The 116,050-nt window shown below is 42.9% G+C and overlaps 1 protein-coding gene across 1 annotated transcript; it reads right to left on the bottom strand.

The window, feature by feature from the left end:
- Positions 1-17,041: 17,041 nt before the first annotated feature.
- Positions 17,042-84,685, bottom strand: ELOVL6 (ELOVL fatty acid elongase 6). The gene is made up of 4 exons (XM_018569880.1): positions 84,320-84,685; positions 33,313-33,444; positions 28,959-29,110; positions 17,042-18,152 (listed from the first exon to the last, which is right to left on the bottom strand). Exons 1-4 carry the CDS (start codon positions 84,406-84,408, stop codon positions 17,728-17,730), a joined length of 798 nt encoding a protein of 265 aa, XP_018425382.1. The 5' UTR covers positions 84,409-84,685; the 3' UTR covers positions 17,042-17,727.
- Positions 84,686-116,050: the final 31,365 nt, after the last annotated feature.

Raw genomic sequence — 116,050 nt, forward strand, 5'->3', positions numbered from 1 at the left:
CCCAGCATGAATTCCCTCTGCAAGCAAAAATTATCCCCAAAGAAAAATTAAAAAAATACTCCCTTGAATATTCCCTCCTCCCAGTACATATCTCCTGCCACTGCTAAAATACCCTCTCACTGCACAAATGTAATGTTCGACATCCCCCCCTATATCATCTCTCCCAGTACAGATATGCTTTCCCCTAATCTCCAAATACAGTCTAGCTCCCAGCACAATTCCCCCCTCCCTCCCTGAACACATCAGTCCTCAGAAGCAGTGTGATGAACAGGGGGATTCCTCCTAGGCTCCCTCTTGACTTGTGTCATGTGACAGTTCAGAGCTGAGAAGGAGCCAGGTAAGCTTCCCTCTATTTCACTGATTAGCTGCGTTGCAAGACAGTTGCCACTTGCCCTGGGTATTTGGCACTAGCAATGCCTGAAATCCCTGTTTTTATGCAAAAGTTTGATATAAAGATGAAAGGGTGTATGCCATGTGCAGGCGGTTAATTCAGACATTTGGGTATTACTTTCAAAATCCTTCACAATATTAGACTTAAAGTAGAATTAAAGTCTCCATTTTTTTCCTTACATATATCTACTGCTAGTAAGCAGTAGATTTATGCAAAAACATAAAAAAAAGTTATCAAACTGGTAAACACATGCCTATGTCTCCGCCGCTTGCTCCCGGCTGCAGTACACAGGTCCCGAATGGCCGTGCAGGAAGATGATGTGGGTGGGCGCATGTGCAGTCCATATCACCAGCGGGGTGAAGAGGAGAAACTCAGTAGAAGTAAATGTACGCAGCCGTGAGTGTGCATGCTGGACAGACTCCGTGGGACAGGAAGAGATAGCAGTCAGCGCTGGATCAGAGACCGCCACCAGCACTGGAGGGACTGCTAAATACAAGTGGAAGGAAGAAGATGATCGGATCAAGAGGCATCATTTAAGGTAAGTCCATAAAGCAGCGTGAGGGGGATGTGAGTTTAATGTCACTTTAAAATCCTTAAGACAACACCCATTTCACCATAGTCATGAGGGCCATCCCTATAATGAGGTAGCCAGAGGCTATTGCCTCAGACGGCATCTCTTTGGATCACACTGGGGTGGAGGCAGGCAGAGTGGCATGGTAATGTGCCTGCTGCCCGCTTTCTGGCCAGAGCATCCTAGGTTGCTAAGAGCCGGGCAACTTGGGACTCTCTGGCCGGTGTCCCACTCAGCTCCTGACAACCAGTGACGTCACCGCTAGCAGCTGAGCGGGACGCACACCATCCCCTGCCCCATTAGCGTGCATTACCAGGGATCCCCCTGCAACACCCCCCGCTTCAGGCAAAGAAAATGCTAGGGACCCTTCTGATAGCCAATAATCACTTCTGGATTGTGCTTGCTTTAATCCACAAAAGAATTTCCCTACCATTACATGGCCAGGTGATTGTGTTTACCTGTTTACCTCTCAGGCTATAGATTTCTAACTCTTCCCCTGCATATCATAGACTGAGAAGAACATGACAAACTCCAAGAAGCTTGGATATCTTGATTATTTTTTCTTAAGCCCTTCTTTATACCAATCGGAAGCTCATAAAAGCATCTTACCTTATAACAAAATAGACCATAGCTTGTAATAGATCATAGACCAGTAAAGCAGAATACTAGACTCCTACCAGAAAAAATGCCATCTTAGATCTAATTGTCACTAATAATGCAGAGCTAATCGAGGATATGGTAATTGGGGAGTCATTGGGTAATAGTGATCACAATGTGATTACTTTTAATATTGAACACAGAAAAGGGAAGTGTACTGGAAGGACTAGAACCCTAAACTTCAGAAGGACCAACTTTGATAAGCTGCGCAACCTAGTGGGGGAAATAAAATGGGAAAACTTATTTCAAAACCTAAACACAGACCAGATGTGGGATTGTTTTAAAAACACAGTACATACTGCTACTTCAAAGTGTATACCTTTAGGGAGCAAAAATAAAAGATCAAAGACTAAACCAATATGGTTTAATAAAACTGTAAAACAACACGTCAAGGACAAGAGAGCGGCATTTATAAAATATAAGATGGAGGGGACGGCATTGGCGTTCCTTAACTACAAAGAATGTAACAAAAAATGCAAACTAGAAATCCGGGCAGCTAAAACTGAGTGCGAAAAAGAATATCGCTGCAGATAGCAAAAAGAACCCCAAAAATGTTTACCAATATATTAACAGTAAAAATCTTGCAGTCTTCTCTTCCTTAGCAGCGGGGGAGGGTCGGCGTTTTGCATATGAATGAGCAGCGATATTTACATATGAATAGGCAGCGGCTTATTGATATGCAAATTACCGCGGCCCATTCATATGTTAAAATCTCGGCGGTGTTGGGACAGTGCAGGCTGCAGGAACAGCACCAGCAAGCTCCGGAAAGAGTACAGAGTAGAGAGGGAGTAACTATGTAACTAGCACAATCATGACATTAAAAAAAACATTATTGTTTCGCTTTGCAAACTGATTCATATTCTACCATTGTTGTAATTTTCTTTGTCGATGTAGAATTCTTTACATGTCATTGGAGGTAAGAAGTGAACTTTACAAAGTGCTGCACCGTATCACTGCTCATGATAGTGTTTAATCTAAATTGTAACTCATAGGTGTGCAGAAAGAAGCCCGTCAATCTAAAACTGTATTCATAGTAAAATAACTTTGTCTTAGGTTATGAATAATAAAAACACACTTGGGTAACATAAACTAGATTAATAGAAGGGAATAGGACATTGTCTCACCTAGTTCAGATACGTCATATTTTCTTTGTAAGATAATCATGCCAGATGTGAGCGATGATGGAAGAACATATTTTTGCCACCCAGAGGTTCATTCACAATGTGAATCTGCACAGATGATGTCAAGGATTTAAACATCAAACACGAGATGTACTGACCTCTTGGAAATAAATTAGCAATATTAAATAATAATGGAAACATTTACAAAGGAAACAGACGTAAAGTGATTATTTATCTATTCCATATGCAGTATCTATTGTCTGTAAGGTATTTTTAATTTTCTTCTGCTTTTTGTTTCTTTTTGTTCAATGTGTATCTTGCTATTCAACACCCAAATTGCTAGAGGGCAATAGCAATCCAATCCAGACCTGGTACTCCCAGTACACCCTTTTAGTAAAGGTCCATTTATATTTATAAGTTAATCCATTTCAGTGGCAATTTTATTAAACTTCCCCTGACAGAAGGTTAGGAACATAACTGGGTTAATAAACTTTAATTGGCGTTCTCTTTAGGAATTTATCAGTTAAATACCTGCACTCGGAAAGTTTACAACAGAAGAAAGGTGTGGGGTGTTGAGTCTGTTAAAGCAGTAGGTGTTCTCAAGTCTTAAAGGCAAATTCCACCTTTTGCAATTAAATTATTAAATGCACACATTAACAAAAGGAAAAAAATGCACATTTATAATATTGTTTTTGAGTGCAATCACGGCACCCGGCAATGCCTTGGCTCCTGCAGACTCTTTCAGCCCCTGTCCCTACCAAGGTACAGACTTTCAATTACAGGGACAGGAGGAAGTATTAATGGACTTGTGGTGATGTCACCACTATTGTTCTCCATGCAGAAGTATGACTATATTTGTATTTGTCCAAAGCACCCCCACGCACACACACAACACGTTCGATTAAGATTTGTAAGCCCATGCCTGTTTTCAATATTTTGTATATTTTTACCTAACATCTATTCTACTGTAGTTAAATGTTACTGGTGAGAAATATTTCTGTGCGAAAACTTTGTACTCAGTTGTTTTATGTATTTGTCATATTCTTCCTTTGGAAAACCCAATTAAAAATGACTGAAAATCATGTATATACTGTAATTGTTCTCAAACAATTTATCCCCACACAGCTACCTCCTCATGTATCACTTGTCCCTCCCTTTTAGATTGTAAGCCCTCAGGGGCAGGGCCCTCCTTACCGTCTTGTCTTGAATTGTATTGTGACTGAAATGTCTTCCTTATATTGTAAAGTGCTGCACAAACTGTTGGCGCTATATAAATCCTGAATAATAATAATAATAATATATATTTATTATATACAGTATATAAATAACAATCTCAATACAAATTAACTAGCTAAACGTGAGATTATGGGAATGAGCTTGGAGTGGTGACTACTTTACAACACACACAAGGACTATGGGGAACAAAAGTAGTCACCCTCCAGAAGGAAGGACAGTGTCGGCACCAATTCAGAGATGATTTGAGGATCTACAGCTGAGTGATACACAAATAAGACACATTTTTGTTAATAGTTAAGGTACTTGAATGCATTTGTAGGATTTAACTCCTGAGTTTAGTGTCACTTTAATTTGCAGCCACTTCCATACATGAGAACCTGTATACTATAACATACCTACAGACACAAATTGGGGGAATTTATCAAAACTGGAGCAGACAAAATCTGGAGCAGATTTGCACTGCAGCTAATCAGCTTCTCTCTCTCATTTTCAAATCTTACACAGGCAAACTGAAAAGAGAAGCTGATTGGTTGCTGTGGGCAACTGTTCCAGATTCTGTTTGCTCCAGTTTTGATAAATTCCCCCCATAAATCTTTATGATCTTGGATATGGTAGGTTATGTGTCATCACTCCATGTCACCCATTCCTCCTTGCAGGAGTAAAGTGTGATATACAATAAAGGGCTGTTGGATATTCCTCTACAAAGCATTGCGATTGAATGATTTAGCTCTGAGCTTACCATGACATTGTTTACACGTGAACCAATTAAAGATTAAATCTGACACGAGCAACATTTGGCAAATGACCAAGCCTGTGAAATGTAAATTATTTCCATTCTCTTTCCCTGCCTCAGATGTAGGTAATCTGTTGATCATACCTCAGACTCAGAGCTCCAAAGCAGGTTTAGATTTCCCTCCTTTCAGATATATGAGTCAGAGTAAAAATAACACGGGCAAATATTGGTGTACAGCATTCCTGGAATCAGTGTCGTGCTTGTCCTAACTCTGAGCGGGACATGAAAGAACTTCCTGATAAAAACACGGCTTTAACTGTCCAAAAATGTCTCTAAATATGATACATGAAATAGGCTATATTATGGCACATGCTTTCATTTGTTAATAAGACTTCATAAATATGAGGAACACAGAAGGCTAAATACCTGTCATAAGCTGTGCAGCTCAGTTCTTAGGGGCCACTGACCTTTACTAGTCTTTGTGGCCATTTAATTGTCATATAATAAGCTGCTTGAGATACCACCAGGCTATAAGTTAAACTATGTGTTTTGCTGGCAACCTGCAGTGACAGTGATTATAGGCTTAAGATCACAGATATACCTTTGTGACTCAGTCTTAGGGTAATGTCATTGCTGAACATGTTAAAGTGTAATCTTATTTCAGTTACAGCTCAACCATTATGAGGAATATCGGATAGTTACACGTTTAACTTGTCCCTATCTTATCTTCTTTTTATTGTTGGGAGAGGGCAAGTACCTTTTACCGCTCTGCCACCAGTGGTCACATGGCCATGATCTGTCATGCTGCACAATAGTCTGTAGACCAGGGGAAAACTGGGCTGGGGGATAGAAGGGCATTTGCCCCCCGGATCAGTACTAGTAAGATATATTGGGCTGGTGGCCCTCAGTGGAGATACTCCCCCATTCAGACATTGATCAGAGCAGGACTCACAGTCAGTAACAAATACTGGGCATTGTATAGATACTTGCTCCTCATTCAGACCTGAAATCACAACATTTGGCAGAATGAACTCCTCCAGCACTGTCTTCCTTTGCGGCTCTGAGATGCCATGTGACCAAATGGCAACAGCTAGAAAGGCAGCTGATGCTGGAATGCTGGAATATGTAAAGATGTGTCACGATAAACTATGTTTGTTCGGTACACCCACCTTTTACCATGCCCACTATTCAATGCGGCACCACAGCACACTATCAGCTCAATTTACACAAGGATAAGTATCTTTTTGTTCAGGCGTGTGACTGTAACTTTCAAATTGGACTAGGTTCAAAATAACTGTCACTTTTTCAAAAATTTGTGTCATTATCTTGGTGTTTTAGCTTTGTGAATGGATCCTTTTGTATGAAACACTTTCTTAAGCCCAAATAAATCTGTCCCTATCCCTATGTAGTCAAGTGACCAAAAAATCAATTAGCCGTCTTATCAGACTCTCTATGCACATGGAGACACCAAATACCTACACTCATAAATGGGTTAACAAATACAAACGGGCAACCCCGACATATCCTTAACCCTAAAACAAACCTTAGTGTTTGTCCAAAAGAGTATCATGTGTAGCAATTATGTACCGAATGTACCTTATATTTACTAAGTGACTCATACAGTCATGTATGAAACCCGGTACTCAGGAACTACTCTCCAGTTCACAATTTTTTATTGAATCTGGATGACTTTTATTACCTAATACAGTTTGCCTTCAAGCAATCACAGTACTAAATGTTATTCTGATGGAACGGTGTAATGTTATTAATACATTATTTTATTTATTACAGTTATTTATATATTGCCGCCTATTTACGCAGAGCTTTACATGCACATTCACATTATTGTTGTCCTAAGTACTTCACACACATACATGCCGACTTTAACTGAGTAGCGGGAAATCTGTAAAACTATAATAATGCTTGTGAAAATGGTAAAACCCATCAAACAACCCTCCACATTGCATCTGTTATGAATAGGTAAGGAATGTGATATCTGAAAAATACAAGTCTATAAGTAGCTGCTATATATTATTCTGGTCACTAGAGGGCACAGTTCTCCTAGATATAATTCACTGCTTGCTGTTACACTCACACAAGTTTCAGTAGAAATTATATTTTGATTTAATTCCTTGAAATGTTCTGCCTCTTATTAAGGGACATTCTGTTATGCCCATATAGTACATTACTTTGTTTTTTGAATTGTGACCAAAAAAGTCCTGAAAAATGTCATGCTCATATTTTCTATATAACGTATGTAGATTGCCATCTAAGACCCCGTTCGTCGATCGATTTGCATTTTGCGCGATATCGCGCAAATGCTTGCATTGAGCAAGCGAGAATCGCGGCAAAATCCGCTTCAAAAAGGGTCCTGCTGTAGCGACACACGACCCGCGACAGCAGGACCCTTTGCCCCATTGAGATGCATTGAAGAGCGATATCGCGCGAAAAAATGGCCGCGATATCGCGGGAATTACTGCGCGATAAATCGCTCAACGTGAACGGGGCCTTAGGTGGTAGCTCTGTCTGGGGATGGAGTGTGCTATCCATTATTATATCTCGTCCAACATCAGTACCTGACCTCACAAATGCGTTTCTAGAAGAATGGTCAAACATTCCCATAGACACACTCCTAAACCTTGTGGATGCCTTCCCAGAAGAGTTGAAGCTGTTATAGCTGCAAAGGGGGGCCAACTCAATTTTGAACCCTACGGACTAAGACTGGGATGCCATTAAAGATCATGTGCGTGTAAAGTCAGGCGTCCCAATACTTTTAGCAGTATAGTGTAGTTGTCAATAGGGTTGGGCTCGATGTTCGAGCCGAACGTGAGTTTGTCTCAAACATCGGCAGTTCGTGTGTTCGGCGAACAAACGAACTGTCAGGGCGTTCGGCGAGCTGCTCGCCCGCCGAGCACCCCGCACAAGGCGCTGTGCCTTGTGAGCCCTGATTGGCCACAGGTCATGTGCAAGACTTTTCCAAATGAGGACACAGAGAACTGTGAGAGGCATGATTGGGCAAAGTCATGATGACTCTGCCCAATCATGACTCACCTGTTACAACTGTAAACAGTTGGGCGGAGCTAGCTGTAACTGCTAGCTCTGCCCAAATGTTTATATGTTACCAGCTTCTGTCAAAATGCCATTCTGCGATGGGTGTTCATTGCAGCGGACGGAACAGCGGTCATCAGGTTTTTTTAATTATTATTATTTCTATTTATTTTTTAATTTTGTCGAGTCATCATAGACAATGCTGGACGTCATGATTGACGCTGGATTACGTCGGTGGATCAATTTAAAAAATAAAACACTTGTCAAAAACATGTCTATTGTTTTTTTTTTAAATAAAGGATTTTTTCAAAAGTCTGGCCTCTTTTGTAAAACGTTTATTTAACCCCTTTGTGATATTCCTGTACAAAGTGTGAGCATTCAATTAGGCTTTAATCTGAGAATCACCTTTACCTGCTTTTGTCCTGCAATTGAGACCTTTGCCTATACCTGTGCTTCCATCTATTGCTAATTCATGCAGTATAATATACCCGTGGTTTTTCTTTTCACATTGGGTTCATTGTTTTTTTCACTACATGCATTTGCCCCTTGAGTTTATTTCATGATGATTTCAAAGATACGTTGCCCTGCATTTATTGGTGCTTGGCTATGTATAATTTGAAGTTTTAGACCTAGGTATAATTTCCTTGGGGGGTATACATTTATCTCATCATGAAAAGCTGTGATTGTTAAAATACTGGTCTACCTTTTATTTAAAAAAAAAACAAAACAAAAAACCCCCCCAAAAACCCAGGTCTCTTTATCTATTCTGCCCATAATCAGACCTCAGATGCAGCAGTGCCCTCCACTATGGTGAAAGTTAATATGTTTAATTTTGTCCCTGTGCCTGTGTTTTAGTGTGGGAACAAGCTACTGTACAAGCTCTGCAGCAAAGAATGGAAGAGTCACAGAGCAGAGATTTAGGGGGAGAGAAATGATATGTATTCATTATATTTGCATATATTTATAATAGTGTGCTAAGGTAAATTAAGTGAAACATGAGGACATTCAATAGGGAGCATTAGATCCTCTGTCATTTTTTTTAAAATCTAGAAAAGTGTTTAGGCTGTGGGTGGATTTTAAAAAAATTCTGAGAAACCAGTGGCAGATAATGTATGCCACTTTAAACATAATCTAATTTTTTCAAACAAGATAGCTGGAGGAGGAACTTTCTGGCCAGGTTTATGCTGTTTTGTTCACCAATCTATTTAATTTGACCATATTTCACTGACGATGTCGTTAGAATCTTAACAGTAGTCCAGAAAATTTTTTTGGGATGAAATGGAAATTCATTATTTTGGTGAATTATTATAATCCAAAAAGATAACAAACTAGTCTTCTGTCTTACCTGTCTGTACAACAGAAGGCAATACCTAAAAGCCATTGTGGTGACTGTGATGATAATGAGGTATGATGAGTCCAAAACTGTGTGGTCATACTAAACAGAGCTACACTAATTTCTCAGTCAGTCAGGAATATAATACATTTAAACCTTATGTCTGTGATGGAGAGGTACCATATTCCATATAACCGCCTCCCTACTAGAACACAACTCAGTTCAAGACACAGGCAAAGCAGAGAAAGGTGGATGGCAGGCAGAGGGCCATAACATAACTAGGAGTAGCATACACAGTATTTAGCAAAGCTTAGAAAGCCTCTTAATGCATTCCCCATAAATAACTTACTTTAAAAGCTGTATAGTAAAGGCTTTTGACCTAGAATTGGACTACCAGAACCAAACAATAAACAATTGCCATAATTCCTGTCATAATAGAGTTATATTCATAAAGAGTGATAACACAAATGTATGGGAGGATGCCAGTTATATACAAAACATGTCTTTTCAATCATGTCTTGCAGGTGAATAAATCACATTACTGTATTTGATATTCTATTAAATTTTCATACTAATCTGTTTATTATTATATTGGTTGTCAGATTGTAAAGCATGGTCAGATGGAAATTAGAAATGTGCGATTCTTTTCGTTCCGAATCAAAATTTGCACAAATTTCCGAAATCCCAATGCATCTGAATGTGTTCGAATCTGAATTTCTGTTTCCAAATTTAGGATCCCTTTCGAATTTCGTTCAAAAATGAAACTGAATCAACTTTTCTGGCCAGTCAGATGTACTTTTCGGTCTAATCCATCCAAACTGGTCTAAACACGAATCTTCGTTACGGCAACATGTGAGCCATATACAGTATATACATATAATATTAAAGCTGAGGCTCCTAGACCCGAATGACATTAGGGTTTTGAATTTCAGAATTGCATTCGGGAGCTCCCGAATGCCATTCGGGTCTGGGAGCCTTAGCTTTAATATTATATGTATATGGCTCCCAGACCCGAATGGCATTCGGGGGCTCCCAGATGCAATTAGAAAATTCGGATCCTGAATGCCATTCAGGTCTGGGAGCCATATACATAAATTACTAAAGCTGAGGCTGCCAGACTCGAATGGCATTCGGGAGCTCCTGAATGCAATTCGTAAATTTGGATCCCGAAGGCCATTCGGGTCTAGGAGATTCAGCTTTAGTATTAATATCTGTATATGGTTTTCTGTGGTATTTGCAACGAATATTCGTAAACTCATCCGAAAATAATGAAAATTCGTATTTCGTCTGAGCCGTAAACCATGAAAAAATGCTAAGATTAATGAGAGCCAGTGACTCTCTAATCTATCAGATTGGATTTACTCTGTAAATGAATTAGATTCCCCCCAAAATCAAAGACTAGGCAAACTTTGTTAAGTATTTATTTCACTTTTAATCCTGTTTATTTTACTGTTGTGATTTGTTTTGTAATATCTTTTTTGTAAACATTTTCTTTTATTTCATTAAAGTGATATTTAAAAAATGTTAAGCTGAACCTCTGAATGCTATAAACCAAAATTAAAAAGTTTATTGCCTCTTTGAAGGAAACTCTCGTATTTTAAACTCTGTTATATTCATGTCTGGTGTGGTAGCGAGTGTCACAGACTATTATTAAAGGTCAGAAGTGCTACACTAAATGCTGTTAACAGTGTGTTTCTAGTAAAACACATGATGGCTAGTTTGTGTGTGTGAGGTGTTAACTGTTCCATTAACCTGCCTCTGTGACAGGCACTCCCAGTCTGGCGGTGCTTAGATTGTTGTCCCACAAGCTGGGAAATCTCTGCACAGGGTGAGGCTGAGAGTGCAATATGTTACAGTGACTGTTTAAGAGATGAATGTAATAAAGCATAAAGCATAAGTTTAGACAGATATAAGAGAAACTAGTCCATGTATCTCTGTATTTACTAATACATCCTTGAATGTATTTTTTATGCATGCAGTGTAAGTACCTGAATTTGACTTGGTATCAGCCTCTTGCAGATTCTGTACAGCAGATTTTAGACTGAGAGAGAAACAGCATAAGGAGCCAATAAGCTCTGCTGCGGTGCAGTGAGCATGCCGATAGGGCTGGGGAGCAAAGAGACAGGGAGGTGGACTCATCTGTCTCCTGTTTCTTCTTTTTCTGTCCAGTCACAGGCTGGAGGTGTGTAGGAGACCCATACGTGTTACTGAACTACAGCAAAGACAAATCAGGTCTTTTACCTTTCCGGTCAGGTCGGAATGCTGAGGTAGAACTGAGTGATTTTCAGAAATGCATAGACAGAAATACAAATCCTTTAACAAGTAAAGCAACTCCCTTATATGTATTTCATCCATGTATTTTGCCGTTTGTCTGGAGTTCAGATGTAAATCTTCTTCATGTCCAAAGGATGTAGAAAAAATGGAGGCAAGTTATTGAAAATAGTGTATATGTTTGTGCGTGTGTTTGCATAAATCCATTTTATATTCCCATTTAGAAAAGCAGACCTTACCACCGACAAGATTATGGGCCTTATTTACTAACAGAAACAACCAAGAGCATGGATATATCCTTTCAGTACACTAGCATTACAGGCTCACATGAGCACAGGGATGCTTGCATGCATAGTGAATGCAAACCTTGAACCTAACTAGCAATTCATACCCTGATGTTCAATACATACAGTGTGGACATTTTTTGTTTTTTATGATGAACTTCTAAATCAGTGGTGGTCAACTTACCTGACATAGGGAGCCTCAAGTACAGCCCCTGACATAGCCAAAGAGCCTTACATAATATTCAGTGGATGTAATGCAACAGAAAGATGTCAGTGACTATAGACAGGCAACAAGAGATGGCCAGAGACTACTGGTATACTAAAGGAGATGGTTAGAGACTCCAAACATGCTATAAGAATTGTTGGAAGACTGGGGACATTCCTCAGGACACAGTCATAAACTGGAGACATGTTACACGAGATCACTGCTAATAAAGCCCCTATACAAATCCGTGATTTTGCATTTGTGCTTCCTGCAGTCCCCTTAAAAATGACTCGTACCATATTTGATATTTCTTTCAGCAAGTTCCATTATAAAAGATTCAAAGAAAAAAAAAGCATAAAAGGTTGGGCACCAGTGGTCTAAATAATGCCGCCTCTGTGCCTTCTGTTTTGACAAGGTGCACAAAGGAATACATGGGGATGATTTATAAATCATCCTCCCAGCCATATGTTCTCAGAATGCCATTCGCATGGCATTCTTGCCACTGAAGGGAAGAATGTCCTATGCTCCTTGGCTCCATCTAGTGGCAAAAATGCTGCGTGAATGTCATTTGGCCAGCTTGTGGCAGGGCAGATGATTTTTTTAAATTATCCCCAAAGTGTCAACATTTGACTTAAAAAAAAAACATGCCCAGCTGGCTAATCAATAAAATGTGCATGCACCAAAAAACAGTATGCCAAAAAATCATACACAATGCTGTAGCACAAAAAAGGCAACATATTTAGTGGTATTTATTATTAGAACCTGTGTGGAGGCAGCAGGGTATGTATGGCCATGGACACAGTCAGCATATGTGTGCATACAGTAATATCCCCACATACAGTGTGAAGTATAGGGGTCTATTCACAAAGCTGCCGAAGGATCTGGCCGTAGCTTCGGCCGATCCTTCGGCTAGCTTCGGCACCAGGACCCCTTCGGTACTTTTTACAGTTGTCTTTAATGATAGGAGACGGAGTATGCAATTTATGAGGTTTTGCGAACAGTGGTCAGATAGATTCAAAACATCAGGGAAACCCAAGTTTTCATTTTAAGACATTTCACCAATTAGCATATTTTTGGACACTGGGTTGTGTACACTGCATAGCAAACTACCCTTATTAAAGAATTTGCTGTATGTACGTTTGAGCCTGTGAGCTTGAAGAGGTGCAAAGTACATACTGTGAGGGTGTCATCTGCTTATCTGTGCACAATCAATGTGCCAGGGTATGTGCATATTTTAAAATCTGAACCTGATCCTCTCAGGAAGAAAAACATCATATACTATCATTTCAACCTAAAGTACCAAGAATGGTTACCAGAATCTTCTGAAATATATGCCTACTTTTTCATACCTGCTGATATCTTCTGTTTACCACATTTACTGCAAGAAGCCACCTAGAATGTGTTGCAGTCTGCACAGGGTTAACATTATAGTCAAGACGCTAGATGCACTAGGCCAAATGTACTAAAGCAAATGAACAAAAACAGCGATAAGCTGCCATGGTATACTTGCATCAGAGGCCCACATAAGTGCGTTGCTGTACAAATGTATATATCAATCACAACCCTTTACCTATATGGTTGATAGCACACTGACGTTCAATGTGTATGGTGCAGTTCTAGGCCATAGCACACGGGATTCATTTTCTGTAAGAGCAACGTTTACGGCAAGCTTTTACAAGACATTTGCAAAGCTTTCAACCAGCTTCAAGTAGCTGTGTGTTGGTGGTCAGTTGTTTTAGCTTCCCCTTAAGTTGGCGGTTACTCAGAGCTGAAGAGTTATTTGTGTCAGTTATTTACTCACCTTAAAGGAGAACTATGGGGTCAGTGTTTTTCCCCATAGTTCTCCTTAAGGTAACGGGAGGACACAAACTAGCGTCCTCCCGTTACCCTAAGCTCAGTATACCGCGAGCTACAGCTCGCGGTATACTGAGACGCAAGTTCTGGCACTCACTTCATTTGTCAGAGCAGGGACACAGAACGGAGAGCCAGCAGCACAGGACCAGGAGATTCCTAAACTGGTAAACCCAGGAGTTTAACCTTAAAAATGCATTCAGTTCCCTTAACTATTACCAAAAGGTAGCTTATGTGTGCATCACTTAGCTGTAGATCCTCAAATCATTGTCCTTCCTCCTGGAGGGTGGCTACTTTTGTTCTCCATGCTCCCTGTGCGTGTTGTAAAGTAGCCACGGCTCAAAGCTCACTGCCATGATAGACTACAATCTTAATACAAATTAGTAAACAAAACATGAGATTGTAGTCCATCACGAGCTTGGAGCGGTGACTACTTTGCAACACACACAGGGACCACGGGGTAAAAAGTAACCACCCTCCAGAAGGAAGGACAGTGTCAGCACCAATTCACAGATGATTTGAGTATCTACAGCCGTGTGATACATAAATAAGGTCCAGTATTGTTTATAATTGAATGCATTGAATGTCACTTTAAGAAGCACCTGGTCCTGCGCTGCTGTCTCTCCGTACTGTGTCCCTGCTCTGACAAATGAAGTGAGTGCTAGGACTATACAGGCACTGTAGGGAAGCACCCAACAGTGCCTGACTGAGATGCAGTCCATCAGTGGCAGCACCTGAAAGTTTGGAGGGAGACCTCAGTGTTACGTGCAGTGCGCCATTGCAAACACACAGCTTGCTTGTGATGTGACAAGTTTTTTGAAAGCTGTGCCTTATACAAGAAAGTAAGGCTCACATGCAAAATGTTTATCATTCTTTTTTTTTTGGCATGAAATAAACTATAATTTTTCTTTTACTTAAAAAGACCAAAGGGTACAACTAAGATAATGTTTGGCTTGTTGGTGGGACTTGTGTGGCTGGCCCTTGACTTAAATTTAAACCAACTTCAAAGGTGGCAAGGGCTGAGTTGTTATCACTGGATCCTGTAGGCATAGAACCTTTGGCACCCAAAAGAAACCCCTATCTGATAGGATGACCTCTTTTACACAAATCATTTAAAGAGGAGCTCTAGGCAGAATAAAAATTAACCCTTGCAGTGGGGCTACCCCCACACAGCAAGGTATACCTGCTCCTTTTTAGTCTAGGCTCTAAAATAAAAAGATATAGTCACTTGATCCTCGGTCCCGCCTGGCTGCTAGACCAGTCCCCACAGCCTCCTCTGCCCCGGCAGTCTAATGTCCTGTGAGTCATCACGTCTAATACAGTGTATTAGATGTGAGGATGCTGAGGGACATTCTACTGCTGAAGAGGTGGGGGACAGAGGTGAGCAGTCTATGCTGCAGGATCTAAGCTCTTCTTCTTCTTCGAGGCTATGTTTTTTTTACCCGTATTTACATAGGATCGAACGGCAGTGAGTGAATAGCAAAATGCCGCTGAGCGGCATTCGGCTCGGCTATTCTGCTCGGTACTTCCGTGGTACCGAGCAGAATAACAAATCAATGAAAGTAAAACAAAAGTTCAAGAAAAGATTTTAAAGAGAGTCAGCTAGCTTCGCCCAACTGTAGAGTCTTCTAGCAGGTCACGGCCAATGAACAACAACAGTTGTTGGGGACGCTGAGCTGTCATTACAACTGGGCGGAGCCAGCCGTGAGATCACAGCTGGCTCTGCCCAGCTGTCATTTGCAAGGCGTTCAGCCGGCCTTCGCCCGCTTCGGCTGAGCCGCTTGGCCACCTTCGGGAGCTGTATCGGCTATAGTGAATATACTAAATACACTATAGCCTGTACAGCAGCCATTCGGTTCAACTGAACCGAAGGGCTCCCGCAACCGAAGCTAGCCGAAGGATCAGCCGAAGCTACGTCTGATCCTTCGGCTAGCTTTGTGAATAACCCACTAGGTCTTGTCTCTGCCCTGTGACATTTAATGATCACATATCTGTATACAATTATGTTTTTTTTTCTGTCTGGACTTCAGCTTTAAAAAAATCATGTTTGTCATGTTAGGCTTATTGGAAATAGGCAATTTGATTACACCAAGAACTGCCTGTGTGGCCCAAAGCAAGCAATCTCCATATCACTCTGCAATTCTGTTGCATTGATTTGTTGCCATGAATGATATAGACACTTAAGTGACTGACACTTGTATTTCTGTAGTTAGCATTGACAGTTGGGAAGACTTTTGTGAACAAGTAAACCTCCAGATGATTTCAGAGAAATGTAAGAAAAAAGAAAGTAGTACCTGCGCAGTACCAGAGAGGGACCCTTGTCATTTTGCAGTCATCAGTAATGAATACCTCCGGTACGTTAAACATAAATGTAAACTTTATTGTTTGTTACAATAGTGAATTGCAAGATCTTCTCATTTCATTCTAATAATTCAGACAAAATGCATCATAACATTACATGTCTTTTTCTCCCAAAACTGAGACGCTAAGTTGCCTCTGCCATTTCTAGATCAGGAAACTAATTTAAAAAAGAAGCAGCATGGATGGCAGCACCATTTAAAGCTAAAAAAAATCCCTTGTGTTGTACTTCTTCCATAAATGAAAGAAACCATTTTTATTTTTAAGTAGCTAGGAAATGTGCTCCTATATACCACAGGGTTGTACAATGATGACTGCAAGTTCCTACAGGGTTGCATTTACAGTAAGTCCTAACTGTACTCTGACACATGACAGCAGCCTCTAACCCTTCTTCTCTAATCTGCTAATATATTAATCTAGCTAACTAATACAATTAAGAAGACTACATTAAAACATTTAACATCAAGTTACAATAAGTGCTTCCTTGAAATACTAGGAAATTGTACATGTATTTGGCTTCTCCAGACTTGGTTATAACAGACAACACTCTATGAGTTTCTGAAGAATATGGCTTGAAACAACATGAGTTTGATTTCAGACCCAGGTACAGCAAGTACCCTTGGCATTTTTATTTTACCTGTCTTCAATGCACACAAGACATAGAAAAATACAAGAGAGTGAAGGTAAGATAAGTCCCTTGGAATACGGGAGATTGTTATAGGAATTGTTATTCTCCTCTCAAATTCAATGAAAAAGGAATAGCAAAGATCTGGTGTGTTGTATTTTCTGTGTGGACAGGAAGAGGGCACTTTAATCAACTCTGTACCGCTTCATAAGCAAATACATAAGCACAGTGTTAACGAACTCAAGCACACAGCCCTGCAGTAGTAGTCAGAAAAAATAGAAAACAAGAACTATTCGGCTTTATATAAACCTGGCTTTTGACGCGGGCTTGGAGTGAAACATTCAGATAACCTTTTCAAGCTTCTCCTCCTTCCATTGTTTCTAGCAGGTAGTTCCACAGCAGGTGATGAGGCTTTCATATGTGGTTTGTCCAAATGCACAAGTCCACTGTGAGACACACCAGATATAAGATATGTTAAACTATTACAGTCTGGAATTAATACTGTAGTAACCAGCTTGGGCAGATGGTTTGATTTGCATATTGAAAGGAACCACATGCCTTACATAGCATCCTTTACACTTTTTCTAACTCTGAAGGCAAAACATTATAACCCTTAGTCAGAAGAATGATTTTATATTCCTGTGTACATGTCGTCTCATTCTTGAAATAGACACCTCCTGTAAGGTCGGTTACACATTATGGGCAGTAGTAAAAACACCAGAGTTTGTACTGAAAAACATAGCAATAGCCTTTCTCCCGAAGGACTTTCTAAGTCAGGCAGATGCTACAGACCAGTTTTTCTCAGTGTCCATTTCCTCTACATACTCGGAGTGCTTAGTGCACTGATCAGCTTCACGTTTTAAGACAATAATTAAATAAACTATTACAAATTCACTGTATTTGTCTCTAGGATCTAAGTGCTTGAGATATGTTTTTCTTTGTGCCTTTAAAATATTTGCTTGTTCCCAATCCTGTTTTGTTTGTATTCATCTTCACTTAACATTTGATGACCCTGAGCTATGACTTGGCATTGGATTTCACCATTAGTCAGCCTTGGCAGCTTTCCTTGTTTTGGTGATATAGGCTTCGAAGAAGAAGCGGCAGAAAAGCACAAAGTAGCTGAGGTACATGACGGAGGACCAGACAATATTATGTACGTGGGATGGACACTGTCCTTGTTGCATCCAAGAGAAGACCAGGTAATTCACCACACACCCGATAAGCATCTGAGTGATCTGGGATAATGTGATCATCATGGCAAACTTTCGCGACACTCTAAAGCCAGCGGCTCGCAAGGCATAGTAAGAATACATAACCGCGTGTACTCCATAGTTCATGGTCATAAACCAGCCACCGCCGGCCACCATGTCCTTGTAAGAATACCAGGAATAGAGCAATACTGTTATGTGGTGGTACCAGTGAAGGAAGATGAGCTTCTGTTTCCTAAGGATGATAAACATGGTGTCCCCTGCAAGAGAAGCACAGAAATAACACATGAAAACGTTATATTCAGCACATATACATCATACCTGACAATGGGGGTACTCGAGATGCTGCATGCTATTCTTAATGTGTGAGATGGTCTGGTCAATGAAGAGACCAGTGGCTTATGTAATCTACTTAAGCTGGCCATACACCTATAGAATTTTCATTGGGAATTTTCATTGCTGCCAAGATCCCTCTTTCGATTCTAGCTCAAATAGCCCATCATGCACCAATGTCTATTTCGATAATTGTTCGTTAGCAATACTAACTCACCAAATTTTGTCAATCGAGAGAACGTTTTTTTGTTTGCGCATGTGCAGTGTTCTTGCTGCGATTTTATTCGCAAGAAAACGCCACCAATTCATTGATTTTCGTATGATTCAAGAAAAGTTTTCCGATCGAGGAAATTCGGCCAGAAGTACAGTAATTAAAATCGTTGGTGTCCCATCAACTGATCGATTGTCGTTCGAAAGACCATTCGTGGACGATTTCCAAACGAAAATCGATAGGTGTATGGGCACCTTTAGGCAACTATACATATAACGGGAGCAGAGGTATTTGTTTTAAAACTCTCTGACATGCATACCTTAAACATCTTTAAGTAAAATTCCTGACAAACTAGTAAATATATTGTTAAAAAAATACATATACTTGAACTGGTTTACCTTCCAAAAGGTTTCTAATTTGGAGTCTATTCACAAAGCTGCCGAAGGATCCAGCCGTAGCTTCGGTTGCGGGAGCCCTTCGGTTCAGTCGAACTCAAGGGCTGCTGTACGGGCTTTTCACTATATTCACTTTAGCCCGTACAGCTCCCGAAGGCGGCTGAGTGGCTCAACCGAGCCGCATGCATATGCTTCCGCTCGACCAGGGCCGGCCTTAGGCCTTTAGGCGCCCTGTGCGAGAAAGCTTCACAGCGCCCCTCAGTGGCCACACCCCTCAGTGGTCACACCCCCAGTAACCACACCCATTTATCACCCATATTTTTGGTAAAATATAAAAAGACGGGGTCACGTCAGGTAAATAGACACCAAACATGTCAAGCTTTAAAATCGGCAAAATCGCATAAAATGACCATGCAGCTCGACTGAGCCAAAGTGACAGCCGAAGCGGGGCGAACGCCTCTCAAATGACAGTTAGGTGGAGCCAGACGTGATCTCATGGCTGGCTCCTTCCAGTTGTAATGACAGATCAGTTTCCCCAAATGACCTGGGGACGTTGATCTGTCATTAAACAATGACAACTGGGTGGAGCCAGCTGTGGGGTCACGGCCGGCTCCACCCAGTTGTAATTCATTGGCCGGGACCTGCTAGAAGACTCTAGCAGGTGCCGTCCAATAGGAAATAGTTGGGCGGAGCTAGCTGTCTGCTAGCTCCGCCCAATAGTTTTTTGTTTTTGTAAATTTTTATTATTTTAAATGTTATATTTATTTACATTTTTTAAAATATTTTTTTTACTATTTTCATTGACTTGCTATTCTGCTCGGTACCATGGAGGTACCGAGCAGAATAGCCGAGCCGAATACCCCTCGGCCGGCATTCAGCTATTCACTCACTGCCGTTCGGCCCCTTTGTGAATAGGGGCGAACGGCAGTGGGAGAGCTGCCGGAGCTTCGGCTCAGCCGATCCATGTTCATGTCTATGTTCGGCTGACCGAAGTGCAGCTGAAGGCAGCCGATGTACTGAGCTGTAGTGAATAGCCAAACGTTGTTCGTCTCACTTCACTACGGCTCAGTTATTTACTCGGCTGCCTTTGGCAGCTTTGTGAATAACCCTATTTGTTTATCCAGTCTGGAGATTACTGCATCTTTGCCACACAGCACTGAAACAATGAAGTCTCAGTTATTTACTGATGCAGCCTTACGGCTTCCCATGTCACCTGACTGCTCATTGGACAGAGCTAGGATGCTGATTCATCGACCAGTGAGTAGGCAGGTGACACAGGAAGCTGCAAAGCTGAACTTGAAAATAGTTTAGCCACCTGCCTAGCTGTGTATATAAGACTGGTTGAGCAGCATACAAAATGCTTTATCAGCAAAAACAGTTCATTTCATCTATGCATTGCTGTGTTTTCTCTATTTGTCAGCTTTGAAAGAATTATCTAGGTGCACAAACACCAATTAGCCATAACTAGGGCTGCAACAACTAATCGACTAAGTTGAATATAATCGATGATGGTAAAACGTTGTCAACGTTTTCCATCATCAATTAGTTGATTTTCGATTAGTTGCCCCGCTCGCGGTTCCACACACGCCGCGCGCCGCTTCTCCTCCCCACCTCACCCAACTCTGAGCTCTCACTGACTCGCCACTGCCCGCCATCACCATCCACGATCGGCACCCATGATCGTAATAGGGAGACTGAACTTGAAGCCAGGAGGAGCAGGGGGGACGGCAGCCGCCGACAGACCGGCCCACAATCTCAGGGAAGAAAGTTGCTTGGAGAGTGTTTAGGTAAGACTGCCTGTACTTTCCCCCCACATGGTTCTGTATTAATTTATTGCTGGGACTTGTATTCCTCTATAGGTGATGGTACATTGCGGTATATATTATACAGAGCAATGTACCATCAGCTATAGAGGAATACAAATCCCAGCAACACATTATACACTGTATGTATAATGTATTGCTGGGATTTGTTTTATTCCTCTATAGCTGGTGGTATTCTGCATTGCGCTGTGTAATATATTATTGCTGGGATTTGTTGCACTCCTCTATAGCTGGTGGTATTCTGCATTGCGCTGTAAACTCATTACACAGCGCAATGCAGAATACCACCAGCTTTAGAGGAATACAAAAAATCCCAGCAATAATACATTATACTATAATCCCCATGATCCCTATGTGTGTTGTAAAGTACTCAACGCTCCATGCTTGCTCCCGTGATGGACTACAATCTCAATACAAACTAGTAGTCCATCACTGGAGCATTTAAAAAAAAAATGTTTTGATTATTTTTATCTGATTAATTGATTAATCGAACTTAATAAATCGGCTAACTAATCGATTTTGAAAATAATCGTTAGCTGCAGCCCTAGCCATAACATTATGACCACTGACAGGTGAAGTGAATAACATTGATTATCTTCCTACAATGGCACCTGGAAGTGGGTGGGATATATTAGGCAACACGTGAACATTGTATCCCTGAACCTGTGCTGAAAGCAGAAAAAAGCAACTCCAAAATGGCAGCTCTTGTAGGATGTTCCCAGTGTGCAGTGTTTAGGACCTACCAAAAGTGTTCCAAAACCGGTGAACTGGCGACAGTGTCATGGGCAGCCAAGGCTCATTGGTATAAAGTTGGAAAATGAAATGAAGACTGATTAGTTAGCGCACTCCTAGGGGTGTGTGTGTGTGTGTGTGTGTCGTGGCCGTTGTGTGGCTCCTTGTGTTATTAGACCGGGGTGTCTAACTGTGTGATAACTGGCGCAAACTTTGTGGAGGGGGATTGACCAGGGAATCGAGGTGAAAGTGGGTGGGGATGTAGAATGGGCACTCACGTGTGATGAGATTGATGGGGACACAGGTGATGATCTTCTGATGATGTTGTGAGGTCTGGTTGGGGTGACGGTATTCCCTGATGGCAGTGGCTTCTTTCAGCAGAATAATGTGCCCTGTCACACTGCAAAAATGGTTCAAGAATGGTTTGAGGAACACAACAATGGGTTTGAAGTGTTCACATGGCGTCCAGATTCTCCAGATCTCAATCCAATTGAGCCTCTGTGGGATATGCTGGAAAACAAGTCCCCATCTCGCAACTTAGAGGACTTAAAGGATCTGCTACTGAGAGCTTGGTGTCAGATACCACAGCATACCTTCAGAGGTCTAGTGGAGTCCATTCTTTGACAAGTCAGGGCTGTTTTGGTGGCAAAAGTGGGACCTATTCAATATTAGGCATGTTGTCATAATGTTAGGCTGATCGGTGTATGTAGGTAAGCTGTTCCCTGTCTCTTCTCCCTTTTTTTATTGTTTGTATGCTGTTGTAGCAATTAACGCAATATAGGACAAACATACTGAAAATGTGATATAAAGCAGCATTACTAAAGCATTTGACATTTACAAAATTTTAATAACGGGCAGCTGTCTTCACCAGGGCTGACAGATGCTCTAAGATGATCATATTCGCAGTGCAGTGAATGTGACACACTCAGCTGGACAGGACCAGGTTAACTTGCTATCAATCTTTATGAGGGTGCAATTGTTTGGTTTCTTACAATATGTAAGAATTTTATCTTCAGTAGTTATGTTTCAATTACCATTTTTCAAACAAACAAGCAACAAACAAAACCCACACAAATCATATATATCAGTTTTTAATATAACTGATTTTTCATGAGGAAGGATTGCTGCTACAGTGAGGTTGCAGCAAATATAAAGATCCATAAATCCCTTGTTTCAAAGTATAACAAATGTAATTATATCTATAAAGCAACAAAATAAAGACCATACCCAAGAACCTTCAAATGCATGCAGAAAATAATTTAGAACTAGAATGTAGTTCCCAGTGTTATTAATAATGTTTATACTTTAAGATAAATGAACTGGAAAATGAGTGCTTCAGACTACAAAAATGATATACGACACTGTACTGTATTGTTGCATTTAGCAGTGACATTGTACTACATAAACTGATCTGGGGTGGTTGCAAGTCAGTCCAGAGTTTAAGCTGAGATTAAGTCATTTACAGCTTATAAAAGAACAGACTAGGACTTGTCAGCATTATGACAGAAATAATGTCACCTCTAAATGTTCTTTACTGCAGATATGACATGTCAGGCCCTCACCATTATCTAGATACATTAAACTCCATATATGTCATGTATTTATTTCTAGGAATATATCCGGGTACATTTTAAACGTGTACATTCCTGTAGAAGTGAGCTTTTACTACAAATAAATCTCATTCATGATCAATGTATCAATATGTAAAGCAAAGGTTTGTAAATTTACAGGCTAGTTACTGGAAGATAAAAATGGATTGCTTTACAGAGCACATAAATCCATTTTCTACATTAACAGTCAGAAGAATGGAACTAATCAATAAGGTGTCTGTTGAAGATGGTGGAGTTGGATGTCAGAGCGCAGTGACCTGGTAAGGCCCCTTTTACACGGGTGCTGTGTGTTCTGATCAGGAAGGGATTCGTGCACAGATGTGCTGCTGATCGGAGCAGTACGGAACAGATGTCACTTTTGTGAAATCTGTGTCCATTCATTTTGTTTTGCGATAGAGAAAAAACTGAGCTGTATGGACCCATGTTAGATCCATGGGGAGTGAGATGTAAGCGGACATGTATGTGTTTACATCAGATTACACCTAGTTCACCAAAATGTCCACTTACATCTGACTGCCCATACGCTATTTTACACTAGGCTTCCAATCAGACCTGGTCAGCCTGCCTGTGTGAAAGGAGCCTTAAGATCTCTAGAGAAAAACTCCTATAACCATTTAACCCTCAGGGCCATTTTATAAAATCATTTCCTGTGGGAAAGAATACGATTTTTGTACTTAACGTAAGATGTATTTCTTCAAGTTCATTGAGGGACACAGAAATCCAGAAACAGTTTGGTTATACTGCCACCTACAAAGGTTGGGACACTGGCAAACACAAAAAGTTGAAAGCCAGCCCCCTATGACCCCTAACCTACCCAGCATAACTCAGTTTTGTAAGCAAGCAGTACACAGGGCACAAGCAAGCAGCCCAGCTGTCACAGCACTCCCTCCAGCCTGCCTCTTCCTACACTGCAGCTTTGGAATGTTCCTCAGCATCCTCACCTCCATACACAGTGTATAGACCTGATGATTTACGGAACCTTAGACCGCTGCAGAGGATGGGGAGAGAGGCCTTGACCCCACCTTATGGAGCTGCAGGAGACTTTGATGATGACGACCCTATACCAGGGTGCCAGGTTCCAAGTAAACACCCCCGGAACCACTAGTGGATCATGGGCTGAGGTCAACCGTGGCAGCAGGACTATCCTCTGTGTGTCTATGGGAAAATGTGTTGCACTGAGCACCAGTAGGTAACTAGGCGTAATGTGAGGAAAGGTCTCCAGTACTCACAAACCCAGACAGCAGGTGCTGGGTTTTCAGACAGGCAGAGGTGACCAAGTCACTGTAGAAGGGCTATGGAATGCGGCTGAAGACTGGAACCAAAGTGCTGCTGCAAGAACAGGAACAGCAGGACTGTGCTTCCTGCTGGCATAGAGTGTGCAAGCACAACACTGCACCTAGCGGATTACATCAGTGCTCAATCCTTCCGTCTTAACCCTTACCACAGTAAAAACAGCAGTGTTGGGAAATTTAAAAATGTGCCCAGCGGTTTTGTTCCAGTATTGCTGAAGATAAGGCAACCAACCTTCTAGGACACTAGCAAAAAAAAACGAGGCATGCTGGATAGAGAAGAGTTTATACAGGGGTTCGCTTACAACTTTTTCTGTTTGCCAGTGTCCCATCCTCCTATAGGTGTCAATATAGCCCAATTGCTTCTGAATTCCCACGTCCCTTAATAGACAATGGAGAAAAGATTTTGGGGTTCCCACATTTCTATTTTTAGACACTAAGGGGTTGATTTACTAAAAGGGAAACAGGCTGTTCACTGCAAGGGAATTTTCATTTAGCTTAGTGAACAAGGAGAAGCTCTGTCGATTTCCATCATCCAATCATGTGCAAGCAAAATTTGTTTTTTTTTTAATTTTCCTTGCATGTGATTGGGTATTTTTTGCAAAGTGAATTTTCACCACTAAGGTACGGGAAAGGGAGGGGAAAGCTAAGGGAAATTTCCTCTGCAAAGCAAACAGCTTGATTGCCTTTAGTAAACCAACCCCTAGAAGTCAAATTAATTTTCCTATAATGCATAGGCCAGCCACTTTATTGATACCAGAATCCTGTGTCATATCACTGGAGAGTTCTGCCATACACCATGTTAGTTTACGACCTGTTTCCTATGAGTGTCATCCTTCACTTGTCACAGCAACAGAAGGAAAGAGGTAATCTTTCAAAGGTGACATCTGTTGCCTCTTACTTCCAATTGTTTCTATGGTACAGAAAGTGAAAGGAAACTTCCCTGATGGGAGACAGCAGGGATGTATGGACAGAAAAAGCTGTACCTGGGTTTACGCCTGTAAACGTGCTACAGACATAGGTGTAAACTTACCGCCATTCACCTGGGTACAGAGTTTTCTTGCATTGTTTTTTGCATTGTATATAAATACACCTGTATTTGCTCCTGAATATGCCATGTGCATAAGTCCTTTACCATTCCCTACTCTATACAAAATAAAAAAAAAAAAGAAAATGTTTTGGCTTTTGGCGCACACTTTTCAAAACGTACCCTACTAGTGGACTGCATATCCCAGTATGAAATAATACATTGTATGTTATACATTGGAAAACTACAACTCTACACCAGGAACTCTTCATGCTCCAGGGAAGTTTAGATCACTGACCCCTGTGAGTCATCAGACACTGAATTCTGTTCAGCATCTCAATCCCTGGGTAGATTTTTGCCTTTGGTGGTCAATGGAAAGGGCAGCCACTGTACTGGTGAGTACATACAATTTATCAGAAATCCAGTATAGAAGATCGGCTAATCTGGACATATGCAAACCACCCACCAGCTTCAGAGATTATTCGTAGAGTAACTAAATAAAAGTCACAAAAATCCATATCATTTGCATTATCTTCTTCATTCCATAGATAGTGAGCGTTAGTCTTTAAATATACACTTGTACATGTGTTTTTACACAAAGGGTTTAGTTACACTTTAAATAATAGTAACAACAATAATAATATTAGTGATAATGCATGTATTAATGTATGAAAATATTTTGTTTACACTGCATTTGCCTTCTAAATACAATGAGCTAATAAACAGCTCAAAGACGTTTCATTAAGACAGGCTTTGTGCCCTGCCAATATGGTATAATACAGTGTGGTACAATGTGCTATACTGCTGACTCACTCATTATGTCTTATGATAAATGCACCGTGACATTGTTATTATGATCCACTCAGTGTTTGCTTTTACAGCAACAAAATATATCTGTTATGTCACCCATTATATTGCTCAAAATCATGTCCTTAGATCACCCTCTACAATCTCTGAATGGCAAAGGCATGTCATCCCTCCACCCAGGCCCATGTGTCACATATCAAAAGGGGAGGGAGGCAGAGGCATAGAAGACTCCTAAATCCCTTCATTGCAACCTGCCAGTGCCCTGACAGATGGGGGGCTGGTGGAGCAATTCAAATGAACTGGATTATGGTTTTAACCACTTCAAGACCAGGTGTTTAGATCCTCTACCTGGCCAGGCCATTTTTCAGTGTTCAGCATTAAAAACTATTACCCCTGGTTTCCCTTCTCCCTGCTGGGCGCTGCTCTGCGTCCCAGCGGGGAGGAGAGAAACTGTCACAGGAGGCTGAGCTCTCCTCCCGCCCCGCTCAGCCTCCTGTGACAGATCGGGAGAGCGGCGATGTGGGGGTGGAGACAGCTATCAGCTGCCACAGGAGGCCAGGCCGGCGGTGCGGGTGAGGAGTCACCTGTCAGAGGAGACCGAGCTCTCCTCCCAGCACTGCTCGCTCAGCCTCCTGTGACAGCCGATCCAGGATGGAGAGCGGGTACAAGCACTCAGCAATCAGTGATAGTAAACACTCTATCTCCACAAGTTATGAATGAACAGGAACACTCAGTATAGAGGATTCCTGTTCATTTAGAACAGATATGTTCTGAATATATTTTTCTATTTTAAAAGGGAAATGTTTAGGGGGCTGTTTAGACCCCAAATATTTCCCCGAAGCCCCAACAGTAAAGTTAAAAATAAATAAATACTTAATAAAAGTAAATAAATAAAAATAAAATATTTAAAAAAAACTTTAAAGGAGAACTATGGGGTTAGGGCTTTTCCCCATAGTTCTCTTAAGGGTAATGGGAGGACACAAACTAGCGTCCTCTCGAAGAAACATTTTATGTTAATGAGATGATGTTAATGAGCTTCCCTAGTCTTAGGGACAGACAGAGTTTTCTCTAAAAAAATATATTTTTAAATATGCTATATGAATGAGAATACAGAGCAAACATATAGAGAGTTTTTCTCAAATTCATCTGTAAACGTGGAAATACATTTTAAACTTGGAGAAAAGCTGCAGTCCTTACAAATTCCTTGGGATATGTGTTTATAGCTATGGTAAAGACATGTAGTCATAAATGTCTTTAAAAGAAGAGACCGTTGTAAATGTTTCAATGTATTCTCGAGCATTGCTGTATTTGGCTTACTGTATGAATGAGTAAATTAAAATAATGATAATGGGAGTGCTCTGATCAAAAAATCTGAAGGGTATTGGCATTAAAAGTTAACCACTTGCTGTCCGGAGCTATTTCTTACTATTTGCACACACATGATAGATTTTGGGCTAGAAAACAGCTCCGGACCCCAATGATATATTTTCTGAAAGCAGAGGCCTTGTAGAATAAAAAAATGCTAGTTGCAATTTTGCACGGTATTTGCGCAAATGTTTATCAAACCAATATTTTTAGGATAAACTAAATAAAAATTTAGTGCATAGAAACAGAATATAATACCCAATTTTTTTGTAAAATATAAAAGATTGGGTCACACCAGGTAATTAGATACCAAACATGTCAAGCCTTAAAATTGTGTTCGCCCGTGAAGCCGCAAAGAACTTTAATACACAAAATTTCTTATAGGGAACACTTTAAATGCTTTTACCGCTCATCATTTGGGATGACAGTGGTGCTCAATACAAACGATCCGGCAGCTGTATAGACGACGGATCGCTTGTACATTAACAGTCATCACCGGCTGTTAAAAACGATACCAAGAACACGGCTGCTGGAGCAGCCGTGTTCTTGTTTTAACCACTTCTGTGGGTCGCCGTCTATAGACGTATTGCGGCCCGAAAGTGGTTAAATAAGTTTTTGAAAATGCCGATAGGTGGGCTTTTTATGGCAGAATAGCTTCTATTTCTGCCATTAAAGCTTCTTTCTACCATTTGGCAATTTTTCTTATTTCTGTAAGCTAAGTCCCACATGTGCAGCTCAGCACACAGAATGGGCATGCAGAGATTAGGTAAATCCTATGTGTATGCGCAGGAGTTATGTCATGCAGCCGAAGACTAGAAACTCGGAAGAGGACTGAGCCGAAGATGGAAGCGTCGTAGTAGGAGGAGCGCAGTGCAGAATACAGTAATGTGCTAATATGTTGTGCATACTAGTACATTATGGATAAAAGCTCCTGTTTTTTTTTTGGTCCCTTTACTTCCACTTGAAATAAAGGGTGCATGTTGCTTAGTGCAAAATACAAGTAACCTATTGCAACCAATTAGACCACTTTATTGAATTCATATATTTACAGCATTAATTCTGAGTGGCTGCTCTGGGTACTGCACTGTATATCTGCATTTGTTCCTTGCAGGTTTTTACTAAGCATACTAGAAGATGTCAGAATAAAAAAAAGTTTTACATTAAAGCAAAAATGATACTTTACCAAGACTGAGGCTGTCTTGTATAGCCCATTATTCAAAAAAGCACACCAGAAAGTTGTTCCTCGCTATCTGATAACACATCAATTTGTATAGCAGAACATTTTGTGCAGCATATTGTTTTTTTCCCCCTCAGACAGCCGCTTGAACATAAGCCATTCAAAGCATAAGAAAGATAAAAATATTCCACACAGCCCATCCCTTGGACCGAGCCATCTACTGTTAAATTAAAAACCTGTTTTCAGCAATTCAAAGCAAACACGGGTTCTTTTCATTTCAGGATGAAAGTTACTTACCCAGCTCTGGTGCTTTGCTGAGCACAAATGCATATGCCCAGAATTTGCTGACTGGCCCATAATAAAAGCTCTGGTCACAAACTGACTGCTTGAGGCCTTTGGTCATCAAAATGTATACCATGTAAGCACCAGTCCGAACAGCACCAAATATACTGAAAGAGAACAAAACAAATTACCTTACTGAAACTCTGCAAACATTTAGATGATAAATTAAAATGTAATTTACTGTATCAATTATTATCATTTTCACTAGCAAATGCTTTACATTTTCTAGAACATTGAAAGCAGCAGCCATCAAAATCTACAAGAAATATTTAATACACTGAAAGAATACAATTTGAACTGTTTTATGAACTACAAGATGAAACATTGGAAGCAATTGAATATCCCAAAATTAACCATTTGCTCATGGTTTATTTTCACCTCACTGTTGCAACAGTGGGAGTTTAGAACCTAGGATCTAAAGCTTTTTTCACTCTTGCAATCATGTTGGAGACGACAATGCAATTGTACCCGCCAACTATAGGACGTCACTCCAGGAACCACGGTGGGGGAGCAGGTATTTGATACACCTGGAAGTGTCGGATACCTGCAGTGGCTAGAGATCAGCAACACAGTGAAGTTTGAAGATACAAGCCACCAAAAAGTTAAACAGCATCTTCTTTTACCTGGTAGGTTTAGCTGAATTTGGACCAGGTAGCTCACGTTAACCTTATGGGAAGAAATCTGCATTTCACACACCAGAGCCCATTTCTTCAAAGCTTACAAGCTTATACTCAGCACCTGTCAGTCTCTCCCTAGGCTCTCATCCTCTAAGGCCTGGTTCACACCTGGGCGTTTTACAGCGCGTTCCTACGCTCTGTAAAACGCTCAACATGTGAAAACCAATAATTGCCTATGGGCATGGTTCCCACCTGGGCGTATTTCAGCGCGGAAAATGCCCTACGCCCAAAGAAGTACAGGAGCTTCTTTGGGGCGTTTTTCCGCGCGTTTCCTTTGCTATTCCCGAATGTGGATCGGGGTTAACGAAGCCACACTCGGGAATACAGCGTACACCTCTTACCTTGTCCGCGATCCCCGCTGTGTCCTCTGGCGGCTGCCGACTTCCGGGTTCCGTCCTTTGCGAGGGGGCAAAGCCGGCGGGAAGTTCGAAAGTGAATTTTTTTTTTTTAAATGGAGAAAATAAGGAAAAAAAAAAATCATACCGCCAGTGAAGCGCACGTTTAACTGAACGGAAAAACTTGCTAAAAAACGCGAAAAACACAAGCTGAAAAACGAGCAGAAAAAATACGCTCAGGTGTGAACCCAGCCTAATCCTTGCAGCCGGCAATGATACAATGTAATAATCATGAGGGAGGGTGCCGTAGGCAGCTACAGTTTAAGTGTCTCACACAGGCCTACTTTGTAAATCCCATAACTTCAACAATCCTCATTACATGACACATAGAGGGTTCTTCACAAAGCTGCCGAAGGATCCAGCCACAGCTTCGTGTTATTACTTGAGTTATTACTAAAACCAGTAATAATCGAATGCAGAGGCAATTATTTCATATGAAAAAAGTTAATACATTTATATAGTCTTACAGATACAATTGGCCCTTTGAGGGCAACCATAATGCTGATGCAGCCCGCGATGAAATTGAGTTTTACACCCCTGACTTAAGGCCTCATGCACATAGGCTGCCTGTGTTAAACACAGAAGAAATCACCTGAGAAGTATAAACAATTTCTATGCTTCCCAGATATTTTATTTTTATGTTTAGATGTTCCTTGGTTTAGCCGCATTTACATGCATTTAGCTGCGTAAAACCAGGCTAAATAGTCCCAGGATGCAGAAAATGTTTGCTCGTGTAAATGCTGCTAAACGTCTAGGTGTGCATTCAGTCATAGCAAAGCATTGCATGCTTCCAGGTGTGCTTAGAAATCAACTGCAAAGGCATCTGGAGCCATGTATTTTCATTGCCTTAGTGATCTCGCAGACCTTGAGCAGAGCTTCAAAGCTAGTAATGTTGTTTTCATCTAGACCCCGTATTGGCTGCAGTTAGACAAACAGAAAAAGCATGAAATACTTAGGCAAGAAAATTAGCGTCCCTATATGTATTTCATCTTCTTGCCTATAATTCAGCTTTAAAAGTATCCTTTACTGGAAACAACTAAACGTAATCATTTATTTGGACGGGTGTCTACATACTTTTGTTCATATAGGGTTCTATTCACTAAGCTGCCGTAAGCAGCCGAGTGACTAATCGACCTGAAGCAAAGTGATCCGAACACCGTTCGGCTATTCACTTCAGGCTGGTATGGCTGATTCCAGCCGTATATCGGCTGAAATCAGCCGTACATCGGGTGGGTTCGGCTGGCTTTGGGGAGCATGTTTGGCCGACCCGAAGTGCAGAAGGAGTTTGACTCAGCCGAACCTCCGGCAGGCTACTCGCTGCTGTTCGGCCTATTCTCATAGATGCCGAACAGCAGTGAGTGAATAGCCAAATGCCGCCGAGCTGCATTCGTCTCGGCTGTTATGCTCGGTACCTCTGTGGTACCGAGCAGAATAGAAAAACAGTTAAAAAATAAAATAGAAAAAGATTGGGCGGAGCTAGCAGTGACAGCTAGCTCAGCCCAACTCAGCCGGGCGGTTCTGCTGCCATCAGAATATTTTAAAAAAAATCACCATAGGAATGCATAGCTAGATTTCTATTGGCTATTTCACTTTGCAATAGCAAACAAGCTATTGCACCCGCCCTCTGCTGCTGTCAATCACCAGAGGGGGGCCTGATGGAGAAATGCAGGTCCCCCTCTGCTGATTGACAGCAGCAGTGGGCGGGTGCAATAGCTAGTTTGCTATTGGCTATTGCAAATTGAAATAGCCAATAGGAATCTAGCTATGCATTCCTATGGTGATTTTTCTTTTTTTTAAATTCTGACAGTAGCCAACGGCTCCAATCAGCCAAAGTTACGGCTAGATCCTTCGGCAGCTTAGTTAATAGACCCCATAGTTCCTGTGTGTGTATATTTTTTTTACATTTATTACAGGTATTTATGTAGCGCTGACAATTTACACAGTGCTTTACATGCACATTCATATCACTGCCTGCCCTCAAGGAGCTATCTAAGGTCCCTATCTTATATGCATATAAGGGCTAATTTAGAAAGGAGCAAATTAACCTTCCAGCATGTCTTTGGAGTGTGGGAGGAAACCGGAGTACCAGGAAGAAACTCATGCAAGCACAGGGAGAACATAACCTCCTTGCAGATAGTGTCCTGGCCTGGATTCAAACCAGGAACCCTCAGTGCTGCAAGGCAGAAGCGCTAACCACTACGCCCATATGTATATACCGTGTTTCCCCGAAAATAAGACACTGTCTTATATTTTTTGGGGCTCAAAAAAACACACTAGGTCTTATTTTCGGGTAGGTCTGATTTTTTTAAATGTACAACAATCCACACTTATTCATGTACAACAGTCTACATGTATTCATGTACAAAAATATGGTGATCAGGGCAATCAGGGGTGCCGTACCTTTCCAAGAGCAATTTGCTAACCAAATCGCTGGCCAGAATGAGCGAAGTGCGCTTTCACTATCGATTCCTCACAGGCAGAGTGCATTTGGTATCACTTCGCCTGTGACAGGAGCCGGCGCTATAGAGGAGGCATTAGCTTATGTGGCTCTGCTCCCTCCGGTGCTGCCTCGTCTCCTCTAGAGCTGACTTCGTTGGCAACGCTGATTCTCTCCTGCCTCTCCTGCGGCTCTATTTTCAGGGTAGGTCTTATATTTTTAGCAATTCCCAAAAATAGTACTAGGTTTTATTTTCGGGGTAGGTCTTATTTTCGGGGAAACAGGGTATGTATATATACAGTATGTTTCCACATGGACATGCAAATTGTATCGTGTGCATGTCTGTGTGAATGAGACCTTAAACACATTTATTTTCATTGAACTCTGGCTGTAATCCCTTTGACACCACTTCTGCCACCGCACATATTGGACTGCAAGATCTCTTATCAGGCCTGTGTATCCATGGTATTATGGATGTTGGGGCCCAAGAGAACCAGTCAAATTTAAAGTTTAGTAAAACTGGGATATTTTCTAAATGCAATAGCAGCAAAGTTCATGTTAGATGGCAAAGTAAAGATGAACGAATGGGGTTGATGAAATACAAGCAGGGGCTGGCAGGGAAGAGAAGAAGGAAGAGTGATACTGGGACAGTAATGATTTTTGGCTGTTTGCACGGTTTGCAGTCTGCAAGTGGTTTTTAAAGATGATGACCAATGTGTTCTGTGTTTTCCAGGACCTCAGTGACATCCCTCACCCAACCAATTAGAATTCAAGTGATATATTCTTTGGCTTTTTTCTACCTGAACACTGCAAGGCTGAGAGACCATAGAACTAGTGGTTTTCTTAGCTCAAACTTTTCCCGTTGCTTCATTAGGTGCCGACCACCAAATATAAAGGCAGCATACAATGCAGAAAATAGAAATGATTTCTTCCTGAAAGATAAAAAAATAAATACAATTAGAAACAAAATGAAACTCACTTTATTATCTTTCATTGTAAAATACAGAAATAAAGGGTAAGAAAAAGGGTAAGGGCACTTGGCAGAGATAAAGAACAGCCGTGTTTTGTGGATGTTTAGAAGATAACACGAAGAAGCTTCACTAGACAGTCATCTGCAGTTGGAAAGGAGTAAATTCAACCCACATGTCAAGATGTAAAGTTTAAGCCTCTTTGCTAAATATTCGCAGTGTCAGTTTCTTGGCAGTCCTTCATATGCAGCTGATTAGGCACTTGGCATCAATACTGAGCTAAGTGAAGTGCCAATAGTGCTTTTTGTTGAAATGATAACAGCTGTACTCCTGCTTCATTAATAAAAGTGCAACTGGAGATATCAAGACCGACAACACGAAGCACAGAAGGCTAAAACCTCCGCAATTGTAGGTCACACACACAGTAGGCCAGGATACATCACTACTTCCTAGAAGACGGACATCATGATGTTAACAAGATACATTTGTACATAGTTCTATAATGCATTATTAAAGAGCAAACAAATAAATAGCACAAACTATTGTAAACCAAATAATGTAAAATGTTAAAACAAATTCACAATAGCCCGTACAGCAGCCAAACAGCTCAGCCAAGCCAAACGCATATGCACAGCCAAAGTGGGGAGAACCGTTCTCCAAGCAAATGTAAACACATTTCTTTTTTAAATGGTGCGGGGTCCCCCTCCCAATCCATACCAGACCCTTTTGGTCTGGTAGGAAAGCTAGGAGGGACCCCAAGTTTAAAAAAAAGAGTGCGTGGGTTTCCCTGGAAAGTCATACCAGGCCCTTTAGGTCTGGTAGAAATTTTAGGTGGAACACCACCCCCAAAAAACATGAAAGAAAAAGTGTGGCCCCCCCTGTAATTCCCAACCAGACTCTTAAACACCTTTAACACCTCCACTTTAAATCCCACTACCGGAAACCATGTCATGGTGGTCATCTGTTCAATCCAATACTCAATAAAGCAACTGGATTGAAGTGCAATTTTGATTCACTTTGAATGCAGTTTTTTTAGGCCAGTGGCGAGCCGGTACTATGTGGCCCGCAGCCAGCTCACAGGTCTTGTACGCGGTCACGGACCGTGTACCAGACCTGCGGGAGCAGCTACACGGATGCAGACCGCATAGCTGCTTCTGTGCCGGCACTCCACGACTGGGAATTATATTATGTTATATGTGGAAGGGACTGGGAATTATATTATGTTATATGTGGGAGGGGGAGGGACTGGGAATTATATTATGTTATATGTGGGAGGGGGGGCCGGGGGAACATTTATTTTTATCCCTGCTGATCGAATGCTTGCCAGTCTGCAGGGATCTCCAGTGACATCATTCACCATATATGGACTTGCTCATATGTGGTAAATGCTGAAGAGAGAGCCCTCTTTCCCCTCTCTCTTCAGCGATCCCCAGTGATTCTAGGATGTCAGCGTGACAAGGGCAGGGAGAGAGAGGGGAAGGAGCCTCTCTTCATCATTTACCACCTATGGGCAAGTCCATATATGGTGAATTATGTCACTGGGGATCCCTGCAGACTGGCAAGCATCCGATCAGCAGGGATCCCCAGTGACATGATAATTTACCATATATGGACATGCTCATATGTGGTAAATGATGAAGAGAGAGAGAGAGGGCTCTTTCCCCTCTCTCTCTACCCTTGCCCTGTGTCATGCTGACATCCAAATCACAGATGAGATAAGGGAAAGAGCACTGAAAGTGCAGGGAGGAGTCAGCAGTTCACCTCTAACCATCTATTGCTGCTGCATTTTCACTTGAGACTCCGCCTCCCGCTCCCAAATGCCAGCGTGCACGCTCTGACAAAACACAGCTGTGCACAATGAGAGGAAGCGCGGCCACAGCAGGAGAATTTGAAAAAAAAAGGTGAGGGCGGGCTGGATCAACTGTTAACGCCCCCTAAGAGGAAAGGAGCTTGGAGCATGGCTGGAGGTGGCCGTTTCCTGTGGGTTTTGATTACTTTATCTGTGATGTGCTGTGACTTCAGAAAAAAGGAAGAATGCTAATATAATAAAGGTAAGGAGTATTTTTCTTTGCCCTGAGGTCATAATTCTCCTTTAACTTGAATGGGTGACAGTGGCCGCTTGTAAATGCCAGATTAGGGATTCCTGCTGCAGGAGAACGCAAGTTTCTGACACAGGATTCCCTAATCGCACCTAAACCTATAGATATGAATGGGGCCTTATTGTGTGTGTATTGGGGTCCGTAGTACCATATTGCATATAGTTAAATTGTATTTTAAAGTATGAAATTTGGCAAGCGGTCCCCATTGGAGAAAAAAATGTGTTGAGTGGCCCTCGAGGGAATTGAGTTTGAGACCCCTGTTTTAGGCCAAATCCTGCAGATTGGACTGGCAGAACTGTGCAAATTAAGAGAGTCTGACTTGCTCGAATTGCATTCCCTTTACACTTTTCCTTCAGCTGCATATTTTGGGAAAATGTTATGAAGGCAGTGTTTAGCCACTTACACTGGCATTATTTTACTGCAATCGCAGGCAGCTTTATACATGTGGCAGAAGTTCTAACCATCCACCACTTTTTTACAGTATGGTTCAGAGGCAAGATCTAGCACTGGACACTCATGCACAACCTTCACATTGGATCCTAGGGCATGAGTTCCTCTCATCCTCTGAAGCAAATGTAGACTCAAAACTGTAGTGCATGCTGAATTACAATAACACTGGAAATAATGTCTACGTTGACCAGGTGCTAAAAAGTGAAATTTTTAGAAATAATATGTCAAAACTATTTTGTAGTAACAAGAGTATACCTTCCAGAAGGAAACATCTGCTAAATAATCAATCTCCTCCATTTACATGCTGAGATGAGCAGCATAATACATCCATAGAGTATAGAGTGGAAATTAGCAGCAGCAAAGGATCATCAATGATCCAAGCTCCTTGAAAGCTAGATTTTGCTCTGCTCAATGCTTTTAATCTTTAAATTAAGGGATTAAAGTGTTATTGCATGTAAATGACATTTCCAACTACAGCTAGTAGGGACTGAGATTACTGATTATTACAAGCCTGTGAACATCTCCCTAACAGAAGCAGATGCAAGACAGTGTTTTTAACAGTGCTAACAAGGATATGAAAAAATGTCTACTTTCATGTCAGAGGCTACAGTATAGGGCGAAAGACCACACACAACTTGGGGTTCCTGTACGCAAAGTGGCAGTGAGTTGCAGGAGTTCTAAGCAGGCTGTCTGGGGCAAAGTGTTCCCCAGTCCAATGGTTCCAGCACCGATGTTATAAGCATAGTCGGAAGCAGTGGTTCAGGACATACAGCATGCTCCTCAGATGGCAACACCACCAATGCTGGGACGTTCTTTCTTTCCAGTGATACTAGACATCCTTTCATCCCACCAACGCTGGGACCTCCTTCTCTCTCAATAACTACACTGTTGCTGGCATAGTAGTTCCTCTTACTGACACCACCAACATTGGGGCATCTTTTCCTCCAACTGACACCCCCAATGTTGGGACATCTTTTTCTTCCACTGACAATGCTAACATTGGGGGAATCTTTCATCCCACGGTCAATGGCAATGTTGGGGCATTCTTTCAACCCACTGATAGTTACTTTAAAAGGCAAATGGGAAGCTGAAACAATTGATTTCAGGAGTTGTGGGAATTTGAGATAATAAACCTCCACATGGAACTTATACTAATAATAACTGCGGAATGAGTCCTCTCACCCTTGTAACAAACCTACATGGGAGTCAATTCACAAAGTTTTTTTTCCTGATTTCGCTCATTATTTAAAAGATATCGCATGATATTTAAGCTTGTGCAATTCACCAGACGATTTAACACTTGGAAAGTCCACCAAATGACGTCTCTCTTCTCCGAAGTGATATCTTATCGTGAAGCTTGTTATTTAACGTTTCAATCCTTATTTTAACAAGCCTAATCGTTAAATATGTACAGAAGTGCAATTCACAAAGATTTTTGGCCCATTTATCGACCGTCAGACAATCGTTACATAAGCACCTCATTCAGAGTGTTGTTATGACAGTTCTCGGGTGGTATTTTCTGTACTGAGAGGGAGATTTGTGAGGTGAATTGATAACTTCTGGTAGTGAAGCCTCTTTTTTTTGCAGTTTTTGGAAGATGGAACCGTTTGCCTGTGTTTTATTAGATTTTATTACTGTAATTAATAGACAGTGTGTTATATTTATTATTATTTTATTGCTTTTATTATTATTTTTTTGATGTGGGGATGTATTTTGCAAACAAGTGACATGTAAACTTCAACAGTTTCAATAAAGTTGTTTACATACAACAGTGCAGAGTCTGGTGAAAATACGTCATTTGAAGGCACTGTTCTCCTCCCCGTTTGATCCCAGAATGCATCAGTCAAACGTATTTTAAAAGTTTAAATTTTAATTCTACAATTCAAGGCGTAAAAATAACGCTTAATTTGCGAAAAAAAACGTCAAACACGTAAAAATAACAACTCCCTAGCGTTTCAGTCGGAAGCCTTAACGAGCATGCTAAATAAACGATTGGGACTTTCGTGAATACCATGTTTTCAAACAAAAAATAAGGAGATGTAAATGGACAACAAGAGGGAGCAAATAACGTTTGTCTTTGTGAATTGACCCAATGGTCAGCTATATTTTTTAAACGAATGTAAAATACCGTATTTTTCGCTCCATAAGACGCACTTTTTTCCCCCCAAAAGGAGGGGGAAAAAGTGCCTGCGTCTTATGGAGCGAATCCCGACGCCCGAGACATGCAGTTTCGGGCGCCAGGCGTAGTAGTAGGAGCCACTGCTCCTGCTGCTGAACTCGATCGCCGCTGCTCGGCTTTAATACGAGTGATCTCGTTAGATCACTCGTATTAAAGCCGATCAGCGGCGATCTTTCTTTTTGCAACTGGTATCCGTTTACATATTATATCTATTACCGGTTAACAGCAAATGTAAACTTTCTTTTTAAAAAGTAAAATTGACATTAAAACTTAATTTTACATTTGGATTAGAGATTCTAAAGGCTGCAAATCGTGTTCATAAAGTAAATGAAAAGGTACCTATATCATTTAATCTTTGTGTCTGTGTTGGTTTCCCTTCAAATCCTGCATTATGCATGAGCTTCTTATCTTTTACATTAACGTTGCATGCTCCAAGGTCTTGTTAATATCTTAGCTCAGATCTTGTGCTATAGCCAATCTTCTGTTGGGTCTCTCCTTTTGCTGTACTCCATCTTTCTACCTGGCATTTTATGCTTGGAATATATTTCCCATGTTTATCTTAGCAGAAAATAAGTATTTCTATCTAACCTTGGCATATTCATGCATTGATATATATTGCTTTCTATTCAATTCTTCTGTATAAATTATTATTTATGACAATTTCTATAGTTATACATTTTTCATAGAAGACACATTTATTGAATAAGATCTAGGTATACAGTTTATGGCTGTACATTACTTTTTAAAGATACCAACCCCAAACGTCTTACTAGATCAGAGGGGTTCCTCACTATTTTGCTTTTCTGTAAAGTTCCATAAATCATATTTGGGGAAAACAGCTCGAGAAGGATAAGAGGATTCACGTTAATAGTAATTTGAGCAGCAGCACCCAAAGGGGATAATAACACATTATGAAAGCATGTGAAACTTGTATGGTCACATCTTAAAAATAGGGTGTTTCTTGAATATGTCGATTTGGGCACTGCACTATAAATGGAACTTAGGAGATGGAGAGTGTTCAGGCAACTAAATCAATAAATAAGATGGGAAGTCTCATTCAGAATAAAAAGTGACCTGCTTGATCATTGGTTCATTGTTTGTTACAGTGCTCGGGCAAGGTTTGGGCCATTTATAGGGAAAATCTGCTGTCTATGTTAAACAACCTGTTTAATCTTTCCTCAAGTTAATGAAATAGTGACAACACATTTGGTCAGTCACAAGAGTGACAGCGGCGAGTTCCAGTGCAATGAACAGGTAGATTTTATCCTGCACTTGTTTCTCAGGAAGACGACTGCCCATTTATAACCAGCCTTAGGGGTGATTTGATAAATATATGTGAATATATCCAAGGTAGGCATAAGGATTTGTCAGATTAAGGCTGCTGAATACCCTACCACTTAAAGTAGTATTGACAAAAATTAATTTACAAAACAAAATACTGGATGATTTCTTACAACTAATGGTATCTATAGGTATAAAAGGATAGTATAGTTCCATTTGCGGCATTAGCAATCGATTTTATTGACTGCCTGCCTTCAGCTTGCATCTGACAATGTTATTGATCGGCGGTGCTGAATGCTGTGCACTGTGTCAGCTTCCTGTGGTACTGCAATGTTGGAATACCTGAGCAGAAAAGATACTCATTAATTGTTTGTATGGCAACCCATGTTGTTCTTCAGTGCTACCTTTTTTTTGCATGTTTTTTATGGAAATGTATAGTTATCCTTAACATCTTTAAGATGTATCCTACCGAGAAATATGGATTCAGGTTAGTCAATCAGGTAGGAAAGCGGAAGAAAAGTAAACGGAGTTGTGGTGCAGAACATCCATATTCAAATTGTTTATTTTAGGTTAGGAAGAAATGCTTTGGTTTCACGGGCAACAAATGCATTACTGTCCATACGGTACCCTAGATCATTTATTCTCAACCAGAGTGCCGTCTAGCATTGTTAGTAGTGCCTTAAAATTTTTGCACATTGTTATGCATTTTCATAGTGTAGGCAAACTGGCCACCAGCACCATGTAAATAATGCACAATGCTAATCCAGGGAGGGATGCAACCAAGACCTCCCCCAGCATTCAGCCGCAGCTCCACTGAGGTGAAGATGATAAGGTAGGACTCTGATGTGAAGGGGTACTAAGGACTCTGATGTGAAGTGGGGCTTCTGATGTAAGGGGGGGCTCTGATGTGAAGGCAGGGCTCATGATGTGGAAGGGGGATGCTGATGTGAATGGGGGGCTCCTGATGTGAAGGCAGGGCTCATGATGTGGAAGGGGGATGCTGATGTGAATGGGGGGATGCTGATGTGAAAGAAGAACCCCCATGTATTTTTGTTTTTAATGCATATCAGTCCCCTATCTAGGATAAGGGTCTGGTGTGGATTAAATTTTTTTGATGGGAGCGCACGTCATTTTTTTAATATGTTTTTACATTTATGTTTTTTTACATTTTAGACCAGGGTGCCTCGAGATTTTCCATAGATTCAGTACCATGACTAAAAAAAAGGTTTTGAAACACTGTCCTAAAACATAGGTTCAGCAACAGAAAGGTTTATCTCAGGTTAAAAATTTGTTACATGTATCCACACAAACCCTGTAGGTATTTAACATGCTTTTTATACATTACTGCAAGTAGAACACTAAAGGTGCCCATACACTCTACAACCCTCGCAAGACTTTTGTCTTGCGAGGGTTGTGAAGTACTTTTAAAAAAACGTACGATCTGCCCATCTTGGACAGGCAGATCGTACTTGCGATCATCGCAAGCCCGCCCCCCTGAGGGGCGGGCTTCCGATGACTGCAATGCTGAACGGGCAGTGTGGGCGTGCGCACGCCGGCCCATTCGGCAGTGATCTCTCGATCGTGTTAAAAGCCAGCCGAAAATCGTACGATTCTCAGCTAGTTTTCCAACATGCTCGATATACAAAAGTACATTAGAAATGGTTGCACGCCTTCCATACACTGCACGATTCTCGTACGATCGCGGGATTTCCCGCGATTCTCATGCGAGAATCGTGCGGTGTATGGGCACCTTTAAAGAGATTGTGTCTGACCCAAAACTTCTGAAATAATTCAAATGAATATCTGCAGCCTTCCTTATAAGCATTGTTGCCTAAGCAATTTGAAATAAAGTCATGGCACCTGCTGTGTGTTTTCTGCAAAGTAGCTCTCTTTAATAAAGCTAATATATTGCCAAAGGTATACTATAAAAAAATGCCACACACAAATTGTCTGTCTAGTCATTCTATAAACACAAAAAAAATTGAAGATTCAGGAGACATATAATTATTGAATATGTCCCCGAATTGTGCAATAGGTCACAAATTACCCACATGGACCTTTTTTCATTGTTGTGGTGAAAATAAAATTGGTGCCAGATAAAAGATTTTCCTTACTTTGAAGAGATGAATCGATCTCTTCTCCCAGCCATGTACACTGTAAGTCCCTGATATTTCTGCCTTAAACTGTTGACCGCTGCGCTGTGCGTTCTTGCTGACCGCTGTGCGTTCTTGCTGACCGCTGCACTGTGCATTGTTTCTGCCTTACACCGCTGACCTCACCACTGTGTGTTATTGCTGACTTCTGTACCGTGCATTATTTCTGCCTTACACTGCTCACTTTTGAACTGTGCGTAACACACTCTTTTACAATGTAAAGTAGTGAGTGTACAGCTTGTATATCAGTGTACATTTGCTGTCCCCTCAAAATAACTCAACACACAGCCATTAGGTTGGGTTCACACCTAAGCGTTCGTAATATGCGCGTTTGACGTGCATTTCGGGCCGCGTATTTTTACCGTGATTTGCGGTCTACGAAACACGCGTTTACGAAATCTATCAGGATGTATCCTAATGGATACGCGCTGAAATCCGCCCAAAGAAGCTCCTGTACTATTTTGGGCGTAGGACGTTTTTCAGCGTGTCAAAATGGGCCCAGGTGGGGACCATGCCCATAGAAAGTAATAGGATTTCACTGCTTGAGCCTTTTTCAGCGCTTCGATCAGCGCTGAAAAATGCCCAGGTGTGAACCCAGCCTTAATGTCTAAACCACTGGCAACAAAAGTGAGTGCACCCCAGGGATGCCAACCTGAAAGAAGCCATTTCAGGGAGGTGTCCTTCTCATTTCAGGGAGGTGCCCTCTACGCCCCCCCCCATCCGCGGAGGGGGGTTAGGGGGGCTGGGAGAGAGCACCCCCTGAAATGATGGCAGATAGCACAGGAAGCAATAGCTTCTTTGCTATCTGCAGGGTTTTTTTCTAATTTTTTTTTTTGTATTCTGACAGTTGCAGTCGTCAAAATAAAAAAATAAAAAGGCATAAGAATACTATTGCACCCGCCCTCTGCTGCTTTCAATCACCAGAAGAGGACCCGATAGAAAAATTCAGGTCCCCCTCTGCTGATTGACAGCAGCGGTGGGCGGGTGCATTACCTAGTTTGCTATTGCAAAGTGCAATAGCCAATAGGAATCTAGCTATGCATTCGTATGCCTTTTTTTTTCTTTTCTGACTGACGATCGGGCCGCGGCTCCCGATGTCAGAAAAGAAAAAAAACGATCGCAGGGAAAGGTTTATCTGCTCGATCGAGCAGATAAACCTTTGCGGGAGGAAGTGTTTCTCCCCTGGGCGGTCAGGAGCCGCTATCTAGTAGCGGGAGACTCCCTGAGCGTCCGGGAGAGTTGGGATGTCTGATATTTGTGACAATAATGTTCAAAAACCTTGTTCCACCACTATTGTTCTTCTCTCATAAGCTCCCACCTGGAGGTGTCTGGTCTAGCATAAACAGAAATGTTCTGCTGAGCTAAGTGAAATAGTGTTTGGGGATAACTGGAAAGACATAGGTACTCAAGTTTCCTAGGACTGTGGCTGCATGGCCCCATAACCCTCCTAAAGTAATTTACCCAGCAGGATGAGAGTCCCAATGTTGATTATGTGGAAAAGGTGACACTCTAATAGCATAGGTTTGAACTAGAGGTCTACTTTTAGACTCAACGCTTCCATATCTGCCTGCTTTCCTAATTAGCCATAGTCATGGTGGGGTGTTCACTTCCCGTACAGCACATTACTGCTGAACTGAAATCAGGTCTAGTGGTCTGGTATTCCATTAGAAAAGCTAGATCATGTATCATGGCCATTACAATGGAAATGGTTATGTCTCATCATACGGACTAGTGCTTATTTTAACATCTGTATCTCTGGTTGACAGACATAACCTAATTGTCTGTTGTAGAATATTGATGACTGCCAACTGATTTGGACAACATTAGCATGCGTTTTCTTTTCTGTGGAAGCTGCTTTCAAGTTTGAAATCTTATTTTATTATGAAAATGTATGGTCTATATTACTTGTAAACACTGGAAAGAATCTCTCACTTCCACGGTCATGCACAGCAAATGAGCCTTGTCAGTGTAACTGCCAAGATGTTGAAGGAAAACTCAGATTCTACATTGAGAGTGATTATGCATGCATTCTACTGTAAAGCAAGCAGTGCACAATCCAGCATGGTCCTGCTAAAGTAATATCTGCATTTGTAAGGAATTGCATTCCACAAAACTTTGCTCTGTAAAGGAAAACTGCCATGAGAAAAATATCCTAGATGCTGACCTGGCACGAATATTTTCTGAATCACTGACTGAGCATAATTAAGCAGAAGTCAAATCAGAACACCTTATTCCCATGCTTGTTCCAGGTCAGTCACATAGTAGTCAGAGGTGCAACACAACAGGCAAATATGCAGTCTACATATTTTTCTTCAGGTGTGCATCCTTTAAAGGAGAATACTACTTTTAGAACAGTTTTTCTTAAAATGTTTCCCCCTCCCCAAAGTCTGCCACTTACCTATCCATGGAGATTAATGCTGTGGGGGCCACTAGACGCTGCACAGCATCTCAATAGAAAGTTTCTGCCTGGTATGGCTGTAGATTCCCATTTAATTTCTATAGGAAGGCACTTGATCATTAATGCCAACTATAGATGGCCTTCCCATAGGAATAAATGGAGAATCTACTGTGCCATCAGCAGTCATTGCGAGCACCTGTTACTTTTGGGATATCCAGTAAGGAGTGCCGCAAGGTATATGGATACTGCTTTGTATAGTAAATATCTGGGGTCCTGTGGGACACTGGTATCTTATGGGGGCATCATTTATGCACAGAATGTATATCTGGGGACCTGTGGCATACTGGCATCTTATGGGGGCATCATCGTTTATGTACAAAATGTATATCTGGAGACCTGTGGAACACTGGCATCTTATGGGGGCATTGTTTAATACAAAATGTATATCTGGGACCTGTGGCACACTGGCATCTTATGGGGCCATTGTTTATTTACAGAATGTATATCTGGGGACCTGTGGCATACTGGCATCTTATGGGGGCATTGTTTAATACAAAATGTATATCTGGGACCTGTGGCACACTGGCATCTTATGGGGGCATTGTTTTTGTACAGAATGTATATCTGTGGATCTGTGGCACACTGGCATCTTTGTGACTACCTCCAACGTTATTCAATTACAAAATATGTGCATAGTGTACGTTTTACCAAAAAATTGCAGAGAGGCGCTACAGTGTTCGGATTTGGCTTGAAGAAAATGTGGCAACCCTACCTGCAGGCCTGTCCCAGGATTTAAACAACATTTTAGGAGACAATGGATGCAGGACAAAGTCTGGGATCACTCTTTCCAGCATGCTTCTTTCTCAAGTTATAAATTGAGGAAGCATGATATTGCACATATCCATGTATGCCTTTCCTTTGCAAAGATACTCTTTAACCCTTTCGCTGCCAAGCCCTCCGGAACATTTTTCAAATCAGCTGGCCAAGCCAAGGCTTATAGTAGAACTCTAAATGCCAGGTCCGAATGGCATACTGAGCTGGCCAGCTGGAAGCACTTTTGTAGGTCCGTATGCCATACGTCCTTGGCAGCGAAAGGGTTAAAAGAGCCGTGCTGTTAGAAATATGGAGGCTGCCATTGCTGATCATTCAAAAAAAGAAATGACTTGTCTCGTTGACTGGTTGTCATCCCAATCATATAGTTTCAGTGCTTTTTTCCCCATTTAGTCATTGACCCGGAAAAATTAGGCAGATCAGAGTACAGGATTAACTCACTGCATACTTGTTACAGATCATAGATTTAAAGCATTATGCCCAAAAATTGCCTGGAAACTAGAATTTTAAGGAGGGCAGCCATCCTGACAAGTTTGTTTTAATTTAATTTGCTCATTCCATATGAAAATAAACTATATGTATATTGACAACTTTTTCACCGCAGCCAGGAGTATACGGTTTTAGACACCTTGGGATAGAAGTCAGTAGCTACAAGACAGTAACTACAATGCTATGATATTGAAATTTAATAAAAGAAAAAAAAAAACAAAAAAAAACACCACCACAAGGATCAGCCTGATGTGAGCTATCAAATCAGTTTCATTTTTCATCTGCACTGCAGTTTTAAAATTGCAAAAGCACCAACATTGCCTAACAGCAGGTCTATTCTTATAGTTGTTCACCTCCCTAACACAGCAGCTTATTACAAGAACACCTATTCATCATACCTGGTCTAGAATTCCTGAGCTGTCCATGGGGACTAATTACTAAGCCGAGAGAGAGGAATAAAACCAGAACTTACAAAGTTATATTTCTGGGTTTAATAAAGGATATTCTATATAAAAAAACAATTAAATCAATGTCAGAAAACGTGCCATATAGAATGTATTATATTTCATAATCCTCTAAAATAAAGTTCTTTTTGGCAAGAGCAATTTTATCTAGAAAATTGTCTTGTAACCCATGGCAGATATTATACAGTGTGTATATATTGTGAAGTTGGGGAGCTCACAGAGCACTCGCACAGCGTTTCTCCATCAACAAAAAGTCTTTATTTTTCTTTTAACAGCAGGTAATCAGGACGTCCAACATAAATAGCTTTCTTCAGCGTACATATCAGCTCACCCTTTACAGGTTATCCTGTTCAGTGTCTCAGGACCTGATGGTTTGCCTCAACAGAATCTCTTCCTGGATATTCTGGGCCTTTGAGCATCTTTTGAATTCACCCACACACCTTGTGTGCCTGGCTCTCTCTGGCTCTCCAAGCCTTCCAGCCTCCAACAAATACACAGCCTCCTGGCTTCACTATCATTATTTATTTCACAAACAAAGCCAAACTGGAGAAGTCATGTGTGAAAAACTAAGTACACCCTTACTACTTCCGCAAGGATTAAGAGGCTAAGGGGTCTATTCACAAAGCTGCCGAAGGATCTGGCCGTAGCTTCGGCCGATCCTTCGGCTGGCTTCGGCCCCAGGACCCCTTCGGTATTCACTCGGCTGCCCTCGGCAGCTTTGTGAATAGACCCCTAAGTAGCAGCCAGGTGATGCTAATCAAATGCCCTTGATTAATTGTGACCACCTCTGTGAGGGTCTGTTCACACCATATGCAGTGCATTCCAGCCGGCTCCCTTTTTTGCCGGGCAGGAGGGGGCGTGGCGGGCCATTGAAGTGAATGCCGCTGTAGCCGTGCCCTGCGGGCGCAATGCGATTGCCCGCATGGCGAGCGCAGAGCACATTGTGCCTGCGGTCCGGTCCAGTGTGGTGCGTTCAAAATGCCGCAAGCACAATGTGCCCTGCGATCCCGTGCGGGCGATCGCATTGCGGCCACAGGGTGTGGCTACGGCGCCATTCACTTCAATGTCCTGCCACGCCCCCTCCTGCCCAGCAAAAAAGGGAGCCGGCCGCAATGCGATGCAGTGCATTCTGGCCGAAACGTGGCCGGAAGGCACTGCATATAGTGCGAACAGACCCTGAAAGCTGAATTTCTAGCAGTGTGCTGGTCTGGAGCATTTATGTTAACACAATGCCAAGGAGAAAAGACATCAGCAATGATCTTAGAGCAGCAATTGTTGCTGCCCATCAATCTACATGGCTTAGGTTTCCAAAGTTTCATCTGAACAAATCGCAACACTTCTGGAACAATGAGTTTTGGACAGACAAGACCAAAGTAGAGATGCTTGGTTGTAATGCACAGCGCCATGTTTGGCAAAAAACAAACACAGCATATAAGCACAAACACCTCATACCTACTGTCAAGCTGGGTGGTGGAGGGGTGATGATTTTGGCTTGTTTTGCATCCACAAAACCTGGGCACCTTGCAGTCATCAAATCGACCATGAACTGTTCTGTTAACCAGAGTATTCTACAGTCGAATGTGAGGCCATCTGTCTGACAGCTAAAGCTTGGCCAAAACTAGGTCATGCAACAGGACAATGATCCCAAGCACACCAGCAAATCTACAACAGAATGGCTGAAAAAAGAAAAGAATCAAGGTGTTCCAATGACCAAGTGAAAGTCCAGACCTCAACCTGATTGAAATGCTGTGGCAGGACCTTAAGAGAGCTGTGCAATAAATGCTTGCAAACTTCAATGAACTGGAGCAACGTTGTAAAGAAGAGTGGGCCAAAATTCCTCTACAATGATTTGGGAGACTGATAAAGCCATACAGAAAATGATTACTTCAAGTTATTGCTGCTTAAGGTGGCTCTACACGTTATTGAATAATAGGGTGTAGTTAGTTTTTCACACTTGGCTTCTCCATTTTGGCTTTATGTTCATAAAATAATGACACAGTGTAATATGCCAGGTGTTGTTGTTCATCTGAGGTTGTATTTACCCAATCGTAAGACCTGCTAAAGGACCGGGTGATTTTATTTTTTGATTATGTCCTGATACTTAAAACCATATAATTCAAAGGGAGTGTACTTTCTTTTTCTCACAGCTGTGTGTGTGTGTGGGGGGAGAGAGAGATAGATAGAGAGACAGAGAGATGGGGGGAGAAGGGAGAGAGAGGGGGAGGAGGGAGATGCTACTTGTATCTAAGCCTTGGGAGTGATGCACCTTTTCTGCAAGCTTCATTACTATAAAAGACAGAACCAAATGTTCAAAAAAGTGACAAAGTGCATCAAAATATCCAAAGTTTATCAAACATGCTCAACAAAGCGGTTTATCCAAACCCCTTCTCCGTGTTCCTTCCAGATTCAAGGACTCACTAGATAGGATGGACCATTAATATCAAATGGTCAAATAGCACTTAGCTTTTCCCTCTACATCAGACTCCTTCACAAAACAATCGTCATACAACATCAGGTGATATCCCCTTCGCCGTACATCTAGAGGGACCGGGAGAATGGGAGGATCGGTCAACTCTGTGTAAGTGCTGGCTAAGCAAATAATACTGAGTGCGTTTTATTTTCTACATTTTAATAAACGGTTTGAACTATCTTACACTATAAGAGCGTCTTTACTTGAGCCATTGCCGTATAAGGGAATATTACCTGATGTTGTATGGAGATATTGATATTAGTGGTCTATCTAGGGATGTTCAGATACCAAGTACCGTACTCAGTACAAGTACAAGTACAGATACAGATTTTCCAGCTCCAAGACTGGACTAGAGAAAAACTCAAAAGTTAGGAGGCAGCTGTCATTTTTAAGGATCATACGGGGCTCCTGGGATTTGTGCATCACTGTTTTAATGTAGGATTTGTTAAATATATATTATATATATATATATATATTAGGGATGCAACAATACAATTTTTTCAAGACCAAGTACATGTACCGACAGTTGTCCAAGTTCTCTCAGATACCAATTACTGATATATTTTTCTTTAGTGTCATGTGATAGTTTTTCTAAAACAATACAGACTAATGATTTCAGGAGAGTGGTGGAGCTCCAGGGCCTGGTCACAGCTTCAACCCTGGTAGTGCTTGTGAAAATGTCAAGTATCGGCACTGGTATCTGAACTGGTATCTAAATATCCCTAGTTCTATCCTATCCGGTGACTCCAAATGAATCTGGAAGAAAAACGGAGAAAAGGATTGGATAAACACCTTTGGAGCAAATGTTTGATACACTTTGGGCATTTTGATGTACCCTGGCACTTTTATGAACATTATTATTATACAGGATTTATATAGTACCAACAGTTTGCGCAGCACTTTACAAAATTGAGGGAGACAATACAATTCCAGTTACAGGAGGTAGGAGGACCCTGCTCATGAGAACCTACAATCTAGTAGATATGAATGTGGTTCTGTCTTATATTGGCGCCTGAACATTTATTGTGAATACTAATTCGGGTTTTCCATCTTGATGTATGCACTTTAATGATCTCTGTGCACCTTGGCACTTTGTATCAATTGTTTTGGGGTTATAACTTTATATGTATATTATATGTAATTAATTTGCTTTTTATGTTTATTTATATAACATGGTTCAATATACACTGAGTGGCCAGATTATTATGACCACCCCATCAGTACTTTGTTGGGCCACGAGATGACTCCACGAGATGACTTCGTTGGGCCGTCTCGTGACTCCATGAGATGTTGAAAGGTGATGCGAGGAATCTGACACTGCACTGTTGCCCTTCTGTTGTCTTGTACCAGTCTTGCCACTCTCCGTTCTGCCCTAACATTGACTAGTCGCTGACGGCCACAATTTGCACGTTCAGACCAAGATTTTCGGCTGACAGTCCAGTCTTTAAACACTTTAACAACAGCTGCTCTTGAACATTTAACGAATTCTGCTGTTTTGCTGATACTCGCTCCATGGCTCCGAGCGCCAACAATCATCCCGCGTTCAAAGGCTGTTAAATTGCGTTGTTTACCCATATCTTCAGATAAAATCACTTCTACTGTCGTGGTAAACAACCTGCTTCTCCATTTATATTGGTCTGGCCCTCTAGCAACTTCAGCGCAAAATTATAGCTAATTTGCCTACAAACATCAGGTGGTCATAATAATCTGGCCACTCAGTGTATATGTATGATCACTTTAATTAGTTAGAGGCAAAATGAGTGACCATTAAGCAGCAAGCTGCAGCAAGATGGTGCAGTATGCATTATTTCAGCAAGTAACAAAATATGCCCTTATGATCTAGAAATAAAAAAAATGCTGACCTCTTCCATCTTATGAACAGTACATCATGCTCTAATAATGTCAGTGTGAGCCTCTGGGTCACCTACTGGTTGGGCTGGAAATCTCTGCACAGTAATGAGGCGCACAATTATTGTGGATGTATATTCACTTGAATTCCCACTGCAAGCCATAATGAAAAAAAAATGCATTGGCAAATGTAATACTCTTACAATTCCTATTCCAGCAAGCACAGCACAAATTATCTTTTTTTTGCAGAAAAGGTATTTGAAATATTTAAAATTAGTGTTCCCAGAAATTTTGATGAAGAAAAAAACCTTCCTAAATGCACTCCTTTTAAACATAATTCCATCTAATAGTGAAAATTGCTACTTTCTTGTATTGCAACATGAGAACCAACCAAGTGAGAGTCCCCCATTCATCCCCCTCTGCCTTACATTTATGCATGACCACTGTCCTAGCACTACGTCTCCATATTCCCCCACAGTTGTCTCTAGTTTCCTCATTAATCCCCTTGGCCTCCAGGTGGGCCTGCTACCTTTCTTTTACTCATAGTCACAGTGCTTACACAGTGACAGCCATTTATGTGCAGTACTACATGACTTCGGCAAAATAAATGACTGGAAGCTGCTGTTTCTGCAGTAGAACTTGCAGTATCTTTTAACTGAGTTACCAAAATTTATTGTGGTGATCATTTAGCATTAGAGGGACACTCGTTAGTTAGGGGGAATCCTGAAGATTTTCTTAAATAAGGTGTTTCCCCTCAACAACGATCTCTGCAATATGGTGCAACTCAGCAGGACATGATAATCCTGGTATAGACAACAACTTTGTACAGTTTCCTGTTTTGCTGTCCTATAAAACTCACAGATGCAGCAACAATGATTGGTACTTGGGGAACAGGGGCTGGTATGAATTAGGTGGCTAACATATGAAAATTGGAGCAAATGTGGAGCTGCTGCATCAAGCACCCCATCGGGCCCCCTATTTAAAAATGAAGGTTAAATGTATTGCTACAACTTCATTTTTACTACATGTGAGCAATCTCTGCATGTTCCAAGCACTCACTGGAGCTTGGTGCAAATCTTTTCTTTGAGCCAGTACAATACACACACAAGCGGCCAGGTGAAGCATTTACTGCAATTCAAACCGTTACTTTTGAATAGGAATGTCACAAGCACGTAACCATGTAAAACCTAAGAAGCTACTGACATCTACACAAAACTATCTAGTGTATTTATGAGAGTAAGCTTCAAATGCTTAGAAGATGTACATCTGACACACTGGTATATGCTTCTCCTGCAATATAGACTCCCAAAAGTCTATGTACACACCTCAGAGCTTAATGCTATTCGGACAGAAATATGATTTTAAGATCCAAAAGACCCAGTTAACAGTAATAGCCTAAAACTGTTGTTTGTGTCACTCCTTAGGTCAGGCCAGGCTACATGGAAATACTGGAGCATGGAAGTGCTTGCTCTCTTTCCTCTCTTTGTGAAATACAATCTGCAAAGAAAGACCATGAATTGGGGATTGCTGCTACTGCTGCTCTGGATCTTGACAGAGTGGGAGAGCTCTGCCTCTATGTACCAATGTGCCACCTGTACGATTTACTTATCTGTCTGAATATGCCACTGCAATTCCTTTACATATCAGTGGGAAGCCTGTATACGCCACTTACCTACCTGTATGTGCAATGAACTCTTTGTATTTGCCATTGGGCTGCTTCATATTGCTACACCATTTCCACTATCAAACCTCATTGCTTTGAAAGAAACTATGATGGTTTATATGTAATTAATTCTTTTTTTAATTGAACACATTTTTAAACCGATATTTTATGGGTTTTTGTATATTCTTTGTTTTATGAATAACATTTAACAAAGGATTTTGTGTGGTTCCACCCACGCAGCACGTCATCCATTCACAGATCCTGTCAAAGGCTCCTGCAGAAATGGAGAAAGTATAAGTCCCATTAGCCACTGCAACAGAGGGACCTCTAGTTTCCAATAAAATACAAGTGTGGCGATGTGACTTGTAGTCCATTCATTCTTCCTTCCGTTCATGTTACTAAATGTCTGTACCAAGATGAAGACAGGGATGGGAGGAGGAATCTGCAGGAACCAGAGCATTGCACCAATGGCCCACTGATTGTGGTATGTCATCCATTCACTGATCCTGTCAAAGGCTCCTGCATAAATGGAGAAAATAGAGGTCCCATCAGCCACTGCGACAGAGGGACTTATAGATCCCAATAGAATACAAGTGTGGTGACATCACCGGACTTGTTGTCCATTCATTCTTCCTCCCATCCATGTTGCTAAATGTCCGTACCAAGATGAAGACAGGGATGGGAGGAGGAATCTGCAGGAACTAGGGCATTGCACCCATGACCCACTGATTGTGGTTACAATCCTTTACTGGCTCCAATGCAAAATAAATAAATAAATACATAAATAAATAAATGCAAATTATTTTTCTTTTCTGAATATCTCTGTGCATCTATTTTTTTTTTTTAAAGGTGGACTTTACTTTTAAAATTAGCATTAAAGACGACATTTAAATACAGGATAGCTTTAAAAACAAGGCTAACAGAAAGCAGTGTAAGGTGATCCAAGTTAAACCCCAGACAAGCCCCAGTCATGTTGTTTTAGCTTGTTTCCATTTGCCTGAAAATGAAGATGCTCCAATCAATAATGCAGAGGAGCATCTTGAGAAACTAATTTGCCATGCTCAGGATGTAGTGCCTGCCTTGCAGAAACCTGACCTACACATACAAACAGCAGGAGAGATCTCCTTCACAGTTTCCCATGCGTCGCTGCTCCCTGAAGGGCTTTAAAAGTCTGTGGCATGCTGAATACACCATTTTATATAAAGAACTAGCCTCTGTAAATGTTCATTAATGGAGTAACATTGGCAAAGTCTGCAGGTTTCTATAAATTATTTTTATAACTCTTCAGGGTAGCTTCCCATTGCGTTCTTTAGGAATCGAATGACAATTTTTTTGTTTTTACTTTTTCAACACATTTAAAATTCACATTTTAGGCCTGAAGAGTTAAAGAAGAACTCCGGGCAGAATAAAACGTAACCCTTGCAGTGGGGCTACCCTCACCCTGCAAGGGTTAAGTGCTTGTTTTTGTCTAGGCCAGGGATGGGCCAACTCCAGCCCTGCAGGTGTTGCGGAACTACAAATCCCATGATGCATTGCAAGATTCCCACAAGCATGACTTTCATAGATTTGTAGTTTCACCAAAGCTTGAGGGGTGGCGTTTGCCCACCCCTGATCAAGGGTGAAAAATAAAAAAAAAAGGTATACTCACTCGAACCGAGATCAGTCCGTGCAGCCTCTGTCGCCCTCTGCTCCGGCCATGGAATGTTCCTTGGCGTCCTTACGTCTAAAACATTGTATTAGCCGTGATGACTCACGTATTCTTAGGCTACCGGAGTGGAGGGGGAGAGAGACTGCGGAAGTGGAAGTATTACCAACATCAAACATGACTGGCACACGCCCAATGGTAAGGGGAGATCCCTTCCAAAAATTGTGGTGGGGGCTGCAGGAAGACACACAGGTAGGTGTTAATGATAAAAAGCTTCTTGCTCCTACAGAGGTTGCAATCTACTCCATAGTCTAGGGGACTTTCCTTTTCCCAACTGCTAGGACTATAGCTTGGATGCCATTTGTCCACCATGAATAATCTTATATGGTACTCCGCTGTATGTCTCTCTGCCTCCGACCCACAGTGCGCCTGCCTATACCTGTTTCCCACATTAACTATAATTTTGCCATGGTCTCCCATACTTAAAGTGGAACTAAACCTTCCTACCCTTTTGCAGCCAATGATGGTGCCAACTTAGCCTCTATTTAGATCCACAGTTGCCATGGTGCTGCACATTTGATCAGCTTTGACATCTGCCATTTGAGGGTTTGAAAGTTCAGTTGAGAGCTGACATAACCATACTGGCAATGGTGACAGTTATCAACAGAGGCACCCCTTTGGGAAAACAGTTCAATCAGTGGGTTATTTCCACCTAAAAGTGTATTTCCACTTTTGTAGCCAAATTGGGATAACACCTATTTTATATTTGTTAAATGCTCCCAATCACATAGCATAACTTAAAAAAAAAAATTCTTTTTTTTTGATGATGGTTCTACAAACTCCAGGACTGAAAAATCCTGCTTAGTTTTCGTCTGATTTGTAAAGTTGATGGGCAGTGAACAACCACAAATACTGTACAAACTATCGACTTTTGACCAACCAGCAGGTTAGAAAACTTTGGTCGATCGTACGATTTTCGCAAGGTTGGTGGCATACGTCAAAATTTGTACGATTTACACTGCACATGCGCAGACGGAAATACGTGTGGTCGATTACCGCAATTCGTCCAGGTGCTTTCTTTTAATTACCACTGATCCAACCTTGCGATAATTGGGGCAGGATGGGGCCGCCGTACAAAAATCGTATGACGGTTCGAACATCGGACAAAAAGTGTAATTCGATGATCGCAAGGCGTATGGGCAGCTTTAGTGAGATTTACCTCCTGTATTTGTCCTTGTAACCATCCTCACTGAAAGTGAAAAAAAAATCCCAAATTTCTAGTTGTCATCAGAAAAGGAATAGATGGGAAATCTTCCAATGGCGACATTAGTTCTGTGACACTGCTGACCACCAGGGATTTCCCTGTCTTTGGAGAGATTTCTTCTCACTTTCTATTGTAGCTATCAGGCAGGAAGTTATGGGAAATCTCTCCAGTGGGACACGGATGACAAAAAAGCTGACAGGGGTTAAGACTAGGGGTTGACTGATATTGATTTTTCAGAACCAATACCGATACCAATTATGGGCCACCTTTCAGGCCGATAACCAATATCAGGTACCAATATTTTGTTTGTATCCAGCTGCACCAGAAGCTGAATATAAACAGCAGGCAGCCGCATGATATCGGTCGAACCCTACTAAGCCTCGCCCCCTGCCCCATTCATCTGCCGGCAGAAGGACTCTGGAGCCGGCAGATGAATGTAAATAGCAGACAGTGTGTAGTGCAATAGCCAGTCTGCTATTGGCTTTTTCAAACTGCAATTGCAGGCTTGCTATTAAACCCACCTACTGCCTGCTGTCAATCAGGTTGCTGTCAATTAGTGATGGGCTCGGGCGTGTTTGCAGCTCCACGTGCCGAGCCTGCCAGGAAGCTGACAGCACCAATCACAGGCACTGAGACATATCCCGATCTCTGCAGCTGTGGACCGGGATAATGTCTCAGTACCTGTGATTGGCGCTGTGGCGCTGTCAGCTTCCTGGCGGGCTCGGCATGTGGAGCTGCGAACACGCCCGAGCCCATCACTATTGTCAATGCTCCTCTGCTGATTGATCCGCAGTGGCTGGCAGCAATAACCAGCCTGCTATTGGCTATTTCTAAATTGCAATAGCAGGCTAGCTATTGCACCCGCCCACTGCCTATTGTCAATTAGCAGAGGAGGACCTGAAGGAGAAAGTTCCCCCGCACTGCAAGGGCTAAGTGCTCAATTTGTCTATGTGTTACAATAAAAAAGTTATACTCAATCCTGGGAGTTGGCTGGCTGCTGGACTGGTCCTTCTAGCCTCTCCTTCTGCTCCAGTGGTCCAAGGTCCCATGATTCATCACATCAAATACACTGTGTTTAGGACGTGAGGACACCGAGAACATACCATCACTGGATATAAGGAGACGGGTTGGAGAGAGCGCTGTAACAGCCAGCCGGCTCCAAGGTTCCGGTGAGTATAACTTTATTTTAGCAGCTAGACAAAAACAAGCACTTAACCCTTGCAGTGCAGGGGAAGCCTGGAGTTCTTCATTAACCACCTGCCGTCTAGCGGCCGTTCATAAACAGCCAGAGGGGTGCCTTGTAGATGCGGGTGGGCGTTTTAAAATGCCCTTCCCCACCCCCACTCGTGCACGAGTGGGAAATCTATCTAAAACGTGCTTGTGTGTGCCCCCCGCCGCCGTTGCCGCTCTGTGCCCAGTGCGGGCCAGGACCGGCATGGAAGCTGTCACCGGAGATAAGAGGGAGCTAAGTACACGATCTCCCTCTGATCTGTTCTCCGTTCTGTGAATGCAGGAAGTGATGTGTATTACATCACTTCCGCATTTAGCGGTCATTCCCGGCTACAAAAGCCAGAGAGAAACAGATCTCTGCTTCATCAGCTTCTCTGGGGATCCCTAGGTGACATTAGGGGTCTTAGAGATTCCTGTTGTCTCCAAAAAGAGGACCTGTCACGTAAATTGGTTATCACCATGGGGGCCTCTTAACCTTATTGCTATCACATAGGGGGTTAAAGGAGAACTATGAAACTGTCACAGGTCGGCTCAATAGATCGGGAAGTGAGCGAACACATACCGTCGCTTACTCACTTCTCGATCATCTCCCTGCAGAGAGCCGTGACTGTCACTCACGGCTCCATGCAGGGATTCTCCCCTCCCCGATCCTCCAGCGCTGACTGGCGGAACGGACGGGGGAAGGGGGCGGGTACAGCTGGCTTTGCCTCTAGATAGGCAGAGCCAGCTGTCACTCACGCAGCTGGGTGGATCTCGACAGTAATGTCGGGATCCGTCCTGGCTGCGGCGGTCTCAGTATACCGCGAGCAGTAGCTTGCGATATACTGAGCTTTGGGTCACGGGAGGACGCTAGTATATGTCCTCCCATGACCCTTAAGAACTATGGGAAAAAACACTTACCCCATAGTTCTCCTTTAAGTGTAAAAAAAATGAAAGCACATAAATGAAAAAAAAAAAAGGAAAAGTCCTCCGTCCCCACATGCAAACATGCATTGGGTGCGACTACGTGCGAAAACGACGATTGCGCCACACAAGTTACATGTCACCGCGAACGTCGGATTGTAAGCAATAATTTTAGGGCCATTAATTACTGATAACACTAAATTGATGAGCAGTAAAAGCTTTTAAAACGTCGCCTATGGCCAATTTTGGGTATGGTAGTTTTTTGCTATTCTGCGTGCACGTGCAATTTTAAAGCTTAACATGTTGGTGTCTTTTTACCCGACATGACCCCATCTTTTATATTTTACCAAAAAATTGGGGTGATAATAAAGGTTTCATAACCTAACATAGAAAAACAGCTTTTTTTCATAATTTTCGTTACTTTTTTTGTTATGTAGTAAAAAAATAAAAACCCCAGTGGTGATTAAATACCACCAAAAGAAAGCTCTATCTGTCCCCAAAAAAATTATATAAAAATCATCTTAAGTGCAGCGTTGCATGACTAAAAAAATCAGACTGCTTCATATGGGTTGTTGCACATCATTGTAACTTTCTATATTGCCTTTGTAAATGAATTTGGTTCTTTTCACTAAATAAATAAATACAAATAAATGCATACAAATGCTAAACTGTACATTTAGTGGCATTTCCCCTGAAAATCGGCAGCATCTGCAACCTTCAGTAAAGGTGCATCTGTGCTGCTAACCAAATACGCTATGTCCTGATTTCACAAGGTAAAAATTACAACAGATGGCAGAGAACGATGGTGATTAACACCATTTTGGTATTCTGCTGATGTTGATAAACTCTCTCTATTACTGGCAGAATTTCATTGCTGGTCAGTAAAATGTGTGATAAATGTTTGAGCACTTGCTTACAATTACAACTAATTATAACTATTGAGTCAGAATAATATATATATATATATACAGTATACATATACATATATATACATATATATATATATATACCGTATTTTTCGCTCCATAAATTAGTGAGCAGACAAAACACATTTCTTTTATTTCTTATGGGATTCATATTCAACTGTAGGTCATAACAGAATGGCACAGTCATAAAACAAAACAATGGCAACAAATAAAAAAATGAAATCAAAAGCCTGCATACTCTTTTGTAATAGTTGTCTTCTTAATACTCTGTATTGCCCCCTTTAGCATCAATGACAGTGTGCAGTCTTTTGTAATAGTTGTCTATGAGGCCCCGAATTCTTGCAGGTGGTATAGCTGCGCATTTGTTTTGGCAAAATGCCTCTAGGTCATGCAAAGTCTTTGGTCATCTTGCAAAGTGGTGTAATGGTTAAATTAACCTAATGACTGGGAAAAAAGTTTTTATTTATGAATAATAATTGCTCCTATCTAACCCATAGTAGCTATTAATCAGCCCTGATTAATTTATTCTCCCATTTTCTCTGCAGTTATTTTTTACTTTTCATTGGAAAACTTTTTTTCCTGTTTGTTTTTGTTTTTTTTAGCATCATATAAAAACATAAAAAGTCTTTATTTGTTTTGGAAAAAAAATTTGCTACCATTTATATGTTTTTAGCACAAACCATGGTGGTTTGGTGGCATGGCATTTTACTGCACGGACATGCATGCAATGTTTAATGCCTCACTTGTTGTATTTGCACCTCTGTCAGGATTTGATGCTGTTTTCGGCTCTGTTGAGCAGATTTCTGATAACTCCAGATTTTATTTGATCAGCCATCCAGTGATTACAGGACTGGGAAGCCCAAGAAATGCCTCTGGTGTTAAGATACTCTTAAAGTTATAAGGGTCAGGTGAGGACTTATGTTGAAAAAATTACGGGTTCTCATATTGAAGATGATCCATGGTGTATGTTATTTCATTGCACTATAGATTCTACAGCTTAATGCTGCGAAAACTCTGATACAGCAGTATTGGAAGCAGGTTTCTATACCCCCGTTACATCAGTGGTTTGAAAAAATTAACAACATCTGTAATATGGAAGAGATGGTTTTAACGTCTAGAGGGCAATATAAAAGGTTTTATAAAACATGGGCAGGGTGGTTTGTATTTAAGAAGAATGCAGATTATGGTTTGGTGATGTAATTGGCACATTAATAATGGTCTTAAAGGAGAACTATGAGGTGAGTGCTTTCCACTCACCTCATAGTTCTAGCCGACCTGTGACAATGAGACTGTCACAGGCCGGCTCAGTAGATCGGGAGGTGAGCGAACACATACCGGGTTCGCTTGCCTCTCGATCCTGTAACGGCTCTCTGCTGTGACAGGGGGAGGGGCTGGATCCCCCTCTCCCCGCTCCGATCTGCCAGCGCTGACTGGCGGAACAGACGGGGGAGGGTACAGCTGGCTCTGCCTCTAGATAGGCAGAGCCAGCTGTCACTCACGCAGCTGGGCGGATCCCGTCATCTACGTCGGGATCCGCTCCGGCTGCGGCGTCTCAGTATACCGCGAGCTGTAGCTCGCGGTATACTGAGCTTAGGGTAACGGGAGGACGCTAGTTTGTGTCCTCCCGTTACCCTAAGGAGAACTATGGGGAAAAACCCTGACCCCATAGTTCTCCTTTAATATGATGAGGTATATAAATTAAGAGGGGTTGTGTTGTGTGTTTTTTTTTGTTTGTGTTTGTCCTTGTCTATGTAGGGAGTAGTTAGGTATGTATAAATGTATCTGTATGTGAGGACAGTTAAGCTAAACTAAATGGGATTTAAGAAATGCTTTCAAGGAAGTATTTGATTGTTTCGTAGAAGAGTAAAAATACGTTTTGTAATAATGTCATTATATTTAGTTAAATGTATTTATTAAGCGGAAATGTATATGTTGAATATGCTGTCCAGATGGAAGTTTGTTTTGTATTAACATGTAAAAACTTTAAATAAAGATTATTTAAAAAAAGATACTCTTAAAAGGCGTTAATTTGTATTTACTTTTTTACCAGTTCTGTTTAACATAAAATATATGCTTAAAGTGTATGTATAGAAGGATTGGAACCCCTGTCCAGTTTTTATTGCTGTCCACATTCCAGTTGGGTAGATTCACCCTCCTGGTTTGTGCTGGTGACCAATATCACAGAGAAAATGATGTGAAATCCAATAGAGTTGTATCAGAACAAGAGGGGAGGGCACATTTTTCAAAGGAGTCATCTGTTAAATTGGCAACTTCACTTTGTAGAGATTTCCTCTCACTTCCTGTTGCATCTCAGGGACGGTAAGTGAAAAGACAAAAACAATCTCTTTAACTGGAAGCAAAAAACACCGACAAAAAAAAAAAGAATAAGAGTTTTAACACCTTCTCTTCTATACCCAAACTAATGTGTACTAAACAATTCAGTTCCATGGAGCCAGAAAAAAATTTAGTGAGAGTAAGGTACATGCTCTAAAACACCCTTAAAAAGCCTATTTGAAGGAGGCAATATACTATGACTTACATTTTATGGATTTTTGTCCTGCAAACCATTCGCACTACGTGTGGATCTACTAAAGATTCTTCTATACCAGCCATCACTAAATGGCAGACCGCAGTTCAGACACGGACCAAGTGGTAGTTCTGTCTGGACCACAATCGCCGAGCTGCACTGGTTTATGGCTGACAGTGGATACACAGGCCTCTGAGGCCAGTCCATCCACTGCCAGCTATGAACCAGCGCAGGCCCCCTCCGCTTCAGTCATTTGTTGCTGGAGCAGACTGAGAAACATTTGTTCCCCAATCTGCTCTGTGATGAATGAAGCAGAAAGCGATGTGCTCTCAGTGCTTCGTGCTCCAGAGCTGTCAAAACCCGACTGAAGTGCCGGGTGAACAGACAATCAAGCAGAATCCTGTGCTTGATCATCTGTATTGGAGGGCAGGGGAGAAATCTAATAAACCCATGATATCTCCATAAAGGGAACCTGTCACCTCCCAATGCTTCACATAGGGGCTTGTTATCCCCTTTGTGATAGCAAAAGTTAAGTGAAAAAAATAAAAAACAACCCTGCCGCCCCATCTATCTGATTAGAATAAAAACATGCATGTAAGGCATGCACGTGTATGTAAACGGGGAGGGGGGGAGTTCTAACCAAAAAATTAATAAACAGCGTGATGCTCTGTGATCGGCACATCAGCACTGTGATTGTGCTGTCCGGACCGCGATTCAGACCTCTGAAAATTATACTCACCGGACCTCCGTGAATGTTAATTCACTACCCCGTAATATACAATGTAGCAGATGATAGTATACAGAAAGCCAACAGGAGAACATGCTGTTAGGCGGGTCAGTTGACCAATGCAGACAAGCTCTTCTTTATGTAAGTGAAAGTCCACTTTATTGAGAAAAAGAACATCTTCCCTCAGGGAATAGAGGAATTTCAGCAAACTTCATGGTGGACTATTTCCTGTTCCTGTTCTGTGGATACTATTACATGCATTGCAGCATCACTTCTTCCTTCCTGAGAGCTAAATTGGAGGGTCTACCTGCTATAATTATATGATCAATCTCAGTGTTGTAATCAGAAAAACTCCTGGGTACAGACATATTTTAATTTTGCAGTTAAGAAAATCACAGCTAGCTACATATAGAGATGTAATGTTAATTTGTATTAATGTTACATTACAAAATTGCAATTTTACATAGAAATGCAAAGTGCTTGACGGCTCTAAGGCATTTCTCAACCTGTGTAACCTCAGGACCCACGATTGTTCTTGGTCATTATGTCATGCAGGTCTGCAACTAACGATTATTTTTATCATCGATTAGTGGGCCGATTATTTTTCCGATTAATCGAATTTAAAAAAAATTAAATACCACCTTTAATTTAAAATAAAATACACAAATGGAGTTTTACAAACACAAAGTTTACTTCAAAATAAAACTGCATGCAATTTTTTGCAATCGCACCGTCCTCAATCTTTTTCTGCAGCCCCAGCACTTAATGAAATGGAAGCACAGAGTACAGACGCCTCCTGTTCATTCATAAATCGAGGAGATAGCAAACAGACACAATGACCACAATCATTAATGAACAGGAAGTGATGTAGAGCACTTCCTGTTCATTCATAATTGGGGACACGGTATCTGAATACTATGTCCTTAGTTATTTACAAACATCAGACTTATCATTGCAATGTTTAAATATATCAGGCGAAATATTTGCTGATCGTCCCTCAGCTCTCCTCCCTGCACCACCCCCCTCGGCCTCCTGACAACTTTCTCCTCCCTTTGCTGGCTGGAGGATCAGCCCTGTGTCCCCTCCAAACTCCGCTGTCTCTGCCAATACAGGTGGGGGAGAATAGTGGGGATCAGAGAGGGACACAGACCACAGCATGCAGCAGACTCCCAGCAGGAAAGAGAAAGCTGCAGAGCCAACGTGGCAGGGAGGGTGAGGGGTTTGGGGAGGTTTGGTGGATCTCTCATCACTGCTGAGCACTGGCTGCTGGAGTCTGTGTCCCCTCCGATCCCCCCTGGGAGCAGCAGGAATCAGAGGGGATACAGAGCCAATGAAACACCAGCTCCCAGCGCGGAGGAGAGAACTAGGGGACCCAGACCAACTAATCGATAATGAGAATAGTTGGCAACTATTCTCATTATCGATCGATTAGTTGGTTGCAGTCCTAATGTCCTTACCCAAGTCGCACTGCACTAGAACGCACAGCATTGCGGTACTGCGTGTTCCAGTGCGGGCAATTGAACTGCAGGCGGGGGGTGTGCGTTTGGGGTACCATTCAAATAAATAACAATGCAGCCCACCTCCCGCACCAGAATGCGCAGTAGGTACGATTGCATGGTACAGTGTGTTCATCACGCAGGACTGTGTGATTAACGCAAGGTACTAGTGTGAACGGGCCCTCAAAAACACTGACAGACACCATCTCACAGACATTCTCACACATACACATTCCAAAACCTTACAAGAACTGGATCCTCAGCCTAGGGTCCAGTGGGTGCTGCTGTGCTGTGACAGAGCTCCATCCATATCTCCATTCCTTGTACAGCTCCCTTGAGCAGCTTGTAAAGGTGCTGGGAGTCAGAATGTGGCGTCACTCCGGTCCAGGCACCTCTACAGGGCATGCAAAGAAGCTGTAAGCAATGTACGACAGTGCTGTGCTAGGGGAAGGCTGAGGAGCCTCTCACCTAGCACAGTGGAAGGCACATGGTGACCCACTGAACAAGGGGTTGCGACCCACTTATGGATCGCGACTTACCAGTTGAGAACCATGGCTCTAAGGGGTATGCTTGATCATCAACAAGTCCATTCTAAAAAGGTGCCAGTGCTGCTACAAGGACCCACTAGGCATAAATCTAAGGTAAAAGGTAAAACCAATGCAACACCACAGAACCTCAGCTACAAGCACAATCCTGGATAAGATACATAGTAAAGGGATAGGCAGAACTGCTAGAAGGAATCTAAGATAGTCAGAGTCTATTTGTAAAATATCAGAATCGACAGTTAGAATACTGTACAATAGTCAATGTCAATAGTCAATGTTATTCATGACAGCCATGTGGTAAAATACGATATTCGGAGACAAAGGCAAATATCAATACCAATGCATTATTCTATAAAACAACATCTTAATAATAGACTACAGTTAAATGGCTGCCCTTTACGGCACAGAAATCTGAAGAGTTTGTGTCAAGTTAAAAATCATTAGTAGGCTTGCAAGACAATAGGTTATTTGCACTTGATATTCCTTTGTTATAAATATGAGCTCCAAAACCTTCTGGATGAAATTCTATAAGGTTCAGTAGCTGCACTTCCCAGCTGTTCTACCAATAACCATTGTTGAATTTGGGCAATTCTGCCTTTAGCTCATATCACACAATCTGTTGTCCAAGCAGGCTAAAATTCGATGTAGATAATTAGCTTTTCTGGCAAACAGTCCATAAAAAGGCTGATACAGAATGTAAACAATACCTTCATGGGAGTATAGTGGATTACTTATCACAGTGTTCCAATCTGCATGTATACTCCCAAATACTCTGAGGGATCCCATTATCCAGGAAATGAGGCACATCTCTTAAACTGGCCGTAGACTGGAAGTTTTGTATTGTTCAGCAATGTAGGCTTAATGAGAAAAGGCGCTCAATTCCCCCATTTATGCTAAAAAGCATGGTTGGATGAATATCCCCTACCTGGCTACTGTATTCTGACAGCCAGCACCACCCACATCTGGTATTTCATTGGAGTAAGTAAGACTCGTTCAACTTTCAAGCTCCATATGGCCAGCTTTAGGAGGAACCCAAGTAAAACAGCTGGTACAAGATCTAAAGAGCATGGGCTTTCATTGGCATCTGTATCTTGCTCTTGGCTATCCTGGAGAAATCCAAGATGTCAGCACACACCGCTTGTAACAGCCCCAGGATGAAAAGATTTTGAGTAGTAAAATATTTTGTTATATCAGTATGTACCTATACAAAAGGAGAAAACTGGTGCCTCTGGAGGAAAAATAAAATCAGTGTTATAACAAACTTATTACAATCATGTGGTATTCTGGTCAAAGTACGGCCTAGAACTGCAGCAAAATTAGCACCATTCAGTTACTTGGGCTCGGTTTATAGGTAATATTTTTAACTAGGAACAATATGCTTGTGCTAATAGACAGCAACACACAGGGCCATCATTCAAATGTACAGATTGCTCGTTATGGATATAAAGCGACACTAAACTCAGGAGTTAAATCTTAAAAATACATTCAAGTGCCCTATTAACAAAACTATCTTATTTGTGTATCACTCAGCTGTAGATCCTCAAATCATCTCTGAATTGGTGCTGACACTGTCCTTCCTTCTGGAGAGTGGCTACTTTTCTTCCCCATGGTCCCTGTCTGCTCCAAGCTCACTCCTATGATGGACTATGATCTAATTTTTGGTTTACTAAGTTGTAGGGGTGCGGAAATTAACGATTAATCCGTCGATTAATCGTTAATTTTTTTGATCGATCAAAATGTCACTTGGACTCCTCCCCCTTCCCTTTGTTAGCCGACAGAGCCACTTGGGGAAGGGGGGAGGAGTCCGGTGACGTCACCGGATCTCCATAGACTGGTCCCCGCAGATTCTTCTCCCCGCAGATTCTTCTCCCCCCTTGGCTCCGGACCGCTGAAGTCATAACATCTAATGCAGCTTCTATAGACCTATGGAGAGATTATAGTGCCGGCGCTTGGGGAGCGGAGATCAGGTAACTAGAAGTGCTTTACTCCGGGCCCCTAGACATAAATGAGCATTTAACCCTTGCAGTGTGGGGGTAGTCCCACTGCAAGGGTCATGTTTTGGTTTGCCTGGAGATGGGCTTTAGAAAAAGCAATGTTTGGTTTAAGCCAGTAATTTTTTGTGTATTGATCCTCATTGTCCATGTTACTGGAAGCTTATCAGGGGCATGTCCTCCATGCTATAACACAAGAACACCCTGCCGGGAATAAGGACATACATACATGAATACATGGACGCTCTGATAGGGACATGCTGATTACAAGGACACTTTGCCAGAAACAAGGACATACTTTCTTTTTGTCTTCCAGTTATACAGTTCCCTTGGCTGTATAATAATGGCGTATAATTAATCGAAATTAATCGATTCAAAAAAATTTCGATTAATCGAACACAAAATTTTTAATCATTACCAGCTCTACTAAGTTGTATTGAGATTGTAGACCATCATGGGAAAACAAAAGTAGCCACCCTCCAGAAGGAAGGACAGTGTCAACACCAGTTCACAGATGATTGGAGGATGTACAGCTACATGATACACAAATAATCTAAATTTTTGTTAATAGTTAAGATACTTGAATGCATTTTTAGGATATAACTCCTGAGTTTAGTGTAACTTTCAGTCAGACTTAGCCTTGGCCAACATATGCTACATGTTGGGTTGTAGGGGGTACACTTACCCATAATAACTAGGGCTGGTAATGATTAAAATTTTTGTGTTTGATTAATTGAATTTTTTTTAAATTGATTAATCGATTAATTTCGATTAATTATAAGCCATTACAACTATAAAAGTGATACATCCCTCTGTATTGAAACAGATTAAAGAACGCTCCTGGCCAGCCTACCTTCTTAGGTGTTGAAGCAGTGAAGGACACTAAAAACATACCCTATATAAAGTATGAAGTTCAAAAACAAATTAGGCAGATATGTATCACAAAACTACACCGACACATGCACCGATGACTCCTACACACATTGGCTACAGCTAACATAAAACACAGCACATCTGAGTGAATGGCTGATCTACATACTGGAAGATGCAATGTGTTTGTATCCTGTTCCAGATTCAGAATATATTTTGGATCTGTAAGAGCTTGGATACATGGCAAGGTCTTTCTATTCTGCTAGACAAGGTCTCATTGACATGTGTTCCATTATGTTACATAGTGTGAGTTCAACCCATAGAAAAAATGGTAAATAAATAAACAGAAAGCCTCCATGTCTTCATGTTAAAATGTACAGAGACAGAAGCATATAATATAAATGACCACATATACGCAGCCTGCTCTGCCGCCACTGTCTCCTGATTGGGAACACAGTACATTATGGCGTACAGTGGCATATACAAAATTCCACATTATGCAAACCCTCAAGGCAGTTCTTGTTTCAGAAATTCTGTTCTCATGCTCTGATCGTGTTAAACTGCTGCCATTTATTTTGCCTTAACGTTAATATTCGTCCTCAGTAGTAAACACAGTATTGTTCACTTCCAGAATATTTGTAAAATCACATTGTATCCAAATGTTTTGCATTTATGTAATCAGTTCTATCTATTTCTATAACAAGCCAAAATCTAAATGCATTTCCCATTACAAGGCTGACTGTTCTGTATATACCAGGGAAGATCTGATCTATTGTTCTACTACAGTTAATCCTGCTCACACAGCGCTCCATACAAAACCAAAGCTGTAGGGCAAGCTGCATTAGAAAGCACTATAGCAGTGTAACGCATAATGATCTGTTCATTCAGCTGCCTTCTGTTGGATGACTCAAAACTTTCTAGCAGTGTGATTTCAGGCAGACTCCCTCCTCTGTGACGTCAGGCGGTATGGATTAATTTCCAGCAGTCAGCACAGACTTTCTGTCTTCCTATTGGTGTTCTCTATGTCAGCAGACATCAGAAGATGGTAGTCATTGGCCACACACATTGGAACTGCTGCAGCTGTCATTCACTGCTGCTAGCCTGTACGATGCAGTCAGGGAGGACAAAATGAGAATAAAACCCATTCAAATTCCAGTTGCTGTTCAACATTAATAAAAAAAAAAAAAAGAAAACCGTGTGCCAGACGTTATTTCACCAGATATGAAGCCAAAACAAACTTCAATAGCCAGAAAGCAAGTACTATTGGGACAAATTAAATACATCAATATACAGGGTTATTCAAAAAGAATGAACCGATTTCTTTACGCAATATTTTATTAAGGAAAAGTAATACAAAACTCCAGCCAAGTCACAAGTATTATACTCACAAACAACTTTTATTTCCTGTCTTACAAGTGTTCAATGTGACCACCATCTGCAGCACGGGCAACATCAATGCGATAAGAGAATTCCTCCCAGGTGCGTATCAGCATATCACATCCACTGAGTTGATCGCTGTTGTTATTCGATGTTTAAGGTTATCGAGGTTAGTGGGTAGCGGTGGAACGTAAACGCGATCTTTTACATATCCCCACAAGAAAAAAACCACACACGGTGAGGTCTGGGAATCTCGCAGGCCAAGCACAAAGAGCAAGGTCATTGGCCCCCTTCCGACCAATCCATCGCTGGGGCACTTTTTCATTTAAAAAAGTTCGAACCATTAGGTGCCAATGGGGCAGTGCTCCATCTTGTTGAAAAATGAAGTCATGCAAATCTGCTTGCAGTGAAGTGAAGAGCACGTTTTGGAGCATATCCAGATAGGTTTGTCCTGTAACGGTATTTCCTCCAAAGAAAAAGGGACCATAAACCTTGTCCTGAGACACAGCACCCATTCCGAGGGTAAATAAACAACTGAACGTTTCCGTAAGAGCGACACGACTAAATCGCCCCCTGTGGCAGCCATTCAAAACTTACTTTCAAATGGTCACGGACAGGGCCGGATTTCCTCCCTCTGCTGCCCCAAGGCCAGGTTCCTCAATGCGCCCCCCCTATGTGCAGCGACATCCCCGAGATCACTTGTACAAAACAAGCAGCGGCTTCCCCGCTGTACATATAGCTCTGCTTACCCAAAGCTGGGCTAAATGTAGAAAACAACTACCCGCCCGGCGCCTGGAACTAAATGTCCCGGGGGTTCGGAAGATAGGAATTCCACACCCCTGCTGCCCCCTCTACTCCCTGCTGCCCCAAGGCCGGGCCTTGGATGGCCTTGTGGGAAATCCGGCCCTGGTCACGGACTCATTCCAAAACTTAGATAACTCCTCTTTCAAATGGTCACTGACTCATTCCATGACGATGCTTGAGAACTGAAGCAATGCATCATGATATCGGTTCATTCTTTTTGAATAACCCTGTATATTGTAGAACAAAACAGGGAATATGTGAAATGTGACCACATGATTACACAGTGTGTATATATATATATATATACACTGTATATATACTGTATATATTCAATTCTATGTCAATTCCAGCATTCCTTTATGGACAAGTGAAGGTCCGGTGTGAGGAAGAGGCCTCTCCACGCATAGAAGTTTGGACTTCAAACTGCATTTAATAAAACTGCTCAATTGCCTGCTTTCTTGGTTCTATAATATGTATATGGTGATGGTTTTATCAGAGTTCTCCAGAACAGAAACTGAATTTCTTACTGCGAAGAAAGATATTTCCAACACAAAATTTGACTTTATTAACACATGAATAGATTTCCTCATCATGTAGTAGCACATTGAAGGAAGTAGCAGAAAAAGTGTTTTGTTTTTTTAACTTTAGTTTTTATGTTACAGTGTATGTGTTTTTACATTCACTGCTACCCTGAGGGTGCATGTATTTAAATGGATTTACATCCATTACCATGCATTTCCGACAACACACTCTGACCACAGAGACATACTTGCTTTAATATACAACACAGCTAAATACATGAGGTTGTTAATGGAAACCTGTGCTGAGTAATTTTGTAGGTTGCCATTTTTGACCTTATCTGGAATTGGTAGTTGTCTGGCTGTCATTCGGAATCCATGGTGTAAGTACTTTCTGAGTCATTGACCAAGGATAAGTATAAGGGTCCATTGACACCAGTTAATTGTACAGATCCATGTGATTAACGCAAGGCACCATGCAATGCACCTACCATGCCTTAAGGCCTGGTTCACACCTGGGCGTTTTACAGCGCGTTCCTACGCGCTATAAAACGCTCAACATGTGAAAACCAATGATTGCCTATGGGCATGGTTCCCACCTGGGCATTTTACAGCGCGTAGGAACGCGCTGCAAAATGCCCTACGCCCAAAGAAGTACAGGAGCTTCTTTGGGGCGTATTTGCCGCACGTATCCATTAGGGATAGCCCTTGGAAACGCTTGTTTGTCGCAAATCGCGGTAAAAACTTGTGGCAAGAAATGTGCGGCAAACGAGCATATTCGGTACGCCTAGGTGTGAACCCAGCCTTATAGTGCAGAAGGTGAGTTGTGTTGCCATTCATTTGAATGGCATCCCAAACACACCTCCTGTCTGCAATGGATCGACTAATTTTTTCAACTGCACTGCAACGCACGGTACCACGCGTTATGGTAGGTTTATCGCATTGCGGGCAGGAGGTGCGTTTGGGGTGCCATTCAAATGAATGGCAACACACCGCACCTCCAGCACTGTTAAGGCATGGTATACGAGCTGCACGGTGACGTGTGCTAATCGCACGGAACCATGCAATGAGCGCACGGCCCTGATGTAATTGGACCCTGAAGATCAGACTTCACTTTCACTCTCCTGAGCTGTATGATTCTATCAAGTCAATGGTCAGCCAATTCTCATTTGGGGTGCTTTACCTTTAAAACCAATTATCTTCCGCTTGAAGTAAACTGCATACTGAGCAGAGAAAGGTTAGTTTTCCAAGCCTCTACGCTGACTGTTCTTTCCAAGAGTTGTCATCTGGAGAATTAATTTGTCTGCAGCCTTCTGATTGCGTATAACTCACCTGGGTAATTAGTGTGTGCCTTCATAGCAGTCATTATCAATTAAACAGAGAGATAACATCCTCTGAGGATATGCCTTCCTACAGATTATATGAAAATAGGAATAAAAAAAAACCACACAGATCTGTCGTACTAAAATCCTTAGCTACCTTACAAATAAAACTCACGATGCATGTGGTATTGTTTGGGGCTTTGAGAGGCACGCATTAAAATGACATGGATCACATTTCTTAAACTGTACCAAGTGCCATGTACCAAGTCTTGCATCATTCTTTAGCTAGGTCTATGTAATGATTTTCTAAAAGCTCATGCACATGGGCATATTAAAATACTCCCTTCTACACTGGATCTTTCTGCCAGAACAAGTCAAATAAAACAATTCTATTGGCTAGAATATTCATTTATTCTAGCCACTAAAAGGAACTTACGTGCATACATGCATGCATTTCCAAAGTAATCATTATGCCAGTAAGCCAGGGCTGGACAAATCCCAGGAGCCAGGCAGCTAATTCTCATTTTAAAATTACAGCTGGGCACTAACTTTTGATGTTTTTTCTAGCTGTTGTCAATGGAGCTGCCTCGTAAAAAAAATCATGCTTCATGCAATCAGTCCATAATAAAATGTCCACCCTCCTCTTCTAGGCATTTTATGTTTATGCTCCTGAATGGCTCCAAATGCCACAATGTGCATGGACTTCACTGGCTTTAATAGAGCTGCATTCAGAGTCATAAACCCTGCCCCCCAAAAAGCGGCATTTTTTCTGCCCGTGTGCATGAGGCCTAATGTGCTTTCATATCCTTTGTTGCTAACGTTCAGCTTTAATTGTAGAGCATGCAAGGATATTTTACACAATTGTGTGCTTGAAACCTCGTAGCAAAAGTTTGGGGAGGGCTTTTTTCAGCTCCAACATGACTGCCCTGTACAGAAAGCTAGGTCCATGATGAAATGGTTAGATAGGTTTGGTGAACACAGATGCTGTCCTAAAACCTTCTGCACATTTCGGGATAAAATGGAGCCGAGTCTTCCCGCTCATCAGAACCCGATCTCATAAATGCTCTTTTGGCTTGTTGTGGATGACATTGATTTCATCCTTCTGAATTAAACCAAAACACAAATACTATAAAGCAGATTACTGTTCACCTTGAAAACACATGCATGGTTCTCAAACTACAACAATCTGATGACGAATATATATAAGCAAACCGAGAAATTCGTTGATTTGTAGAGGTTGATACAATTGTTACAGCTTGCTCTTTAGCACCCATTCACATCAAATCGCATGAACTTGTGCAACGTTGTATGGTTTACACATGACAAGTAAGGTCCCATCTTGGTGCGCACATTAAAGGAGAACTATGAGATGAGTGATTTCCACTCACCTCATAGTTCTAGCTGACCTGTGACAATGAGACTGTCACAGGTCGGCTCAGTAGATCGGGAGGTGAGCGAATATATACTGGGTTCGCTCACCTCTCGATCCTGTCACGGCTCTCTACCGTGAGAGGGGCTGGATTCCCCTCTCCGATCTGCCAGCGCTGACTGGCGGAACGGACGGGGGAGGGGCGGGTACAGCTGGCTCTGCCTCTAGATAGGCAGAGCCAGCTGTCACTCACGCAGCTGGGCGGATCCCGACGTCTATGTCGGGATCCGCTCCAGCTGCGGCGTCTCAGTATACCACGAGCTGTACCTCGCGGTATACTGAGCTTAGGGAACCGGGAGGACGCTAGTTTGTGTCCTCCCGTTACCCTAAGGAGAACTATGGGGAAAAACACTGACCCCATAGTTCTCCTTTAATACCTAAAAAAAAGCATTCTAAAAATGTGTAAGATTCAAAGCTTAAACTGCTGCATGAGCTTGTTTGCTGTGCGCAGGGCAAGCCATTGAAATGAATGCGTTGCCCTATGCTAACACGCCGCAAAATGAGCCAAAACGTGTTCACATGCGCACCTAGTGTGAATGGGGGCTTACTGGAAAAAATGTACTGGCTGGATAAAAAATGTATCAGTAGGGATTCCCTGCACATTGTTGGTTTTACAACTTTATGCTCAATCTTCCAATGATTTTTTTGTGGGCCCATTCACACCAGGGTGGTCCCTTGTGGTACTGTTAATGTGTGTTGCGTCAAGCCCCACAATGGACCAAAAATGAAACCCATTGCAACGCTTTAGCACATGTTACAGTAACACAGGCACATTGTGAATCAGAAGTGCCATTCACAACAAATGACACAGCAGTGTACCAACGCAAGTAACGCACTGGTGCGAGTGGCCCTGTAGACTTTAGGTGCCTTTTATCTCCTATACAAACAGATGTTGGACTAAGAATTATTGTTGACTCAATTGATTTCCTTTAGATATAGCTAGTTGTACATACAATTATGCCAAAAACTATGCTCTATCACTTGATTCTACAAAACCTTCACGCAATTGTTCCCCAGTGCCTTAACCAGGGGTCCCTAAATGGTGGACTGCGATCCGGACATGGACTGAGTATCGGTTTGGACTGCAATCTGTCGAACTGTGCTGGGTTACGGCAGCTGACAGTGGAGCTCCGGCCTCTGAGGCCAGTACTTCCACAGCCAGCCAGAATCCAGCGAAGGGCCCAACTCCTCTTCGGGGCTTGTTCACATCAGCAGCCGCGTTCAACCGCATGGCTGCTGGTGTGCGCTTGCCCCGACAGTGCCAATGCGCTCAATTGAGCCAACATTGCACTGTTTCTCTTTATTGTTAGAACTTTATTGAAATGTCACAAGTGACACACACATTTGATAAGAATGAAGATCACCAGCACTCAAAGGATAATCTTAAATCCTCGTGTTCATTTATTGAAGAAATGCGTCACATGCACCGAAAAGTCAATGTTTCTGGGTCACGCAGGGTCCCTTCATCAGGGTCCCTTCTTATCAAGTTTGAATCTGCTAGGCGCCATCCGTGATCATCACTGGGAGCACCATTGTTTACCTTGGGTCCTGATCGCTGTAGGGAGTGCAGGGGATACCACAAGTGACAATTCATTAAGTTCTATGGGCTCACTGTGGTGCTATATGGTTGTATCGTGTCTCACTGCAGTGCTTAAAAAAAAGTAGTGCATGCCATACTTTTTTAAGCGCACACCACCAGAATGCAGTGGTGTGAAATGTCACCACCCATGACAAGGAAAATTGCCTTTTAAAGTAAGGTGCACATGGAAGAGCTAAACACAGTAGGAGAATTTATCAAAACCGGAGCAGAAGAATATGGAGCAGTTACTTATAGCAACCAATCAGCTTCTCTCTTCAGTTTGTTCAGTTAAGGTTTGAAAATGAAAGGTGGATGCTGAATAGTTGCCATGCACAGCTGCTCCAGATTTTGTCTGCCCTAGTTTTGATAAATTCCCTTCAGTGTAATCACAAACATTTCCCAGCACACTTACCAGCTAGCTTTCCAACAAAACAAATCACGCTGTCTAACTATTGGGGTTAAAAACTGAAGTTTTAGTTGCACAACTTTTGCAAAAGATGTGGAAGCCACACTGCTACATCGAGGCTCCTCTGTGTAGGGTGGTCCTAAGTTGATTTTTGAGAACCTCAATCTTGGAACATATATAGCAAAGGACAAATTGGGTGCAAGCACGCCTGGAGGCAACCCATTCCTCCTTAATAGCACAGGGACACACCAGATGCCCAGCACATCATAATGGCTACAATGGTAACAACCAGTGATGTCCAGTGTCCTCCTCCTGTGCAGTCATTGGTTGCTAGGACTGCTGCATTTCCAACAACCAATGATGTCAGGTGTGTACCCCAGCCCCAGCAGTAAAGAAGAGTATCGTCTTCTGCCCTCTCCTGTAGCCTGCTCCGCCTCCCAGCTCTACCCCTGACCTAAGGTACTAATAACTAAGAAATGTGAGGACAATAATAAAAGAAGCACTCTGAAGGGGACAGCAAGTGTAAGGGGGCATTCTGATGGGAACAACCAATTATCAGTTGTTCTCATCAGAGCGCCCACTTAAATTAGTTGCCCCCAATCAGCGTGCCCGCTTACATCAATTGCAAAAGTAAGAGGGCACTCTGATAGGGACAGCCAATGTAAGGGGGCCTTCTGATTCTCTCATTTTTAGTTGCCCTCATCGGAGTGCACCCTTACATTAAATACAAAATAAGGGGGCGCTCTGATGGGGACAGCCAATGCAAGGGGACACTCTGATGGGGATAACTAATTATTAGTTGCCCCCTTACTTTAGTTGCTCCCATACATTAGATGTAAACATCAGAGTGCCCCCTTACATTAGTAACTAATGTAAGGGGGCACTCTGATGTGGATATCTAATGTAAGGGAGCAACTTTAATAGGGACAATATAAGGGGTCACTCTGATGGATTTTGTACTTTTTTTCAGTGAAGCCAGCCACGATGCGGTACAACCGCATCACACTGTGCTATGTCACGCGGACATTTCAATAAAGTTCTAACAAAACAAAAAGTGTGATGTGCTGGGATTAGCGCATCAGCACTCTGCCTGGGAATCTACTCCAGCAGCTCTACGTTGTAGGCAGCCTAAATGGCAGACCGTGGTCTGGACGTGGACCGAGTGACCTTTCTGTCTCGATTCAGACCTCTGCTCCAAGAAAATGTTAATTGAATGCCCCTGGCCTAAACCTTTAACAACAGCAATGGGCGCTCTATATTTATATTTTAAGGACTTTAAACTTCACTTGAAAAAAACAAACAAACTAACAATCCTGTATTGAAATGCTAGTTTTAAACAACAACAAGAACAGGTCACAAAAACACACCAAAAAACATTCTGTACAAATCTTGCATGTGAAATACTGCCACACAATTATTTTTTATTGTATTCACAGGCAGTTCAACTTGAACTTATTCTTACAGAGATACTGTAAATGATACAATAAAAACCTGTGCAAACATCAGAGAGAAAGGAATACAAGTTCAGTTATAAAGTGACAGCCAATTAGTATGACATCAGCCAATTAGTATGAAAAATTTACATTAATTGGAATGTTTGTAACTTAAAACTACTATACTGTAATTCAGCATATTTGTCATCCTTACAAGAAGGGGATATAAAAAACAAAATCTAGACATATTGATTTGAACAAGGTAGGTAAACGTTTGTTTCATGTATGAAGGACTAAATGTAACAGTTAATATCAAATATCTAAGCCACACTTTCACAACCAGGGTTCTGAGTCCCTGGGGTGCCTACTGCCATTGTCAGGAGTGCTATTATGTTTTATTTTCAGAGTGTCATCCATTTTCATGCTAATGACGCTAATCTAGGGTGGCCTGCATCCACGACATCCCCCAGCATTCAGCCACACTTTGGTGAAGATTATAAGGTAGGGCTCTGATGTGAAGTAGGGCCTGAGGGTTCTAATGTGAAATGAGGACTCTGATGTGACGGGGGGGACTTCTGAAGTGAAAGGGAGGAGTCCTTGTGGGTTTTATTTTTGCGGTTACACATGTGAACAAGTGACTTGATGCGCTGTGGTACCATTCATTATTAATGGCACCAAAACGTACCTTACCTGTGCGTTGTGATGCTGTGCATTAGAAAAAATAGTGCATGCACCTTTTCTGGTATATTAGACATCACATTCAAATGAATAGGTTGCCTTAACAGAACATGTGTTATTGTACATGCATTACTGCAGTGCATTCCAGGCTTAAAGTGGAATCAAACACTGCTGCCGACATTCAGAGTTTTTGCCATAATGTGCTAGTATGCACAGCATATTTGCACATATTGGCAGACATCTCTGCCAAAGTGCCCCACTTCAGGGCTGTGACAGCCACGATGTCCCTCATCCAAGCCACAGACATCTTCACCCACCCTTCTTACAGGTTCAGAGTCTTAAGGTGCCCACACACCTTGCGATAATCGTACGATAATCGTGGGAAATCCCGCAATCGTGCGATAATCGCAAGGTGTATGGAAGGCGTGCGACCGTTTTTACTGTACGGTCGCACGTCTTTTGTCGAACCAGCATGCTAGAAAACCCACCGTGAATCGTACGATTCTCGGCGGGTTTCTAGCCTGCTCGTTCGACAACTGCGGAATGGGCCGGTGTGCGCATGCGCACACTGCCCGTTCAGCATTGCGGTCATCGGAAGCCCGCCCATCAGCGGGGCGGGCTTTCAATGATCGCAAGTACGATCTGCCTGTCCAAGATGGGCAGATCGTACAAGCTTTTAATTAGCTTACGACCATCGGGAGACAAAAGTCTTGCGATGTTTGTAAGGTGTATGGGCACCTTTAAGGTGGGCATACACTCTACAACCATCGCAAGACCTTAGTCTTGCGATGGTTGTAGAGTGTATGCCCACCTTAAAGGTGCCCATACACTGCTCGATTCTCGTACGAGAATCGAGCAGTGTATGGGCACCTTTAAGGTGGGCATACACTCTACAACCATCGCAAGACTAAGGTCTTGCGATGGTTGTAGAGTGTATGCCCACCTTAAAGGTGCCCATACACTGCTCGATTCTCGTACGAGAATCGAGCAGTGTATGGGCACCTTTAAGGTGGGCATACACTCTACAACCATCGCAAGACTAAGGTCTTGCGATGGTTGTAGAGTGTATGCCCACCTTAAAGGTGCCCATACACTGCTCGATTCTCGTACGAGAATCGAGCAGTGTATGGGCACCTTAGGATCACCCAGCAATGTTTCCTGTAACTTGAATTCAGTTCCACTTTAATATTACATTTCATGGAAGCTCCGACACTTGGCATCAGTTGATACCCTGAAGCTGGCCATACACTGGTAGATTTCTGTATGCATGTTGATATGAAAAATCTCATCAAAATATTGGTTAACGCCATCAGAGACTTGATAAATGTCATTTGAAAGTCCATTTGAATGGAGTTTCTTGAACAAAAACCAAATTCACTGTTAGAATTTTGTTCGTTTGAGAAAAAGTTTCCAACATGCTCCTTTGATATTTTTCATCACTATAGTCAAAAACGATCCTCGATTTGAGCCTGTTAACTATTAGGAAAATCAAACGAACGTTCCAAAAACCAATTTTCTTTGAAGTAATTGAACTGGTGTATGGCAATCTTAACAACTGCACAAACTGTTTTTTTTTATTTTTTTACAGCTCAGAATGAGATTTTATTCATACAGAAAATAATAATAAACAAAGGATGTTAACCCTAAGGGACCTTTTTACATCATTGTTTTGATTACCAAACTAATGACAGGAGAAAATGAATTACTCATGTGCATTAATAATCTTGCCCTTTGCACTACCTTAAGGTGAACCTGTCAATTTGTAAACATAACAGATTATTTATATAGCCCACTCCCTATGCTACTAATACCTCCCTTCCCCACAGTCCCCTACACCCCCATACACCTGCCAGAGCCCTAGTAAAAGAAAACCAGTCTAAGCTCCATATTGGTCTGTATCTGAGGTTACAACGGACTGACAACCTTCCCCACTTTCCACGTGACAGTGCTCGGACCTGTTGATTGGCTCCTCAGATGCCATGCACTGCATAGGAGAAAGTCACTTACTCCTGTACACCCAGAAGTGATGCAGACTTCCAGGGGCTCGAGCTGCCAAACAGGGCAAAGGAAGCGAATATCTGTAGCAGAGGAGGTTGGTTATAAAGAGAACCTGTAATGTTGCCTTGAATAGGTTTACTTTTAGGACTCGTTCACATAGTGTGTCCTATGTTTTTCTGCACAAGAACAATGCAAGGTCACCGTCAGGGCACACAGAAAACAACTGTCTTCTATGTACCCTGTTCACACTGTTAGACTTGAAGCGGGTCGCAGTGCATTGTGGAAAAATGCAGACAATGGCAGTTGCCATTGTTGCCCTCTCCTTCTACAAATGTTCTGCCTGGTTGACATATTGGCCCATTTTTCTCTCATGGCAGGTTTCCATTAGGGCTGAATTAAATGTGTGCGTTGTGTTAACGTTTTGTCACACATTAATGTGCATTGCATTAAGGCAGCCCATTAAAATCAATAGGCATTGGGGTGCTATTCAAAATGAATGGCACGGCAATGCATTAATATGTGTAATGGGGGGAATTTATGAACATGTCTGTGACAAAATGTTAGTTTTTAAAGTATTGCAAAGATAATTCACCTTCACATCCTCAAGTGCTGAGCACCTCGGGACTAAACAGGTGTCCTACTGGAGGTTCCCTGCAAGCTTGCGACAATTTAGAAACAGAGACAATTTTGAGACAATTCTCCTTATGAAGGTATTTAGGAATGAACCACTAACAATGATAATAAATCTCTCGCTATATTCACTAGAAATAAGGGATACAACAGTTTAAAAGACGCTGATGATACGACCAAATTGATAAGTTCCCCCCAGTGTGCTTTGCTGTGCATTGTGTTAACGCATGTGTTTCCACAATGTTCAGATGGAAATCAGCCCTTAATGGTTTTCAGCTAGGCTGTTTCGGGAAGCAAATGCTTACATATCCTTGAAATCTTCCTTAGTCCCCATTCACACCTAGACGTCAGCGTTTCCGCATGTTTTACGCACGTTTTTCCTTTGCGCGTTTTACGCGCTTTTTCCCCTAAATAGATGCGTGTTTTGGACGTGTTTCTGCATATGGGTTTATTGAGTGTTGTCCAATAAAAAGAAGTCATGTCCATGACATAATAAACTCCTACACATTAGCCAAGGGCTTAACAACATCAGCCTTTCAGCAGCTGTGGAACTACAAGTCCTGTGATACATATAAAAGTTTGTACACCCAGAAGAGAAACAGGCATGACACCCAGAGGTAGCTGCATACTGGGATTTGTAGTTGCACAACACATGGAGATCTGCAGCGGCACAGACCTACAATAGCTACACAAGAAAGCAGAAACATAAGCTACAACAGTATCACAACAAACTTTAGATGCACCACATGTCACATGCACATGTTTTACCTTTGCTGTCCTTCAGAGAAGGAGGGAAAGATTCCCATTCTGGCCAAATCTGGATGGCAATATTCATCCAAGCCCCGCCTCCTCCTTCCTCTGTTTTTATACAGGGGGTTACGCAGGTCATACAGGCATGGTTGTGTCTGTATTAGCCTTATAAATGCCTCAGAGTCAAAGTTTTGCAGACATGAATCATCCATTTTGCTTCCCTGTGTGCTTTGCAGGTGGTCTTCCACAATGTATATGCGCCTTAAAAACACGCATTCTTTTTGCACAAAAACGTGTGAGAAAAAAAACACGCGTTTTTGGCTCGTTTTCCATTGAAATCTGTGGAGCACAAACATGCTGGATCCGCCTGAAAGAAGCTCATGCACCTTTTCCAGCATTCAGCGTTTTTACAGCTTGCTGCTAAACTCTCAGGTGTGAACAGGAGCCATAGAAATGAATAGGAATTCTTGTGTTGTGAGCTTTGACGCTTAAGCTTTCAGCGTCAAAACGCCCAGGTGTGAACAGGGACAGCTATGTGATCTGCTGCCACACACCCCCTGCTCATAGGAACCGATATTCATAGCAGTAGGAAGAAGTTACTCCAAATGCACCATGAAAGTAGCTGTTAATGGACAAATTGTGCACATTTTGCAGGAACTCTGGGAATTGAAAAAACTGCTTGTTTTGGTCTAGGGCAGGGGTGGGGAACCTCTGGCCCTCCAGCTATGGTGAAACTACAAATCCCATGAGGCACTGCAAGATTCCTAAAGCCACAGACATGACTCCCAGAGAAAGATGCATCATGGGATTTGTAGTTTCACCACAGCTGAAAGGCCGGAGGTTCCCCACCCCTGGTCTATTGGCACAAATAAAGAAAATATACTCACTTGATCCTCGGTCCCATCTGGCTGCTAGATCGGTCCCCACAGCCTCTCGTCCCCTGGGCTCCAGCAGTCTAAGTACTGCTGTTGTCATCATGTCTTATGCAGGCCCACTGACTTACTGTTGCAGTGTGGGGGTAGCTCCACTGCAAGGGTTAGTTTAAAAAAAAAAAAACAGGAGTTTTTTAAGGGAACTATAGGGCCGCTACCCAAAAGAAGATCATTACAGGGAACTTTATTGTCTGAGAACCGGTGTAGGCAAGTCCGGATCCCCAGCTGTTGTGGAACTACAAGTCCCACCAGGCATTGCATGTATACACATATAGATTTTCTCCTGTCTGCCTGAAATCTCCCATACACGCTAAACAGTGTGGATGGAGGAATCTCCACTGCCAACTATTATGTTCAGAGCGTTGCAGGACTCGCAGCTGCCTGAACACCTAAACAGTGACTGCATCTGATAGGATGCAGTCACTGTTTGGCCAAGAAATTTCCACCTAGCTTAATCCATTTTCAAGCTCACTTCTGTGGAGCCTCAGAGTGCTGACAAGTAGTGATGGGCTTGGGCGTGTTCGCAAGCGCCTCGTGCCGAGCCCGCCAGGAATCCGCCCTCAACCCTGCAGCGCCCTCAGGCGGCCGCTTGCCTTGCGGTAGCGCCGGGCCTGCCTGGCGTGCTCGGCACGAGGCGCTTGCGAACACGCCCGAGCCCATCACCTGCTGACAAGGTCAACCACAGCTTGAATTTCGGCCAATTTGGCAGGGATGGTCCAAAATTTGAGCTGTGTATGGCCAGCTTTACTCTCTCCCACTCTCTATCCAAAACTGAAAATATTGGAACTGGGCTTTAACAGTCAGATACTGGAATAATAATAATAATAGTAATAATAATAATAATAATAATTGAAGCAATCTGTGACCTCCCCTGCTTTTTACCATTTCCTAGCTGTCAAAGGTGAATGGAGGTAAATGCACAGCACAGCTCCTGCAGACTCCTAATTTTCAGTGGACAGATACAGGATCATTCTGGATTTCTGTTTTAACAAATCAGCTCATCTGCAAAGCAGTCGTCTTCTAATTTCAGAAATGAATGCAAAATGTTACTAGGTATTCCTTAGTAATGCTATACACAATACCAAAATCAAATTCAGATACTTGTAAACCCACTTCCTGCCCAGGCTGTAGAAAATGTGCACATGGCTGGCTCAGGCACAATTCCCTTTGTTGTTAAATCAGAATTGGTGGCATCTTGAATAAAAGAGTACATTGTTATAGCTTCTTGCCTACTATCTTTTACATCCAGAAATGTTACATTATACTGTACCAATGGGCAACAGCAGATTTGTAAACTTCCATTACCTTCGTGGTGTCCCAGCCCACCAATAATATCATGTCAGCGCTTCATTCTGAGCATTTTAGTCTTTTGTCAAAAGCTAATTATATTAACATGTTCTACATGCTGAATACCCCTCTGGGCACAGTACCATGCCTACAACAAATACAGAGCACAGAAGCATCACAGTCTGCATTTATACTACCCATACATCCAATCATATGATGAATCCATCAATTCAATATTCTCACCTAGTCTAGCAATCATAGATGTTTCTTACTACTATCATCACCTTCAATTGACTTTTGCAGGATCACATAAAAGCAATTGCAATAGGCGGAAAAACTCTGAGTGTATGCAAGCTGATCAAATAGCATATGGCGCAATCAATCGATTTCAAGACAATCGCTTTGATTTTTATTTATATTATTAAACATTTAACAGTGAGAGTGAATGGATTGATATAAGACACAGTTACCATTTCTGATGCTTTAAACAATAATTTCTGTCCTTTCATACGATTATTTTAATGGATCGTATGCTAAATGCACGTGTGACATCTTTACTTCTACCTTCAATCAAAGCTAACCTAGGGCTGGTATTTAAATACTATAAGATGAGGAATAGAAGGCAAGGAAAAGAGGAAGAGACAAGGAGGGGAAAAGAGGAAGAGACAAGGAGAGGAAAAGAGGAAGAGACAAGGAGAGGAAAAGAGGAAGAGACAAGGAGAGGAAAAGAGGAAGAGACAAGGAGAGGAAAAGAGGAAGAGACAAGGAGAGGAAAAGAGGAAGAGACAAGGAGAGGAAAAGAGGAAGAGACAAGGAGAGGAAAAGAGGAAGAGACAAGGAGAGGAAAAGAGGAAGAGACAAGGAGAGGAAAAGAGGAAGAGACAAGGAGAGGAAAAGAGGAAGAGACAAGGAGAGGAAAAGAGGAAGAGACAAGGAGAGGAAAAGAGGAAGAGACAAGGAGAGGAAAAGAGGAAGAGACAAGGAGAGGAAAAGAGGAAGAGACAAGGAGAGGAAAAGAGGAAGAGACAAGGAGAGGAAAAGAGGAAGAGACAAGGAGAGGAAAAGAGGAAGAGACAAGGAGAGGAAAAGAGGAAGAGACAAGGAGAGGAAAAGAGGAAGAGACAAGGAGAGGAAAAGAGGAAGAGACAAGGAGAGGAAAAGAGGAAGAGACAAGGAGAGGAAAAGAGGAAGAGACAAGGAAAGGAAAAGAGGAAGAGACAAGATAAGGAAGAGAGCAAGAGAAAAGGAGATGAAAAGAGGAAGAGACAATGAGAGGAAAAGAGGAAGAGAGAAGGAGAGGAAAAGAGGAAGAGAGAAGGGGAGGAAAAGAGGAAGAGACAAGGAAAGGAAAAGAGGAAGAGAGAAGGGGAGGAAGCGAGGAGGAGAGAAGGGGAGGAAAAGAGGAAGAGAGGAGGAAAGGAAAAGAGGAAGAGACAAGGAAAGGAAAAGAGGAGGAGATGAGAGGAAAAGAGGAAGAGAGAAGGGGAGGAAAAGAGGAAGAGACAAGGAAAGGAAAAGAGGAAGAGACAAGATAAGGAAGAGAGCAAGAGAAAAGGAGATGAAAAGAGGAAGAGACAATGAGAGGAAAAGAGGAAGAGAGAAGGAGAGGAAAAGAGGAAGAGAAGGAGAGGAAAAGAGGAAGAGATTAGAGGAAAAGAGGAAGAGATGAGAGGAAAAGAGGAAGAGAGAAGGAGAGGAAAAGAGGAAGAGAAGAAAGGAAAAGAGGAAGAGACAAGGAAAGGAAAAGAGGAGGAGATGAGAGGAAAAGAGGAAGAGAGAAGGGGAGGAATAGACAAGGCAAGGAAAGAAGGAAAGGAAAAGAGGAAGAGAGAAGGAAAGGAAAAGAGGAAGAGACAAGGAGAGTAAAAGAGGAAGAGACAAGAAGAGGAAAAGAGGAGGAGAGGAAAAGAGGAGGAGATGAGAGGAAAAGAGAAAGAGAGGAGAGGAAAAGAGGAGAGGAAGAGAGGAGAGGAAAAGAGGAAGGGAGAAGGAGAGGAAAAGAGGAAGAGACAAGGAAAAAAAGAGGAAGAGACAAGGAAATGAAAAGAGGAAGAGAGAAGGAAAGGAAAAGAGGAAGAGAGAAGGGGAGGAAGAGAGGACAAGAGGAAGAGACAAGGGAGAGGAAGAGAGAAGGGGAGGAAAAGAGGAAGAGACAAGGAGAGGAAGAGACAAGGAGAGGAAAAGAGGAAGAGAGGAGAGGAAAAGAGGAAGAGAGGAGGAGAGGAAAAGAGGAAGAGAGGAGGAGAGGAAAAGAGGAGGAGAGGAAGAGAGGAGGAGAGGAAGAGAGGAGGAGAGGAAAAGAGGAGGAGAGGAAGAGAGAAGGAGAGGAAAAGAGGAAGAGAGAAGGAGAGAGAAGGAGAGGAAAAGAGGAACAGACAAGGAAAGGAGAAAAGATGAAGAGAGAATGAGAGGAAAAGACAAGGAGAGGAAGAAAGCAAGAGAAAGAAAGAAAGAAAGAAAGAAAGAAAGATTGGTCAGAGCACTTGCACAAAAAGATGATACATACAGGAAAATCTGCATAGATAACAAAATATTTTGCAAGGTTACACTTAGAATTCATCGGAATCGGCTGAAATTCTAACAATGGGTACCCTTCCAGCTTAACAAAAGTTAATCACTCATTTGACTTTTGACGAAGGATCCGGCCTGAAAATTGTTGCACAAACAGTGAGTGCAGCCAATCAGCTGCATGGTTGGGTGCCGGCTATCAGATACAATAGCATCCACACCCCAATAGCTTGCTTGGCACAATGAATGTAATCAGGCTCAGCTATGTTAAGCACTTGTCAATGACAGGAATTGATTTGCAGTGCCTGACCCCAGCTATTACTATGGCCATAATATTATCATTCTTACTATAAGCATACACTGATGAAGACATAAATATCTGTGATCTCTGGGTCCAGGGCCTCTTAGCTTGTACTAGGAGTCCCCTCCTGCCAGCAGCCTGTGTATCCTGCGGGCACTGTGACTGATTGTGTATGTGGAAATCCATGTAGAAAAATATAGAGCTCCCATTCATTCTCCATACACAGGGCCCCGGCACATCACACTTGCACCCTTCACATGCCACAGAGGCCTATGGCCGCATGTAAAGAATTAACAACACATGGAAGGCTCATCCTGCATTGGATCCACAAGGTGAAAGCCGCTGGGAGGGACATGATCGCATCTCACAAAAGGCATTAGGATGGATGTGTGGGTGATCTCTCATAGACATCAATAAGGACATGCAGCCTGCGCTTACCAGTTCTCCTGCATCCACTGGATCGCATCATTCTCGTTAAATTGCTTCTCGAATTCATATTCTTGGAGAGTCAACACTGACATGTTCATTGGGGCGACCTGCTGAGTGATACCTGGAGAGGAGAATGAGGCCGATCACTCGTCAGAGTCCCTTGTCTGTATGTCACATACACACCTCCTTCCAATCCCCTTCCTCGGGTGTCTGTGCCTCCTAACTGTACCCTTGATTTAGCATTGCTCTCTCCTCGCCCTATCCTCCTCCCGGGTCACAGGCTCTCCTCCTCCTTTCTTCTGCATCCACCCTGACAGCACAGGCAGCGCTGCGGTCCTAGAGCCGCCTCCCAGCGCACACCACCTGACAGCCATCCCCATCACACATCACCTGACTGTCATCTACATCACACAACCCCTGACAGCCATCCCCATCACACAACACCTGGCTGTCATCTACATCACACAACCCCTGACAGCCATCCCCATCACACAACACCTGACTGTCATCTACATCACACAACCCCTGGCAGCCATACCCATCACACAACACCTGACTGTCATCTACATCACACAACCCCTGGCAGCCATCCCCATCACACAACACCTGACTGTCATCTACATCACACAACCACTGGCAGCCATCCCCATCACAAAACACCTGACTGTCATCTACATCACACAACCCCTGGCAGCCATACCCATCACACAACACCTGACTGTCATCTACATCAAACAACCCCTGGCAGCCATCTACATCACACAAAATGTGACAACCATCTACAACACCTGACAGCCATCCTCATCACACTACACCTGACAACCATCCCTATTACATGACACTTAACAACCATCCCCATTACACAACACCTGACAGTCATCCCCATTACACAACACCTGACAGTCATCCCCATTACACAACACCTGACAGCCATCCCCATCACACAACACCTGACAGCCATTCACATCACACAACACCTAACCGCCATCTACAACACACAGCACCTGACAGCCATCCCCATCACACTACACCTGACAACCATCCCCATCACACTACACCTGACAACCATCCCGATCACACAACACCTAACAACCATCTCCGTCACTCAACACCTGACAGCCATCCCCATCACACAACACCTGACAACTGTTCACATCACACAACACTTGACATCCATCTACAACACACAGCACCTGACAGCCATCTATATCACACAACTCCTGACAGCCATCCCCATCACACAACTCCTGACAACCATCCACATCACACAACACCTGACAACCATCCACATCAAACAACACCTGACAACCATCGACACCACACAACACCTGACAACCATCCCCATCACACAACACCTAACAACCATCTTAATCACACAACACCTAACAACCATCCCCATCACACAACACCTGACAGCCATCCCCCTCACACAACACCTGACAACCATCCCCATCACACTACAACTGACAGCCATCCCCCTCACACAACACCTGACAACCATCCCCCTCACACAACACCTGACAACCATCCCCATCACACTACACCTGACAGCCATCCCCCTCACACAACACCTGACAACCATCCCCATCACACTACACCTGACAGCCATCCCCCTCACACAACACCTGACAACCATCCCCATCACACTACACCTGACAGCCATCCCCCTCACACAACACCTGACAACCATCCCCATCACACTACACCTGACAGCCATCCCCCTCACACAACACCTGACAACCATCCCCATCACACTACAAAGGGACATGATCGCATCTCACAAAAGGCATTAGGATGGATGTGTGGGTGATCTCTCATAGACATCAATAAGGACATGCAGCCTGCGCTTACCAGTTCTCCTGCATCCACTGGATCGCATCATTCTCGTTAAATTGCTTCTCGAATTCATATTCTTCGAGAGTCAACACTGACATGTTCATTGCGGCGACGTGACCTGGAGAGGAGAATGAGGCCGATCACTCGTCAGAGTCCCTTGTCTGTATGTCACATACACACCTCCTTCCAATCCCCTTCCTCGGGTGTCTGTGCCTCCTAACTGTACCCTTGATTTAGCATTGCTCTCTCCTCGCCCTATCCTCCTCCCGGGTCACAGGCTCTCCTCCTCCTTTCTTCTGCATCCACCCTGACAGCACAGGCAGCGCTGCGGTCCTAGAGCCGCCTCCCAGCGCACACCACCTGACAGCCATCCCCATCACACATCACCTGACTGTCATCTACATCACACAACCCCTGACAGCCATCCCCATCACACAACACCTGGCTGTCATCTACATCACACAACCCCTGACAGCCATCCCCATCACACAACACCTGACTGTCATCTACATCACACAACCCCTGGCAGCCATACCCATCACACAACACCTGACTGTCATCTACATCCCACAACCCCTGACAGCCACCCCCATCACACAACACCTGACTGTCATCTACATCACACAACCACTGGCAGCCATCCCCATCACAAAACACCTGACTGTCATCTACATCACACAACCCCTGGCAGCCATACCCATCACACAACACCTGACTGTCATCTACATCAAACAACCCCTGGCAGCCATCTACATCACACAAAATGTGACAACCATCTACAACACCTGACAGCCATCCTCATCACACTACACCTGACAACCATCCCTATTACATGACACTTAACAACCATCCCCATTACACAACACCTGACAGTCATCCCCATTACACAACACCTGACAGTCATCCCCATTACACAACACCTGACAGCCATCCCCATCACACAACACCTGACAGCCATTCACATCACACAACACCTAACCGCCATCTACAACACACAGCACCTGACAGCCATCCCCATCACACTACACCTGACAACCATCCCCATCACACTACACCTGACAACCATCCCGATCACACAACACCTAACAACCATCTCCGTCACTCAACACCTGACAGCCATCCCCATCACACAACACCTGACAACTGTTCACATCACACAACACTTGACATCCATCTACAACACACAGCACCTGACAGCCATCTATATCACACAACTCCTGACAGCCATCCCCATCACACAACTCCTGACAACCATCCACATCACACAACACCTGACAACCATCCACATCAAACAACACCTGACAACCATCGACACCACACAACACCTGACAACCATCCCCATCACACAACACCTAACAACCATCTTAATCACACAACACCTAACAACCATCCCCATCACACAACACCTGACAGCCATCCCCCTCACACAACACCTGACAGCCATCCCCCTCACACAACACCTGACAACCATCCCCATCACACAACACCTAACAACCATCTTAATCACACAACACCTAACAACCATCCCCATCACACAACACCTGACAGCCATCCCCCTCACACAACACCTGACAACCATCCCCATCACACTACAACTGACAGCCATCCCCCTCACACAACACCTGACAGCCATCCCCCTCACACAACACCTGACAACCATCCCCATCACACTACACCTGACAACCATCCCCATCACACTACACCTGACAGGCATCTACAACAAAAAATATGAGAATGCATCAGTGGGGGGAATTTATCAAAGAAATTGCGAGTGTTTGAACTTGCACGGAATATATTTGTACCAGATTTAGCAAGCTAGTGTAATGTTGTTGATAAATGAGGTTTAATAGACTCCAAGAAAGAGACTTCTAACTTCAGGCAAAAAGCTTAAAAGGAGAACTATGGGGTTAGGGCTTTTCCCCATAGTTCTCCTTAGGGTAACGGGAGGACACAAACTGGCGTCCTCCCGTCACCCTAGGCTCAGTATACTCAGTATACCGCGAGCTGCAGCTCGCTGTATACTGAGATGCCGCAGCCGGAGCGGATCCCGACATCGATGTCGAGATCCGCCCAGCTGCGTGAGTGACAGCTGGCTCTGCCTATCTAGAGGCAGAGCCAGCTGTACCCGCCCCCTCCCCCGTCCGTTCTGGCAGTCAGCGCTGGCGGATCGGAGCGGGGAGAGGGGAATCCAGCCCCTCCCATGTCACGGCAGAGAGCCGTGACAGGATCGAGAGGTGAGCGAACGCCGGTATGTGTTCGCTCACCTCCCGATCTAGTGAGCCGACCTGTGACAGTCTCATTGTCACAGGTCGGCTAGAACTATGAGGTGAGTGAAAAGCACTCACCTCATAGTTCTCCTTTAACTGTTGCATCTTGAAGAAGTGGTCATGGGGACTTCTTAAATTGTGAGTGTTTGCTTAGGTGATGCTCCAGTTTCAGACAGCCCAGAACAAGTGCAGATTAAAACACGTGCAAAAAAGGTGCAAAAAACATGCATTTGAAAAAGTAGTGCTAACTCTGAAGAAAACAGGTGCAAAACACGTGAAGTTAGAAAAGTAGTGCAAGCTCTGAAGAAAACAGGGGCACAAGGTAAAGGACAGATTTACACATAAAAATGATCTAAGAGGCTAAAACTGTCGCAAGTGCTTTGATAAATTCCCCCCACTATATATACACATAGACAGTGGCGTCACAAGGGGAGTGCGGGGGTGCGGCCCGCACCCGGGTGACACCATTGGAGGGGTGACACCAAAATAACTCACAGTCATTTTGGTGTCACCCCCCTCTGAAAAGTCGGGCGCTCGGTCATGGACCGAACGCCCGACATTATCAGGAGAGCTGAGGGGACCTGGCGGCATACCTTATTCCGCCGGGTGACTGTCCCCTCCTCTCTCTGCTGGCATCCATCACCAAGATGACCGCCGGCAGGTATCAGAATACTGCCGCGCGTGTGCGATGACGTCATCGGGCACGCGCGTGGAACATGTCTTGTGACAGCCGCTGCTTGAGTCAGTGAGAGGCAGCCCCGGAGCCTCCGTGCCGCTTAAATGATGGCCCAGCCTGCATGGCATTAAAGGGGCCCGGGGACCACCAAATTTTTCTCATGGACCACCAGTTGGCGACCGCTGATCTACATCACACAGCACCTGACAACAATCTACAACACATAGCACCTGACAGTCATCTACATCAAGTTGCAGTTAGGTGAGGGTGCTCCCCGCACACCTTTCAACAGTCCCGGCCAATAAACGAAGATGGTGCTTGTAGTAACTCCACGGATGGCACCGTGCAAAACGAACAATTGAAGAAATAGGTCACCAGCACTCAAAGATGTGACAAATCTTGTGGTCACATCTTTTGCCTTGAGAAAGGGACCTTGCGTGGCCCCGAAACGTCGGCTCTTTTTGATTGTCGTGACACCATTGTCCAATAAAAAGGACTTATTCATTTTTAAACTCTTTGAGTGCTGGTGACCTATTTCTTCAATTAGTCATCTACATCACACAGCAACTGACAGCCATCTAGAACCCATCACACACAACACACAGCACCTGTCATCCATCTACAACACACAACACCTGACAGTTATCTACATCACACACATCACCTGACACCCATTCACAGGGCCTGACAGCCATCCACAACACACTCAACACCTGACAGAGATCTACAACACATCACACCCAACACCTGACAACCATCTACAACACACAGCACCTGAGAGCCATTTACAACACAACACCTGGCACCCATCTACATCACACACTGCACCTGACAGCCACTTCCAGTCACACAGCACAGCCACATACATACCACTGTAATAGTGTAGCACTATATTGTATTCCTTTTCTATGATGTTCAGGGCCGGCTCACACTAAAAACACAGTGCACTGACAAAATGTTGCACGCATGTCTGCATTTTTTTTCTCAGCATACTGCGCCAGAGATCACACATATGTTGTGGTGTGAACAGAGCACCTTGAAAACAATGAGTGATACCTGTGCCCTAATGGTAACTTGTGTTGTTCAGTTGCTGAAAGACACAAGTCATCGCTTCTAGTGTGAACGGGCCCTTCGTGATCCTGTCGCAGGTGAGATGTCACCAAGTGACAGGACAGCTCATCTGACATGGACTTTTAGAGATGCAGATTGGCAACCATGTTTATGAGGCCTACAGCTGGTTATACAAATTACAGTCTGATTACTCAATGTCTTTTCAGATTTACCAGAACTATGCAGTGTGTCAGCCCAGCTAATTGGATATAAATTAATTAAATAGATTGTTTAAGTAAGACCTTGCACCACATAGATGTAGCTAAATCTAAAAGAGATTTTACAATCAGATTAGAATGTGTATAGCCAGCTTAAAGGATAAGTGCACTTTCAGAACTCTGTCTACCACAGCCCCTCATACTTCCTCTTCTCAACAATTTTATATTACGTCATACTTACTTCACACACCGCTACCAGAACAATTTCCAATGTATGGGTGATCTAAAGCCAGCCACACAGGCCAGCTTCAAAATCTTACCAGTTGTCCACTACGCCCCCAGTGCATATGAAGCCGACAAATTGATCGCAAATAAGTGGCCCTTAAAGTCTATATAGTTCTGACTTCTGATACCGGGAGTCCCAGTGGACAATGGAAGATATTTTAAATGTTAGCTGTGCAACTCCAGGCTGATGGCTAGCAAGGACCTCCAGAGAACTCTTTCTGAGGCTGGGCACACACCTTACAACCATCGCAAGACTTTTGTCTTGCGATGGTTGTAAGGTACTTAAAAAAACGTACGATCTGCCTATCTTGCATAGGCAGATCGTACTTGCGATGATCGAAAGCCATGCCCCCTGAGGGACGGGCTTCCGATGACCGCAATGCCGAACGGGCAGTGTGCGCTTGCGTACACCGGCCTGTACGGCTTTTCTCGTACGGACATGCCACAAACCCGCCGAACATTGTACGATGCTCGGCGGGTTTTCGAACATGTCCGTAAGTTAAAAGTCGTGCGACCTTACAGTAGTAGAGGTCGCACGGCTTCCACACACCTTACGATAATCGTACGATCGCGGGATTTCCCGTGATTATCGTACGATTATCGTAAGGTGTGTGGGGACCTTTAGGGAAGTATAACCTGAGTGAGGGGCCTGGTGGAAACTGCATTGAATGTGCCAACATCTGTTTAACCAAAAGCACAGTTCAGTTTTTTTTTTTTACTTTTCAGTTTACTTTTGGCGTGTCAATGTCTGTGGCTTTACATATAGGGCTTCAGTAGCTGATGGTCATTCTTTTCCCAAATGCTGGGGATGTTCAGTGTGAGCTGTATCATGGACATAGCACTTAGGCTTTCTGGAGTGGTGCACCTTGGGGTATCTTTGTATTGGGGTGCTCCACAGTGAACTATTTGGGGTGTCATTGTTTGTGGCTTTACATATAGGGCACTAGTAGCTAATGGCCTTCCTTTTTTCTAAATGGTTCTGAGATATTTGGTTTGACCTGTAACTTGCATATCTCAGATCTCCTATTAGTTTTGGAGTGCTGCCTTATGGAATGTCTATGCAGGGCAGGCGCTAGCTTAAGGCTACATAGACAGCCGTCTGAGGGTACCGGGGGAGGTGGAAAAATGCAAATGTTTAGGCAAAAATCCTTGCACCTGACCTGGTGTCATCCAGTGCAGGCCGCAACCCCCACACCCACTTGTGACGCCACTGGATTTAACCACTAACTGTTGTAGCAAATTGATATAAGTATGTGGCTAAAGGGCCCATTTACACCTATGCATTGCTGTGCATTACAGTAACACATATGTTACCGCAATGCACATTACATTCATTAGTACATTTCAATTGGACACCATTGCACTAAGGCAATGCATGTGCATCTGAATAGTGTGCCTAAACGCAACGCACATTCATGCGTGACATAACGCTCGTGCATTAATACAACACACCAGAATGGGGGAATAATGCTGGAAGGTTAATTGGCTCCTGTCTAAATTAGTCCTAGTGTGTATTAGGCATGTGCGATTCGTTTCGTTCCGAATCGAAAATTCGGACGAAATTTAGGAAATTTGGAGATTTGGATGTATCTGAATTCCGAAATATAGATATAACGAATGCAAACGAATCCGAATTTCCAATTCCGAAATTCGTTAGCGGTAGTCTGTACGAATTGTCGTTTCGTTTTCGTTCGGGAGCTCCCGAATGCTATGTGATATTTGACAGCTGAGAATGTCAAATGGGCGGAGCGAGCCGTGACGGCTCACTCCGCACTTCTGTTTACTTTTGGGTAGGAGATGTCATTTTGTGGCGAGTTTTCGTCGGGTTCGGACGGTCGTCATGCGGTGGGACTTTTTTTATTTTTGCGGTTCGGCGGGCGTCGTTCATTGTGATTGACGCTGGATTACATCGATGGAGACATTCTTTTTTTTAAATAAAGGAATAGTCAAAAGTTGACTATTGTTGAAAAATTTAAATAGTTATTTTTTTAATTAAAGGATTTTTTCTAAAAGTGTGGTTTATTTATTTACATTGAATTGTAACCCTTTAGTGAATAGGTAAGAACCAAAAAAATTTTTTTTTCCCGGTGCACATGTCTAGTGTGTATGCATGTGAGATAGAGACCTTAGATTGTAAGCTCATTGAGGGCAGGGACTGATGTTGATTCATATCCATCTAGAAATTTGTAAATTTACTTATTGAAGATGTTCATAGGATGATCTTCCACAATGCACTGATACAATTTCATTCAGCCCTCTGAATATGCACTTCCTTGTTTTACAAATCTTACAGAGTTTATCTTCTGAACTACAACACAGTGTCTGAACAATGTAACATTATCAGTTCTTGTCGGAAACAAAGCATTATGGGCTATGTAGTCTTGAAAAATCAAGATTGCATCACATCAAGCAACAGGGAAAGAGATGCACACCAGAAATCCAGCAAGTTGTTGAAAGTGATGAGCAGACAGAAGGCGGCACTCACTACATAAGAGGTATTTTTTCATGTAAGCTTTGATTGCATTATCAAAAACCACTGTAGTATGTATTCCTATTACAATGCTGATGTTATCACAGGATAGTATATTCTGGGACTTTACAACTCCTTTAATTTAATTTCTGTATTGATTAGCATTACTTCCCAAACTACTGCATATAGTATAGTTTTTATACATACTGTATGTGTGTGCAGGGGAGAGCAATCTCCATTCACGTCAATGCTGAGCTGATTCAGCCCAGGAGAGATATACATCTCACTGTGTGTTAAATCATTAATGTGATATCACATGACAGCCAGCATTTTAGATAACTGTGTCAATTCTTGCCAGGTCCCATGTATTCTTAATTCTTATTCTTATTGTGAGCCAGTTTACATGGCCAGTTTACACTGCCGATGACTGCAGAAGCATCAGCGTAGGTTGGAGTTGGTGGAGGATGGAGGTCAGGAGCATGGGGTATTTATGGGAAGTGGAAGGAGAAGGGTAGAAGTTGGACCCAACTTGATTAAAAGTTTTTTTATTCTTAAATAGTCCTATAAAAATTATTTATCTTTTTTGACAATTTATTCATCAGAGATAAATGGAACTACATACACAACCCAATCAATGCATTTTACATGCCCTCTCTTTCTCAAACATGTGTGCGAAAATGTGCTTGAAAACACATAAAAAAACACACATAAAAATGCATGCCTTTTGAAATATGAAAGTGTGAGCCAGCCCTAAGGGTTAACCTGCAAAGACAACCCATTTTTCTGCATGCCTGGGCATACTAACATGAATAGGAACTGACATATAGAGCTGAAGTGAAAAACTGAACCTGAAATGTATCTGCTATTATATCATGGTGCAAAAAGCTATGCACACGACTTTACAATTACTGGAGCAAAGCAACAGGGCAATGATGGGAAAGTAATATTTTTATGTTGTACATGTATACAAGTACTGCCACTCCACCTAAGAAGTTTGGGAGGAGTTCTTTAATAGCTAGAGGCAGAATCCACATAGTAAATCCAAAGAACTATCAAAGATCTATCCAAGTCATCAGTTACAAAACAAGGATGAAACTATTACACATCAAAATGTTGTGTTTTTCCCAGTTGCTTCCACTTTGTTATAATACTGCTAACAGCTGACCATCGAATATTTAGTACCAAGGAAATTTCATGGAACACCTGAATCCAATGATTTGGAGGGGTGTCCCAATATTTTTGAATATATGTTCAATGTTGAACAGCATTACACTGATATAAGAGTAAAAACTGACTGGGTGCACTCATGGCAATTCGTTACAAACTGTCCAGTGGAAGAGGCACTTACACCTGTGAGTGCCTCTTCCACTAGATCAGGGGTGTCAAATCCAAGCTTACTAAGGGCCATGCCGAGGGTTGTAAATAAAATCAGGGGCCAAACATTAATATAATTTAACACAAAAGTACAGTACTTTGTTTTTACTTTGGAACTACATACACAACAAAATGTGTTTTTGTGTTGACACGAAATGAAAATTATTTTAGGATCCAGTTTACTGTAACAAAATGATTTCCCTGGCAATGCTGGTTGTGTAGTGATTGACTACTGAGACTCAGTCAGCCAGCCATTTACTTTTCCATGAGTGTTGTCAGATTACCTACTACTATTTATGTGACTATGCACAAAGCACATAGTGCTATATTGCCAAACGGTTACACTTTCAACCTTGTAGTAGCACTTTGGGTAGGACCTTTCTCTATATCTGCATAACTGTGCTCTTGTGCATGAAGCCAAGTCCGTCAAGTCATGCAAGTCCTAACAGCAACAATTTAGATCAATTGGAACACCAACTGCGAGCCAGGTCTTCTAGACCCTTGGTTCTCAACTGGTGGGTTGTGACCCAAAAGTGGGTCGCGACCATTTATTTAGTGGGTCACTGCGGTCCTTCCACTTTTCTCAGCCTCCCCCGTTCCTTCCACTTTTCTCAGCCTCCCCCGTTCCTTCCACTTTTCTCAGCCTCCTGACAGCACTGTCAGTTCTCGCGCCAAGCAGCCATTCATATGCTGCTCAGCAACGAGTGTCAACTTGAGGTGGACTGGAGGTATGGCCGCGACAGAGCTCCATCCATACATGCATTGCTTACAGCTTCCTCGCATGTCCTGTAGAGGTGCCTGGACCGGAGTGACGTCACGTTCTGGCTCCCGGAATCTTTACAGGGCGAGCAAGGGAGCTGTACCAGCAATGCACATATGGATTAATTTTTTTTGGAGTGTGTGTGAGATTGTGTCTGTGGTTGTGTGTGTCTGTCAGTGTTTTTGACGGCCCGTTCACACTAGTACAGTGCGTTAATCGAACAGTCCTGTGTGATTAACGCACTGTACCATGCAATCGCACCTACTATGCATTCTGGTGTGGGAGGTGCGTTGTGTTACCATTCCTTTGAATGGCACCCCAAACACACCTCCCACCCACAGTTCAATCGCCCACACCGCAACGCTGTGTGTTCCATTGAAATGCAGCTTGGGTCGCAACTTAATGACCAAAGACAAATGTGGGTCCTGAGGTTACACAGGTTGAGAACCACTGTTCTAGACCAATACCTGACCTCATAAATGCTCTTTTGGCTAAATGGTCACAAATTCCCACGGGCACACTCAAAAATCTTGTGGAAAGCCTTTCAAGAAGTGTGGGGGCTGTTAGCTGCAAAGCGGTGGCAACTATATATTAATGCGCAAGGTTTCTGAATGGAATGTCACCATAGCGTGGTGAAGGTAACGCGCAGTGCACCGGTCAGCAATGTAACGCGCAGTGAACCAGTCAGTAATGTAACGCGCAGTGCAGAGGTCAGTGTGACGTGCAGTGCAGAGGTTAGCGTGACACGCAGTGCAGAGGTCAGCGTGACGCGCAGTGCAGAGGTCAGCGGTGTAAGGAAGAAAGAAAAGGGGCTTACAGTGCACTTAGCTGATGGTATTCAGGTGCCCTCTTTCTCTCAGTGGTCTTGGGGCGGGGGGTTGGTACAGAGATCCTCCATGTACGGAGATAGAACTTTCTTTTGCATAACTTTCTGGCCAGGTGTCTTACTGTCTCGGCAGTCTTCCTCCCAGCCTGGCAGCTGAGGTGGGCGGAGGAAGCTGCAGAAGACAGCGGAAGGGAAGACAGCCGAACTGAATGTCATCAAGGGGGTGCGCCGCCAGCGGGACCAAGGATGGGACACTACCGCCGCATCGATCGTTCACTTCTATTCTCTCTTCTCCTTCTCGGACGCTCTGTAGCTGCAGCGGCTGAAAAGGAGAAGAGAAAACAGAAGCGAGCAATCGCCGCGGCGGTAGTGTCCCATCCCTGGTCCCGCGGATTAACCAGTTAATCGAACTTAATAATCGGCTAACTAATCAATTTTGAAAATAATGGTTAGCTGCAGCTCTAGATGAATGGTCACCCTGCACCTGGGAGCCCCCACTAACCACCAGGGAGCCCCCACTAACCACCAGGGAGCCTCCACTGGCCACCACAGAGCCCCCACTAACCGCCACGGAGCCCCCACTGGCCACATTTGAGCCCCCACTACCCACCTGGGAGCTACCACAGAGCCACCACTAATTATTAGGGAGTCCCCACTAGCCACCACAGATCCTGCACTGCCCAGGCAGTACGCCCGCACTTACCACCTGACAGTCCGCATTGGCCACCTAAGAGCCTAATTAGGGAGCCGCATCTGCTGCACCCACACGCACCCATGAAACTCTCTTGACCCCTGATGAGAGCCCGCACGACCCTCCTGAGACCCTGGAGACATCAGGCGGCGAACCCAGAGCAACACAGAGTATGTAGCTTTATATTATTCTGCATTGCTGTGATATGTATTGCTGGGATTTGTAGCCCTCTATAGCTGATGCTATTCTGCGTTGCTGTATAATGGTATTGCTGGGAATTGTAGTTCTCTATAGCTGTTGGTAGTCTTCATTGCTGTATAATGTATTATTGTTTGGATTTATAGTCCTCTATAGCTGATGGTATTCTGCATTGTTGTGTAATGTATTGCTTGGAATTGTAGTTCTCTATAGCCAATGCCATTCTGCAATGTTGTACAATGTATTTTTGAGATTTATAGTCCTCTATAGCTGATGGTATTATTCTACATTGTTGTATAATGTGCTGAGATTTGTAGTCCCTCTACAGCTTGGAGTTAGTGGCAGAACCACCAGGGTCGCAGCAGTCGTACATGCTCACAGCACTGACGAGGCATCCCTCCACTACCAGTGTGCTTTAATGTCATGAAGAAAAGGGGGTCATGAAAACAGCTGATCCGGATGACTCGGCCCCACTGAAAGTGACACAGTTGAGAAAATGTATAGGGTCGAGAAAAATTATAGAACACTGACTTTGACACTAACCTCCCACAGCTCACAGCCCAGAAGCATGGACAGCCAGCGGCGGTCTAAAGTGGGCGAGAGTGCCCAAGTACCATGGAGCGGAGTAAGACCAGAACCATGTAGGGAGCCCAGTGGGAGAAGAGCACCATCCCCCAGCCAGTCACCCCTTTCATGGACATACTAGGAGTCCTCACATCACCCAACCAGACAGGGGCTGGGAGAAGGCAGGGGAAGAGGCAGAGCGGGAGGGGGGCCAAGTTGCTGCACCATGGGCTTCAGGGTTGTACTGCCCCCTGGGCTAAAAGTTGCCAGTCAGCCCCTGCTGTATTCCGCATCTACCGGGCGCTGACAGCTGATTTAATTGCGTATGGCGTCGGCGCCCTGCCACTGAAGGAAAGGCAGCTGTGTGCGCCATCTCTTTGCTGTTTTCGGCCAAGCCGCAAAAGGTGATAAACGTGAAGCATGTGTGCTGGCATGGAAGGAGCTGCCCATTAACGCGTGTGTGCGGGTAACATCCCACAGGGATCAGACTGTGTGTGATGGCTGATCCCGGAGATGTCACTGTCTATGTGTCATTCTAACTGCCCAGTCTGCCGTACATTGGATCTGGTCTGAGGTCTGCAGTGTATTGGTTCTGGTCTGAAGTCTGCCATGTATTGGTTCTGGTCTGAAGTCTGCCATGTATTGGTTCTGGTCTGAAGTGTGCCGTGTATTGGTTCTGGTCTGAAGTCTGCCTTGTATTGGCTCTGGTCTGCAGTGTGCCATGTATTGGTTCTGGTCCAAAGTGTGCCGTGTATTGGTTCTGGTCTGAGGTCTGTGGTGTATTGGTCCTGGTCTGCCGTGTATTGGCTCTTGGCTGAAGTCTGACGTGTTTTGGTTCTTGTCTGAGGTGGGCCATGAATTCTGCCATTTAGCTCACTTTCCAAATTGCCTATATTGGTCTAGATTCTGAAATTCTCCTACCAGTTCCCCGGCCATTCATCTTTTAGTGAATTGTCCCTCTATTTGAAAAATAGTGTTAAGAACAAATTTCTGTGACACAAGAATGTTAATGCAGGTGGGGCTTGTGGGAGGGGCTTGTATATGGGTGGAGCACAAGGGGGCCCTATAATCTTGTATTGCCCGGGGGCCCCATGTGTTGTCAGTCCACCCCTGGTTTTGTCAAATGAAAAACTGTGGAGAAGGGAGCCTGCCTGATGCCTTTAAAAGATTTTAGCTTTAGGCACCCATCGGCAGCGTCTGCATCATATGGTGCAGGATTACCTAGGGGCAAGAGCAGACATGGAGAGCTTTCCAACAGACGATCCACTGGCTTACTGGGTATTGAGAAAGGATCACTGGCCAGAACTTACCCAATATGTAATTGAGCTATTGGGCTGTCCTGCATCCAGCCAGGGGCGTATCTGCCGCGAGGCAAACAAGGTGTTTGCCTTGGGCGGCAAGCGTGCTTTCCGGACAGACATTCAGTGCTGGAGGTTTTGTGACAGATAAAAGAGCGCGTCTGTCCACAGACTCCGTTGACCGGCTGACATTTATCAAAATGAATCAGTCCTGGATCAGCAGCAGCTATCAATTCCCTGATGCAGATGTAACCGATTAAATTTGTCGGGGATCTGGGATCTCTGCAAAACTGCCTAGGCTGCCTAACTTTGTGGGTGATTATTCTATCTTTAAGTAATGTTTTTGGTTTACTGCACCACCAACACCCAAGGCCCAATTTTTCCACACCCACATGTGACAGGTGCATATTATGTCAATTTTTCTTTATTTTTTTAATTTTTTTTTTTTTTTTATAGCAGGGCCCATTCCTGCGCTTGCCAAGAGTAACTGTGAGGGGTAACAGTGTGCAGACAACAACAACACCCATGTTGTTTTCATTGATACATGTCCCCCAGGGCAGTACCCGAATTCCCATACGTTTTTTGGCCAATAACTTGCATATAAGCCTTCAAAAAGGGGACAATTGAAAGTTCTGACCCCATAGTCTTGCATTGAGTTTGAGTTTAAATTCAAACTTTTTCCATGTTCTAAAGTTCGAATTCGAGCCAAACTCGGGTCTGTTCAGCCCATCACTATTTAGAAGCGATCGGCCATTTAACCCATTTGGCTCCTTGAGAGTTATTTTATGGGGGTGCCCGGCGCTACTTCTTATTTCCTCTTTCCTTCTCTCTATCTTTTGCATTCTTTTGCTGTTACTTCACTCCTCCTTCTCCTCTTCATCTACCTCCTCCCTTGATATGCCTGAGTCGCATAGTCCAGGAGTCAGGAATATACTGTATGTTTATATCTGTTTGCTGATAGATGCTTATCCTTTGCACATTGATCTAGCTCTTGCACTATCTTTACCTAATGGATAATGCCATATGTTCTTTGGTTGCGATATTATATTTTATATGTATGTTTATTACCTGGGTGACGTGATCTCCGATTGATCGCTATCTGCGAAGCTTTATTTGTTATATTTGTTTACATTTGTAAAATCTCAATAAAAATTTTGTAAATGAAAAAGTGCATGTGGTTCCCCCCATAAGCAATACTAGGCCCTTTAGGTCTGGTAGGGATTTTAAGGGGGATCCCCACCTCCAAAAAATGGGGGGAAAACATGAGGTCGAGTGCCCCCCTCCCTGCACCTTACCAGGCCATGTCCTCTCGAAATTGGGAGGGTGTCCCCATGCCGATGGGGACAAGGGCCTCTTCCCCACAACCCTGACTCAGTGGTTATGGGGGTCTGCGGGCAGGGGAACTTATTGGTATTGGGGTACCCCTTTAAGGGGGCACCCAGATGCCGCCCCTCCCTTGTGAATGTGTAACTCATTCACTAAAGGGTTAAACTTAAATGTAAATAAACACACCACAATTTTAGAAAAAAATCTCTTAATTGAAAAAAAAAGTAAATTTTTGACAATTCCTTTATTTAAAAAAATAAACAAATGGCTCCACCGATGTAATCCAGCGTCAATCACTATGCAGGACGACGAAATAAAAAAAAAGTACCGAGGACTCGTTGCAAAATGACATCTCTGGCCAGAATGTAAATAAATGGGCGGAGCGAGTCATGACGTCGTGGGACTCATTCCGCTGATTTTACATTGTCAAACAAAACAGTCATAACAAAACAGCATTTGGGAGCTCTTGAATGCCATTCGGGTCTGTGAGCCGAGGTGTCATAATACTATTTATATGACACCTCAGCTTATACGACATTTACAAATAAGCCCCCCTTGCCCGCAGAGCCCCACAACGACCAGGTCAGGGTTGTCTGGAAGAGGCCCTTGTCCCCAATCGGCATGGGGACACCCTCCCAATGCCGAGTGCACGTGGCCTGGTAAGGCGCAGGAGAAGTTTTTAAACGTGCTTGAAAGTCAAAAGTCGTACGATTGCCCAGTATTTGCGGTTGTACACTGCCCATACACCTTGCGATTATCGGACAAAAACGCGATTGCATACGATTATCGTACAATAATCGTAAGGTGTATGGGCACCTTTAGACAGGCTGCCAACAAACATGCAGACATTGCTGGGATCTCGTTTTAAGCTGATCATTCACTCATAGATTTCTTTTATTCAGTCTGGGGGCTGAACAAAGAAAATCTAACAGATTGCCTTCCATGCTAAATAGCGTGGATGGACGCATCTCCCTTGCCAGGCTACTTAATTCTGACAGCCAGCAATACCTAAAAAGTGACTGCAGCTGATTGACTACAATCACTGTTCAACTGACAATTGAAATAATCGACTATTGTCGAGTTTGGTGGTGCTGGCTGGTTTTAAGCCAAGTTAGCAGGGCTTGTAGTGTATGACCAGCTTTAGACTGCTTAGAGGCATGTATGCCTCTTCTGTTAACCATTTATTTGTAAAATAATTTGAATACAAAAATAAAAAATATACAGTTATCAGCTAATAAACTTGTAAACTTTCAAAGGTTAAATGATGAAAAAACCTATTATACTATCACTTTCATGAAGTAGAGTAGTGTTTATGGAAAACCTGTGCTGAGAGAAATATCTGACCTTCTGAAAATTCTAGATGCCTGGCAGTCATGCAGATCTCTTAACTACCAGTCCCTTTTAACCACTGAACTGGAAGAAGTACGCGGCAAGTGAACTCATAGAGAAGACAGAACTTCTGATCAGCATAATTGTTCCAGGTCAGCGACCAAGAAAGCATTGAAGCAATAAAAATCAGGATGACAGCCAGGCAACTTGCTGTGGCAGCTTCCATGTTTTTCTGTGCACGGGTTTTCTTTAAAGTGACACTAAACTCAAGAGTTAAATCTTAAAAATGCATTCAACTATCTTAACTATTAATAGAATAATTTATCCTATTTGTGTATCACTCTGCTGTAGATCCTCAAATCATTTCTGAATTGGTGCTGACACTGTCCTTCCTTGTAGAGGGTGACTACTTTTGTTCCCCATAGTCCTGTGTGTGTTGTAAAGTAGCCACCACTACAAACTTAGTGCAATCTTACATTTAGTTTACTTATTTGTATTTAAATTAAAGCCTATCACGGGGGAGTGAGCTTGGAGCGGTGGCTACTGTACAACATACACAGGTACCATGGGGAACAAAAGTAGCCACCCTCTAGAAGGAAGGACAGTGTCAGCACCAATTCAGAGATGATTTGAGGATCTACCGTGCCGTATTTAGACTCAAGTTTTCTCTGTAAAAAAGTTAGATCCATTCCTGGATGACTACCGACATATTATTCCAGTTTTACTGCACATCCAAATGGAGTCAGGGTCTAGTTTGCCAAATGTGGTTTTCTTTTTTTTTTCTTCTGAACATGATGTATGATGTTCTCCTTTGAACATGATGTATGAATTGCCATTCCTAATGTTAATGTGTTTTTTGTCAGACACTTTTCATGAATATAAAATTTAATATTCATTAAAGGGAGAAGTCAATCTTCACTCACAGATAGGAATAGCTGGGAGAGAGGGCAATGTAGTCGTGATGGGTGACTTCAATTACCCAGACATAAATTGGGCCAATGGAACTTCGGGTTCGGCAAAGGCGGGGCGATTTCTAAACATGTTGCACGACAACTTCATGGACCAGATGGTGGAGACTCCTACCAGAAAAAATGCCATCTTAGATCTAATTGTAACTAATAATGCAGAGTTAATCGAGGATATTGTAATTGGGGAGTCATTGGGTAATAGTGATCACAATGTGATTACTTTTAATATTGAACACAGAAAAGGGAAGTGTACTGGAAGGACTAGAACCCTAAACTTCAGAAGGGCCAACTTTGAAGGACTTGATGGACTAATGTCTTTATTCAACCTCAAATACTATGTAACTATGTAACTTGGGAATATATTGGAAAACGTTTAGTGTGTGTTCCAAGAGGGAGTTGAAGCACCTAAGTCATATTTACCTTTTTGAGTCCTATTTGCTTGTTGATTCAGACGGATGGTTGGTAGAAGTTTGCAATGTCACCATGCATCCAGGGCATGACTGAGTTTCTAGTTGCTTTAGGTGAATCCTCATTTGTGCAATCTCCTGCTGGGTGTTTTATTAGACCTCCAGCTGCTCTCTCTGTTGATCCTTCTTTGCCTTCCTTTTGTTCATCCTCTTTGCCTACTGCCGTTGCTACTTCTGCTCCTGGGGTTTCCTCTTGGTTCTACTACAAGTTATTCCTAGAGTTTCCTTTGGGTATTTCTGCATGTCAGGTTTCCTTTTTACTTGATATGACATGTACACCCTTTTTGCTTGCTAGGACATGTACATAAACCCTAATTGGCCTATGCTCCTTTGAAAGGGCACATAAGTGGATTTACTAGTAAAAAAAACACCACTAGCACCCTACCTAGCCCCCCTCCCCCCACAAATCTGCCTAATATTTTGGCACCATCTACTCTTGGCTGGTTTTGATTGCTGCACCCTGTGTTTGCCCTCCTTGTGAGCTGATATCATTTTGTGTTGTTTGCTTGTGCTAAATGTTATAATTTAGCATTGTTCCCAGCACTCTCTAAAGGTGCCCATACACCTGCCGATTATCGTACGATAATCGCGGAAATCCCGCGATCGTACGATAGTCGGCAGATGTATGGTAGGCGTGCGACCGTTTCTACTGTACGGTCGCACGTCTTTTGTCTTACGAGCAGGCTTGAAAACCCGCCGAGTATCGTATGATTGTCGGCGGGTTTGTGGCCTGCTCGTAAGACAAATGCAGCACGGGCCGGTGTGCGCAAGCGCACACTGCCAGTTCAGCTTTGCAGTCATCGGAAGCCTGCCCCTCAGCGAGACGGGCTTGCGATGATCACTAGTACGATCTGCCTGTCCAAGATGGGCATATCGTATGTTTTTTAAATTACCTTACAACCATCGCAAGACAAAAGTCTTGCGATGGTTGTAAGGTGTATGGCCAGCTTAAGGGTGACTTTAAGGAGAACTATGGGGTCAGTGTTTTTCCCCATAGTTCTCCTTGGGGTAACGGGAGGACACAAACTAGCGTCCTCCCGTCACCCTAAGCTCAATATACCGCGAGCTACAGCTCGCGGTATACTGAGACGCCGCACCTGGAGCGGATCCCGACTTAGATGACGGGATCCGCCCAGCTGCGTGAGTGACAGCTGGCTCTGCCTATCTAGAGGCAGAGCCAGCTGTACCCGCCCCCTCCCCCGTCCGTTCCGCCAGTCAGCGCTGGCAGATCGGAGCGGGGAGAGGGGAATCCAGCCCCTCCCCCTGTCACGGCAGAGAGCCGTGACAGGATCGAGAGGTGAGGGAACCCGGTATGTGTTCCCTCACTTCCCGATCTACTGAGCCGACCTGTGACAGTCTCATTGTCACAGGTCGGCTTAGAACTATGAGGTGAGTGAAAAGAACTCATGTCATAGTTCTCCTTTAAAGCCTCCCCCTATGTTATGGAGGTGATAGAGTGTTGTTCTGTAGTCCCGACACACTTCCTGACCTAGGGTGATAATGTTGCTCCTCTATTGATACAGCACAGCGAGTGACCATTGTCACTCTAGGAGAAGAAGTGGATCACTGGAAGAATAACCAGGTGAGAACACGGGGAAAAGAAAATGAATGCAGTCACCACACCTGAAATAACTGGCCACAATATGTAACATTTTTGTTCCTTGGTTAAGACATGTTTGGGTTAAGAACAATTCGATGTCAAAGTGGTTACCACTTGTGTTGGGTAGCAATGATGTCCTCTGTTGGAATACTATGTCCTTACCATAAGTACAATCTATGAGGAGTTTGAATGTTTTCTGGTGATTTTGTGGGTGCTGCTCGGCCGCTCTAGTTTCCTTCTGCACTCCAAAGACCTAGCGGTGGCTTAATTGGCTTACCCCAGATTATCCCTACTATGTGAACATGTGCTGTAGGGATGTTAAACCTTAAGCTCCTTCAGGATCAGGGACTGATGAGATAGGTCCAATATTCTCTGTGTTGTGGAAGTGTAGGCGCTATATATATATCTGCAAAATAAATAAATACATAATTAAACATTGAAATATCAATATTCTTGTCATTAAATTGATTCTAGAAGACTGACATTTGACTTGAAGGTTTATTACATGAATAAAGGAATGGTACATACAAAGCATTTATTCACTTATGTGACAAGTACCTGTAGGTTGCTTCTAAACTCAAGATGTATTGCTAAACTAATACAAAAAAAACAGTATAAAATAATGCAAACAAGTGTTAAAGAAGAACCCCAGGCAAAAGTGTTCTTAACCCTTACAGTGGGGCTACCCCTGCACTGCAAGGGTTAAATGCGTTTTTTTGTCTAGGTGCTTAAAACAAAGTTATATTCACCCAAACCGCCGAGCCAGTTGCCTGCTTTTCCAGTCACTGAAGTTTCTCTCCTTCTACACTGCAGCATTGGAATGTTCCTCAGTGTCTTCAAGTCTATACACTGCATATAAAACCCTTAGACCACTGCAGCGGGGGGCGAGAGAGGCCCCAGGGACCAATCTAAGACCAGGCCGGCTTGGAGGTTCGGTTGAATATACATTTTTCTTTTAGCACCTAGACAAAAATGAGCAATTAACCCTTGCAGTGTGTGGGTAGCCCCACTGCAAGGGTTAAGAAAAATTCTGCCCGGTTCTTGAGGTGTCCCTATACAAATTTCTGTGGAGCTACTTAAAAATGTAACAGCAGCCTAGAAAATGTACCTGAAAGATCGCTAAGTTGCTACGCAATGAATTTGCAAATAAAGAGTTTGGAGGAAAGCCAACTCTATTGACATCATACAAATTATTGCTTTATGTATTACTAAGAAAAGTTTATATGGAGTTATTAATATGGGGATGGACAAATGACTGCAGCTGACAAAGTCCCCAAGGTAGAAGAGGGCACATTAGAGCTGCCCTAATTGAACTGCAGGATGGTACAGGACGGGCTGGTCTTTAGAGGAAACTTTTGATGAACTAACTATGCAGGCTGCCTTTGCTGGCATCCCTTTCTGCACACACTTGTTCTGGGTAAGTGACTTAGAATTTACTGAAGCCACAGACAACCTACTGATGGCACTGAAGAGCCTGGAGTTATCTCATTCTCATGTTGGTCGTCTTCTTTACCCCCTGGTTGCCCTTCCCTCTGGGGACTGCCCATACTAGCCGTTTTCTTCTCTCCCTTACTTTCACTTTTTAACTCTTAACTCTGTTCTGCAACCCGTGTATCTTCTTTTCTGCTGCTCCTCACCTTTGCCTACCTTCCCCTTGCTGATTCTTCACATTTTTATGAAAAACCCTGCTAGGGACAGAGATACATTCTTGTGCACTATGACATTTCTGCATATTGCGTTTTTATGGAGGATGTTTTCTGAATTGTTGTGCGCTATATTTTTTTGCCTTCCGTTTTTGTTTGACTACTTTTCTACATGATAAGTTGTTATATTTTCCCTGTTTGTCCTTTGCGGATCTAAATAAATAATTTAAAAAAACAAAACAATAAAAACCTGTCACATGACAATAAAAAAAGATATCAGTAATTGGTATAGTCGAGTACTTGGGCACCAGGGCCCTTTGTTCCTTGGGTCCACTGCTGGAAGTACATGAAAACACACCTACGTGCCTTTTTGACACATTTTTGGTGCGGTTTTTGTACTTCAAATCTCATCAAACGAAGACTATGGGGTCTATTCACGAAGCTGCCGAAGGATCTGGCCGTAGCTTCGGCCGATCCTTCGGCTAGCTTCGGCCCCAGGACCCCTTCGGTTCAGTAGAACCGAAGGGGTGCTGTAGGGCTATTCACAATAGCCCGTACAGCTCCCGATCATGGCCGAGCGGCTCAGCCGAGCCGAACGCATATGCATCGGCTCGGCTGAGCCGTGCTGAAAGCCGAAGCTGGCTGAGCGGCCGGCCATTGGCCGGCCGCTCGGCCTACTTCTGACAGCTGGGCGGAGCCAGCCGTGATCTTACGGGTGGCTCCGGCCACTTGCAGTCAGATCAGCGTCCTTGGTTAACTTCTAACCAGGGACACTGATCTCCAAACAGCAAACTCTCCCTGGCGCCCCGGCAGTCTCCCGCTCCCGGCCGCCAAGGAGAGAAACACTGCTGTGCCTTTTTTTCTTTATTCTGACACGAGCGATGTCAGAATAGAAAAAAATAAATAAAAACAATTTCCCATTGAAAAGCATTGGGACATTACTATTGGCTATTTCAATTTGTAATAGCCAATAGTAAACTAGTATTGTACCCGCCCTCTGCTGCAGTTCCCCATCAGGTCCATCGAACCAGGTTCGGGATCTTTAAGAATAGCCCGAACAGCAGTGAGTAGCCTGCCGGAGGTTCGGCTCAGCCGATCCATATGTTGGAACGGCTGAGTCGAACTCCTTCTGCACTTCGGGTCGGCCAAACATGCTGAGCATGTTCGGCCGACCCGAAGCCACACGAAGCAAGCCGATGTACAGCTGATTTCAGCCGATGTACGGCTGAAATTAGCCGTACCAGCCTGAAGTGAATAGCCGAACAGTGTTCGGCTCACTTCACTTCAGATCGGTCATTCACTCGGCTGCCCTCGGCAGCTTCGTGAATAGACCCCTATGCCTAATGATGTCACAGCATGTTTTTCCTTGTCATGGCCAAAATAAAAACGCATGAAAATGCACCAAAAGCATGCAAAATCGCAATACAAAAATGACTAAAAACACATAATCCTGCATTAGGACTAGCATGAAGCTAAGACTATAAGTTAAGTTTTTCAATCAACAATGAACAAAATGGTAAGTTAAATTAGAATTGTGTGTTTGTATTGCATGACTGGTGGAAGGATGTCCCTTACATCTTTCCCTGTTGCCAGCATCAGTAACAAATCTGTAAGTGCAGCTTGAATGGAGTGACGTCCATCGAGCAGCCCCACGTGTTCTCTGAGGTTACTTGTGATGCTCTGCAGCTGCGAGCCGATGTCATTGACTGTCACACCAATCGGGTTGCCGCTGTTTTCACTGCAAAGACACACAGGACACATCTGTTCAATTACCAGGCTTTGCTGTGATCATCTCCCTGCTCTGAGTACTCACATTTGTTTCCATTTATTCAGCTAAAGACTGTACCATCCACTTGTATATCACAACCAATAACCTCTGACTTGCTATTTTTGGTAGTAAAATCATTTTCAAATGAAATTACATAAATCATAGTGCCTTTACTGTCATAGCACTATGTGTATTCAAACAAAACACTGTCTGTGCGGGGGGGATGAGACTCTAATTGGTACAACAGGGTATAAGCTTTCTGTTATTAATGGGTTTAAAAATAGTGACAGAGATACCTAAAATTGTACTGGTTGAAAACATTTACTATCTCCAGATAAAATGAATTACTATAAAACATGAAATATCTCATCTACTTTTTGCAAACCTGTGTCCAGATGTTACTGTTTAAATGAATTAGTGGTCATCCATCTCCTTGGTCAATTTGAGAGACATGTGAATTAATTCACATTTTCTTGTAAAAATTAATCTGGCTATGTAACTCATGGACCATTACCCCCTTTCACTAAAAATCACATCAGCATGCAGCTGTGCATGCTGATATGAAATCATTTTACATTCATTTGTTAAACATATTTTCATTTTACTTATAATGTCTTGTTTTCTTCTTCCTGGACCTCTTTGGCAAAAGTGATGTAATGTACCCAAGTGTTGCATCCTGCATGGATTACATCAGCAGTGCATTGCTGAGAAATCTCATCTGTAATCTCACGAGATCTCAGGGAAAGGCATTTTCCTCCCCTGAGATGATGTGCATGGTCACGTGCAGGGCCGTCTTTAATATTAATTGGGCTCTGGGCAAGATTTTATGGATGGGCCCCCACAACCTTCCCAGCTCCATCACTTCCCGACCCAGACCCCCATATCCACCTACATCACCTTCCCCTGAAAAGAAACTAATAAATAAAAACACATATCCATGCAATAGCGCAATGAACTCAAGATTCTGCAACACAATAAACTCAGGAACGAAATGCACTTAGGACCCTACAATGCAATGGACTTAGGACCCTGCAACGCAATGGATTCAGGAGCCTGTAACGCAGTAAACTCAGGACCCCGTAACGCAGTAAACTCAGGACCCGGCAACGCAATGGACTTAGGAGCCTGCAACGCAATGGACTTAGGACCAGAGTTTATTGCGTTGGAGAGTCCAACGTTTTTTGTGTTGCAGGGTCCTGAGTCCATTGTATTGCAGACTCCTGAATCCATTGCATTGAAGAGTCCTAACTGCATTTTCTTGCTGAGTCCTTAATCCATGGTGTTGCAGGGTCCTACGTCCATTGCGTTGCAGGGTCTTAAGTCCAATGCGTTGCAGGGTCCTGAATCCATTGTGTTGCAGGGTCCTGAACCCATTGGATTGCAGGGTCCTAAGTCCATAAATCTGTATTGCATTAGTGTTGCTTGTCCTCAAGCACTTACTGCATAGTGCATTGCATTTTTAACAAATGCCTCCTTATATATTATACGTAGAATGCATATGTTGCAAATGCAGTACACTGTGCAGAAAGTGTGCGGGGGCATGCAATGTAAATGCAACACAATGCATGCAGTATAAATTACATGCATACATTAGTAAAATCACTGAATGCTTGCTGCGCGGTGTACTAAATAAACCTTCCTATAAGTGTTTAGTGATGTGGATGTAAATTAGGGTTGCCACCTTTTCTTCCAGTGAAACCCGAACACTCTAGCGATGCATGGATTTTTTTGGGGGAGAATGAGTCGCGGCTTTATTAATATGTAAATAGCGCCCCCCATTAATATGTAAATATCACAGTCAAGGCTATTTTCAGTGGGGTGCCAGTAGCCCCTATTTTACTTTTTGTTGCCCCTGTCTGCCTGATATTTTGTGTCCGTGTTTCAGCTGCCATGAAACCCGGACACAGCATTCAAAACCCGGACTGTCCAGGTGAATCCCGGACAGGTGGCAACCCTAATGTAAATGCACAGCAATATATTATGAAATTAACCTTTATTTTAAACTGCATTAATAAAACTTGCTTTGCTTTAATACTTTATTAGTGCAAATGAACATTAATCAATTTATTAAAGAATGTTTTTGATTCTTTGGCTTGATTTATGTGTACTGGTCCGTGGAAACAAACATAAAAGCAGATCACTTAACATCCTTTATTGTTAGAAGGCATCCAGGAACTGTGAAGACACCAGCAAACTACTAACTTGGGGCATGCAAAAAATATGACTGGGAGTAATCATAAAAGTACAAAGTGTCACAGTACAGATAACTGTCGCCACACTGCAAGATCAGACTACAAGAGTATAATGTAAAAAGATCTTATGTGGCTCCTATTAAAATGGGATTTGGACTATATATACACTATATTATATTGCAACTATACAATCATGACCAGCGGAGGTACGATTTTTCCCTGTCATTCTCCTCCAGAACACTTTAACAAATTTGGTATTACTTTTTTATAAGAAAGTGCAAATAGCTATGATGGTATTAGGCAACATGAAATTACCGACACACAATCACAATGTAACCTGCAATAGAGACACTGAGGATCTGCTTAGGTTGTTTCTTCTGCTGTGTCTGGCTGTGTCCTCCCCCTCCTTCTCCTCCGTGCCTGCCGGATCTCCCAGGCATCCTCCCCGATGTCTGTGTCTATGTGACAGGCATTGGGGGAGGAGATCACAGAAGCAGGAGGCACACAGACATTAACTAGAGGAGAAAGGACGGCCGGACGGTCTCCCTGTCAGTGGTGCCGCTGGGCTTCTCCTGTCTCACGTTTGGGCTAAAGGGACAGCTGCTTTGGGCCCCTGTAAATTATGGGGCCCTGGGCAATTGCCCCTTTTGCCCTGTGTTAAAGACGGCCCTGGTCACGTGTCCTAGTTACATGTGCCAGAGTTCCAGGAAGTAAAGGGACATGGATTAATCTGCCCATTGTGAGCAGAATGGGGAGGAAAATAAAAATAAGGTATGCAAAGAATAAAAAGTCAGCAATTATCTAGAAGTATCTGTTTGTAGATTGCCATTACTAAACATTTCTAAAGGTGTGTTGGTTGTTATTTAAAAATATGGGTAAAGTTCCTCCTTAACAGTACTCATCATAACACATTTACAGTGATTCAAGTCAAAAGGTTTGTAAGCTATTTCATATGCTGATGAAATCACTTACAACAGATGCTGCTCCTTGATGTTTAAAAGTTTTAGATTTCTGCAGAATTAACTAGCCCCCTGAGCACTGACCCTGATATCCTGTTTAAGGATGGCTCCTTTCCCTTGTAGGGTCCTATGAAGCCACCCTTGTATGTGCTAGTAAGCTGTGTGGTCTCCACAAACACAGCAAGGCAAGCCACTTGCTCTCTGCTCCCTGCCCCTCCTTCCTCCCCCCTTCCTTCTCCCTTTTCCAAGCTAGCAGATAAACAGCTGCTGGAGTCTGCTCTGTTCCTTGTGATCCTGTACTGGACAGGAAGTTCAGGGAAGCAGAGCTGAGAGAGTTGGAGTCAGCTGTTTAGAAACATGATGACTAAGTGCTTGGGCAAAGATGTAAATAAATACTTTCCTGGGCAATGCATATTTGTCTGATCTGGATTACTTATTGAAAAATAAGTTTGAGAGTTTAATACTGCTTTAAGGTTTCCCTTTTGGTCTTGGCAAACCTCATATTATAAAAATGAGAGAAAAAAAACATACCGTATATACTCGAGTATAAGCCGTCCCGAATATAAGCCGAGGTACTAATTTTACCACAAAAAAGTGGGAAAAAATATTGACTCGAGTATAATGTTATTGTAATTGTAATGTTCAATAATAAAAAAAATATTTTGTGTTATTTTTTCCCTTCTCTCAAAACAAGACAAAGGGGGGAATTTATCATAAACTGGAGCAGACAAAATATGGAGAAGCTGTGCATGGCAACCAATCAGCTTCTCTCTTCAGTTTGGTCAGTTAAAGGAGAACTATGAGGTGAGTGCTTTTCACTCACCTCATAGTTCTAGCCGACCTGTGACAATGAGACTGTCACAGGTGGACTCAGTAGATCGGGAGGTGAGCGAACACATACCGGGTTCGCTCACCTCTCAATCCTGTCACGGCTCTCTGCCGTGACAGGGGGAGGGGCTGGATTCCCCTCTCCCCGCTCCGATCTGCCAGCGCTGACTGGTGGAACGGACGGGTGAGGGGGCGGGTACAGCTGGCTCTGCCTCTAGATAGGCAGAGCTAGCTGTCACTCACGCAGCTGGGCAGATCCCGTCATCTAAGTCGGGATCCGCTCCGGCTGCGGCGTCTCAGTATACCGCGAGCTGTAGCTCGCGGTATACTGAGCTTAGGGTAACGGGAGGACGCTAGTTTGTGTCCTCCCGTTACCCTAAGGAGAACTATGGGGGAAAACACTGACCCCATAGTTCTCTTTTAAGATTTGAAAATGAGACAGAGAAACTGATTGGTTGACATGCACAGCTGCACCAGAATGTGTCTGTTCCAGTTTTCATAAGTTCCCTTCAAAGTATGCAAAACAAAACTTAGAACAATAATTTGGTTCTAGATTTTGATGGCTGTACCACACTATTATTGCTTGATATCAATAGGTTCTTGAATGGAGCTTGATATTGGCATTGTTACTAGACCTAAGTGGACTGTTTGAAAAATCACCAGGAGTTCTACCTAAGATGGCACACTCCAGGGGCGGACTGGGCCGGGGGGCAGGGTGGCAATTGCCCTCCGGGCCTCTGTGCTGCTTTTAAAAACGGCCGCTACCCGCGGCCGTCAGGGGGCACGTCATTGGCCCCGCTAATAGAGTTTTACGGCCGCCGGTGCAGTGGCTCCCTCCGCTGCCACTTAGAGTACAGAGCCGCTACAGATGCGGCTCTGTCTATACACGGCGGCCGATCGCTCCTCTAGCCTGACCTCTGGAGGCCCCGCGGGCGGCCCTGTAAAGTGCCTGATTAGATCCAGCCAGCGCGGATCGCATCGGTATGCGATCCGGGCTGGCTGGATCAGGCACTGTAGAGGGCAGCCCGCGGGGGCCTCCAGAGGTCAGCCTAGAGGAGACAAGTTGCCGCACCATGGGCCTCTGGGTTGTACTTGCCCCCTGGGCTAAAAGTTGCCAGTCAGCCCCTGGCACACTCCCTAAATGATTGCCGAGTGTAGGGCTGTTCACCTCCAGCTTGCTGTACCAAAATGCCTAAGCTGCCATGCTCTCTTAATCATTTGGTTATACCACTGTGCTTACATTGGGGAGACAACAACAATCATGTCCCCACCAGCAAGATGTAGTAGGTATCGAGTTGCCTGGAAAACCTCTAATTCTTATTAATTCATTACTAATGTTGTTTTATTGCATATTGCCATTGTGCATATGACATCTTTATTTCAAGATGGTCAGTTGAAGTGTTTGTACACGCAGCATTAAACAAACTGCATAGATAACATTAATTGGTTTAACTCAAATTAGGAAGTCTTTTTTATTGAACACTGTAGTATCTGTGCTGTAGTATCTGTGGTGTCTCTATTCATATGTATTGCTCCATTTGGTTCCTCCCACACAGGAGAAGGATGAATGTTTGAACAAGTGTATGCACCTTCACATAAGTGTGAAAACCCCGCTGACATGGTGATTGATGGTTGTGGCATAAGAGTCATGTAGAAAAATACAATTCTTTATGTGTTCATGAAGAAGTTAAACATTCCTTTTAACGTGTACAGAAATATATATATATATTTTAATGTATATTTTATTTTAGCCATAGAGGTCTGCAATAACAAAAATATAATTTGGTCAGTTTAAATAATGAATAAATATTTATGTGATAAACGATTACTGACAAATTTGTAATAATAGCAACATCTCTTGGTGTGGGGTTTTTTGTTTCCTTTGTAACATTTTGGTTTTATAGCATATCCTAGACAAACTTTGATTTAATTTCTTACTAGTATTATAATGGCACAATATGCCAAATTAACCTTACTGATTGTGGCCATCAACAATAATGGCATGTGATAACTAGGGATGTCCCGATACCACTTTTTCAAGACCAAGTACAAGTACAAGTACTTCCCCACATGTACTTGCAGATACAAATTACCAATACTGTTTTTTTAAAGGGACAGGTGACTTTAAATGATCCATAGTACAACTACATGTTATGTACTATGGATCATGATTTAACCTATTCATGTTAGCAGGGGAGAATTGTAAATCTATTGCTGTAATGTAGTGGAGGTGTGTGCTGTATATATGTACTACATATACAGTAAACACTTACAGTACACTATAGCAATAGATTTACAGCCAGCCCTGTCCCAGCTTCCCTCACTCACAGTTTCACTCCGATACCTGTTAACTCACACGGTCCCTCTCGTAGCAGGCGCTGGGCAGGATCGCTGCATCGCGTCTCGGTGCTCAGCTTGCGGGAGGCGCTCACAATTCTGCCCTGCTAACATGAATAGGTTAAATCATGATCCATAGTACATATACAGCACACACGTCCAGTACACTGCAGTAATAGAGTTACAATTATCCCCTGCTAACATGAATAGGTTAAATGATCCATAGTACATATTATGTACATAACATGTAGCTGTACTGCGGATCATTTAACCTATTCATGTTAGCAAGTCAGAATTGTAAATCTACTGCTGCAGTGCATTCTATATTTAGTACATATGTACAGTACATATAGAATGCACTGCAGCAGTAGATTTACAATTATGACCTGCTAACATGAATGGGTTAAATGATCCATAGTTCAACCACATGTACTACTATGTACTATGGATCATTTAACCCCTTCATATTAGCAGTGCAGAATTGTAAATCTATTGCTGCAGTGCATTCTATATGTAGTACATGTAGAGTCCTGGGTCCTCAGTCATCGGCCACCTACATTAGGACCCCACCTGGAGCGCCGCCCACAGCAGTGGCGTGACGCTCCTCCGCTCAGCCGTTTAGCGCCAACGACGTCCTCACATGTGAGGAAAAGCATTTAGCACCTCAGAAGGTACAGAGAAAAAAAAACAGCACAAGCATCGGCGCTATGCATAGGGGCATTTTGACAAGTATGAGTACTTGTCAAAATGCCCTGTATCGGTCCCGATACCAACGCTAGCTTCGGTATCAGGACATCCCTAGTGATAACAAATAAAAAAGATAAGTGTCTCTAAAACAGCCCATTGTAATCTATAGATACATCACAGTGGAGTCTCAAATCATTCAGGGGGTTATTCACAAAAGGGTGAAGAGTTTGGAGAAGGCAGGAGAAGTGAACAATCTAGGACAAAATAGCTGATTTGGAAAAATTCTCCAATTCAGCTCACTTTCCAGTTAAGCTATGTTGTCCTAGATTGTTCACTTCTCCTGTCTTCTCCAAACTCTTCACCCTTTTGTGAATAACCCTTTTATTCTTCCATAAGTCCTTCAAAAATTCTACCTTCACCAAATTACACACAGAGCAGCTTACCAGAACCAAAGACCTCTAATTCACATAACACATAACATATGGTCACATAACGCTCATGTCAGGTTTTCCCAGGGTCACAATGAATTCAGCCTCGAGTGAACTATCCAGGACCATTCACTTGCATTTTTCCCCACCAGCTCCTCTGCTGGTATACGGTGCCACTATCAGTGCACATATATAGATATATATATAGGAAGAAATTAAATCCAAATAGTGTAACCCATAAACACATTTAATATCATAAATAGTAGAAACATACATAAAAATCTCCAGATCATCGGTATCCTGTACAGTGTTCTATATCACTTTTGCTGGCTCCATCCAGCTTGACCTGCCTAACCTAGGGTTATTGTTTAATTGCTGCTTGCGTTTTCTCTCACTTCCCACCCAGAAACCCACTATCACCAGGACAGGAAATAAGGCCAAAAGACACAGGTTATATGCATAACATGGTTTACTAAAAAAAGTGTTTATTTTTTGTTCTTGTTTGTGTCCCTGTTACAGAGACATGCACCACTGGCCATTAACCTCACAGTGATTGGCTGGAGAGGGATATAGCAATCTCTCATTGGTTGCACTGTTCTGTGACCAGAGTACACCCAGCAGCAGACAGATGCAAACGATGACAGATTGATTAGGGGAAACTACTAAAATACTAAGTGTAATAGCACTACAGGGTG

This window comes from Nanorana parkeri, unplaced genomic scaffold, assembly GCF_000935625.1.
Source record: "Nanorana parkeri isolate BGI_ZX_2015 unplaced genomic scaffold, ASM93562v1 scaffold36, whole genome shotgun sequence".
In the NCBI taxonomy this organism is placed as follows: domain Eukaryota; kingdom Metazoa; phylum Chordata; class Amphibia; order Anura; family Dicroglossidae; genus Nanorana; species Nanorana parkeri.

Bases quoted from the DNA above. Each gene is read 5' to 3' on its own strand.
- ELOVL6 (XM_018569880.1), bottom strand. From the start codon at position 84,408: ATGAACATGTCAGTGTTGACTCTCCAAGAATATGAATTCGAGAAGCAA. The intron at 33,445-84,319 runs GTAAGCGCAGGC...TTTATCTTTCAG, and splicing joins CAGTGGATGCAGGAGAACTG to GAAGAAATCATTTCTATTTT. The intron at 18,153-28,958 runs GTAAGTAACTTT...CTTCTCTTGCAG, and splicing joins CAGCAAAGCACCAGAGCTGG to GGGACACCATGTTTATCATC.